Source organism: Pholis gunnellus (genome assembly GCF_910591455.1).
Source record: "Pholis gunnellus genome assembly, chromosome: 19".
Classification (NCBI taxonomy): Eukaryota; Metazoa; Chordata; class Actinopteri; order Perciformes; family Pholidae; genus Pholis; species Pholis gunnellus.
Genome location: NC_136546.1, coordinates 6,047,272 through 6,149,044, shown reverse-complemented (window position 1 = coordinate 6,149,044; position 101,773 = coordinate 6,047,272). Strand labels below are relative to the sequence as shown.

At 42.9% G+C, this 101,773-nt stretch overlaps 6 protein-coding genes across 6 annotated transcripts; 4 read left to right on the top strand and 2 right to left on the bottom strand.

Moving 5' to 3' along the window:
• Nucleotides 1-1,422: 1,422 nt before the first annotated feature.
• Nucleotides 1,423-8,014, bottom strand: LOC306711647 (poly(A) polymerase type 3-like; the record flags this gene model as incomplete). The annotated part of the gene is made up of 19 exons (XM_079180663.1): nucleotides 1,423-1,435; nucleotides 2,072-2,163; nucleotides 2,260-2,544; nucleotides 2,901-3,127; nucleotides 3,219-3,325; nucleotides 3,511-3,630; nucleotides 3,783-3,836; nucleotides 5,114-5,198; nucleotides 5,371-5,491; nucleotides 5,618-5,690; nucleotides 6,032-6,170; nucleotides 6,332-6,421; nucleotides 6,529-6,640; nucleotides 6,732-6,785; nucleotides 6,894-7,003; nucleotides 7,137-7,218; nucleotides 7,332-7,398; nucleotides 7,606-7,776; nucleotides 8,007-8,014. 19 exons carry the CDS (start codon nucleotides 8,012-8,014, stop codon nucleotides 1,423-1,425), a joined length of 2,010 nt encoding a protein of 669 aa, XP_079036789.1.
• Nucleotides 8,015-9,808: 1,794 nt separating this feature from the next.
• Nucleotides 9,809-61,450, top strand: nt5dc1 (5'-nucleotidase domain containing 1). Its single transcript, XM_079180189.1, has 12 exons — nucleotides 9,809-10,075; nucleotides 11,334-11,425; nucleotides 12,741-12,812; nucleotides 12,910-13,019; nucleotides 13,155-13,234; nucleotides 13,321-13,402; nucleotides 38,867-39,041; nucleotides 41,805-41,902; nucleotides 47,740-47,861; nucleotides 54,969-55,142; nucleotides 56,344-56,512; nucleotides 58,570-61,450. Exons 1-12 carry the CDS (start codon nucleotides 9,983-9,985, stop codon nucleotides 58,680-58,682), a joined length of 1,380 nt encoding a protein of 459 aa, XP_079036315.1. The 5' UTR covers nucleotides 9,809-9,982; the 3' UTR covers nucleotides 58,683-61,450.
• col10a1b (collagen, type X, alpha 1b) lies at nucleotides 13,508-19,159 on the bottom strand. The gene is made up of 3 exons (XM_079179828.1): nucleotides 19,047-19,159; nucleotides 18,453-18,582; nucleotides 13,508-15,830 (listed from the first exon to the last, which is right to left on the bottom strand). Exons 2-3 carry the CDS (start codon nucleotides 18,565-18,567, stop codon nucleotides 13,975-13,977), a joined length of 1,971 nt encoding a protein of 656 aa, XP_079035954.1. The 5' UTR covers nucleotides 18,568-18,582; nucleotides 19,047-19,159; the 3' UTR covers nucleotides 13,508-13,974.
• Nucleotides 61,451-65,653: 4,203 nt separating the features above from the next.
• dse (dermatan sulfate epimerase) lies at nucleotides 65,654-79,460 on the top strand (the record flags this gene model as incomplete). The annotated part of the gene is made up of 5 exons (XM_079179782.1): nucleotides 65,654-65,707; nucleotides 69,439-69,692; nucleotides 74,735-74,974; nucleotides 76,774-76,981; nucleotides 77,720-79,460. Exons 1-5 carry the CDS (start codon nucleotides 65,679-65,681, stop codon nucleotides 79,458-79,460), a joined length of 2,472 nt encoding a protein of 823 aa, XP_079035908.1. The 5' UTR covers nucleotides 65,654-65,678.
• A 3,515-nt stretch (nucleotides 79,461-82,975) lies between these two features.
• On the top strand, nucleotides 82,976-87,506 carry ndufaf4 (NADH:ubiquinone oxidoreductase complex assembly factor 4). The gene is made up of 3 exons (XM_079180404.1): nucleotides 82,976-83,144; nucleotides 83,298-83,395; nucleotides 86,734-87,506. The coding sequence occupies exons 1-3, from the start codon at nucleotides 83,000-83,002 to the stop codon at nucleotides 87,037-87,039; spliced, it is 549 nt and encodes a 182-aa protein (XP_079036530.1). The 5' UTR covers nucleotides 82,976-82,999; the 3' UTR covers nucleotides 87,040-87,506.
• Nucleotides 87,507-89,981: 2,475 nt separating this feature from the next.
• On the top strand, nucleotides 89,982-96,277 carry gpr63 (G protein-coupled receptor 63). The gene is made up of 2 exons (XM_079179957.1): nucleotides 89,982-90,157; nucleotides 94,939-96,277. Exon 2 carries the CDS (start codon nucleotides 95,054-95,056, stop codon nucleotides 96,251-96,253), a length of 1,200 nt encoding a protein of 399 aa, XP_079036083.1. The 5' UTR covers nucleotides 89,982-90,157; nucleotides 94,939-95,053; the 3' UTR covers nucleotides 96,254-96,277.
• Nucleotides 96,278-101,773: the final 5,496 nt, after the last annotated feature.

The following is a 101,773-nucleotide window of genomic DNA, read 5'->3' as shown; positions in this document are numbered from 1 at the left end:
GATGCATCATTAATGACCTCCTGTGGTGGAAATGTAATGAAACAAAATCTATGATTCACCTGTTTTATTATGTTCAAGCTGGGATCACTGGTATCATCTCCATCCCCACTTTCTAAAGAGAGGGGCTGCAAGAAATCTGACCCCAAACAGCCATCTGCCCCCCCCCCCCTCTAAATTTATCCACTCAGTTGAAGTGCCAGGAAGATGTCACCCTCCATTCTTTTGAGCATTGGCAGCTTTTGTAACCGACATGATTTCAAACTGACCTTTCAATGGACAAACAAAACAACTACTACATTTATTTGAGTCACAGGTGACCACATCAACCCAACAACACTGGGCGTTTCACCGCGTAAGCTGTGAAAGAATATAGCTCCATGTGCATTTTTTGTTTTGTTCCAGGATGTTTCAACACACAGTTGGACGTAACTAGTCGCTGTATTTTTACATTATCAGTGAACATAACTCCATTTAAAGTCTTAGGGAACATTTACATGTGAACACCAGGTTAAACTGTTGTATCAGGAGGGGAATATTATAATATATATTTTGTGTTTCTTCTATACCAGTGACTATCTTTTATTAGATCAGGATACATTTTACAAACAAAACAAATCTGTCTTTCAATCTGGATACTTTGTCTGCTAGACCACCTTTCTGCCAGGTAGTTGCACTTTCTACTTTTAAGACTGGCACACAATAGTCCAGGAGACACTGTGATCAGAACCTATACTGCAGACAAGGGGCCGCTCAAGTTTCCATACAAGATTAGCAGGAGAAAAAAGCATTTGTTTACAGCTGTTGTCAGCTGTTGTCAGCTTTTGTCTTTATTCATAGTGTTTTTGTTGCTGTTCTGAAGTCTGTTCAGGTTATTATCATGAGGAATATTGCATGCAATTTTGTGGTGGCATTGAAAGTATCATCGTGTTGTTGAATGACACCAAAACGACTGAATTAAAATGACATTATCAATATATTCCATCTCATCTGCAGATGCTTGCACTAAATCTGGTTTCACCTAAAAGTAAATTTGGCAGGTTGTACAAATAAGTGTAGTGCCAGACTCGTATGTAAACTATATCATCTGTTCATATGTAAATGATGTACAAGCAACCCACGATTCATCGATTCCAAAAAGAATAGAATGTATTGCAAATATTGCAACAAAATCACAGAACATTGACAGTTTACAAATGTATTCATCCAGTGTAAAGTACAGATTAAAAACATTGAAATAACAACATATTGATGGTGAGTTTTTTCACGTTGTTTTTTTTGTTGCAAATGAACTCTTTTACAATTACAGTTACAGTTACAGTTACATGCAGGAGCAAGGGGTCTCTTGGTGCTCGGCCGGCTCACAAGAAACGGTTGCTGATGGAGGGGTGAGGATGTAGTTGTCCCTCTTGATCAGCAGCGGCCTCAGTTACGCTTGCTGTAAGAGATATGAGAAGATAAAAAGGTTGTTAAAACGGACACATTCATTGAGTAGCATTGAGTAGCCTTGGGTGCCATAAAAATGGTATCTAGGTAAAGATAAGCTACAACACTGACTATTTCATTTTATTACAACTTTGACAAATAAAGTGGTCAACGCTGGAACCAGCGAGTTTCATAACTATCAACGTTTCTAGTGATCTACTATCACTGGTAGAACTAAGATCATATGTCATGGTCGACTGGATGATGTAGAACTAGGATATTATGTGCATATGTCATGGAGGACTGGATGATGTAGAACTAGGATCTTATGTGCATATGTCATGGAGGACTGGATGATGTAGAACTAGGATCTTATGTGCATATGTCATGGAGGACTGTATGATGTAGAACTAGGATCTTTTGTGCATATGTCATGGCGGACTGGATGATGTAGAACTAGGATATTATGTGCATATGTCATGGCGGACTGGATGATGTAGAACTAGGATATTATGTGCATATGTCATGGAGGACTGGATGATGTAGAACTAGGATCTTATGTACATATGTCATGGAGGACGGGATGATGTAGAACCAGGCTTCAGACACTTTAAAGGAACATTTTCTGTTCTTCAGTCTGTGTGCGTACCTGACGAGTTGAATCCTGATGGCCCGTTTTACAGCTGCAGCCGGCCTGGTGAGGATGGGAGGCAGGTCCGACAGCTCGACAGGGGGTGGATACTGAGAGGGAACAGACGGTGAGGTAAGTCACTAAATATGAATATGTCTTCATATGTCAACGTCACAGGACACATTTGGAAGATAGTTTTAACATACCGGGTCAATTTTGACTCTCTTGCTCGCTGTCTCGGGCTCAGGAGTGCGGGGTCTCTTGGTGCTCGGCCGGCTCACACTTTGAGAGTCACTCACACTGAGTGAGACACCTGAGGACTCAGAGCAGGGGCCTTTGGGTGGCTCCTCACCAGATCTGAACCTCTTGGATGAAGTCTCTGGGTGAGGAGAACCAGCTCTCTTTGTGTCCCGTGGAGTGCTGGAGGTTGCAGCCGGTTGGATGGACGCGGACGCTTGGGCGGAGGAGCAGTGAGCCACAGATGCCGATTCCTGTGGAGAACGAGGAAAATGTTTCTTTGTTTTGTTTTAAGACGGGCCTGGTTGATGCAATTCTTTTTGAATTACATTTTACCACCACAATAGTTCGGCACATAACCCACTGCAAAACCACAACTTGTCACTTTTACAAACGTAGTTTTTGTACAGATTTAGCAAATGAGATATAATAAGAGATACAATAAGTTAACCATATAGTTTGACATTTACCACACACATAAGTGGTATCAATCTTCTCATCTAACTCTTGGCAAGAATGCAAGAAAAACTAATTTTTTAAAAATCGTTTAAATTTATAGACATGTTCCCATCTGAAACTAGTCAATAAAGCCTGGGACAGTTTGTCGTACCGTGTCAGCTTTGAACTTTTTGGCTGACACCTCCGCTTGCCAGCAGCCTTTTCTCTTAGCGGCTGGTTGGCCTGCCGCTGTGGGACCAGCTGGTGCGGTGGCAGGTTTTGTCACTTTTTTGTACTGTCTGCTGGGCATCTGCCACCAGAGGCTGTCCTTGGCCAGGTATGTGGCTGATACGGTCATCCCCTCTTTATACATCTTAGAGCTATCTGCCAGACTGTAGACTGCAACAGCAAATGACACAAATGTGATTTAGAATAACACACAACGTTGCTTTATTTCTATTGAATTAAGATCAATTTTTAAAAAACATACTCGTCTCAGTGAAGCACATAAGGGGGGCGGTGAGGTCTTTTTTTAGTTTTTTATTCTCCTCCATGTTAACGGCCAGTCCAATCAGCCACTTTGTGCTCTTTCCCTCTCTGAAACAGATAGAAATACAGTGAACACATCTAACTAACTGTTCTAATACTGCAAAACTGAGAGTAAATATATTGCATGAAAACACAAAACAGTTATGAGTTAATAGAAATTAGAAAGTAACATTATTCTCTCAAGAGAACTTCCCGCCATAATTAAAATATAACCTAAAATCACGCGTCCTTACTTGGCATGGAGCTTGCTGGGTCCAGACAAGGACTGGAGGTTAATGTGGGCCAGGTTGACATGTAAGTTTCTTTCCAGATTTCCTACCAGGAGTCGGATGTTAGACTCAACCAGGCCAACCCTGACAAGAGTGAACAAAACGTCATTTTCAGAAAGAACTACAGCAGGTGGAAATAGAATATTAAAACCGTTGAGATTGCAGACAAAAATCCTCACGTCGCTCAAAGTTTTCCTTAAACTTGGCTTCTCATTTTCTTTGCTCCGTGTACTCACCATTCCAGATGCTGCTTCTCTGTGGCTGAAGAAGCACGCAACAGGACAAAATGCCTAGAAACAAAAGAAACAGAACGATAGGCAACAGACGTCACAGCATTGAGCCTTTTTACACAGGCCGGCATCTTAATACATTCATCTTATTTCCTGTTTTACCAATAGTGGAATCTGTGATCGATGTTTAAAGCAGATCAAGCTGCAGCACAATGTGTAACATCACTAACAAAGATCTTCATCATATCATTCTAAACTTTGAAAGACAAAACCTCTGTCGACTCTCTTAAAGGCTCCTGTAATGAATCTGCTTCGTGCATTTAAACAACACAACTTCTTACTTAAGCTGGTTTCTACATCATCAGCCAAATGAAGGACACTGTCTGATCTGACCTTCCTACTGCGGAAGATTTGTGTAATACAAAGGATTATAAAGAGTTGAAAGTAAAATAAAAAGAGAGATCAGAACACACAGCTGATTTATTAAAACAGGAGGACACAATAATGCAATAGAAATAACAGAAACTCTTGGAACAACAAATTGAAGTCAGACAGTCATTAACAGCTTCTTAAATCCACTGAACAAGTTTCAGTCCATATTCTGAATTAATAACAGCAAACAGCCAAACCTGGTCTGTGCATCGGTAAAACAATCAGCATTCAACTCTTACATTTAAAGTCCAGTACGGCTTACTGAGGGTTTAAAGGTTAAATTAAAATCCATAAATCCACACAGAGACCAACGTCTACTGGAACAAAACTCTGTCAACATGTTCAGTTAATAACAGAACACAACTAAAGTCCGCCAGCACCCTCAGTAAGAAGCTGGCATTCGACAACAAATACCAAGTAAGAATTCATATCAGTGGCACGATAAAAAATACAAATAACAGCGACAGTAACAAAAGCAAACTGCAAACATCTGTGTTGCACATTCATTACACAATAGACATTTGTCAGTCAAGTTAGGTTACAACAACAAAAGCATATCAGTTACATTATGTTATGTACAAAAAGTAATTTAAATACCAATACAAGAACTAATGGATTCAGGTCTACATAATTCAGAGTAAGACATGCGGTACAGAACATCAATACTGCAACGTGTGAACTCAACCATTTGGTTTTTGGTTTTTACACACATATACATATCTTCATTCAGAAAATAAACATAAAACATCAGATATACAGCTCTTTAAGACATTAAGGTGGCTCAAAATATATGCATATATATTAAAAAATATCAATTACAAACATATTTTACAAAGTGGTGTATATCTGAGTGTATTCTGTGTGGGACAATCCACGTTTTCATCTTTGGGCAGCTTAATACATACTGGTACTTCTGTAAAAAGTCTGGCGTTTCAAACACTTTGGACCAGTGAGCTTTCTGCTTCTGTATGTGCTCAGTGATGGCGTAGCCTGTGAATGACGAAGGGAAAGCTTGTTAAAGTCGGAGTCAAACTAAATCACATCTTTGTGCACAGAATTTAATCCTTTTGATATTCTTGAAGTTGTATTGGTATTATAAGCATTAGAGCAAAGAGGGGAGGTCTGAAAGGATTTGATGGATGTCGTCTGAGTGACCACACACCTCGTTGGATCTCCTCCATCATGACGGCAAAGGTGGAGCGAGACACGTTGAGGGCCGTGTTCTGCTGCGGGTACACTGGGGTGATGATGGGCATCAGGTGGCTGCAGTCACTTGGATTAATCTGGAAATGCAGAGGAACACTTTTTTTTAACTCATGTGCTCCTGAGCAAATTCAATAACGTTTTGACTGACATGGTTCTATAATTACAGCATCAGAATCCTGATACAAATCCTGCCGGGGCCTTACCCTGGAATCCCAAACTGGAAGGTTGAAGCAGCAGTTCTCCGGACTCTTCAACTCTATCGGGACTGGCCACACCCTGAAACAAAAAGACAAGATTTTCATCTGCAACTTTTACAAAGCATTCACGCGCAGCTACATTTTCAGACTGGAGGGAAATAAAAACGTCGAAAGATTTGCTCTAACATGCATTTGAAGTTGTTCCAGTTAATATTAAACTGACTGCACATCAAAGGGTGTGCTCACAAAACTGCATATTGTTTAACGAGCTCAAATCTGTTTTTAATGGTAACGAGGCGTTCACTAGACCCACTCATGGGTCACGTAAGGTGACCCTACAGTGGATCTCAGTGCCAAGTGACTTTCAGTCAACCCAATTCCATGTTTTCTTTTTTCATATTTAGAAACTGGAGAACTCACCACATGTTGTAAACTTTAAAAAATTTGATGACCAGGGTGGACGCTGTAGCGTTTGGGTAAACTTGGCAGATTCTGGCTACCAGTATGGCCCATGACACACCTCCCAAGAAGCCCAGCGCATCGGAGTAAATGTTTCGACCTGAAGAGAAATAAGAGGGTGAGAAAAAAAAAGTTAAGACTCCCAGTGCACAATAATACCTAATGTTAGCAGCCTGCTCGAATTCGCACACCAATTGGGCTGTATTAACAGTCGCTCGGGTGACCAGCGAGCTGAACTAGTTGAGTGTGTGTTGAACTCACGTTTGGCCCACAGCTTGACGGCTCTCAAAGCCAGTTTAAAGTTGTCGAGATTTGGCACAGACCTCAGGATCTCTTCGGTAACTCTGTAGCCTGCAAACAACACAATGAGGAAAAAGAGATAAAGAAAGAGACACACGACTACGAGTTCAGCCGTCAGATGCTAACGCTGCAGTAGTGTTCTTTGATCCGATGCTCACTATTGAGACTCCTGACGCATTTTGCATCGGCGTCCTTCAGCCAGATGCTGTTGAGAAGATTAATATTGTCGGGGACACGTTTGCGACACACTCGAGCAAAGAGTAAGTCGATCTAGGAGATAACAGGAACGCCAGAACAATGATTAAAACACATGCAAACACATCTGGAATAGATAGTAGAGTTTTCACTTTCTTTCTCTTACCTCAATTCCATCATAAGACATTTTAATGACGGAGACAAAAGCATCTTCAACGGCCTAAAGACAACAATATCGTGAGTCACTAACAACAGGGAGGACAATGCTCTTTGACTTAATTCATCAATACATGAATAGCAATAGCAATACATCAGATTATGGACTAACCCGTATGCCTTTGACCTCCTTCTGAGCTCTCAGCTTCTCAAAGAAGGAGGTGAAGAAGTGGTTCCTCGTGAGGAATCCGGGTCCAACACAGAGGGCGTCGATATCAGCGCCTGTCAGAACAGCACAGATTCACATGAGGGGAAAGTCTCCATCTAAATGCTCTGAGCCGTTAACTTCACCGTGGACAACATGTGCCACAGTCCTCACATGCTCCTACAGTCGAGGAAAGAAACTGCTGATTACCTTTGGAGTCGCCTCCCAGAAGAGAGAATTCGAATGTGAAGATCTTGCCTCCAACCTTTTCTGTTACATGATCAGGTATGTTCTAAAACCAAAAAAGGAATATTCTAAATGTATCATCAATGCAAAATCATGTTTCCTGTGTCATATGTGGAATTATTTGTTCAACAACAATATAGATAAAGATAGATGTCTTACCAGTTCTTCACACATTTCCGTGAGCCACTCCCTAAAAAGTGACCCCAGCTGTTTCACAACTTTCTCTCTGCAAAAATAAAACATAAACAGCATGTTCAAATGTTGTCTTTTCTCCGAATAAAAGCACACCCTTCCACTTGAATTCACTTCATTCAGTTCAGTAAAAAGGTCACAAAAATACACAAAAAAAATCTAAAATGTGTTTTCACCTTTACCCCTCCAAGCTGTAGCCTACTAATTACAATATAAAAGTAACGGAGAAGATGGATCATACCGGTGTGGCAGCTCCGAGTCGTCCGCAAACACATCACATGATTTCAGAATATCGATCAGCTGTTTGGTCCGGATCAGGTCTTCCTCTGCGGGCAGAGCCTCGCTGATGGGAGGGCACATCCCGTACCAGTGCTGTTTGGCTGGGATGGAGGCAGCTTTGCTCTTAATTGGACTGAAACGGGACATTTGCATGTTAGTGCACGAGCCATACAACAGCTATAATGATAATAAAACGTGTATCCATGACTATTATCATATGCTAGGTATCAACACCAGCTCATAACGTTAACAAAATCACAAGTTATAGCAAACTAAAAAGACAGCAGATTACAGAAGACATACCCATTAGCTTAGGTTAAACCTTTGAAAAAAATAAGAAATAAACACGACATAAGTACTTACCGAGACATTGTCGCTTCAATAACACGCTTGTTTATTTGGAAATGAATTATTTCTTTGTGTAAATCGCAGTTAAACTATTGTAGCTATGTCGCTATGAGTGGCTGAATACTGACTGGATTTCAGAACGAGCGCCTTAATGAACACGTTCTCGAACCGAACCTCAAAACATCACGATGATGGCACGCGAACCAAGAAAAAAATCCGGAACTGTGTATGTTTTAGTGCTGCGGGTCAATTTGTTTTGTTTGTTTTGGTATTTTCTTCTAAGAAAATCCAGAGATGTTACTCAGTTAAATGTCTTTGTCTAAATAAAAAGGTTTTAATTCTACTGTAAAAAAACAACAACATTTCGGTTCATTTTCGGTCTACAGTCAAATATTTTGGAGTGAACTTTCTCCAAAGAAAAAGTGTATCTGACTAAGTGTCCAGTTACCGAAAGCTGTATGTAAATATATCACAAAAACAAAATACAAGGCAAAAAAATACAGATGCATCCAAACAATTTTACTTTCATTTTCGAGCAGCTGCTTGGAAAGTGGACCTGGAAAGTCTAAACCATTTTTTTTTTTGCTCAAGATAATTCAGTCGTTATGAGAACACTACACCTTTATACCCCTTAAGCCAAGGGTGGCTTCCATACTGTTTTACCATTTTCTTAATGCTAAATAAGACAGCAGTTCAGCTAAACATGTGCTCATTTTGATACGGCTCAATTTAAACCTCTACCACTTATTTACCTGAACCAACTCTTAACTAAAGCTATGCAAAAAATAAATAAAAGATAAGACATGCACTCATTTCTTCTGTGTTTTTGCAACTAAGAATCACAGATATCCAAACCTGTGGGATTTGGGTTGACTGTGAGCCAGTGACCAAAGACAGTGAACCTTGCACTGGCACCAACCCAAAAAATGGATTTCACTGATTAAATTTGGACATCTGTGGCATATGCTTTTGAGAGTAGTTTACCCACAGCCATTAGTGTATGCTATTATGTGAAACCAGATGATGTTGAAGCAGGAGTTATGCTGACACTAGTTTTTATTGCTGTGATAATCCCCTTTTATATTAAAACCCATTGTAAATTGTACAAAATCACATTGATTTTCTTAGAAAAGAATGCTTTAATGTCTGTTTCTTTACGAAAGTCTCTTTACCAAAGACAGACGGAGGCAATGATTTGGAATGTGTTGTAGATTTGGCTTTTCAGGATTTTAGTCCACTCTCTCAGTCTTTGTCTCAGATACTCTGAGTGCATAACATGGTAAATGATGTGAAAAAGTCCTGACTTCAGAATCAGGAAAAAGAGGCCTCAGTCTACAAAATGTGGATTGCACATTGTTGGTGAGTTTAATTCCTTCATTGGTCATTTTATGCTATTTTATTTTTTATTTGTGGTTAATCTTTTTCTATAAAATGAATATACTGTGAACCACACAGAGTTCAAATACCGTCACAATAATACAATTTGTCGAATGTTAAATGTGTGTATGAATGTTATACTATGGCTCTTATACATTCATGGTAGCCTAGCCACTTGTATTTGCCACAGGCACTCGGAGCAGTTCCTTTTTTCCAGCCGTGCGTAATTTCATGCGCTTTTAAAATTAATTTTGCGCACACACACCGTGCGTTACGGGTTCGCTCCACACCCGGAAGCGCTGCACGCTCCCGCACTGGCCTCTCTGCCGCCTTCTTCTGGCGCACAGGAGTTTAACTTCTGTTTTTCATATGGGCAACTTATTGACGATAGCCGTTCATCGGTAATCGATTTGCGTTTTCAGAAGACGGCTTCGGTTTAATTTCGTTTTTCGTAGTACCGCAAGCGAAGGCTGAGCGGCGCGTGTGCGGAGCCGCAGTCAGCCAGTGACATTGACACGTTAGTGGTGTTGTGGTGCTGTGCACAAGTTGATGTGTGTGCGGTATTGTTCGGCTCCCGGAGCGCTTCTCCTGCGGTTCCCCCAGCGTCTGCTACCATGAGCGAATACTTCAGCCTGTCGGACAGTGATGTTATCGGCTTCGACCTGGACCACACGCTCTGCCGCTACCATCTGAAGGAGACCTCCAGGGTGAGTGTGAGAGTGTGTGTGTGTGTGTAGCGCGTGCAGCTAGCTCCAATACATAATCATACGGTGGCCGTGACGCTTCGATCCGCAACACATCTGTATTAAAAATAGCACGCAGCCGTCAATACGCTCTACGGTCACTTGCCAATTCGGTTTTCCCCTGCACGAATGCATTGTGTTGGAAAAAAAAGAAGCCCTTTCGGTGTGGTTTTATTTGTGGTTGAATGGAGAGAGATGTGCTGTGAGGTGATTCGACGCTCCTGATGCTGCAGTCGCTCTGCGTGACTCACCGGTTGAACGTCGGCGGTGGTGATCATCGTACATGTCTTCAAATCCTCTCCGGTGCCCGTTGGCAACTGCATCTTCTCGCATCACAATGCAAGCATGCTGCTGTTAGAAGCTGCAGTCAAATCACCGCAAGACTCGCTGCTGGATTCTGTGACACCGTGTGACAACACAACCTAAACGACTGTTGAGTTCCCCAGCCCATCGTTATGGCCTGGTCCATCAGGCCTGCAGTTCATTTAGGCTCTCTCTCTTGTCCCATGCATGTCACATGTATGTCCCCCCTGTCAGTGCAGTGGCCCAGGATAGGGTACGCTAAAGGGGTTGCCCAATAAAGAAGTCCTCCATTGACTACCACTGATTTAGACTTTTCTAAATGGCTGATAATTTAAAAAAAACAGACACAGCCATGCAAAAGATTTCTCTTTAAATCCAGTGTGTACTATAGACCAATGCATATTGCATAATGAATATTACACACGCCAACTTTCCAGTTACTCTCGGCCCTGTGGAGCTTTTTAGCTCATCTATCCTGTTTCCAGCAGCCTCAAGAGGCAGTTTTCAGTGAAAAAGGCTCTGACCAACCCACCATACACTACCCGGCACCTAATACACGGCAGGCGGAAAACATTTTTTCCAAATCAACTTATCTCTGTGTCTGAGTAGGCAGTGAATGTTTGCTATTATAAGTTTATAAGATGTCAAGGTTGTGTGTTTACATCTTGTATGGAAAAAATAAAATGAATAAACAAAAACTACTGAGTGTCAAAACATTAGTGAGCTGAAAGGAAAGTTTTCACCGACCATCACATCTTAAACCAGATAAATCCCCCCGTGCTGTGTTTAGTTGGAGGAAAACCCTGTTTGTTCTTGACATTCAGTGGCACATAGTTACATTCCATTGTTGTGATTCGCAATGTGATTGTGCCGCTCGTTCTTACCAGTGATGGTGTTATTTCCTCTTTGTTTTTTGCAGCTGATCTATGAGAGCTTTGCCAGGTATCTGGTGGAGCATAAAGGCTATGACAAGGACCTGCTGAACCTAACCCCTGCTACCTGGGATTTCTGGTGAGTCTGCAACAGTAGCAGTTCACCCTCCTTAACATGCAGCATAGTGACCTGCCTGTTTATGTTTTAGGAGTGATAAGACTGCATTCATGTAATAGTACATATGGCCTCTCCTAGTTTCTACCCAACCCAAATCCAAGTAAAGCAGATTAGGTATTGTAAGCACACATAAAACAAAGCATACAGCATTTTAAAGCTACTACGAGGAACTTGTATTTTGTGTTGATTTTGGCGGTCCCTGTGGACAAAAGTGTTGGTGAGTGCCTTTTAGAAAATGTCAGATTGTATTGCAGCAGGGTCTGAAAGTCTGCCCCGCACAGACTGTGTTCTGGTTCCCCCGTGGTGTCGGATCCCAGCGGAGCTCTGACTGCAGGTCTAAGGCGGCAGCGAAGCCGGATCTGGGGCAGGCCGTTGTGGGCTGGTTGCTGCCGGAGGCCTCGTAGAGTCTGAGCAGCCTGAACATTTTTTGGGTGACCCTGCATGATTTTGTCTTTTTTTTATTTAGTGCAAAATCCGACCTGATGGCACCAATGACAGTCATTAAGAATAAAGTCATAAAGAGGCTTCAGTATTATATTGAGACTGTTTTATAACCAGTTAAAAGTTCCTCACAGTAACTTAAAGACTATATGTAATGGAGACATATGTAAAACTAACTGTGGCAGTTCTGTACCGCAGTTTCTTGTTACTTATTGGGCAACATATACATCAATATTGATTATCTGCAATGAGCTAATATTGGCCCATATATCAGCCTGACTGATTTATCGGCATAGCGCTAGTGATTATTATCATAAATCAATGATTATGTGTATATTAACAATTACATTATTTGACATCTGTTCAAGTCACACACAAGCCTTGTGTTGTCTGTGTATTTCTAGTAATATTCTGCTTCTCGTTAAGTGTCGATGTTCCGGTGTGCTTACTTCAGTCATGCTCTTGTGCTAAGCTAGGCTGAACACATTCAGGACCTACTTTATGGCCCATCGGTTCCCATCCTTTCTGGCTCGTGACCCTTTGCAATGAAGCAATGCCATCTCGTGACCCTTCTCGTACCACAGGTTATGGTCCTTTGTGAGGGAAAGGAGTTGTGAGAAGTTCAAACAAAGAAGCCTTGTTGCTTCTCAGGTTGTTTTAAGGATTTTAAAGGCAAAGAGCTGTAGGTAGCTAGTATTTACAACAAAAAGAAAGAAATTAGATAATTCAGGGTCGCTAGACTTGTTGCAAATACTTTGACTTAAAATGTGTCAGTGATGATCTAGATTGCTGTCTTTATATGCTGTATTTCTAACATGCGTCGTTTTGTGTCCAGTTTTAAAGGACTGGTGGTGGATCTGGAGGATGGAAACCTTGTGAAGCTGGCTGAGGATGGAACTGTCTTGCGGTACGCTCTTTGGTGCATGAAGCGTCTCAGATCTGCCTCCCAAATAAATGATGTTTAAAGTGGGATAATATAAACCTTTTATCTCTTGGTTGATTAGAGCTACACATGGAAGCAATGACCTCAGCACAGAAGACATCATCAAACATTATGGTCCAAAGAGGGAGTGGAAGCACTTCAACAGCCTCAACACCTCCTTCACAAGATCTGGTATGATGTTTATGTCGGTCTTTATTACCTAATAGCTGTATGCTGTCGGCTCTTAAGTAGGCTGAAGTGTCTGTTTGGGATTTCTTCACATCAGTTGTTGCTAGATTTCATTGACTTTTGTTTTGGTCTTTGCAGCTAAATACTATTTCTATGACAACTACTTTGATCTACCTGGGGCCCTCCTCTGTGGAAGAGTTGTGGACATGTTACGCAAGGTAATATTTTATGTGGTATGTTTTCAAATTAATAGTGGAATTGGAGAAACGTATTAAATTGTAACTTTTGTGTTTTTGCAAAACAGCGAGGAAATGAGGTGAATTCCGACTTTTGGAAAGACATGGTTGCTGCCATCGATCACAATTACAACACATCTGCATTCAAAGGTACACCGTTTACTTCAAAGCAGCACAGTATATTGCTTATTTCTATGTCTTCTTGTCAAGGACCCATACTGTGAATAAGAACAACACACAGGATATTTTTCAGGATAAGTTTTATTCTGTGTTTTGGTCAGTAAGTGGTACATAACTTAACACATCCAATGGGACATAGCTGTTTTGAAAAAAAAAAAAAATGCAGTTTGAATTTCTCAATCTGTGTTTTGCTGATCACAGTGCTTGTGAGAATGTACTGATCTCTAATAACATATCATGCATGAGTATTAGAGATAACAGTTTAGTGTGTTTTTTGATGTATATTACAGAACAATTCTTAAACAACAGACATTAATAAAAACAAACACAAATAAAAGACGTGCTGTAAATGTTACAGGCAGTTGTAAAGCACCACTTAAGATTTCTTCCAATATTGTTTCATGTTTCTTAGAACTACAAAGACACACACGGTGAAGTGGGGAATTTGGACCATATATTTAAAACATTTTTACTCATTAATACCGAATTTAGTAGTAGTTCAATGTTTCGTATGGTTTTGAGGTTTATTTGAATTTGTGAAATCACGTTGAGGCAATCAAGAACCCAGAGAATGCGCAGTGAACATTATCTGCTGCAAATATGCCATTACTGTCCTCATCGGGGACCTGGACATAGACTCTGTCACCACCATCCAACATAAGAACAGTACTGCCTGACATCTGATCCAGGAAGCCTTTGTTGTACTCATCATAGGTGAACATAACTGGCTCCTCGTTTTTGTAGAGGGCCACCAGTGCATTGGCACCATTGACGTGCACGTGATAGCTGAAATAGTAGAGGCCTGGGATCTGGCAGGTAAACACACCACTGTGATCATCATAATGGTGCTCCCCATTGTACAGAACCTGGTTGAACTGAATAGGGGTTGCTGCTGCTGGGTAGGCTCTGGTCAGCACAGCACTGAAGGCAGACATGGGGGCCTTCACCATCTCATGAGACATCATAACCTCGTGGGACTTGATTGGCATGCTCTTCTCATGGTGGTAGACCGTCTCTCCTGGTTGGCCAGGAGGACCAGGAGGACCAGCAGAACCTGGGTGACCATCTTGACCTCTGGCACCAGGAGTTCCAGGTGGACCATGAGGACCAGAAATTCCCTTAGCTGTCATGCCAGCTGGGCCAGGTGGGCCTGGAAGACCTGGATGGCCCTTAAGTCCAGAGGGACCTGATGGCCCGGGGGGCCCAACTGGTCCCATAGATCCTGGCCTTCCATTCTCACCACTTTTTCCTGGTCCTCCTGAGTGGCCTGTGGGTCCTTTGAGTCCTGGGGCACCATTTCCACCTGGGATTCCTGGGGAACCAGCATGGCCTTGTACACCCTTCTGACCTTGAGGACCATTATGCCCTGGAGTTCCTGGAGCACCTTCTGCCCCTGGGGAACCTGGTTTTCCAGTGAAACCTTGAGCTCCCTGTTCACCCTTGGTTCCCCTTGGGCCTGGTGCGCCTACCATACCAGTGTCGCCTTTGGGTCCTTGTGGGCCTCCCTCACCCTGGAATCCTCTTGCACCCTGTGAACCAGCTGGGCCATTAGGACCATGAGCACCTGGCTGCCCAGTAAAACCAGTTGGGCCTGGCTCTCCTTTCTGACCAGTGGTTCCTGGAGTACCAGGGGCTCCTCTGCTACCTGGTATTCCATTTTCGCCTGTTTTGCCAACACCTGGCATGCCAGGGGAGCCTGGCTGACCAGATGGACCCTGTGGACCTTTAGAACCCATAGGTCCAGGCATACCTGGGCTACCATTCTGGCCTGGTTTCCCTGATGCTCCAATACCTGGAGCCCCAGTGTGACCCTTTGGTCCTGTCATACCCATTGACCCAGGAGCGCCATCTCTTCCTGGCACACCACCCTTGCCAGGTTCTCCTGGATAGCCAGTGGCACCAGGCATACCAACTCCAGATTTGCCAGGCATTCCGGATGGGCCCATTGGTCCAACTGCGCCTGAGTGTCCTTGAGCCCCAGGAACTCCAATGCCTCTTTCTCCTTTGGTCCCAGGAAGACCAGGAATACCAGGATGTCCCTTCAAACCAGGCTCGCCTCTTGGTCCCACTGACCCAGGGAAGCCAGATGGTCCAGGTTTTCCACTTGAAGAAATTCCAGCAGGTCCAGGTGATCCATATGAACCAGGTGCACCTCTGGCACCCATTGGTCCAGTTGCGCCAGGTTCACCTTTATGACCAGGAATGCCAGGGCTACCTGGTTTTCCATGGCCACCTGGGGAACCAGGTTTACCAGCTTGAGAGTAGCCAGGGGGTCCGGGAGGACCTGCAGGGCCTTGTTGTCCAGTATGTCCCATACCACTCTTTCCAGGAGGTCCAGATGGCCCCATTGGTCCTGGCTCACCTGGCTCACCTGGAGGACCTGGGTAGCCTGTAGCGGCTAGGGAATACATAAATACAGACACGCGATGTAATTAGTCTGATTTTATATACAACACAAGGGATCAATTTGATCAATTTGGTTAAGTTTGATGTTTATAAATGGAACTGTTACTTAAAATGGTACGACCCAGTATTCCCCATGTTGCAGGTGAAAATATAAATAAAATACACATAAAAGCAGACAACAATTTCCCAAGGAAATGAAAAACTGAAATGGGGTGTATATTATGATCAAGAAATGGCTATCTTGGGCCTTTTCAATGCATGACGTAAGATTCTTCTCCATATGACCGCAACCTGATATAAAACACTACTCCCTATGATTGTAGGGCGGGTTGTGGGGACAGCACTCCTTTTTCCCAGGATAGTCTTCACAGCACCACTGGTCTGAGGTGATGTTCTCACAAAGTTTACTTACGTCTGTTGGCATGCGAGCCAACACACCAGCTCCTGTGAATTTTTGTTTAATTTACCCACACCATACTGCACCCCTTCATTTTCTGCACTGCTCATGGCCTTGAATGTATAGTTAGTGGTCTGCAAGTTGTCAACATCACCTCGGTGCATTTCCTGCCACATAGTGTAGGGTTTGTGGGCAAGGTCAAATTGGTGTATAACAAGAGTTTGTTATTTTACTCCCAAATCTATATTTATCACAAAAGTCAACAAAAGAATAACCCCACCCTTTAAAACCAACATGTGGCCGTAGAGACATTGTTTTTTCCCTTCTGTTTTATTTTTTTTATTCTGTTATTTTGATGTTTGACAGCGGAGAGATGACACGCAACGAGGGGACAGAGATATCAGGAATAGCTTGCAACAAAGTTGCCTGGCCAGCCTCCAGGGAACTCCTGGTGCCTTAGCCCAGTTGTTTTCTCTCTTAAGTTGTTCGTCATACATTTATTTCATTTTTGAAGGAAATCTCAAAAAGGAATCTCTGAGAATAATTTCTATCACACTGCATTCCTTTTATAACAATTCTGGATGCGCTATTGCCAAAATGTATGACAGGTCAAAGAATCAAAGCCAACAGTGTTGATCTCTCTTTCGAAATGTTTCGAGTAGAAAATGCCTTGACAAGGCTGTCATTTTCAAGCCACATAAGGAGGTGCCTGAAAACCCACAGAGCACATTTGTGCCAGAAGTGGACTTTTTTGCAGCCAGAAACACCACAAACAGGAGGTGATGATACTGGCCGCAGTAGCTGAACCTCGTATGACCTGTTAACACAGCAAAGTACTACTATGCTCAAACTATATCCATTCTTAATTGCGTTGCCTTCAATAAACACCCCCTTTAGTCGGAGGCTCTTCAGTAAACTTGCTATGGTTTGTTTGTTGGATTCACTGTTTGAACTGCGTTTCTCTGCAGTCGTGTTTTTTTCTTTCTAATTACGCGGCGCGAATTTAACACCACAAAACAGTTTGTTAGGGCGTGCCCGCAACGTGGTAACAACATCTGCTTTGAAGATTTGTCTGATTTTTAGGCTCTTATTGTCGACTTTCTGTTCTATTTCAATGCTGAGGCAGGCAGTCAAACCACATCAGAACCTCTTCAGAAACCAAACTGGAGAAATAAATCCTCAAGTGTCAAAAGCAGAATTTGAAGATAGTGTTATGCATCATCCTGGCAATTACACCATGACCACTGCTTTGTTTTTGTTTTTTTATGACGCGTGCAGAACTGCTTCCTTCTTTAACCTTTTATTTATCCAGAGCACAAGTGCTCTTTTACAGCTATACTCCACATCACAGCTGTATACAGTTATAGATGTTCACAGCAGTTCAGCCAGTTCAACCACAGCCTCCTCCTGCTGTAAGCCAATGGACACTGGACCTGCTGGGTGTGCACCCTAATGACAGTTAATGAAGGAGGGCGGCGACTGGGCCGCCTCATTTACTGATGTGTATGAGCCCACAGTTTGCATAAGAGACGATCTTACAGAACGGTCAGGAGTAGTGCTGATGTGAGTGCTGACTAGGACAATCATTTGAATCTGCACTTAAGAAATTCCTCTGCCATATTTTCAGGGTTCACACAGGTTATCATGATTTTTCGATCAGTGGTATAAGTTATATCCTTAACTGGATTTGACAGTGGGTTACAGTGACCTGTGACTTTATTGTATTTATTTATTTTTTCAAAAAGTGAACTGCAGTTATATGTGCAAGTGTAGGCTGGAACTCTATATTTGGTTTGTGGGTTTCTTTTAAACATCTTTGGTGGACGCCTGCTCCCTTGCTTTTCAGCATCACAGGTTTCAATTAAAAGTCTGTAAGTGCAACTTGAAGTGTCACCTGGTGCTATTTTGCAGGTTCATTTGTCCCGATTTGTTTTAATTGTTGAACAAAGACGGGTGGCTAATGGAGCGGATGCAGCCTGTGAGCAGTTTAACTGTGCAGCCTGCAGTGATTTGAAATGAACAATGGTCTCAGCTGGAATTTAATTGTCATACTAAACACAAGTACTTGCTACTCCTGCTTATATCCCCCAGTTTAATTTGAGCCTTCTGTATTTGTGCAGGTTTCAGCATATCGCCTTAACACCACGATTATTCTTAAGAGTAAAAAACATTTTCACACGGGCAACCCTGGTGAGAAATGACACATGCGTGACTCACCTTGACTCTTCACCGGGTAGGCAGACTTGCTCGCTTTTGCACGGTAGTACCTGTCAGGGGTCGCCTCAGCCAAAGCTAGGAGGACGAGGAGAAGGCTTGTTACCCTCAGGTCCATCTTGAGAAGCTAAACCTGCGAAGACAAAATCCATTTATTAGAAGAAGCATCACTGCGCAATTGCACTCGTTGACAATCTGCAACTAAATAACCACGTGAGATAACCTCAGAGTGGCACGGCACCTGTGTTGCTGCACCTGTGTTGGTGCATTAGTTAATCAACAAAATTGGTTGTTGCAAGTAAATATCAGAATGTTTCATTTCTAAATCGACCAGAGCATGCTTGCTTTTTTTTTTTATCAGTTCTGCTCTCTTGAAGTGAGAAGCTGCTTTGAAAAGTATCCGCTTTTAACACTAATCAGAACTAAACTTCATCACAGGCACCTATGATCTCTCCCAGTGTAAACACAGCCACAGCATATGGCTCATTACACTTGTAACGCCATCAGTGCTTTTCTCCTCAGTAAAAGCCAGGCTTGCAGTTGGAAATTCCCCATGCACTAACCTGGAATCAGAAAAAAACAAAACAGCCACCTTACCGGTCAGGTCTACGCTCCAGAGAAACAGCTTGGGGGGGGTTGGTCGGGAGGCTTCTGTCCTGGCACTGCGCTGTTATATCCTTAGTAGTGGAGTCTGTCTGTCTGAGAGGCAGCTGCTTCTTCCAAGGGGCACCGGGCTCCAGGTATTTATACCAAGCCGGTCTCCGGCATCCTGGAGGATCTACCTCACGTGGAAGGCCCTCCCTGCACTGATGTCATCTTTAATAACGGGTGCCATGTCCCGAGAGGTGGGACCGTCACTCTGAAGCGACGGGCCTGCCCCCCCCCCCCCCCCATCTCCTCTCTCTCCGTCTGGTTCTCTCTGTCTGTGCCGAGCAGTAGCGAGGGGGATTCCTGTGAAATTGGCTTTGGGTGACATTTTAACACAAGTTAGTTTTGTGATTTATCTCGGTTGACGTTAGATTTGTGGTACGTGGTTGTGCAGATCTTGAAGTTAACATCCTTTATTCAGTCAAACATACACATTCATCACTGTGTTTGCGCTTTTTGACAGATGAGTCAGAACTGTCTGAGTGTCTTTTTTAGCCTGGATTTGCATTTTAAACTGCACAAACACCGGTGTTCATGGCTAAAAACATCATGTTATTTACAAAGTGGCTTGTAACAGGGTGTTTTTCTGGAAAAGTAAAGAATGACAATATTTTCCTCCAGTCTGAAGACTCTATATTGGTGAGGCTGTGGTAGACAACACATACCAGACAGCAGTTTTCTGTCAGTTTTGGTTCAAGCTGAAATAACACTCAACTTTATTTTTTGGTTTATTGAAATTTTCATGGCATGCATGGATCAGTAGTTCAGTTCTTTGGTTTAAATGCCCATTTCCACCGGCAAATGTACAAAAATAAATACCTCTTTACATAGAGACATAGAAATATTAATAGTGATAATAAAACGGAAGTAAAACAACTTGACTCCCAGCTTTTAATGGATGCTGGAAAGTTGTAAAATGTCTTTGTTATATGAAATTTCTGGGTTTGACAGAAAGCAGACAGTGTTTAAATGTATGTACATCGAACTCACCAACAACTTGATTTGAGTTCAATTTTAAATTTCTGATAGTAAAGCCTATCATTATGCTGACAGGTTTATGTCTGTATATCCTCTGTGATTTTTGCAAACTGGTATGTGGTTTGCTGCAGGGATCCACAGTGCAGCTTTAAGACACCAGGAGGCAGAAGTGAGGTTTTTGTTCCAAGTTGGTTCCTGCTTCATCCTCTCAGTTGAATGAGTGCATACTTGTCACCTTCATCCCTATTTTCTGTTTGACACTGAGCTGTAATGTAAAATGTCATAGACATTTCTCTGTGGCTTTTAGAGATCAATATCAGAATGTACTGTCTATCAGTAGAATCATATCATAATCATACCGTTTCCAAACTATCTCAGAAGCATCTTTGGTAGGTATGTACTGCAAATGTATTGGGTACATGGCTGTAGCCAGCAGCTGGTTAGCTTAGCATAGCACAAAGAGGTTTTTACAGGAAAATCGTATCCGTTTATGTGCGCACCAGAGTGCCCTGCCTCTCTTCTGCTCCCCTACAGTACCAACAGTGTGCAACACTAGCTAACAGTTAGCCTAGAAATGGAGTATGCTAATGTCATGAAACGAACAGCAAGCTAGCAAATTTCAAGCTAGCCAAAATCAGTCCTTGGAGTCTGGATGAATTAGCTGACGTTCTCCACTCAAGACAGTATTTTTCTACATTAACTAACTACCAATTTATTCACGTTAGCAAGCAAGCTAACATTAGCGTACATTAGCCTGCTAAAACCTCAATATCACAATATATTTCCCATGTGGACTCTGTGTTGTGTTGGATGCTGATCGTTCGTGGAGCCAATGGCCCAAATAAGATATAGGGAACATTACAGATAGCAGCGGTATTCTAAATATGATCGTAATTTATTTTTCAATTTATCAACAGTATGTCACGTCACTATTTTGGTCCATGCTCGCTCGCGCCTACGGAGTGCAAGCAAAGAAATGCTGACTGCATTACATTCATTTAGCAGACGCTTTTATCCAAAGCAACTTACAATTCAGATTCTATCACATTTCCACACCGTAGGCACAGCTACGGGAGCTATTTTGGGGTTAAGTGTCTTGCTCAAGGACACATCGACATGCGACTAGCGGAGCCGGGGATCGAACCGCCGATCCTCTGATTGAAGGACGGCCCTGCTCCCCACTTAGCCGCAGTCCACTTAATGGCCACCAGTGTCATTAATAACAAGGATTTTCTGAAAGTTACACATACAACCTTTACGTTTTTTTTATTTTACTATGAAAAATATCTACTGCTAGAATTAGAATAGTCTACATTTCCAAAACAGATCGGCTTGTTTCAAAATAAAAGGAATTCACAAGAAAGAGATATAGCAACAGTTGAAATGTTGTTTTTTTGGGTCGCAAATATAAACTAACATGATGATCCTCATCAACCTTACAATAGTCATAATTGGTCCAGCCACTGTTTAATATATCTTTTGGTTTGGAAAAGCCTCTCTTCCTTTTGCCCGTATCATTTAAACTGTCAACGTCTCAGCGGCCGCAGATGAGCGCTTGGTGAGCCGTGGGCATCTTTGGTAAACTCTTAGAATTAAATGACAGAGTGGTTTGGGGGGTGGAGTCAGCATTTAAGCTGCAGAAATGCCACTGCATCTCATCATGAAAGTGTCCGTGACCACAGTGAGGCACGGCTGCCTTTTTTTATTTCATTTGGATCTTTTTTTTTTTTTTTGGTGTGTCAGAATTAATGCCTCCCTATCTAAATCTGGCCATTGTGAGGTTTAATGTAAACGGCTACTTAGATTTCTTAGGTTTATGGGTAAGCTTGTGCTGTGTATGTCCAAAGGCAGTCACGTTGCATAAACATGTAATTTGGATGGGAAATGTACTGTATGGAAAGCAGTGCAGACAGAGCATGATATGGAGTTCTCCTCCCGTGATTTCAGACACCTCCTGACAGCAGCGTGGGTGGTATTTCTGGGGAGGGTCTGCTCTAACCATTGTTTTGCCCCTCCAAACATCTTAACATGCTGCTGCTGCACGCCAGACGTGACTTAATGCCCCTTCAGTGGCTTTAATTAACTCTGCTGATGACGGAGGTTGTCCCCCCACATGCACAGCCTCTGTTTTCCACATTATCCAGAAAACAATGCTTACACCTAAGTCACATTTGTGTCTAAATTCTGATACTTAAATGCATTTAAAAAAATATTTTTACATTGTTGTTAGTAAGTAACATTTGTTATTTTGTTCTTATTTGACTGGGACTGGTAGTTTGATCATTTGACTAGTGATTATTTGGTACCTGAGTTTTGGTACCAAAACAATACTTTTTTCATACTTCCCCTCATGACATTACCAAATAGTAGCAAATGATTATTTGCTTCGTAAAGACATAGCGGAGTAATGTCTACCTGAGCAGACAATGAAGTCGCACTCGTCTGTGTGTGTTGTAATCCTTTTGCATTTTTTTTTATTTTGTCCAGCTTGCTCTTTAGCTGCTAAATTGTTCCACTACAGTTACCAGCTAGCTGCTAAGGTTGTCTGCTGTTTCTTGCTGGGCAGGTAGTGTACAGTGGGCTCATTAGAGCGTTTTGACTGGAAACAGCTGCCTGCTTAGTCTGGAAACGAGATTGATGAGAACGCAGGGACGGAAGCAAAAACAAGTTGCTGAAAGATGCTAAAAAGCTCTGCAGAGCTGAGTGGAACTGAAGAGTTGAACTTTAAATTAGGTCCTTTATTATTGAAATTTGACCAAGGTATATACTGAGCAGGACATAATACAGTTGGGTTGATATGCTTAACTCTTGATTCAATACTATCACGATACTTAGATGCCGATTCGACATGTATTGCGATTTTTAAGTATTGCCATTCGATCTCTAAATTGATACCGTAAACCAACTAATTTTAAAATCACCGATTTGTTTCTGGCAGGGATATACAATATACATTTCCTTCTGTGTAGTCTATTTTTTTTATGCCTCGCTTTGTATTTTTTCAGTTATTCGTGTCAGTGTTGTCTCCATTTGATCCCAGAGATTTGAGGGGGGATGGAGAAAGTAATTGCAGGTTGATGTGCCCATGCCAGCAGGAAAGAGTGGAAATAAAGAGCTAAAGATAGAGTGTTTTAGCTGGGAAGTGACGGTGGTTCCGATTTAACGTTTTAATATCCAAATGCCACTAAGAGGCACTTAGAGCTTTGTGAATGGAAGGACTGAAGCTGGACCTCCTGGCTGAGTGTTGGCTGCAATTACAGAGACCCAAAGACGAAAATCATGGTTGGATGTTTGACCAACCTGAGGCTAGCTGTAAGTCAGAATAGCAAACCGAAAGCCCTCACTGCATCCTTCGACATTTCCCATGTTGAGAAAATCTTGCCTGAGTCATTATGAAATTATGGAAAGGTCGGTCTCATGAGAAAGAGGAATTAGAGCCGGAGACACTGAATTTCTAGGTTACCAAATCAGATTTTGCTCTCATTTTAGGATTTATTTTTGGTGCAGGTAATGGCTTTCGTTAGAGCCAGTTATCTTAATCAAAGCTGAGTAAGTGCTATAATGACCAGTACTTTTCATTTTTACTGTACACCCACAGCAGCTCATAGTCGGCAGTTTTTTTTACAGGGCTAGAGTTGCAATCTGTCTATCCAGCAGCTGAAGAAGATCTCTAATGCTCTAACACAATCGCACATCTTGGTCTTTGATATGTTGCAAATGTGTATTTAATCTAGTCTGGGATGGATAGTGTGGAGGCCCCAAAGGCAGTCAAAATATTACCAGATGAGTCAAAAATAGAATTAGTTAAATAATTAAAATGGTAATGCAATTTTACTTTTCCTTGAACCTCTAATCTGTTGGATAAAAAAAAGAGTAAAGCTTCACACTATTTAATTAAAAAGTTAATGAAATTATTTTAACAGTAGTGAAGGCTAACACCAACTAGCTAACCAACACAAGTTAGACGTTTTGAGTTTAGTTTGTTTGTCATTATGAGAAAGTAGACATGAAATTGCACATCTACAACATGTCAAGTACACAATAAAGTCTACGACTTATTTCCATTGTGGTCCTTGATGAAGACAACAATTATGCATTTGGGGATGAAGATAATGTTTCTGGAAAAAAAAAAAGCATGGGCTGTGTCCGAAATAACTCCCTATTCACCATAGAGTGCACAACATTTACTGTACGCCATTTTATTTGAGTATTTGTGTCAATGTATCCACTTTGTAGTGCCCTGAAAAATCCCATGATGGAATACATGTACACTACAAAAGAACATTACAGCAGTATGCAATACATTATATGGATAATTAACATCACCTGCACTTGCTCATGTGTTTTTATTCATGCTGAATGAATTAACTAAGTTAATTAGTAGAAGGCCATTTGAAGAGCGCAGACCAAGGCCGTTTCCATGAGTGAAAAATTATTTGTGTACTAGCCGTGTGATTTGGATCCACTCCAAAATGTACTGGGTTCTTCCTCTTCCCACGCTTCACCCTTCCACCATGTTTCATGAAAACTGGGCTCGTAGTTTTTTCTGTAATCCTGCCGACAAACGAACCACACCAAAAACCTAACCTCCTTGGCAGCGGTAATGAAAATGAATGCTATCTGCATCTAAGTAGCGATAGCTGAAAAGGCTGTTGCTCAGTGTGGTTAGCTAGCACTATTTTTTAAGTAAGCTAGTTTGGCACACAGTCCCCTCAATTGCTCCACTGATAGTCAATTGCACACACACATGGAAATGTTTCATTGGGAAAAGGAGAGCTAAGTAACGTTAGCTGCTAGCAGCTGGTGGGCAGCACAGTCCTGAGGAGCTAACAGATAATGTTAACGGAGGTTGCATTTATTACAATGCGTTCAAGCTCTATTCAGTACAAATGATTAGGCGAAGGTAAATTAGTTGTAAAATAATACAACTAATACAATAATCTTGTAAAATAAATTATTTTGGTGTGAAACCTGAATAAATACAGTTGTTTGAAGATGTTTTCACAGCAATATGAAATAGATATTAGAGAAGGAATTATAATCTGTTAATTTCCTAACACTAGCTCAAAGAGTTGATTGTTGTTGTTTTTTACAGTGGTATTGAATTGGGTAACGAGAATCTCGTTGGTATTGGTATCAACTGCTAAATGTCTGCTATTGTGACATTCCTAACTGCAGCGATTCAGCCGTTGCTCTTGGACCGTCTGTTGCATCTGACATTTGTAGTCGTCACGGTTTGTCCCTCCTCACGTCCCTTCCCCTGGTCCTCCATCGTCTCTGGGTAGCACAGAGGACCCGGGCCTGCTGACTGACTGTGGAGGTGGTGCTAGTGGTGAGAAAAGGCGTTAGAGGCCAAACCCAACATCTTTAACAGCTCCAGCGCTATTATGTTTATGTTTATTTTGGAAGGAGTGCCGGTATTTACGCAGAGCTCAAAATAATTATGGTGCACAAAAAACAAAAATACAAACTGTGATGCTGACCGCTCCTGCAGAGATCAGAGGCAAATATATTGAAGTCATCTATACTACTGTTTTTATTGATTTTGAGACACTAAAGTTACAGCGAGACACAGAAGAGGAACGTGATGGGAGCCAATCTCTGGAGGGGCCAGAACTGACCCATCACCAAGGGGACGGTCATTTCACAGTGCTGTTGTTGTTTTTTTAATTACTTTTACATTCCTTTCGCACTCTTCCTCGACCGAAGTGAAAAGTGACAACTCCAACACATGTTGTCAGCTACAGAAAGTTCACTGTCTCCATACCCAAAATTGTTGAAGACAAAATCAGTCATAGATTGCAGAAGAGCCAAAATCACATGTATATTATACCTCCAATCTGCACAAGTGTACAAGAAACACACATGGGAACAGTCATCAATCACTGAGCCCAACATCGGGATTTAATGGCTGCAAAGTTGCATTTTTAGTCGTCCGTCTCACGTGCACACGATGGAACTGATGCGCTTGATTTTGATCGATACAGCTGTGGCTTTGTAATTGCATTACATGCATTCCTGCTGCAACCCAAAGTGTACCGTTACGGTTCAAGTCTATTTTCTTTCGTCCTATGCCCATAGCTACATTGATCCTGTATTGACTGCTGCTGTGCTGCTTTCATTACATGGCTGCTATATAAATGAAAGTAATGAAAGCAATATTAAGAATATGGTCATAATTGAGGTTTAGAGGTTAAGGGTGTCGTCTGGGTTTTTGATAAATAGAATTGACATAACATATATTTTTGGCAGCAATGAATCTTAAAAAAAAAAAAGAATAGACTGAATGTTCTCATAGCCCTAAATAGCCTCACCCGAACCCTCACCTGTTGGATGTTTGTTTTTAATCAAAGTCCTACCAATGTACTCAGGCCCTGGCGTTTAAGAATGTGCTTTAAGAGGTCTTGGGATGTGAACCTAGTGCTTATCAGCCCCGGTGGCCTGTGTCCTAAATATACTGGAATCTGTGGATTTTCCTTTGCCGGGCTGCTCGCTCAGCTCAGGTCTGTTGTTGTTTTTTTTGGTTAAGATTTTATTTTAGGTGTTGGGCTGGGAACTATCATTGAGGACTGAGAACCATTCTTAGTACGGTGGGAAGAATGCGAAAGGAGGTTCAGAAGCCCTTGGCCCTCCAATCTAAAGAAACCCTGCATCCCTCAGTGGAAATGAATAAGGAGCAAGTCACGAAGAGCATTTATCTCACGGGCAGTATAAATATCTCTGGTTTGATTTTTACCACAGCTGATGAATAGATAGTACAAATGGACAATCATTTGGATGTAGTGCAAGTTTTTATACCCATTAGAGTGGCTTAAATAGATTTAATATGTACTCCCAGAGAAAATATACATAGTGCAGAATTAGCTGAATAGCATTTTTCTTTAAGTTTAGGGTCGTTTGCGCATCACAGAAAAGGCAACATCTGGATTTAGATCTGCGTCTGAATTATTCATTTTTTTTTCAACATTATTTGTGCAATTGTTCAAATAGTTCCATATTCCCTCTGTTGCTTTTGGCTGCAGCCAGTTAGACTGTTCCAAAAATGAGAAAAAAAAGGATAAACTGCCAAATTACATGCACCAGAATGTTTATACCTGCACAAAATCATTTTTACCATTCTTTTTTTTACTGGATCATTTGTTGTGCCTTCCCGCCATGGCTGCGACCGGATCTGAGCGAAATATTCTTTTAAATATGAGGAAATCGTTAATGTGTTATGATGTCATTTGAGCTGACTTGGCTTTTTAATTCTCCCCAAAACTGTGCTGTGAAATAACTTCAATTGTTACGTGGTCATAGTCAGGGCCGTCCTGAACAGGATAACATTGAAACCTTGGAAGGAAAACATTTATTCGTTTAATTTATGAAAGTGAGGACATATGGCAAACAGATTAACAAGAACTTTCAAAAAACGTCAATTCATATCGGACAGCTTGCCGACCCCTGGACCAGTCCATTAGACAAGAGTTGCCTTTGAAACTTTTTTCAGTTGATGTGGAGGTCATTCAAGTGCCACCTATGAAAAATGATTCCTGCCTCACTCGGAGAATAGCTGGTCAATCCCATGGAGGATTTGACTCAGGGGGCTGTCTGCAGAACGGTAATGACCACTGGTTAGGTGCCTTCAACCACCCCTCCTCTGCACTGTAATTACTGGGAGGACATTAAAGCCACATTCTCTTTTGAGAAAGAAAATCAAAACAATTCTTTGGTCCATTGGCTTTTTCATATGCAGGACAACACACGATGCGATGCACGCTCGTTGCTGCTGCTGGAAATGATAGGGAGTCTTTTATACTGGACATTTATTTTAAACCACTGGATTTGGTTTTTCTTGCAGCAAAAATGAAAAGTATAAAAGCATTTTATTAGCAAATAAAATGCTTTTATTCTTTTCATTTATTTATTCTTTTGCTATATGCACATGTGGGATTGAGCTGTTTGTTTGACGTCAGTGAATATCTCCCAGCATCGGTGGAGCAAGTGAAGAAAAGTCAAGCCTAATGCTCTCAGTAAACTAGAGGACACGTGCATTGGCTTTTATGGTAATCCAGCAAATCCAAAATAAAACAGCGTTAAAGTCAGCAGTTTCATTTTAAAACATGGCATTAAACTGCAAAAATACCGAAACGCTCTCATCAAATCCACCACGTCTCCGACCGCTCATTCACCTCAGTGTCCACTGCTAAATTGACTGGTGAATTTGTTTAGCTCCACGTGGAGTAATTGTTGTGAGCTTCCTGTCTGATAGCACGGCTGCTGTCTGGATAGAGTGAAGTCTCCTTTAACTACAGAGCTGTGGTTTGTTGTTTGATTCTCCTCCTGCACCCTTTGCAATTTTGCAACGTTCTCCCCAAAAAACCCCGTCTTGTAGGCAAACTGCTTCTACCAACCAGCAGTGTGCGTAACCTTACAGTCCATTATTTTCAACTTCATATGATAACTCTTATGATAACTTCTGGGTTGGTCTACAAAAATCTTCTAGGCCAACCCGGAAGTTATCGACAGATTCTCACTCTCAACTTTACAGACCTTATTTCAGGTATCTAACCGAAACCCCATTCAAAAAACCCTTTGACTTCGAGAAGAGGGAACCGAAAGTGCAAAAATGCTTTCCAGGTTTTGGGACTCATTCCAGCAACATTTTTATTTTGACACCAGCATTTCTATGGTGATACTGGTGTTGCCACAGTCCATGTTTATCTCAAAATGAAACACACAGTTGTCTTAAATTAACTTGTCAAGACGGGAGCACGCACATGTGCCACTTGTATGTTGACATAGCAACTGTATCCATGTTTTTACGGCTTCATAAAGGTTTAAGTTAGACGATGAAGTCATCCATGCCACAAGCCTTAGACCTAAAGTGGTCTGGAAAGTGGCAAGTTGAGTTAATTTGATGTCTTTGTTTGCATTTCTAATGTGCTCACAGCGATGGCTTTGAAATCAGAGGAACATTTCTCTTAATGAGGAACATGTATAGAACCGATCTCCGTATGTTAAGTGTTTGGCCAACTTCCAGTTGATTTTTCACATTCTCTTTCATTGCCATAGTTGATATTTCAGTTGTTTTGACAGTGACTGAGTAAAAATGATTCAACCTCTTTTCATCAAATCTATTTACCAGAGAAATTCACTGAAATGCTACCTTTTTTTGTTTGTATTTGTCCATCTTTTGAAATGTCTGTCTCAGAGATTTCTGCCTCTACCCCAATGCAATGACGGTGCCTGAATTTCATCTGACAAATTAGTTGACGAAATAATCTCATCTCAAGGATTCCGATCACGTCACGCGATCTCGCGGTCAGCTGATTTGATAATCCACAGACCTCACTGTGAACAGTTCATAGGGACTATTTCTTCAGAAGAGTTACATGGTCCCATTTAGAGTAAAATAGCAGATAAAGCAGAGTAGGATTTAGGGCGTGGCTACCTTGTGATTGACAGGTCGCTACCACGGCGTTGTCTGGTCTTTGTCTTCCAACTTCAACACTTTTCACACTTTCAGTTCATGAAAGGTTATTGGAACATTTTAGATGCCTGCTGATGTCTCAGCTTTCAAGTTGCTCCAACCTCTTGTGTCACTTTTTGTTGCAAAAAGATAAAATGGTGAAACCAGAAACCAAGATGGCGACGGCTAAAATACCAAACTCTAGGCTTCAAAACTAACAGCAACTAATGGGTGACGTTGCGGTGAATACGTCCACTTCCCATTTACAGACTATGGTCTCGTTCAATCTCGTTCAACTTTTAAATCTTGCGTCACGTCCACTTTGTCGCAACCAGCTAAATATTCAGCCATGACATTGGACATTTTTTAATAACACTAAGCTGCGGTTTCTGTACTCCGACACAACAAACTCAACGCCGGGACTCCTCTCTAAGACTCTCACTCAGGTTACCACTATTGTCCCCCGGTAACAAGACACCTCTGGTGAGATTTCAGAAAGAGACTTGGTTACACACAATAACAAAGAGCTAAAGATTATTTCTTTGTAGGGTCTTTTCCATAATGTTGTCAGACACCTCTAATAGAAATCTGGCAAAAAGAAGCACTTTTAGTGGACATACATAGACGTTGAGGATTTGCTCCGATGGATTACGTGGCTGCCAGTTGCAGCGTTCTTGTTGAATACTGGATCAATTGCAAAAATTCTTGCCCCCATTAGTCACTTAGACACAACAATTGCAAAAATTCTTGCCCCCATTAGTCACTTAGACACAAAAATGTGGGTTGAAAATGACCAAAGATTATCTTTAACACCAAGACAAATTAAACTAAAGCTGTCTGCTTGACTAAATACTAGCAGGGGTAAGTGAGAAAATACATTTTAATATTTTTGCTTCGCACACCATCCATCTGTATGATGAATGGTGAGACATGATGGTGTTTATCCAGTTCGTAATATGTGTGTTCAGGAAAGGCAACGTTTACCTTCACCCCTCCCGTCTCTGCCTTCTGTCTCCGAGGACAGGGCTACACGTAAACACCACCAATCCACAAGTGAGATTTAAATGCCAGTTGTCCCCTTGTTAGGATCACGGTCAATCTATTTCCATGTATCAAATGATCTGTTTGCTATTCAACTCCCCTTTTGCCGTTCCCTTACAGCTTTGATACAGATGTATACATTTGTTCCACAGCAAGACGTCGCACACCAGGGTGGGGATGTACACTGTTATGTCTGACTCGCTAAATTACGCCGTGGTGGCGCTTGCGCTTTGATCTGGCCTGGGTTTTCTCTCAGATAAGCTACATTTCTGTTTTGCATGCAACAATAACAGTTTGAGCACTTTTTTTTATAGTAGCAAATAAATAAACACACTCCACACTGATGAACTACATCGACTTTGCCCTGTGGAATATGGATGTTAGTGGTGCATCACACACAAGGATAGACTGATATGAAACCTAAATAATCATATGATTGGATGTTAGATATGTATCCGTAGATTTCAGTCTTCAGGACTAAGGAACATTATACTCACTGCACTGGGAGCAAATGTAATTTGCCTGTTTTTTGTGGTAACACAGGTATGTTGTAAGAAGAGAGAGACGTTGTTCTGATGGGAGGACTGACTAAAACCTTAACTTTTCTTCAGATAACAACATAATCTCTCTCCCTGTTGAGTAAGACTGAAGTGTGCAATAACACTTGGGGCCTGATGAAAGCACCAAAGACCATATTTAATGTGCTTCAATCCTGAGAGAACAATAGTTGCAGTCAGTTTAATAAGCCAGTAACAGTTCTGTTGTTGTGAAAAACACAATGAATTTGTGAGGTTGTTGCCACGTTGAACCAGATCCTGTCAACATGGGGGGAAAAAACTAACATTGCTCTGTTAGGATGCACATGGATTCAGGCTTCAAGTTGAGGGCAAGTGAATCATCTCAAAGAACTCAATAAAACTTTGGGTCCAAGGGCATGTTTAAAATTGATATAAAAAAAAGATTTGGTTCTCTCTGCTTTGACACACTGTTGGTATTTAGCCAGACGGTGTCGTAGATTTTGGTAAGACACCATAAGAGTTTATCCTTTTTCTTTTCACTTCGGCTCTGCTCTCCTGCAATCCTGTCTAACCGCACAAGTTATGGAGTGAAACCGGGGTAATTAAATCTAAGTCTTCTCTAGTAAAAACATCAGACGATCACATCACATCAATTTCAGTCGCATTCTTCCAGTTCATTCATGTCACGATATCCAACAGAATGATAGCGACGGGATATTCACACATTGAGTGCTGCATGCATATGATCAGTGATGGGTAATCAATTTGTTACAGGAAGAAAAAAACTGTTATACGAAAACTGTGACGTTGCCTTTTGTATCGATACAGAGTCGTCAAATATACAGTTCGAACTAATTTGGAGTTTCTTTAAGTAAACTGCAGCATGCGAGAGCACTCTCTCCACTTCATCACATGTCCTACAGCGAGCCCAGTCTGCACGGCCGCTGTGACCATGAGACGACTATATATAAACTGCACATCTGCACTGGAAATTGATGTGTTTGTTGGGGTATTTCGTGCAGGAATTTAGAAAGCCATTTCTGCAAAAACTATGTTGGACTCACACAGCTAAAAATGTGAAACTGAGAAATAGTAAAAAAAAGAAACAAAAAAAGAAATAAAGATGGAAGATTTGGGGGAGATAACTGACACAACCTGACTAAAAAGAACCAACCAGGACTGTCGAGATGCAGAAACGTTGTCTGCCAAGAGAGAGATGACTCCCAACATGCTGCTTTTGGCCCGGAGCTATTGTTTACGGAGATTGCACCTTGAGATGGGAGGATCATTCATCACTGAAGTGCCATAAACCCCCTATGATTAAAAGGAACCTGGTCGGACTTGCTCAGGATGTTCCACATTTTGCTTTCTGTGCTTTTTTTAATTGTTCTTCTGTGAGTCAGCACCATTGAGCCAATATAGACTTACTTAAATATACGTTAACGGGTAATTGAACTCCTTTTAATTAACTTTAATTGGGACATTTTGGAATAATTTCTTTCGATGTATCTCAGATGCTTCTGCACATTTTTTTAAGCCACAGTGTTTTGCGAGGGTTCATAATACAATATGTGATGCTCCCTGAGATCAGACCTCGAGGAATCTTCACAGTTTTCTTAAGATAGCTCCGGCTAATCATAGCTCTGGTTTGGTGTAATGACAGATTGCAGTGTCCTTCACATTTGCTCTGAGGGGAGAGTGACTGTGCGTCTGGCGTCATTGTCCCCCCACAGTGATCTGCACACATATGTCCAGAAACCACCATTCCTTTGTTTCTCATCTGGCTTTTTATTGTCGGTTTTTTGCTGTGCTTCGGCAGCGTTTCTTCACATGGATGGAAACCTTTGGAATTAGAAATCATTTAGACAAAAAAAAAAAAGAATCTATAACCACTCATAGAAATCTGCTATCGATCTGATTGTCGACTTATTCGTGTGAATGAGTAAAGAGTTTCCTGCTCTCGTGATTGCTTGAACAGTTCCTGCCTAGCACTTGTCATGATGTAGTTACATGTACATTATGTAAATTGTTATTGCAATAGCATCAGTTATATCAGAACTTGAGAGTATTTCTTCAATGGAAGAGGAGCAAAGAATGGCACTGAGGGCAAAGATGTTTTTGCTCTTCTCCCGACTGGCCTCGGCAACAGTTTGATCGACAGATGGTCCATCCAATGCCCTGCCAAGTACCAACAATTCTAAATGTCAAATTACATCTCTAATATCTATTTTATATTGTTATAAACGTTATTCACGCTTCCCACCAAAAACAAAATTCTACAAGGTTACATTTAAACACATGATAGCATTATAATTTACATTCACCCGATACGCATTCTTTTCTGAGTAGAGCTTGAACGTGTCATAATCAAATCAATGCAACCTCCGTTAACGTTGTTGTGGCAAAATGACGAGAAGAGACGTGGAATTGGAGTTGCAACCCAGCGGGAAGTGTTTTAATGAGCACAACGCAACATACAACACATCCGAAGTGTTAGTTCTTACGGTCTTACTCTTATAGTCTAAATTCAGCCTCCTTATGTCACTTTCCACCAATCAAACCAGTCGGTTGAACCGCAAACAAAGCACATCCTGCTTTCTCATTTTGGTATGTTCTTTTGTCCTCATCTGGGTCAAGGTAACAGAACAAATTGGCAGAACAAATGATATTTAACGGGAAATGTTTACAACAACGTTAGCTGTTAGCATCCGTTATGAGCAGGACTGTGTCAGTGAGAGACCATGTGCTGTTGGCAGAAGAACAGCATGGGAATGAAATAAAATACACCAAGTGTCTGATCAAGTTAGTTGTTCCAAATGTTTTAATGTTGTTCCTCCACGGCTGATTTTTGACTTGCGGTTGAGAATAATTGTGAGCTCTATATCTTCTTTACTGACCGACCCATGTGGTGTGTGTTGCGTTGCTGTAACATTACTGTCTGTGCCGACGTAAAGTACGTGTGTAAATGTGAAATTAAGTAGCTATCCAAACACAGCGCCTAAACAGAAAACCTACCTTTACCATGATGTCAACATTTGTATGAATCTAGCTCTAAACATTTGATGTTGTACTTTAATATCACATTCTACCAATGTACTGTTACAGTGTACTGTATATTACACATCAACGTCATACTTTGTATATGTTAAGAACGTGCCCTATTGTCCAAGCTTTTTTTTTAAAAGGAAAAAACCTGTGTGCACCGAGAGGGACATAATGCAGCAATTTGCGGTCATTGTGCTAAAAACGGAAAGTCCACAGACAAAATGGCCCGGCCACTGTTTTCAACATGGTTCCAACAGGTGCTGGAAAACACAGCTTGTGTGGATGCTTCAGGGAAAACACTTGAGATTATAGCTTCCCTTCAGAAATCATCCCCATTTGCTATATATACATATATATATATACATATATATAGATATACGCAGAGCTTGATGCTCCTTATGTATAATGAGGAAATGGATAAATGTATCTATGTTTGTTTTGATAGCCTTCATCTCCCTTGCTCATTAACTTGATAAAGAAAACTAACGTGCCTCTTAGATTCTGTCCCCTCAGCACGTTTTTGGTGTGGCTGTTTGTGAAACGCTCCCGTGCTCGCCCCTAATTTGCACTGGAAACTGCTGATTTGTGCATCCTGTCAAGGCCCCTTTGATGTGTGAGAGAGATTGAGCCACTGTCGGCTGCGGTTCTCCCTCTGACGTTGGGCAGCTCTCCAGGCGTCCGGGCCCGGTGCCCAACCACAGGCCCTGCGGGCCCTTCAGGGGCACTTCAGTCCCTTCACAGCCGGAGCCTGCAGACGCACATTTTACTCAGCAGCACCCGCATCCTGCGTGAAGTGAGCTGGCACTGGTGATAGCCTCAGTAGAGTTTGAAATATGCTTTTCTCTGCGGGACTTGTAGATTGATCACATGCCTTTGCTCGGTCCCAAAATGCACCACAGTATTAGCCTGGCCTCTCTGCTGTCGACCTAATGCCAGACAGACGTCGGACGTCAGTTATGCAAACAGGAAGTTGTCGTTGTGAGGTTACACCGAGGCCGTGTCGGAGCTGAAGGCACCCCAAACAAACAAACTGAAGCAGTTTTACCAAGTTTATGATGGATTTCAACAGAAGTCGTGAGACTCATTATCCAAACATTTTTGACATTAATGCAGGAAGTAATCCATCATAAAAGAGGCAGAGGTGCCGGTCTGTCACGTCAACAGATCAGGGTTTACTCACATGCATCCACATAAGCAGTCGCTGGATCCAGCAAATCACTTCCTGTCCTGCTGCTGTTCACTAGACTCTGCGGATCTCTCATTGAGAGTTTCATACATAGATCTTTGTGAGAAAGTGACTCCTATTCCTGCCGTTTGCGATCTATATTCTAAAAAGAAGTATCCCCAATACTACGACAGTACTACTAGAGCCATTTCAGCCAGCAGTACATGGCTTTGCTTATATACACCTGCATCAAACATCACAGCTTTGCAATTTGCCGTGTATGGTTTTACTTTTAAGATGGAAGCTTTATCTGTCCTTTGTTCCTTGGTTGGGTATTTTGGCAATTATACACAAAATCCACAACCTACTTTGATACGGTACAACATGGGCGGACCCTTTTTCCAGGGACCTCGTTTCAGCTGTGTACTTGGGTGGTCCATTTTAAGGTCCCCGTGGAATAAAACAGCTTCTGCATCTCTGCAGCGTGGCATCTGATCAAATGTAACACAAGGGTGGCGAGATCAATTGTTTATTCTGTCACACACATCAGTGCGACATGGGATTTTGATGGCAGGGGAGCTCTCTTAACCTCCATCAGCTGACCTCCCTGGCTGTGGGTAATGAGGCAGGACAGGCTTTCTACTGCCGGGTCCCAGAGGACGAAACAGCCCCACTGAGGGCCTGATGTTGATGTGGCAACCTGCTTTTTCTCTTGAACTGAAGGTATATTTGTGGATACAAAGAAAAAGACGAAAGAAAAACATTGCTGATAATTGGAACCAAATGTTTACATATAAAACATTTTTAAAGGTGTGAATTTTGGGCTCCTGATTGGGATCTTGCTTGCTTGTTGCTTGCTTGTGTTTGTTGTCATCTTCTGGTTAGAAACCTCCACTGCCCTCTTAAAGCCTTATAGAGCATTTTCCCTCCCTCAAGCAAATCCTGTGTTCCACCACAGGAGAGCAGCATGTCCAAGCTTTTCAAACGCTCACTGCAGGATTTTCATGAGCCGCTTAAACCCATCATCCACATTTTAGGCTCACGCCCAAGAACCGAGTAGTTTGTTATTTAGCAATTTCTGATGTCAAAATATTTGGGGTACTCAACTCCAGGAAGTAGGAAACATACATAAACAGCCGCTATTCAGTTTCTCTGTGCAGGGTTACTTCATGATCAAGAGGTGACTACAAAGACCGAAAGCTTATTAAGCAGAGGTGCCATAATATACAACCCCTCTAATGGACAATGCAGACAGAACTGTATTTGAAAAGGCTCAACCTCTCCCCCCAAGACCCAAAGTGTCTCGGTTCAAGTTCAAGTTTCCACGCATGAAGTCAGGGCCCAGTGGTTCATCTCCTTTCTTCAAAGCAAACTTTTATCCTCTAAAGGTCCCAATAGGAATCTATAGGTGTTCAGAACCCACATCCTATTCCAGTGCTTCCTAAGCTGAAACAAATTAATCCAAGGACACCTATTTGATTTTTTTAAACGTTGTCCCATGGTCCCCCATCTGATATGATCTTTGCTTTTACATTTTTTATAACAGAAAGTGTGTAAAACCCATCACCAAAATAGTCATACATTGTGTCATTGTTACGTATGGATGTATTCATATTGAAAATCCATGTTTCCCCTTTTTCATAGCGACCCCCTGGAAACGCCTTAAGGACCCCTGTGGGTCCCCGGACCCCACTTTGAAAATGTCTGACCTATGTCTATATGAGCTGACAGCGAGGTTGATAAAAATCAGTTTATTACCAAATAATTCATTTATTCATGCCATGCTAACAGCAGGGGAAGAAAGGGAAGATCTCCCATTCCTATGAATTACAATTTAGGACATTTTCTCCCTCTGCTTGTAATTATGGTCTGTACTATGTAACACGAACACCGTATTAGTTCATGTACCGCAGGCTCTAATGATTTACCCAACTGGCAATAGGGCCACGGGTTGGCGATAATGTTGTTAACTGTGTCATAGAGTAAGATCTACACAACTAATTGGCGGGGCTGCTATGACATGTAGCAGGAATATTCATGGTCTCCAGAGGATATTTTCTACTGCTTTTTGTGATCTCATGACCTTTCGTCAGTGCAACCATGGGATCAAAGTTTTGTAAAGAATGAATATGAAACGTGAGCTGTCAGAGTAACATGAGATTCACTCAACATGTTGATGCTCCCATGAGGATGAACCCTGACTAGTGTGGACACACGCTGAGCTGTCCTCTTGCACCATCCTTAATTTAAAATGTCAGCAGTGCACACAAGATATTCTGTAATGGAATAGACAGTTGTCATGCTGCTAAGAGGATAAACCCATTTCATTTTGGTGACCCAATGACCTTTTTTGCCTTGCGACACCTTCAGAAAACTTTGTTTTTTTACAATCGACTCTCAGAATACTGTAGTAACACTATCGGTGTGTTGTTCTATTGGGTAAAAACATCAAAGCTTCAGATCTGTATACTTGATTTGCCACAAAAATGTGACTCCATGGAGCTTTTTGATGTTCACACTGATAAGAACACATCAGAACTGTGTCATGTGTCAGGCAAAAAAAACATAACTAGGACACTTAGGGCCACAGAGTCTATCTGACTCCGAGAGGCCGGCGCTCTCTGCCAGGGTAAACACCTAAGCTCATGAATACACACCACTCATCCACAACCTGCCCCGTGCTCCTAAGTCCTCTTTTCTCCTGCTTGTGAAAGAAGTAACGCCACTTCTCACTCATTGGTCACCCTCTTCAGCTCGAGAGCAAATAGCATGTACAGTTCGCCCCGTTTCTCTGTTTCGAAAAGGTTGGATTGAAATTTTGTTTACATCATTAGATCATGCCATTTAAAAGTAATCGCACAGCAAAGGAAAGGGTGGTGTTTTTCTATGTAACTCATCAGGATTACAAAACAGTCTCATTTCCTGTAATTACAAACCCCTAAGAAGTTCCCTCCCAATACCAGAACAATTGCACATTTCGTAAACCTAGTCTTCACACATGAACGTACCGTTATATGTTGCGAATCGGCATCAAAGTGTCCCTATTCCTTACAGGTTATGTTTTATTCATGGTTTTTTACTGTATATTCATGAGGCTTTGCTGAGAACATTCGGTGAAGAGGTATATTCTGTGATGGACTGGGATTGTGTAACACAGATCAGAGCGCTGCCATATTTAGCTCTGTACAGTATGCTGACAGGATGTACTGACGGGCAGCTGGGGGGCTTCAAAGTGAGGAAAGCCCATTGACTGTGCCTCAGAAGTGTGTGACCCTTTATCTCCGTGAAAATTAATGTGGAGAATTCACCCTTGGCTCGATCTGTAAATATTTAGTCTGTAATAGTAAGAAATGGAAGCATGTGTCCTTTGATGTCTGTCTCCTAAAAGGTTTTATTGGATTCTGTGAAGAGGATGGTCCATTGTGATTTATTTCAGCCATTTGAAGACTCTTCTTAGTCCTAAATGTGCACGTCTCTCTCTATATATATGTATCTTGATGCTTTACAAAGCTTGGTGTAGCTTCATTTCTTTCTTTATCTATCTGACTTTTCTGACTGTGTCTGTGTACAGAGGACGCAGGGACCTACTTCCCCAGTTTGAAGAGGGACCCGGGCCGGTACCTGCAGCCCTGCTCTGACTCTGTCAAGGCCTGGCTGCGCAGCATGAAGACCGCCGGGAAGGTCCTCCTCCTCATCACCAGCTCCCACAGTGACTACTGCAGGCTTATCTGCGAACACATCCTGGGGTAAGACTTCCCACACCTGGGAGCCGCAGACTGGCCCCCTCTGTACCGTAACTGCCCCCGCAGGATTTATAACCTGGAAAAGTCAACGCGGGCTCACCTGTCTTTACTTACCATCATCATCGCACACATATGCAACACTCGCATATCTCCCAGCAGCCTTCAGCAGCCCCCTCTGAACATTGAGCTATTCCTGTGCTTTTGTTCTTTTTACTTTGCAGATGTGAAAAAGTGTTCGCATTCCTCATCAACAAGAATTGTTTATCACACAAATGTTAATTCTTAAGAGGAAAAAGTCTGTCTTGCTAAGTTTGCATTGAACTGTAAATCAAATAGATAAGCATAAATACAAGTTTGTCAGAAGTAAAAAGCTAAAGTTAGGCAATAAACAAACTAAACCACCACGAAGCTAAAGGCTGATGATGTTTAGCCACTTTTTTTAAGACGCGTAAAAGCGTCAAAATTCACAAGAGGGCTATTTACTGCAAATGTAGTCGTACAAAAAGTGCTAATCTCTTAAGCTTGTGGTAACCCACAGACCTTACTTCAGGCACCCAACCAAGAACCCATTTTTTTTTTAAAACTGGTTTCGAGATGATAATAATAACAAACAGACCGGATTAAGCAAAAGGTAAAGAGAAAACTTTTATTTCTCTGTAGGGTCATTTACAAAACGTTGTCAGACACTTATGATAAAAACCTGAGCCAAAAATACCAAAGTGACTCTTTACGTTCAATCATTCTTGACTTTGCTTATAAGCTAAGTAGATATCAACTTTTAAGTTTGTACGCTTTCAAGTTCTGTAAAAAGCTACTAAATTATTTGAAATTTAAAGGGTACAACCAACAATAATTGGTACTCCCAAAAATCTAATTTCCTTATTTGGCAAGGCTTATGATCACTGGACTCCGAATGCTCACAGTTAGCCATTTCTTACACTTAACACCCAACACTTTATAATTATAGGTGTGCGGCAAAAGGGATTCTTGTTCCAGCAAGCTGTTGGTAGTTCAACACTGGCTTCGTGCTTCACTGGCCTCCCTCTGTTTGCAGTGCCCACTGTGTGCGGTTTAGGTGTATTTTTCTAGCCTAAGCCCTGTTATACACTCGATCTAGCAGCAAGAGAGCCTTGAAACAAACACAAAGTCCACGTTATTGCTGTGCTTTAAACAAACACTAGCCCCCCCCCCCACTTGTTCTTTGTAAGGTGTTATCTTACACTCGCCTGCTCGGCCAAGGCGAAAAGCAGGTTTGAGGTGAAGCCGTTTTGCTTTTGCTCTGGATGTTTGTCTCACCTCCTCCTCCTCCTCCTCCTCACACTCTTCCACCCCCCTCTCCCCATTTCCTGTGAGGCAGCAAGCAAGCAGCCTGGTCACTCCTGTTGTTCCTCACCCCTTTCCCTTGCTCCCCCGCTGTCCCCCCCCCCCCCCCCCGCTCCCCGCTCCCCCCTCCTCCCCCCCTGTGTCTTTGACCTCCAGCACCGCGGCATGTGTCCATGTGTCGCCCTCCCAAGGAGAGCGCCAGCTGTGAATGAGCGTGTGTGCTCAAAATCATGTTCAGGTCATCGCTTTACAAGGGTCAGGGGGATGCAGATTTATGTCGCGATTTGCCGCAGGAGGAAGTCGGGCCGCCCCTTCATCTCGCCAGAGGTTGTTGGTGGTGGTGGAGAAGTGTGCTTTGTTCGCGCGTTCGCTCGGCCTGCACAGCTGGCCTCCAGCCCGCTTCAGTGTGGTGAGCCGGCTGGATGCCAGTGACAGTCGGCTGTCAGAAGTAGCACAGCAAGGCCAGAGCTGTCTGACACGAGGTCGGTACCCATCGAGCTGGCCAGAGACGCTGCCGCTTGGCATTTATTGCAGGAGTGCTGCACACTTTATTGATTTGTCAGCTGTTGTTTTTAGTCGTCCTGAAGTGTTGAACTTGTTTTCTGGCTTTAGTAAAATGACAACAGTCCAGACAGAGCCAAGTATCTTCTTCTCCCACTGTAGGAAATTAGCGTCAACATCAACGCATTTACAATCTGATAAAGTACGATTGAAGACTCAAACACATTTTATATATATAGATCCAACCAGTCAAATCTCCTTTCAAGATGAGCACAATTCAGACAACTAATAACTCAAATTCAGCTGCTCAATACACAACTCTATTAACATTTGACAATTGCAAAAAATACGTCACGTTAATAGGTCACGGTCGAATAAAAGAAAAAGTAGCAAATGTAGCAAACAAGTCATAATATATAAACAAACTGTAATATTAGTTTATATAAGCTATACTGAGAAAGTATAGCAAGCTGTTTTATGATATGATAAACATTTATATGATAGAAACCACTCCCCCACACAGTATGCACATACAAACTCATGCATCAAACTGATTGGTTTACATGTTTTCAAGTTCCCACTAAGAAGTACTTCCTGTTACATAAGGCTTTCTCTATAGGGATTCTCTTTACATATACATGTACGGCACATACACATACAGTACTGTAGGTCTCCTTGGAGACACCATCCAGCTCCCAACATGCACACTGTCACTTCATGACTGTGTGTTTACTTTATTAAGTATTGCTCCCAGCAGCACTGTGAGTGTACGCTGTTTATTGTTCCACGTTTTCCATCGTCTGTACAGACTGTTTAGCTTCACCCGAGCTATTTGCGCTTGTGTAACTCAACTGTATTTGGATGCTGTCCAGGCATTGTCCTTCACACGGCGGCCAGGCGCCTTTTCACGGAGGATAATGTTGTTTCTCTGGCTGTTTGCAGGAAGGATTTCGAAGAGCTATTTGACGTCATCATCACGAACGCCTTGAAGCCCGGTTTCTTCTCCTTGGTGCCCCAGCAGAGGCCCTTCAGGACCCTTGGTGAGTGCTGGCCTGCTGCTCCCATGCCCCGCTGCACTTTATCAGCTTTTGGTAAATCATTTAGTCTCTGGAATTTTAACAAATATTGGAAAAAAACCAACCCAAATCCAGTCAAACAGTAGTTAGTGTCAGTATAGTCTGACCCACTGGATGTAGACTGTGGGTGTAAGTCGGACATTGGCCTTGTATTTCTCGCGGCATTCTCCTCCCCTTCTTCTTTTTCTAATTTTTTTATTCTTTTATTTTGGAACTTTTAGTTGCCTTTAGTAAACAGTGTGACAGTTAGCATCTTCCAGAAAAAAAAGCTCCAGTACAGATATGGCATCAGGACAAAGTTAGCCTAGCTTAGCATAAAGCCTGGAAGCAGTAGGGAACAGCTAGCATGGCTCTGTCCCAACTAACGAAACAACACCTAAAACTCACTGACCCACATGATGCATCTTCTTTGTTGAGTCTGTACACAAACAAAGGTTTGAAAATGACATTTCGTGGTTTTAGGGGGAGCTACGTGCCGTGCCGCCAAGTTTGGTACCATTGAGCCTGCACAGAGACCAAAAGCTGTTCTCCCCTACTGTATCTGGAGAAACACACAGTAGCCAAATACGCTACAAAGAAGTACTGGGTGGATGTATCTGTCAAGAAATAGTTTTAACACATAATCCCCCCTAAAAATAAATGTATTGTTTGTGTACAGATTAAAGAAAGCAAGATACGTGTTAATTTGTGATCTTCAGAAGTGTCTTTATGCTAAGCTAGGCTAACCACATCCTGACTCCAGTTCTGTACTTCTGTACACTCACAGACATGAGATTAATATGTCTCTCCCTCTCAGAGAATAAGGATATTTCCCCAAATTTTGAACTGTTCCTTTAAGCCAGAACATTTTAGGTTTGAGTCGTGTCCTTTAACGCGTGCAGATATCTGTTAGCAGAGCAGCGTTTAGCAAAGAGGGGTCAGTTCGGTCTGTTGCTGTTTTTAAAGGCCTTTAAAACAAACAAAAGTCCATTCACCTCCATTTGTATTGAGATATCTTAAATATTGGGCACATGGAATCAAATCTACCTGCACAGCTGGACACCACTTTAGGTAGATAATGTAATGTGTTTGTTTTTTCATAAGTTGGGTAAAGCAGTGCTTTTTAGACACTTGCAATATCCTACTTCTTTTGTTACATTAGTACATCGGGGGGGAATCAGTCCAACTGTAATCTCCACAGAGAAGATTTCAAACAGCTGTTAGTTGTGTTTGTGAGATCGATATCCGTTGCCAACATTTCGTTGGCTCGGATCCTCGTCATCAGCGGTCCACATGACGCCTACCTTCCTGGGCTGTCTTCCCTCTCTCATTAGCGCAGTCATCTGATCCTGGATGCTCATGTTGAAGGTGTACACTGGCAGCCCTTTGGAATGCTTCCCTCATCTGGATTGTGTCCCTGCCAGCAATAACACTGGGGATGCATTATGCGTGAAGGCAGGATGATCCACTCAGTGAAATATTCTCTTCTCTCTCTCTCTCTCTCTCTCTCTCTCTCTCTCTCTCTCTCTCTCCTTGCTCTTTCTGAGTTTTGCCACGTTGGTAGAAAAAAACCCCATCAACATCTGCTCTTCTTCTGGCCTCCACAAATACCGGCTTCTCCTTCTTCTTTATTTTGGGAACATCCCTTGTTATTATGCAATCTTAAAATGTTCCTTTTTATTTATGAGCTAATGAAGTCGATTTAGAAGACTTTGACACAGAAAATGTTTTATTTTACGACTCAACAAGTATTTGTAGCAATGACTCACAGTACAATCATCAGCTCACAAATGATTTATTCCACTTAGGCGTGGGCGGTATTTATCTGTGAGGAAGTGTCCTCATACCAATGGGTGACTGACTATCTGGGGAAAAGTCATCAATGACAAGTTGAAAATGGCACCTTTGCTCATTAGAATGACTTTTAATATCACACGTGTGACACGGAAGGGAAGTGGCTTTCGTTGCCAGACCTGCTTTAGGCTCCAGAAGCCCACCGTGAATGGTGAAAACAAGGCTTTTCACAATATATTTAACACAGGACATAGTGTTAACGCTGGTTGTTTTACAGTGGTCCTTTTGCCATGCCCCGCACCCACAAGCTGTCTGTCCCCACACAGCAGTTTACAGTGAGTTTGAGCCGGCTCAAAGTACTACTGCGGCTATCAGCTGTAAGCTAGCTCCAAACACTATTTGGGATGGCATCTGGTTGAATTCTCCAGACCACATATCTCTCATTCCTCTTTCTCTTAAAGTCCAGCATCTTTACAGCTGTTACACGTGTGTGTGTGTGCGTGTGCACTCCCACATGTGCAGGTGCTCATCCCTGTTCTTTCACTCTCCCGTGTCACAATATTTATTGCATATTTAACCTCATTTTGAACCCGTGGTGGCCCATACTCCCTAGAGCGCCATGGTTTTGTCAGTGAGAGTGAGGATCTGCCTTCAACCTGCTGCTGTTGCTCTTAAACAGCAGTCAGAGCAGACCCAGAGGAGCAATTATCCCCTTCAAACAAAGATGTTCTATTGATCCTTAGGTAACAGCCAAGGAAAGCATACCACATTTAAAAGGCTATTTATTAGTGTAATTAAAGATGTTTCAACTTGCTGCCAATACAAATAAATCACAAATGGTTGTTTATGTTAGCCTTCAGTTAACCGGGTTTGTCCCGTTGAGATTCACAGGATATTGACAGTCATCATCTCATTAGTCTGACTCACTGGATTTAGAAACATTTCCATCAACTGGTCTGGAGCCTATAAACTCAGCAACAGCCTAGTTTAGTCGGAGCTTAAAAAGAAGTAGGGGTTGCTAACCGGAAACAAATCAAGTCAGCTTGGTCGCCTAATGTACGATACAAAAAAGGGGGAAAGGTCTTCAGGAATTTATTTTAATTGGGCAAGATTTATTTTATTTGTTCCTTCACGTCAGCTCGTATTGGCCAGGTTTCATGCTGTCCTGAGACGAAGACAGGCATTCACTGGTTGTGGTTGATTAATAAATTACCATTTCTTTTCTATCCCGAGAGTTTACAGCTCAACTCTCTCTTTTCAGCCGTTTGAGGCCATATAGAGCAGCGGTTGTGTGAATACAGTCTGCACTGTATAACTCTGGATTAGAGCTGCATTAATTCATTTTGAGTGCGATGCCAAGTCTGCTCACTGGAAGGGAAGACTGAGCCATTGAACATCTCGAACATTTCTTTTTTTATTTAAATGTAAGGGCAAGTCAGCCTGCAGTGAAAAGCAGCATCTGTCTGCTCTTGATGAATGATAGTATCAACACACCGCTGACATCATAGTGCCAACACTCAATCTGCCACCTACTCTTCATGTACACCACCTTTTTAGAAGGTATGCAGCGCTCGTGACTTGTTCGGCACTTTGCAACCTGAAGTCATGCAAGAGGTTGACGCCCAACACAGCAAAATACTGCAGATACAGACACCCTCACACACTTCTAGTCGGTCACAAGTGATGAGTGAGGAGGTTATTTTTGTGTGAATCTATCCGAATATCTGAAGAGCTAGATATTTTCCTCAAGAGTTGGTTGAGACCAAAAACCGAGCTAAAAGGAGAATGAATATTGGACTTAAATTAGCTAGTTGGACACAAATGTGACCCCAAATAAAGGATAATGTTGCTCCATAATAGTTCCAAATAATCAATTGTTTGCCAACCAATTAGCCATATCGACTTGATGATGGTAATGACAGGTGACGTGAGGGTTCACAACTTGTTTTCGCTGCTCCCAAGTGGGGGAAAAGCAAATCTGTTATTCCAGGTTTGACCATTTTTCAGCAGACATTTTTAGCCACACTAGGCAAGGTAAGTTTATTTGTCTCTATGGACGGCAGTGTCAGTCTCTCAGTCCACCACTTTGGTCCAGACAGAATTGATCGGGTTATTGTTGTGTAAATTTCAGTCCACGCACCAGAGACAATTTTATCAGTGTGGGGGATAATTTTCTCATCGCTTTGTGTATTATTGTATGTAAAACGCTCATTGTAGAATGTTCTTATGAGACCAGCTGTAGGGTCCATGGATGGAACGCTCTGGTTGTGATTCACCTGATGGTAGGCCTCCATTTGAGCGGATCGTTTCAGATGTCTGTCACTAGCGTTTTTTTCTCGCAGAAGGATGTTGCAGCGGTGCTACTTCCAGCTTGTAGCCACAGCTTATGTTTGAAACAAGCTGCAACCGTCATAGCAATAACTTTGACAGCTACACATAGATTGATTGACACACGTGCAGACAAACCAGTGTGGAATTCCGATGCGTGGTGCATTGTTTTTGTGCAGGATTATTCATATTATTACTATTCACGTTAATTTAATTTGGGGCAAAAAACGGGACAATTTAATATTTTACAGATATTTGTCGGGGCTCTGGACACCCAGCTTGAAATTCGGGACAATTGTGGACAAACCGGGACATCTGGTCACCGTACATCAGCCTCAGCTGTATTTTGATTTGATTTGATTTGATTTCTTGGACATATCCCAAAAAAATTAATGTATATAACAGACACGTACACAAACACATATGCATTGAAAAATGTTTTACATTTATCGTTTACATTTTCACAGTAAGCATGCTGATATTAGCATGTAGCACAAAGCGCTGCTGTGCGTTAATACAGCCTCACAGAACCGCTAGCATGCCTGTAGTCAACTTGAATAAGTCCATCTGGAAGCAAGCTGCAACATGATAAAACATGAGTTTCATTATACTATGCCGCTGTCGTATAGCGATACAATACAACAGCGCAGCTATTTAAATGCACAACAGTAACACGAGAAGGAACTGCACTTGTATTCTCAGCTGGACCTTTCTGGACTCTTCACTAAACTACGTTTTCTTCTAAGCAAAGCACAGAAGCTGTGGCCATCGAGGGGAAAATCCTCAGTCACTACTCATGAGCTGCGGGAGCTCAGAATGACTGGGCGTTTTGCACGGCTTAACACGCGGCTCCCGACACTTTCAGAGGGTAAATGTGAGGTTTTTTGGAAGTGTTTCCCGGCTGACACGTGGTGTGAAGTGGGGGTTGGACTGAAGCGGACCCGTCTCCACTGCTCTGCTGAGCCGTGGTGATGGCTGCTGGAACACAGTACGCGTCAACAACAGCTCGGATATCTTTGTGTGGAGAGTGACTTCAATTGTACCTCGTGGTTTTCCTGTTTCATTAAGATGATGATTTGTCATTATTTATTTGATCTTTGTTCAACAGAAGTCTTCTCTTGAGAGTGTCCTTGCTAAAAATGAGGACCTGCATGGTTTCAGGGTTTGTACAGCTCTTTTGTTGTCAGTGGAAGTTCGGATAAAAATCACATCAATCATCAAACCTTAAATCTGTTTCTTTTTTTCCTTGCTGTAACGTTAGCTAATATCACTGGCAGAGATATTGAAATGCAAGATGCTGTTTATTAGTGCAAAGGGTGCATAGAATTTATATCACAGCCGCTTTCGGGCAGATTTATTTAAGTAGTTTTCATAGGCCTGAATGGGTTAAATTATCCTGTAATTCACAAGGAAAAGCAAAGATTAGAGCAAAGTATGGAAAAAAAGATTATTGTCCTGCACCCCTATCCTGTTCATCACATTTACCTTGTAGAGAGCAGACCGACACTTTCCTGGGAGTATTGGGAGCATAATTCACACTCTGCCTCTGCTATTTCGTCTCCTTGTGGGCCTGCTGGTGAGTGCGGCGAGGTTTAGCTGTCGAGGTTTGGCGCTGGCGGACTCGAGGCCGTGCGGTCATGTAGCTGCCGGCTGTTCGGTCACAAACTGTGGTGTGTCTGACTCCCTGTCCTCTCCCGCAGTGAACGACGTTGAGGAGAGCGAGGGGCTGGCGTCGCTGGACAAACCCGGCTGGTACTCCCAGGGCAACTGGCCGCACCTCCACGAGCTGGTCAAGACCATTACGGGCAAGCCGGAGCCCAAGGTAGGCCAGACGCCTTGTTCTGTACAATAACAGGAGCGGAGCGGTCCGACCTTTGGTCGAGCAACGTCTCCGGCTCGCTTTGAGGTTGACTCCAACTTTGTTTTTTGGCAGAGGCTGAGTAAGATGAGGGCCTAAATCAGGCTCAGGCAGATTCACACTAGTGTGAGGGAGAGAAGGAACATGGCCCTTGGCATGACTGTCGATGGGGCTGCTGTGTGCCAGCACGCTGCGAGCCCACCGATGAAACACGCCACATAGTGCAGCCAACTCCCCTCATACCTCTTATATACAATGCGGTTCATTCTTAGGGACGGTTTCTACACAGATCAAAGAGCTCTTTTTCTTTACCTCTCGGGTAAGGTAGAGAACTTAGCTTAATAAGAGTCCTGTGCAACAGTCCTTATGTTTACATGACAGCAATATTCTGATTCAGTACATCTCGACTGAAAACAACCCAGGTAAGCTTGAACTTATACAGGAACTGTGAGAAATGCATGATTGCATTAAAAAAGTCAACTTTTTTGACACCGATTTTATGCATTCTGGTGCGTTCTTTACACTACGACAGTATTCCTAACATTAAATAAAAAATATATGTTGCAATATGTTAAGTCCTAACCCCTGTATCACGATCACCACTCCCTAAAAGCAACACATCAGAGAGGTTTTACACTAATTAAGAGTTTGATGAAATTCCCTAAAAGCGGGTGCCAGTTTATGCTGGGATGCCTTTGGGACGGGCCATGGGAGCTGCACGATTTGTTCAGCTCTACTTTCTGGTTCTGTTCACATATAATAAAAAACTAAATGCGTTTTTAATTTCACCTTTTGAGACATGCCAAAAACAGAAGGTCAAATAATTACAAAACCAAAATCGTTCAAATTAAAAAAACGCTCACTTAAAATGTGCCACAGCAGCTTTGTGAGATAATAGTTCCCATGTGCTTGTTGCCCATTGGTTGGTTGGCAATTGAAAGATTTCGAAGATAAACCCCACACAAATATCTCCTAAGTCTGTGTTGTGGTGTTGTGCAAAGACAGGGCACAACACCACAGAGTACAAATACAAGCACCAACAATGCACTATTGATTACACTTGAACAAAAATAAATGCTGAATCATCTTGAACCCTTTGGCAGTCTGAATTTGAGCCAGCCGCCAAAGCTCACATTAGACAGTGTAGTGAAAGCTCCTTGGCTGGTGGCTGCATGCGGGGAGGGGCAGCTCACTGTCCCAGCACTGGAATGCCTCATCTGTGGGGAAAATCTATGAAATGGTCTGCAGCGGTCCAGAGTGAGCTCAAGAGGAGTACTGTACTGTATGCTTATGTGTGTGTGTGTGTGTGTGTGTGTGTGTGTGTGTGTGTGTGTGTGTGAAAAAAGAAATTCACTATGAAGCGCTGTCACAGTTTCCAAAAGTTTAGGAACCACTGATCCAAGCTACTCACTATGAAATGAAAATGAACAAGCGTGTCTGTTAGATGGCACACATATTCGTGTCATGTGACAGCCCTAAAAAAAAAAATACCCACAAAACTGACGCATGGTAACCGCCAACTATCAGAAACCAGCGGAAGGTTTTAGTTAAAAACAGTGTGCTTTGCTTTATGCTGCTATCTGTTGGTTAACTGAAATATTATTATAAAAACTGTAAAAATCGATTCACTCTATGACTGTAATCGCAATTTACCTGAAAGCTTTCAGTCCTTCGGCTCAGACAGTGCAGCAGTGTCAGCATCAGTGTGGCTGCACATGTCATAGGAGAATGCACCGTGCATGCAGAGGGCTGTAATTCTACTGCTATTTAATACTGGCAGATGATTGGTACATGTGATGGATGAGGGTAATTCTTGACAGTAATTCATCCTTTTTGTCCCAAATTTCTCTGCTTTTCTCCCTCGAAGTACAAAATAATGGATACTACAGAGTAAGAATTGAACGATAGCTCAATTTCTTTGTTTTTTATCTTCCCGATAGCACTTCAGGGGCACTTTCACAAGCCATAATCCGAATCGGAGTGAAATTTGAAAATGTGTTTGTTTTGTATTTAGTCTGGTTTGAAATGAAATAAATTTGCTGAGAGGCGAGCAGAAGTAGTGAATGTATCTTTTTTGGCTCGAGAGCTGCCACGTCTTTGCAGGGAATGGAGGACTTTAGAAATGCTGCTGTTTTTATCTCAAATGACTTTATAAAGGACTGCTTTTTTAGCATATTCTGTATGTTCTATTTGGCCCAGATGTCAAGCAAACATTAGACTTCTGCGGAAGTTCAAGTCAGTCCTCTCGCACTCACGTCAACCAACGGCTTTTGTTCTCACTGCAGTCGACCCGTACTACGGTTTGTTTGGAAGACCAGAGTGCGATTAGAGTTTGATTAAAACAAACTAAAATGTTGGCTTGTGAAAGCGCCCTAAGTCAGAGGATATGGCTAAAATGGGTTTGAGTTTCTCCGATGTCCCACCAACACTTAGTAGTTCCTAAATATATTTTGTTTTCTGATGAAATAATGCATCTGAATTTTGTGTATTCTCTCAAAAATACCTTCTTTAATTTCATCTAAAAGTCCCATTCAGTTCCATGCCAGGGGTTTGATGTGGGTAACATTCCTGGTAATGGTGACATTTGAAAACAGTATGAAGCTTGTGGTAGTATCCCGCTGGACTAAATAATAAAAGAAGGAAAGCTGGGACAGATCAGGCGAAGGCAGAGCTTGCTTCAGCCCAGCCCAAGTTCAGCCAGCGGTACTCGTCATCGTCCTCCCCCCCCCCCGGGCCTCTGCTCAATGCCCCCTCTGTTCCCCGGCCACGTGGAGAAAGCTCCTGTGGAATTCAGTGTCAACCTGCACTTATGGCTGCTTTAAACACTCCTCCGGGGTTGACCTGAGGCGCTCTGTGTTTTCGGTTCTCTCCACTTTCACCTGACAGGACTTATTGCAGGTGGGCTGAATAGAGCCATTCAATCGTCTCTCGGCACGGCGCTCAAAGCCGGTGGGGTCGTGGTGGAGATTCAGGCCCGATATCATTCTGAGGTGTCTCTGCTGTTTGAGTAGTGACAGGGGAGTTCAATGATTTTTTTTGGGATAATTAATTGCAGGATGTTGCACTGTCCCAGTGAGTCATATCTGTTGAAAAGGAGTTTGACAGTCAAGATAAATTAGTTATCCTCACATTGTAAAGTGGCACTTCATCTGTCAAGCCAAGGAAATGCCCTGTCTCGTGTCGATTGGTCCTACTTGCTATACCAAGTCAAAGGATCTTAAAGTTATGACAAAATGTAAACTTTTTGGCCATTTTCTCAAAACTTGGCAGGTAGATCGTCCTTCTTCTGCCTGGTCTGAAATGCATTGAAAACATATGTAATGATCTCATTCTGTTGGCAGAATCTTTCGCAGCTAAAGAGGAATATGACCTTTATGAATATGAAAATTAGGCTAAATGACAAAATGGGGTTTTGCCCTGCTGTCTCGTTGCCCCCCCCCCCCCCCCCCCCCCCCCCCCTTCTCCCTGTGCTCCAGGCCCCACACAGTGTGCAGCACAATGGGCTCATTAAGGCCCCTCTGCGTGCCTGCAGCTCTGTTTACCTGGGCCTGGCTCTGGCTTTAACTGCTCCTCTGAGGGATGAGCTGATAAGGGACGGGGCCCACAGGCCCACAGGCCCACACTGCATGTCATCTTAAAGCTGCAGTAAGCCGTTTCTGATAGCAGGAGGACGGAAAAAGGACTCCAAAACTCAGTCTGGGCAATGAGCCTTGATGAACTACACCACCACTGAGATGTCGTCTGGAGGCCTTCTCTGTGACCTGTTTACTGGATAATAAGCCAGATGTTGGTCTGTCCTCACCAGCCACTCGTTTACATTGTTTACATCGTTTACATTAAGCGTCATCTTGTTGGTGTTCAGGCCGACATTAGCACTGCGTAGCAAAATGCAGCAACGCACTAGGTTGGCAAAGCAAATATGTAAAGTGCACATTTCTGGCAGATTAGTGCTGTTTACTTGGTGATTATTATGGGATTCTTGTCACAAAGCTAGTTTCCGACCTACGCAGTTGTCATTTTAGCAGCCAGTACCTAAGTTGCATCAGTAATAAATGTCGTGCCTGTTGGTCTTAAAATGAGGTGTTTTCAGGCACATGGTTGGCGCATTGCTATCTTGAGGCCAAGGACCACAATCCTGCCCCCCTTCCCTCCCTTCACAACATGCCATTGCAACATTAATTCAGCACCCTCTGTCAATGGACAGCGACAACTGGTAAACGCCCTCCAATTCATTGGCGGCGGTGGTAGTAGCGGTATAGGGCGGCTGCGGGAGGAGCGGGTCGTCCTTTAACCACAGGGTTAGGCCCACTGCATCCTAATGCTTAGGATGGGTTAAATGCAGAGGTCACATTCCATGTATGGACACGTATGATGATTGTAATAAAGTTTAACTTTTACGTTTTTTAATTTAGAATATGAGACTCATCAATAGCAGACAATTCTAGGGCTGTACCGAATAGTTGGAAGCCTCATTTATAACGTTCAAACTAAAACATTTCAATGCTGCGTAGTGTCTTCTTTTTAGCATTTTTAGCATATTCATTGTGTTTAAACCCAGTAGTTCTGTGCGGTTGCTGATAAAGATTAGGCTGCACTAATAATATTAGTATTATAGAATTGAATAGAACTGCTTATTGTTTCCGACTTTCCAGAGTAAAGTCCAAAAGTCAAAATTTGCTGAAAAATGAGGATCATTTCAAAAATGCAAGTGCAGCCACACCTTGTTGTTAAAAGGAACGGGAATAGAACATTGCTTGCAGATGAATCCGTTCTCAGATATTTGACTGTGCTGCCATAACCTGGCCTGCCTCTAATATAAGCCTGCTTCAAATAAAAGCCTGTCATCTTCTGCGGTTAAGGTAAATAAAGTCCCCGGTGTTTATCCGAGGAAAAACGGTATTTTGGAGTTGATTTGAATCCGTTCAGTAAATGTCAACACCTTAGGAGCATGGGACTTTTGGGCTGCTCAGGGAAGTTTGAGAACAATGAAACTGAGGCCGTAGTTCCAACTTTCCTCATCCGATCATGCCAGGATGCATTAACTGTCAAGTGTGTGAGCTCCGTGATCATTGGGATCCAATCAGCCGGACCACATGCCGAGGTGGCCTGGCTCGCATTGGAGTTCAGATCTCAGTGAGGTGTGGACATCATGTGGGCACAATCAGGACATTTTATCAAACGTAGGTCTCCATCACCCCCCCCCCCCACAGAGAGAAAAGGCTAAGAGAGGAAGACAACCGGAGCTGGAGCACAGCTGGGACCAACTTTCTGATTCCTGTTGAGTTACTGCTGATGAAAACCCAACATGTCCTGATTTTGCTGCTTAAAATAAAAAACTTTTAAGTAAAGTATTTTGAAGAATGTACAGAAAAATGTGTGTTATCACCGAATTAGCGGAGCTTAGTTAGCAGCTAAAACTTGTCTTCTAATACACGCAGGGAGGAAGAGTCGTTCCTTTGACCACGGAATATATCCGATCGCTATCCCATCATGCGTTATGGAATAGCAAGTCCTGCTGAGGGTTAAGGATTAAAGACAACATCTTAAGGCTGCATATACAACCAACGAACAGAGTCATCTTGTGCACAAGTGTTTGCAAGAGAAGCGTCTGACCGTCCTGCAGTCTGACTCACTCCGTGGTGCATTTCCCTCATGCGGAGCTCAGTCCGGTTCAGGCTAATGTAACTGTACCCGTACACAATGAATCTCTTCTCTAACACGTTGCCTCCGTGCTGGAATCCTTGGCCTCTGTAAATATTTATCGTAGTGATCCCATGACTCTGGCAGCAGCACTGCTGAGCGAGCAGACGTGCAGGGATTTTTTTTTCTGGGGGGGGGGGGGGATACGAAGACCAGCTGTGGGCCTGTTCTGGGATAGTCTAGTGGAAATGTGATTCCTGCAGACCCCGCCCCACCCCATCCCCACGGGCCCCGGCCCGCAGCAGACCCGATTAGCCCGTCTGTTTGTTTACATGTGGAAGGGCCGGCCTCAGACGCAGCACAGCTCCGTGAGGGGGAGGGACGGGACGCAGCTACTAGGAATGCCTTACGTGCGTCCTCTCTATGGCCGTCAGACTCCTGGAGAGAGGTTTGATTTGGTTCAGTCTCACGCGCACTAACAGGCATGTATGGCTGGTAAAGGGTCTGCATGGTGCAGCTAGTTCTTCTGTGTTATCAAGCTCCTCCCAGAGATTTCAGGTGATGACGAAGAACATGATTTTCATTTGAAAGTAATCCCATACCGCTAGGTCTTAGGTCTTCAGTTTTCATTACGTGGGATATTGGCTTTGTTTGGGGGGAAAAAGATGGCACTATTACAACTTTTAGCCTCGAGCTACAACCAGAATATAACATCCAGGCATAAAGGCCTCATTTTAGAATGGGGTGTACTTTTGAACATGCGCTATTTAATATATTTGAACTGAAATTAATATTTGGTTGGTTTGCTAGCCCACAACTCAGAAAAAAAAATCAATATATCACTGTGGTTGCCTCACTATGAGCAACAACTCTCAGCTTACGCATGGTCATTTGATACATTGTTAATGCAAATATATTGATTAGAGAAGCTTTAAGGAGATACAATTTGAGAAAAAGCGCGTCTTAATTGTTCAGTTTTCCTGTGAACTGCTCTTTCACCCTTTTTTCCTGTGTCCAGAGTGTCAGCAGACTTCTGTGTCTCATTCCATTTCCCCACTTAAAAGGGAAAAGAAACAAATGGTTGTTGAAATGGGACTCTAAGCTTTGAGCGGTGTGTGCGCGTTGCTCTTCAGTTTCCTAATTTGTCTCAGTAAAGCCTGCAGCTTGAGCACAGCTTGCTTTTCTTTCCAGATGCGCAAGACAAAAGGGATGTGATGGTCAAAGGGGTTGTGATGAGTTTTGCAGACTCATCGTGTCTGGTCTAGTTCACCCTGTGGGGGGAGGAGGGGGGGGGGGGGGGGGGGGGGGGGGGGATAAGACATATGCCAGCTGACTTTGACTCTTGCTAGAAGAAGACTTCTTTACAACAGCACTTAAAGCTGTTTTAGTAAACAAGCTGTCCTCTTTTGTCTTTTTTTTTTCCCCCTGCAGGTAGTGTATTTTGGAGATAGCATGAGGTCGGACATGTTCCCTGCCAGCAGCTTTGGGAAGTGGGAGACGGTGATGATCGTGGAGGAAATGGAGGGGGAGGGCGTCCCGAAGAGTGACGCGGCAATGTCCAACGAGGCCCAAGTGGAGCCGCTGGAGAAAAAGGGAAAGTTTGAGGTGAGTTCACCGAAGCAGCTGTTTCCGTTTAGCAGTAGGTCTGCAGCTGGCTCCTCCTCTCTGCCGGAGGCCCCGGGCTACATTAGCCGCTAACGCACCCCAGACGCCAGTTGAACTGTGCGCGCACAAGTTGCATTGTGGGGTAACGTAGCTGCCACGTTTTGACCGGGAAGAAGAATGTGTGAAATAATAAAATGAAAAGACGATAACTCTGTCTCTAACACATAGACTTTGAACCTTCTGTCAGCGCTGCCCTCTGTCTCACAGAGCAGATAAGGACTTTAACCAGCAGGATGTTGTGAAGTGAGGAGAAGTGAGGAGTCAGCGCATCTTCAGTAGCGGACTTTCTTTTTTTTGCTAAAATACAGAAAGCTGCCGACTAACTGAAATGTACCAAAACAGAGTGAACAGCGATAACGACACCAGATGAAATCGTGATGGTTGATGAGATATAAATGATACCGATTTCCGCTTCCTGTCTTCGCCTCCTCATTCATCAGCAAGATCTCTGATGGAGCGCGACGATACCACTGGTGCTCCAATTCCTGTTATTTATTGCATGCACTTACTGTAATGCTGCAGTGGAGCACTTGAAGGAGGCGGGCCGGTCACGTAAAGCAGTGTATTTTGTGACGAGCTTGATCCCCCTCATCTGGGTTGGATTACATGTAGGTCAAAGGTTTCTGCTTCAGCATGCTGAGAGAAATTCCCCATCCTCCGAAAATGTCTTTGTTCTGCTTTCTGGTTCCTCCTTATAAGTCACATTCAGAAATATATGTATTTGTTACAAACCTCCATGACATGATGCATAGTCTTTCAGATGTTTCTAATTCTCTTGAATATTGAGCAACGGTTCCTGATGACATTCGCTGACACGGATGTATCATTCTGGTTTGTGTGGTTTGAGTCTTTTCACATCCTATCTTTAAACACCACATCAACTCTTTTTCTGTGTGTAAAAATGGATTGATGTTGTATGAGTGATTGCGGGTAAGAGAGCAGGGGTGGGGGGGGTGTTCTCAGAAATAATGATGCATGCAGTAGTCAGAATAACCCTCGAAGCTGCGGGGGTTAAAGTAGGTTTTGAAGTCTTAAAGGTGGAATTCTCACCTCCTTTTTATCATGTCCGTACATGTCTGCAAATGTATCTCGGCACGGTTACATAGCTTAGTCTGTGTGTGTGTGTGGACTGTCTCGACAGGAGCAGGGCATGAAGTCGCCCTCCGATGTGTCCAAGCAGTGGGGCTCCTACTTCGTCGACGTACATAGAAGCGGAGGAGGGGACGAGGAGAGCCAGAAACTGACCTGGTGCTGCCACAGCATTCACAAATACAGCACCATGGCCATCCCTAGTGTCGAGCACATAGCAGGTATGTGGCAGCAGGAGACAAAAAGAAAAACGCTGGTGGAAATTACAGACAGCGTTGCAGATCTGAAGTGGTTTGATGGAGATATGAAAAGCAAAAAAATAAGCTCCAAATAATAAAATAACAGTTATAATCGTTCTCGCATTCCTCTCAACACATGATACAAAGAGCTTTAGAATAAAAAAATAGAAAGAGACTAGAGTACACAATTATATATATAAATTAAAATATAAGACAGTAGAATCAACTTAAATCAAGGTAAACTATATAATAGAAGTGGACACTGACTTAGCTAAGCATATCTTCTCAGGTAGGTCGTTCCTGAGTTTCAGGGCCCTGAGAGAAAAGGTTCGGCCTCCTGGTCCTTAGCTTGACTCCTGGGTGGCAAAGAGGCCATTGCTTAAGGATCTGCAAACTGTGCGAAGGCTCAGATGGACTTAACAGTTCAGCAGTGTAGCCGTGTCCGCTCATGAAATGCCTCGAAAGTGAAGAAAAGTTGCGACCTAATGTTTTAATGTTGCCAAATAACAACCCTGGAGGAGGTGGTACCTGTTCAGAAACGGGGCCCTGGGCCAATAATCAGATTATCTGTCTTGTCTGAGTTTAAATGAAGACAAATAATTTGCCAGATCATAAAAACATAAAGGCTTCTTATTATTATAAAATGGGGCAAATCGGGAATAAAGATGTTGCTCTCACATAAGCCTTTATGTGAGAGCATAAAGGAGGATTTACTGCACAAAACTCATGTTTTATTTTCTTCAACCAAGCAAAGTGAATTTCTCTGCCCGTGTATTCCTGTAAATGGACCCACATGGGGCACAGAAACATGACTGAGAATGAAACTTGTGGTGTTAACAACGGGAAAAACCAATCCGCTGTTAGACAGCAGTTAAAGATTTCTATTCCCACATCAAACATTCTCCCCATCATTTCAACACAGACACACTCACGAGAATCAAAACGAGCACTTAACAGACGCAGATGTGGAGCCAAAGTTAGAATTAACCACCTCATCTGCAGAGCAGTTCTGGGAAAATGACACCAGTCTCCTATTTAACGATGACCTTTGGGCTGTTTTTCACACTGGGGTCATTTGTTTGAGTCTGAACTTGGAACTTGGAGTGAAAAGAATGCCTGATCTACTTCTGAATAGTTCACATAGCCACATTCAGAAAAGGGCCGACAAGCCTGCCAATATGAAAATGATGGTAGTGAACAAAAACAAAAAAGGTTAACAGAAATGTAACATATGCACAATTTTTTGTTAAGTACTATCAAGTCAATATGCCAATATCAAGTACTCATGAATGCTTCTCAAGGCAGCTGCATGCGATGCACTATAAAACACTCACGCCTCTTATTTAAAATCATGCGTCTTTCTTGGTGTTGGTGTCCTGTGTGAAACCAGATGTCAACTTATTTGTCACAGAACTTTCATGCTTAACGCCACTTCTGTAGATATTTTAACCCAAACCACAATCTTTTCCCGAACCTAACCCAGAGGTTTTTTGCCTAAACTTCAAACATACTTATTTTAACTCAAACCACAATCTTTTGTAGGATATATGATGTAAACCGTAGTGTGAGGATGCGTTGACTAGTTTGGACATAGGAAAAGTGAAAGGTGTAGATGTGTAGATACAAATTTGAGGTTTTTTAACGGGAATCTGGTGCTCTGAAACTCTACCGCTTTCGTCCACAGGGACCGCAAACATATTTTTCATTATTAATCTCAGAGTAACCAAAATGCTTTATTTAAATGGTCAAATTAGAAATATTACCCCTACAGATTTTTTTGTTTTTACTGTGACTTTATCATCTCTCCCAAGTTTGCAGGCCTGGTATTTATGATTGTTTTATGCCAGTTGTCTCTTTTCGGAGAGAAAACATCAAACACGAGTGAGTCCAACATTCTCTGGCCTGGGTGATTACTACCTGCTGTTTAGAACAAAGTGTGCTTTTCCATCGTTTGCTGATGCTTCTCAGCAGCAGATGTGCATTAAACGTTCAGGCGGTCTGCATTTTGACTTTCCCTTATTTGATTTGACTCTTTCTAGATCTCCCTCTGGATTACAAGTTCCCCAGGTTTTCTCCCGACAAGCCCTGCACCACCGGCTACTACCCCAGGCCCCCGGATTCTTTGCTGAAGAGGTGTGAGAGTCTGTCATAAAAAAAGGAGAAAAAATAAAGAGGAAAAAAAAAAAGGGAAAAAGTAATAAAAAGAAAAGAAAAAGTCCCCCCTTACCCCTTTGCCTCAGGAGAGGAATGTGCCTCCATTTTTTGCCTGTAGTTTCCCACCTGACCCCGCCGCCATCTGTGGAGCACAGGAAGCATACACTCCTCACCCATTCAGAGAAACCATGTGAATGTAAGCCACAGTATCTCTCTGTAATAACGCCTACATTTGAACGTTGTTTCGTGGTTTAGTGTACCGTACACGTGGAAATATGACAAAATAAGTGTGTGCGTGTATGTGTGTGTGTGTCTGCATACAGTAATAACAGGAAATGTAGTGTTTTTGTATTGTTTCATGCGTGATGCCCTTATTATTTTCTATGGTAGATTGTTTTAAAAATCTGAATTCTTTGAATTTTTCCAAAATAAAGTGAACATTTTACTGTCTGTTTATCCCTGAAGGGATTACCTCAAGAGCGTTCTCTACTGTAAGCAGGACCCAGATGGTCACAGTGTGTTTGTCCCTAAAAATCCTATGGAGTCATTGTGTCAGTATTTCTGTATATCAGTTATTGTGAGGTCCTCCTTTTTTTTTTTTTGGTTTAACTATTGTTTTACTGTATGCATTTTAGTAACCTTAACATTAGGTTTAAGGTGTACCGTTTCCCCTGTGTCAGTTTCGTAGAAGGTGTTAATCTTAATCAGGTCATTGTTGCCAAAGAACTGGCACAGTGCTGTCCTTTGTGTTTGCTGTCTCAAAAAACACAACTTTGGGAAACACTTACTAATAATTACAATAATAGTGGATGATGAAGACTATGCTAGATGTTCTGTATTATTCTTTGGTGCAACGGTGACATGTGCTCTTTGAGTGATTGTGTAGACTACTCTGTGCTTCATTCATATGCAGTATCAGACTGAGATATGCTTTACCGACTTATGAATGGTTATTTTGTCGGTGTGCGTAGACAAGTTGTGCCATAGTATTTAAGAAACACTCTGTGGAAGTTTGCTCGTTTCTCTCTCGTGTCACCCAAGATTGATTTTATTTTTTATCTCTGTGCATCCGGGAAGTGTTTAGCCTAGCTTAGCATTAAGACTGGACTGCTTTTTGCCTCAGTCCAATGTGGGAAAATACAACGTCCAACAACTCCAAAACTTCTTGTTGCGTGCGGCCACATCATTAAGTCTATTCTGATCAAGTATAAACGTACGCCGGTCACGGCTGGTTTCTTATTGGGAAAATGAATTCCTACACATCAAGTTTGGGCAGGTTTGCTATGGTTCTGTTCCGTATTGGGCCCAAAATGATCCATTATGATTCTGGTTTAATTAAACCTGGCAACAGAGGACATTTGAGGTGCTACATGCTAGCGCTGTCACTTTTTCTAGAAGCCAAAATTTGAACGAATGATGACTAACGAGTAATTGTTTTTTGAATAATCTGAACAAATCAGCAAACTGCTTTAACTTGTTATCTGTTTAGCACACAGCTAGTTTACTCAATTCTGCGTTAGCAAAGGGAACAGCAATAGGCTAGTTTGCTAACGGGGCAGGCGATAGAACAGAGTGACCATGCATTCTACGAACACCCGCCACTCGAGTGAAAGTTCGGCCTGTTGAGCTTTAGCCTGCGAATTTTCCAGTTACTGGCTTTTATTCCTTCTCTGAACCGTAGATTTCATTTTTAATAAAAAGCCTCAGCCCTACTGCCTACAATCACTGCACCTAGCTGTTGTTGGTCTCAAATTAGCTCATTTTAATTTAATAAAAAAAGGGCGTCAAAGACGACGCTGGGGCAGTGGCCCTTTGTGTCTTGACACCGGCGCACAGGGCGCCCTTTAGAGTGTATTAGACGCACCAGACTTTGAACAGACTGAACTCATTCGCGTCATTAATAGATGCTCAGAGCAACTGACGTAGTATTAAGAGCCAGAAAGTTTGCTGAAAAACACACTGGACTTTTACTCAGAGGGCTCATATTTGGAAAACCGAAAGATGTGTTATTTTTTGACGCCAAGCCACTGAGTCACATCACCGTAGGTTAGGTTACATAACAAGCGAAGTTATTTTAAGCCAAAACCATGATGTTTTTTTTAACCTTAACTAAGTAGTTTTGTTGCCTAAACCTAACTGCCACCGCGTCACGATGTTAACGATGTTAACCACGCGCTAACCCCCTGCATCAAGATACTACGCCCAAGACCTGCCCAAGTGACAAAAATATGACGAGTAGGTATGAGATGACATTGCAGGTATACATAAACAAGACAAGGTATCTATGTAACTAGTTTGGTGTTTTTTTAGAAGTACTTTTGATGGAGCCTGACTAGCTTCTTGGCTAGCTGCTAGAGCTAGTGTCTTTTAGCCTTTGTGATAAGCTAGGCTAAACATCCCGGACCAATCTCTATGTTAAGCACATGGAGACAATACTGGTTTCAATCTTCTCGTCTGATCAAACAAGAGGTTTTAAAAAATGTCCTTTTAGATGACCATCATCTCACAAAGGAGGAGAGAATATTTTGACAATAAGCAGGATATAGCTGTCATGTCGGTCATCCAAAGTGAAGTTTTACTTTTGCCGGTGTGTGTTTTATGCATACAGCTGTGGTGATTGTACTCTTCTTTTCTCATCTGACTTGGAAAAGTTGACGTGCACATTTGCCTTATGTTGGATTCATTTGTGGTCTTAAGTTCTTGAAAACACAGGGAAAGTTCAGTTCTGTGTTCAAGTGTACTGTCAAGGAAATAAAATGTTCTACATTTTTCTTACAGGGGGTTTTCTCTTTTCGAGTTTGGTTTGCAACCAAAGACCTTGTTCTGTACGCACACACAGTTGCACAGGTTTAAATGGGAACGGAACACGTGGAGCCAAGTTTGAGACATGACCCAGTTAACTATCATTTATGGCAACAGCTAATTTGTTTAAATGGGATCCAACGGTTTTTTCAATTTCAAGCAGCTCTGCAACACAGGACATTGAACTCTGCAGAGTCAAAGCCCTGTCTCCCTTCTGTCCCCTATCAGGGTTCAGCTGTAGTTATCAGCTGTTGTGATAGCAAAACATATTCACCCTCTGAATATGAAAATGCATGCATGTTTACCCATTGACATTTCACACCTGTCAGACAACAGCATTAATAACTTTTCTTTGTTGTTGTAATTTGCCAAAAAAAAACAAGCAAAAGCTACAGATTTACCCCTTTAGGATGATTTAATCATAAAATTGAAGTTCCATTTACGAGGTTTGTTTGCTTGTTTTTTAAGGATTCAGTGCTCAGATAAGCACATTGGAGTTGGCCATGCTGATTTATTTTTACTCCCTTCTTTATGATTATGGCTCTACTTGAGATTCCCAATGATGTGCTAGGTGGACAGCACACTAGAGCGATCATGTGTTGTGTCTCAGAGGCTCTTTCAAGAAGGATTTTTTCCCCCCTGAAGTACATCCCATCGCCGTTTTAGCCATATTAGCAACACATAGCTAAAAAATAATACAGTCTAATAGACATACAGAATGACCATACGGTTGAATCGACACCACTCTAAAACAGTTTAAGTGGGAAACAAACATCATCTTCATGAATGGAGGATTTACTGCAAGACTGTTGTATAAGACTGCATTAACTTTAGCTAGGTGTAGCTAATAAACTGGCAACTGCATTTATATCCAAAGGGACCCCTAACAGAATGAGGATCTAATTACATTTTTTCTTGAAGATGTGCAAGGACATGGGGTTTACGACTCAAAAACAGAAGTGAAGTGCTTGTTTTAGAAAGTGTAATTTCTATTTATTTCTGAGAAAAATAGCAGCTTATAACACTCACTAAACTTGAAATGTGAACTATAATGACTTTCAAACTGGAGCTAGCAAAGAGATAATATTCAAGCTAGCTGTATATCTAAATGTATATTAACACCGGGGGATTTACGCAGACTCAGACTCAAAGCCTATCAAACACAAGTCAGGGGGTCGTGTAAAAAACAGTACTTTTTAAACTAAACTAAATTAGATTAAATGAAACTATCTCAGGTCAGCATTAGCAGCTTTGTGTTCACTACCTGTTAACCTAGCTAAGTGGTTTCATTAGGTCCCCTTTAAGTCTCCCTCTCCGCTGCCGCCCCTCCTCACTCACTCGCGAGCATGACGCTCCCTCCTCACTCACTCGCACACTCGTTCCCTCCCCTCTCATCTCTAACTTTGTTTCGTCCCTAAAAACCAACTTTTCAACCGTATTGATAACTTGTCTCAAATCCCCGCTGTGACGAAGAAGAAATGACTGTTGAGACGAGGGGGAAACGGATTAGCGAGCACCGCTTCTGACAGGTAACGTAAACGGCTTCTCTTCTTTCTTCTTTCGTTTTTACTTCACCGCTAACAAGTCCTTTCGTGGTCGATGTGAACAAGGCTACTTCTGTGCTGTGCGGTTTTTGGATTATCGATACATGATATTGGTGCTACTGTAGGCTTACAAATCACTTCACGGTCTGATGGAGGGGGCACTTCTAGAAGTAGAGTACAGGATAACTCACCCGCAGTCACATGATACACTTAATGAAGGAGAAGTTAGCTTAAAGTTTGACAAAGTAAATGTGAGGTCTGTGAAGGGAGGAATGATATGTATGTGTATAGCCTATAACAACTTATAATGGTTGGCAATGAGACGTCTGCTTTTTTTACCTGCTAAAAACAATGGTGGGCGACAGATATTAATCAGTCATAACTACACACTGCATTTGAATAGCACTTCATTTCTTTAAGTTAAGAAAGTCTGAAGGACTGAGGCGCGGTGCAAATCTTCATTTTAAGTTTACAGTGACAACACACAACACAATTGCATTCCGTTGTCTTTTTTGCTACTTATCTATAATCTTAAAAAATGTCTCAAGTGCAATGAGTAAAGTTTCTAACTGAGCAGCGGAAACTCACCCTGAGGTCATGTACTGTAAATTTTGGGGGGTTATTGAGAGTTTATTTTTTACAATTAAAAACATATGAGGCATGTATTTTCCTGGCTCATTCTGGTTGGGTTTTGATTACTTTTAGGCAAAGAAAAAAAAATAGATTAATTATGAACTTTGGGATAGGTCTTAATATCAATCCTCATCCTCCCTTTGGATACTCAGACACATGGCAGTCGGTGCTCAGAAAATAGTGAGGTTTGGTCCTCAGCCCTGTGAAGGCCTTACTGCACTTCTCCATTACAGTTTTATTCCTGGCATTGTGCAGACCGCTTTGAAACACGCTTTCACCTACGTTTTGACAAATATCAAATATTTTCATTATTCACTTATCTATATTTCCAATTAATTAACTTATCACTGTCTATAAAATGTAAGAAAATAAGAGGAAAAAAAAAAACACCACAAGAGCCATTCTCAGAGCCCAGAGGCATGTCTTTAATTAAATGTCTTGTTTTAGTGGATACACCCAAATATATTCAATTTACAATTATATAAAACAGCAGATCTTGACTTTTGAGAAGCTGGAACGTGCACGTAAAATTACTTTTGTTCCAGAAATTATAATTATAATTTATTTGAGTGAATAAATGAAAATACGGGCTCAGTGCCTCAGTGCAGCTTTGCTACTGTCGATAATAATGTCTTAAAGTGCCACGAGCTCTCTTCAAAATCAATATTGAGTAGCAAAGACCTACTTATGATGAACTTTATTGGTATCGCACTTATCTTAACAACGTCCCTACCAAAATATTTTCCATTGAGTTGAGTAAAGTAGCCCAAAGCAGTCTGACATCAGTCTAATTCAGGCTTACAGGCATCCTCAGTGAAAAAGATCCTGACACAGTTGCAGCTCGAGCGTGATGAATTAGTCCAGTCTTGTCTTCATGTCTTCATCTCGGCTGGAAGTCCGCCGTCATCATTGTTCACCACGGAGGAATGTGAAGGTCTAATGTCAAAATGAATGTACAAAATTGAGCTTTCCTTGTTTATTAAAAGGCAAAAGACATGAAAGCCCTGGACAGCTCGCTGCATTAGAATGGACCCCAGTCTAGACGTTTGTCGAAATCACTACCAAAGGGTTTTCCAGCAGGCCTTTGCCAAGAGCTCCACTCGGGTCATGGAATTTACTCTCATGTTCAGAGCAGAGAGACTACAGCAGCTCAGCTCAGACTGATGCTGCTGCAGTAATGGGCCGCTTATGACCTCCAGGCCTGCTCGTCTTGCCATCTGGGTGTGCGTGGCTGGACCTGTCTGACCAACTCAGAAATGCATCTTGGGAAGTGAATATGAGGGCATCAAGGTGTGCAGAGGTGTAACACAATATCCGGATTTTGCTGTTTTTATTGCAGAGGGGTATCATTTTATTTTTTGGAAAACTATTTGTCTAATCTTTGACGCCAATGACTCCCACGTCATCGGGACAGTAGTGTTTTTAGTTCCAGTCTACATTACTATGGAAAGCCTGCATCATCAGGAATACAGCTGTGTCTAATTATTCAAGGAATGCGAGGGCTTTTGTAAGAAAAGGGCTGCGCAGAATATGGACCGGCTTTCTCTAATCCTTCTCTTCCCCCCACTGTTCCCTCTCAGCTGAGCTCCTTCGGCGATGCCACAGTCCCCCCGTCTGATGAGACGATGAGAACCCACACCCGCGGGGCCCCCACAGTCTTCTTCCTAAGTCTGCTGTGGCCCCTGCTCGCCCCGGTGGCGGCGGAAGTGGACCCCAGCGGAGGAATCCCCTTCATGGGGGGCAACTACAACGGTCACCCCATGCTGTACTTCAACCGGGGGGACGTGGAGGAGCTGCAGTACGCGGCCGCGGGGACTCACCGGGACATGTCGAGGAGGATCCGCGACGCGGGCGAAACCATGCTGGAGCACCCGGAGATGTACCTGCCCCCCTGGAGCCCCGCAGAGTTCAGCGCCCGGTGGAACGAGGTGTACGGAAACAACCTGGGCGTGCTGTCCATGTTCTGCCTGCTGTACCCGCACAGGGCGGGGGCCCTCGACCTGGCCAAGGACTACATGGAGAGGATGGCGGCTCAGCCTAGTTGGTAGATTTTTCTGTCTTTTTATTATTTTATTTACTATTGCTGCAGTCTGTTTATTGCTGAGTATTCCGCATGAGGAAATTTGAACCACCCTCTTCTTAGCATTGGCCGCTTTTTCTTTTTACAGAGACAAATAGGCGTCTGTTTCCACCCTCATGTGTGTGTGTGTGTGTATCGGCCGGGTATTAATGCTGAGTCAGCTCAGAGGGTTTCTGGTCAGCCCCAATCTCAGGAGTGTTTCTGGTTTTCCTCTGCGGGCCAGGGTTCTGGTAAAGATAAGTCTGTGCTCCAGGAAATATGTTTAGCAGCTGTTTACTGAACATGAAAGGAAATGAAATGTTCAGATGTGAGCTGAATAGCCCGACTGCAGGGACCTGGGCTGAGATTGAAGCTCAGAGTCCAGGTGACGTGGTATAATCACCCCTGGGTATAAAAGCAGTAAACAAGTGAGAGAGCCCATCAAGGGCAGGTGGGTGGTGTGGATGGGTAAAACAAACGAACACCGGACTTTCACCCAGGAGACCACTGTTGTGTGAAACCAAACGTAAACATTGACCTTACGCTTGATACGCGGCATTGTTACGCTCGTTACTTAACGTTACGTAAGACTCGCGGTAGTTCGGGTTGTTTCGTTTTTACATTGTTACCTTTATTCTTTTAACACAAACCATCATCTTTTTTGTTTAGAAACGTCAACATTCAACGTGTCCTGTGGTTTGCAGAAACGTACAATGCCAAAAAAAAGAAATTCTGGCTACTGGGTTGTTGAGCTGAAATCATCCAGTATTTTAAAAGAAAGAAGCAAAGAGTAGAGCAGAGAAAGTTTTCTTTTGAACTTTGAGCTTTGTTCACCTTTTGAACATATGATTTTAAGATAATCGGTAAACCAGTGGTGATCATTTCACCACCAACCAATTGCCAGACAATAAACTCTGGGCTTTCAGCTCATTGTCAAAGGACAGATCTCCTTAATCCTGTTGGAATAGATTGCAGAGTTAACAGGAAAGTATATCGGGTGTCTAAATTTATATACAAAAAGTTAAGTTTCTGTATTGACAAAAGAAAGCGTCCTTGCCATACTCCACACCGTGAGAAGTACAACCAACAAGTCAGCTGAATCCATCCATTCAGCCACGTTTGAACAATCCTCGGGCTTTTCAGAGTCAGCCACGGCTGAGCGGCGTGCAGTCATCAGCCGACCACGGCGCTTCCTTATTTCCCTAACAATTTGATTAGGTTCAATGAACATTAGTTCTGCCTTGCAAGTGCAAAGTGGCCCGAGAAGTGGATTACAGCCATTCACCGCTCCGCAGCTCTCCACGGCTTTTATTTCAAAGACAAAAGGAACGAAGGACTCAGAAAAGGACGCTTGGAGAAGGTGGTTGCATCTAGTGTCGGGGCCCATGGCAACCGTCTACTGTTCATTTATTCACATATTCTCACTGAATTGGTGCTAACTAGCGAGCTACTGTGACTTGTTAGCATTTGATCAAATACGTGCAGAAATCCTGTATAGTTATTTACAAACCAAAATCATCCGTTCACAAAAATAGTCTTATGCTGTAGATATAAATTACCTTTCTCTATATTTACGATACATGGCACTGCCTCTGTTCATTTTTAATACATATTTATGTATTATTTTTGATTGCAGTGTGCGTTGACTGGTCAATCATCTCAGAAGTCGGGCCGCTTGCCGCAGAGATGATCCTCAACATTTTTAAACAGGAATTAGTTGAATGATTCGACCGAATATTCAACATTATTTACTTAATTTAGTGACACAATAACAGTAGTTGTACAAAAAATGAAAACGGCAAAGAGCCTCGCTCAAATCCTCGGCCATCGCAGCTGATAGATGCAAAGTGCATTCTGGGAAAACTTGGCGACCCCGAGTCCACACAAGTCAGCTCCCAAAGTATCCTGGACCTGAACACTTCCAGTCATTTGGACTGTACTTTGCTAGCGCTGCGCTACCGTTATGCTACATTTGAGTTATAGTACATTTGAGTATTAGTACACTATAGTCATCAAAAATCAGTAGTTACAGATGTACGACATATCATACTACATTTAACACACTATTGATATACTACTCTACTATAGTCCAACAATTCTTCTACCTTGAGTTTTTTGTTTCTTTTCAAAGTTTCTACAGTTTAATAATTCTCATTGTGCTGCATGGCTGCCTCCAGTCATTCAGCATGTGAAAGGGTATTTTCCCACAGCTCATTTCAAGGGGTGGGGGGGTTTTAAGCTGGTGTGGTATTATTGTAATTTGCGTGCCATTTTTCACAATATCAGCGCGTGTGCCACAGTGCAGAAAGGAGAAGCCACCGAGCATGTGTTTTCACAACTTAAGAACACACTGTGAGTTTTCTCCTTGGCCGCACTTTCACTATGGTCACTGAACCTCTGAAGGCTTGTGCAGACCGGCTCCAGGAACCAGTCGGCTGTGGTATTCATGGCCTTCAATTATGTCTCCGACGACTCCGTGAACCATGTTAAGACGAGGAGCTTCTACTTTGTGGCATACCGGTGCCTGCTTCTTCTTCTTTTTCCTTCTTTCTACACAGTCTGTGCAAACATACAGAAGTGTGATTTTGTGTGCTTTGGCATGATTCAATATACAGTCCACCTGTGACTTGGCATCCATGTTTTTTTTTTCTTGCCGTACGGGCAAATTGCAGCGTAAAGAAGCGACCCATTTGGTGTTCATTTACATGAGCAGACAGGAAGTGGTTTGCAAATAAACCTCAGCTGCCACTTAACATGTGGAAGCAATGCATTGCCAACATCAAATGGATGAACCAGTCTCTACTTTCTTTGCCATTTCGTGCTTTGTTTCCAACACACGTTTAGAAGTACATCATCTTTGCGGCTTAAAAACTTCAACAAGAACAATTATAATTCATGCACTCCAATTATTATGCTCTCACCCAAAACACAAGCTCTCACGTTAGCAGGCCAATGGTGGCATTAGGTGCGTGAGTGAGTTTGTACGCAGAGGATGTCGGTTGAGTCTGCGATTTGTGTCCAAGGACACGTTCACGTACACACTGCTAAAAGAATGTGGCCATGTGCGGAGCAGACCGCATCAGAATGTGGTCTGAGCGAGCGGCTCTTAATGCGTCCTCGATGTGTCTTTGGGCGCGTTCACAACTGTACTTGAAATATGTCCACTTGTGATCGAATCACCCAGGACACACGTCAATGGCAGCTCTGAACACTGCCGTAGATTTCGAGCCTGATTCATTGAGTCCCACATCTGAGGTTCCTTTCTTTTTAACCAAAGTGAGCAGAATGATTACACACACACAACACCTTTCACTCTTTTACAACGCCGACACTTAGCACCCTGAAAAGCCCACAGGAGTCAGCGTTCTTAGATCCTAGCGCCCCGTAAACCAGGGGAGAATTTGCGCACATTACACTTTTAATGTCTTTTTATTGGGAAGCAATGGTGCAGCAGTTGTGGTGCAAACTGCTACTTAGCATCTTTTTCATTTTTGCTTTCAAAGTGAATTGATGCTTTACAGCTGTGGTAAGGATAATTAAAAAGGCTTTGCAAAGAAAAGAAGGGCTTCTTGTTCATGACGAACATTTTCCCAGGGGCTTCATTTTAAAGAGTGAAAATTTGCCACCTGATTACCGTTGAATGTTTATTTTCCATGTGCTCCACATATGTTTGATGCCTTGCCTTGAGCCTTGTGTTCGTTGTTTTTCTATCGCAGGTTGGTTAAAGACGCCCCCTGGGATGAAGTTCCTCTGGCGCACTCTTTGGTCGGGTTCGCCACCGCTTACGACTTCCTGTACGAGTACTTGAACAAGGGCCAACAGGAGCGGTTCCTCCAGGTGATCGGCAATGCGTCGCGCCTGATGTATGAGAAGTCCTACGTCCGGGGCTGGGGGTTCCAGTACCTGCACAACCACCAGCCCACCAACTGTGTGGCGCTGCTCACAGGAAGTCTGGTTTACATGACCCAAGGTTAGTGTATAGGGATTCGTGCCTTTTGAAACGTCTATGTGTTTGATTGTATAGAAGTCTATGGGGAAATGACTACTTCTCACTTGATTTATTACCTCAGTAAACATTGTAAACATGAGTTTATGGTCTCAATCTCTAGTTTCAAGTCTTCTTCAATCCAGCATGATGTTCATTTAGTAAATCATGGACCCATTTAGAGTCAAATAGACGATTAAGCAGGATATACTTCGGGGCTTGGCTACCTTATTCAGCGTTAGGTTGCTTAGCTCCACCCTCTCGTGCCACTTCTGTTTCCAAAAAAACACGATGGCGACTGCCAAAACACCGAACTCGAGGCTTAAAAATGGGAGTCAACAGTCCAATTGATGACGTCGCATTAACTATGTCTATGGTTTTTGCCCTCGTAGAGGCGGGGCCTAAAGATGAGCGTGTTGGTTATTATGTGTTGTGTGTTTAGAGCAAGAAACCTTTACAACCACTGGCTAAGATTGTCATGAAATTTTGTAGAGATATTCATATTCCCTTAAGGAGGATTCCCAGCATTTACTGATATTTTAGTTTACTTTATATATTTGATCAATTAATGTGTAACTCCTTCACTCAGCAAGGGAGCTCATTCCAGCTCTGTGTGGGAGCTTTAAGGGTTAGAAGCCTGCCTTGCTCAGCATTAAGAAGCTTCAGCTCAACTAAAGGAATTCCATTAGTCTGTTTTTTACGGTGAAGGTTTAGTCTCATGGTCTTAAGGCTGATTCAGAGGACCCTACTAAGGGATGCAGTTGAGGAGGGATTACAGTAAAAAAATGTAATTTTTATGCCTCAGCGACAGCCATTGCCAGAGGCGTTACGTTTTTCGAGTCGTCCGTCGGACAGACAAACGCACAGACGAATGTCTCCGAAGCACCTAAATATTGGTTTTGATTATTAGCTCACAGAAATATATATATAGCTTCGTTTTAGAAATTCATTCACATCTTCTGTACCTCCAAGATACTTTCTCTGCAGATTTTACAAATCCTTTAGCCGACTCCTTCAGCAACGTTTTTCGGACCGCTTTAGCTCGTCTCCCGTGAAGAGAGTTGCCAATACTTCTCAGCTCACTGTGGCTTGTTTATAGAGTCAGTTGAGGTTAGTAGGGCTGTAAACAGATATTTGGTTTCATCATTGATTAACCTGCCCAAATGTTGTTTGAGAAGCTGGAACTTGAAAAATTACAAAAAACAAGTCATTGTTTATAATTTTTTGTTGATCAACTGATCAATGAACTAGTCATTTCAGGGTGAGTTTAACCAAATTCTGTGGAAATCAGTGTCAGTTTAACCACGTTTGTTAAAATGTTTGCTTCAGTTTTGCAGATGTGTCAATAGATAACCCCTTAACTTAAAGTCCACGTACTGCACCAGCTTTTTATAAAGCTCATCAGCAGATAGAGCTCAGTTTTCTTATGTAACGGCTTTCATAAGGACTGTAGGGGGGAAGGAATTCCCCCTTTTCTCTGGGCAATCAAAGTAATAATGTTGACAACTAAACTAGAGGCGATGCACAGGCAGTTCAGTGAGATCCTCGCAGATGTGGTCTTGAAATAAAATCCAGCGGCTTCTTTGTCTGAGACGTAGAAAAGTAGCACAACCCTCAACCCTGCTTGTAGCCTACATGTAGGATGTGGCTCTTGGTCTTTGTGGTATATGTCCCGCCCCTCCTCAAGTGTGATTGGACAGCTGGGTAAAAAAACAAAATGACAGTGACGAGTGCACGGATTTTCACATAAAGACATTTTTTTCCACATCAAACGTGAAACGCTCTGTGCCTCATCACGCTGCTTTTGTAGCGTTGTAGTGTGAATAGTGCGGTATTTCAATGCTTTCATACTCAGGAGAAGCGCACCACCTGGTCCTCAGACTGCATATATACATTTGTGTGGTATATAGGTCATGTCTTGTCATTTTCGTGGTGAGACTTGCAAACCTCCGTCTGCTTCGGAGAGAAACTCTGGCTGGAATTTCAGTGCAGGCAGCCTGAGGTTTAGCTGCCATAGCTGCACTTAATCCTTTGTAATTGTTCTCCAGGTGAGGTTCTCCACATGACTCTGCAGCACTTCCTTTGTGAGACCTGACACCATTATCCACCGCCGAATGTTTCTCTTTGCCTCAACTATATCCTCGCGCTAAATATTTTTGAGTAGCAGGCAAGCAGAGAAAAGGCCATCGGGAGGTTAAAGGCCCGCAGTGCTTTGCCTCCAGGGATTCTGATTTCTGGCACAAAAGATCCGACCCTGACGTGAACTAAATGGCAGCTGGCTTACAGAGAACCGCTGTGGTCACGTTGGTTTTATTTGAGGCTTTTAACAATTTTTTTGTAGAGGGCAACAACTCTACAAAGCTCAGTGAACACGGACCTCTGTTTGCTTCGTTACATTTTGTGTCGAGCCGAGGAAAAAGTTTCCAGCCTTGTCTTTGTCACCTGGGGAAGGGCTTGTGCTATGTTTATGTTTATGACTCATGGTCTTATTTTGCTTAAAGTGTGATTTACAGCGGACCTCATGTGGAGATGAGATTGTCATACCTTAGCAGAGGTGAGAACATAGCTTCTTAAAAGTTTGCTGGCACATGATGTACTGTATTTGCAATGATTTCTCTTTTTAGCTGCGTCATATAACTGTCGCCTAGTGTCTCGTCTAACACTCTGCAGAGGCCCGACTGCATTCCGTGATCGCGTATGTATCATTTGTATCAAGGGATGACATTAACGTCCAAATATTATTCTGACTAAAATTCCTGAGAATAAATGGAAAGTTTCCAATAAGCACTACCAGAAGAGACGGACAAACTCTTTGTCTTCTTTATTGGTTCTCCGACACAAACGTTAAGGCCAATTGCTGACTTTTTGGACCAGTTGGTACTTTGTCATTCTAATAAGACATTTGATAAGTCAAGCAAAGATGCTGCGATGTCATTCAAATCAAACTGACACCCAAACGATCCCTTTATCTCCGTCCAATGAGGAGCAGCGTTTAGCCTCGATAGCAACACTTCTCCTTCCCTTTCCTCTATTACTGCTTTTAATCGACACATGAGTGCATCCCTCCCCCACAATTGAGCTGTCAGACTCTGGAAAACATTGTACTTCATCACTGGCTGTCCTGGCGCCTAATATATAATAGATCAGAATAACACATTAACAGGCTCCATGGTCAGTTGTATACAAGATCCTTGCAATTGCATCATCAGCCGTGTGTGACGAGGAGCAGAGAGTAAAGTCAACGAGCGTTGTTGGAAATAACAAATCCCTTGACCTTTCACATACTTCTGGACATGATGTGTGCTGAGGGAGGGACCCGGGTGTCCAGACCCAGCACCCTGGCTAACAGCATGGGAGACAGTCGGGCCTAAGTCTTTTCCTTTTAACGTGGGTTAACGTGATGACTCTTTTTTTTTTTTTTATTTCTCCTTTTTGTTGACGTCTTTGGTATTCCAGTAATCGCTGTGTTGTTTATTCTATGTTCAGCACGGTGTCGTCGCTTTCCTTGGAGTTCGTTTTGATGACACAGGAGTTTCAGTACACTTTTTACGAACATGCTGCGTATGCAGCGGCTGGAAATCTAAATTGTGTAATTGTCTATGTGGTAGAGGGTTTTAATCCCAGGAAATGTCTACTTTACACTCCCGAGTGTTGTAGTTCCCATCAGCTCCGTGTAGCTTTTTAAAGGGCTAATTCCAAGGCAACAAAAACACGGTGATTCTCACGCTACCGTTTCAGAGTAGCTAACAACACTGCTGTATTGTCATGTTATGCAAACATCTTGTATTTCCAAATTGTTCCTGTAACTTCAAGAGGGCCAAAAAAAAGTCAATCAATGCAGCTAAATAAATGATTTAGTTAACTTGAACCAGGTTGTTTCGCGCAGACACTGACAAATTGTGTTTAGTATTCCTGGAAAGCTGTCATAAGGATTTATTTGAATATCATGTTTTTGCTTTTGAGGAAAGAAAGTAGCGAACGGTCTCAAAGCCCGAGCTGCTCTGGAGGGTGGCCCTGGACCGTGTGAGCGCCGGGGAAGTTCTGTTTGTGTAAATATGGTCTTTGTGCGTGCCAAGAGTTCCTGTTTGATGGTAAATACCTGCTCTGTGTAGACCGGCGGTCCCCAAACAAAACACTGTTGGGGACGGCTCCAGGGGGGCGGACTCGGCCGGCTGGGCGGGTGCTGGGCCAGTCACCGCCGACGGCCCCGTGGATTCCTCACTGAACTGAGGCCGGAGTGTTTATGCGGCTGCCTGTTCTCATAGTAAAGTCTGTGTGCGTGTGAGAGAGTATACATGCTGTAGTGTGCTATAGTGGTGTCACGCTTTCCATAGCCACAGGTAGATGTTGTGTGTGTGTGTGGAAGGTTTCTTTAGGTAACAGACTAAGAAGCTGAAGCTAACACACACACACACACCCTAATCACTTTGTAATGCAAGATCTCTGATATTTAGTCCTGGTGCGAATCTATTCTAGAAGCACTTTCATGGCCCCTGCTTGTAAAGAGGATTACTTGCACTCCCACTTTGGATAAAAACAGTCAAATCTATTATTGTCCACGTATGTTGTTTAATACTTTTCTGCAGCTTGTCAGATTGCAGACCAGGGCTAATTTGATGAGGTTTTTTAATCGGGTTTTTATTTATTTTATTTTATTATAAAATGAATTTAATTGCAAAAACCATACTTTCGAAAATCATATCAAATATTGAAATACTGTGTAAAATTTGAAGTATCTGCCATCAGAGGATGCTGAAGATGTCAAGCATTAGACTTTTGAACCAATAGGATGTCGAGATAAGATATTCCTATGGTTAATCGATTTATTTAAGGATATGAATCTGTTAGCTAAAGATTACCAGAAAGGTAGAAAAACACAGTCACACAACCCTAAAATGTTTGTCAGCCGTGAGATGTATTCACTATTTCAGTGTATGGGCGAAAAACTAACCAAAAGCATTTCATAATCCAGGGCTTTCTTCCACTATATTTAATCTGTGAAACCATCTCCACTTCCTGTGTTCCAGGTTACCTCCAGGAGGCCTACCTGTGGACCAAGCAGGTCCTGTCCATCATGGAGAAGTCCATGGTCCTCCTGCAGGACGTGACGGACGGCTCCCTGTATGAAGGCGTGGCCTACGGGACGTACACCACGCGCTCTCTGTTCCAGTACATGTTCCTGGTGCAGCGCCACTTCGCCATCAGCCACTTCGACCACCCCTGGCTCCTCAAACACTTCGCCTTCCTGTACAGGACCATCCTGCCGGGTAACTGTCACTTTGCCTGCTGTGGCCAGCACACTTGTTTTACTTTTATCAACAGGCCAATTAATCCGTGAGTAAGGGTTAATTTAGCTACGACTGGCCGATACACTCAGTTAGTCCGTACAAGAATGCTTTATCCCAAAAGTTGGACGTATAAGGTTGGACGTGAACATAACCTCTGGCAGGCTGCCACATTGGAGAGCAGCTCCTCCTCCTGAGCCAATGCAGGGGTATGCATGCGTGTACTTATTACCTTCCTGGATGCGAAGCTGACCTGAGGCCTGCAGGGATATGCGGTGTCCTGGAAGTTCAGTCTGTCTGAAGGTCAGGGGGAGGGCAGCAGTGGGGGAGGGGCCCCTAGGTCAGGCTAGCCCCCTGCCAACAGTTTCTGTATTGTGGCTGAGCAGCACCTCTAATTACATCAGCCCAGGAGAGCCTTGGATCCGGAGCCACAATAGCAGCATGAATGTGCTGAGAGGGGCTCAAGACTCAAGTCTAAGGATTACTGAAAGGGGTTAAAATACCAGAGGGAGAGCCTCGATGGCTGAATGGTTAGAGCCGATGCCCTCTCTCCTACCTGCCTCTTCAATATCAACTGTCCAATAAAAATGCCCCCAAAAAAGGTCAGTGTCAGTTGAAGTGCATTGCCTGAATGAAGTTGAAGTGTCAGCTGCTTACGGTTGTGAAGTGAACACAAGAGTCAGATGAGGTTTAAGTACCAAAAAGAACCGAAACGGCAGGTGTAAGGGATAAAAGGTGTGATAAGTGGAAGTGCCGAAATACAACGCTGTCTGGTAAAGTGTCAGTTGAAGTGGAGTGCAATGTCTCCTTAACTTTAAGCACTAAAAGGAGCTGAAGTGTCATTCGAAGTCTCAGCACTGAATGGAGCTGAAGTGTCAGTTGCTCCGCCTGCGCTGCCGTGCTGTGTAAGGGATACGAGGAGTCGGAAGTTTCTGTGGAAGTGCTCGAAGAAGTCAGTGGAAGTGAAAGTAGTGGAAAGTGTCTGAAGTCTAAGAACTAAAAGATGTCGCAATGCCAGTGAAACTGCTCACAACAAGGCAGAGAGCGCCATGTAGTTCCGTTATGTTGGAGAGAAGGCAGACTTCTGTACGGCCGATACCTCCAACACTCGGCAACCCACACCAAAACAATCTAGACTGATAAATAGCACTACTGATGAGACGAAAAACGTGTTTGTTTTTGTTTTTGGGGTGAACAGTCCTTTTAAAGCAATTAAAATGTGAGATGATGTGTCAGCACTTATAGGAGTTGAAGTGTCATATCTGCTGTTGTCTCACTGCAGGTGTCTGTACAAAGAGAATGTACTTGACGCAGTGTTTCTGTGGCGCTTTTTGTTTACGGTTGCTTTTGGTTGACAAATGATCGACTGTGATTGCATGCTGTAGTTACTGTAGCTGGTTTCTTAGAAGCCTCTCACCCCCAGAGTGAAAGGTCTTCCCGACATAATTACAGACAACAGAACTGTGTGAACAATTTGCACTTGGTTTGGGACTGAGGTTCATGCTGTGTGTGTGTGTGTGTGTGTGTGTGTGTGTGTGTGTGTGTGTGTGTGTGTGTGTGTGTGTGTGTGTGTGTGTGTGTGTGTGTGTGTGTGTGTGTGTGTGTGAATCCGCATATTGTTCGGAGTGATATTTCCATGCACCGTTGGCGCCGCAAACTTAAACATCAGTCAACGTGTCAGCATTGTATTGGTCACGTTTGCCCATTAGTTTTGATGTCAAATATTTCTGCGGGACACCTCCGTGAAAGGCCGCCCCTGACGTTTTTTACTGTCTCCGCAGGCTTTCAGAGGACCGTGGCCATCGCCGACTCCAACTACAACTGGTTCTACGGACCGGAGAGCCAGCTGGTCTTCTTGGATCGCTACGTGTTGCGTAACGGCAGTGGAAACTGGCTGGCAGATCTCATTCATCAAAACAGGGTGATGGAGGGGCCGGGGCAGGCTGGAAAAGGCCAGCGATGGTGTACTCTTCACACTGAGTTCATCTGGTGAGCTGCTGAATTTGGATTCATAATAGGAAACATATGACTACAGTTTTCTTTTGCTGTTTAGAGCTACTGTATTGGTAAAGTAGCTCACTTTTCGGCCTTCATTTCTTATTTCCAACTTGCCATGGTCGAGATATTGGGATTAATTTATGATTATTAATTGAATGATCCGTTATTTTTTCAATTAGTCATTTAATCTAGAAAATAATGGCAAGTGCAGATAATAATTTCCCATAGCCCACTTTCAAAAACCATATGGTGCTCAATTTACGATTTGCAAATCCCCTGGGACCAGCCAATGCCAAAGCTTTATCCTCTAAAGAATGGAAGCAAAAGGAGGCTGCTAGCCGGGCTCTGTTCAATGTTAAACAAATCCAAAGTTCACTTTTTAACACGTTATATCTTCTTTGTTTACTTCGTACAAAAAAGGAAATGTAAAAAACAAGACATGCCAAAAAAAACAATTCCAGCACTTCCTGTAAAACCTTTTACGTTTTGTTTTTATACAGACTTATTCTTATTCTCTATGTTATTCTTTAGCAGACAGACATATAAGTGGTTTTGATCTTTATATGTACTTGCCAGAAGGCATTGTGGGAAAACAAGGAGAATCATATAATCACAGTACAAGAAGCAGGTTGATAAATAAGTTTGTTCACCAAAAATGTTAATTGCAGCATGTCATCACGTGTCGGTAATCTATCATCCTGATACCCGTCCTCTCATGGTGTCCTACAGGTATGACCCAGGACTGATTGCCAAGCCTCCGTCAGACTTTGGAACGTCCCAGCTCCACCACTTTGAGGACTGGGGCGTGGTGACGTACGGCAGCGCTCTACCCGCAGACACCAACCGCACCTTTCTCTCCTTCAAGTCCGGCAAGCTGGGGGGGCGCGCCATCTTCGACATCGTTCACAAGAGCAAGTACAAAGAGTGGATCAAAGGGTGGAGGAACTTCAACGCCGGCCACGAGCACCCGGATCAGAACACGTTCACGTTTGCGCCCAACGGCGTCCCGTTCATCACCGAGGCGCTGTACGGACCGAAGTACACTTTGTTGAACAACGCGGTGTTGTTCAGCTCCACGGTCTCAGGGAGCTGCTTTAAGGCGTGGGCCGGACAGGTTACGGAAGCCTGCGATTCCAAGTGGATGAAGTACAAGGTGGGGCTGGCGGCCGACGCCCAGGGCAAAGTGGAAGCCGCGATGGAGAGACAGGGAATGGTCTTCGTCCGTGGCGAGGGACAGTCCGCTTATAACCCGGAGCTGAAGATCAAGAACTTCCAGAGAAACCTGCTCCTTCTTCACCCGCAGCTCCTGCTCCTCGTGGACCACATCCACCTGCATCCAGACAGCCCGACCCGGGCCATGAGCGCCTTCTTTCACAACACGGATCTCCCGTTCCAGGGTACGAAGGTAGACGGCGTTCACGGAGCGTTTGTGTCTCACGGCGAGGATAAGTACAAGATGTTTTGGCTGGACGACACAGGCTACAGCAACAAAGGAGTGGTGGGTTATTGGAATTACCCCCGAGGGTACCCGTACAATGGCTCCAACTATGTGAACGTCACAATGCCGTTGCGGTACCCTCACACCAGGGTGGCCTACATTTTCTTCGGGCCAGGCGTGGACGTACAGAGCTTCAGCCTGCGCGGCGACGACCAGAGGGTGGACATTTACCTGGCCACCAAGGACCACACGTACACCATCTACCTGCTGACCGGGGAGCTCACCAGCAAGCCCCTGTTCGCCATGGTGCTGCTGGACCACAAGAAGGTCGTGTTCGAGAAGGCGGCGGCGGGCGCGGAGGACAGCTCGCCCGACGAGGTGGAGGAATACGTCAACGTGATGGAGGACAACCTCCAGCACGTCAAGCCCGTCTTCCAGCAGATGGAGAGACACATCCTGGGACGGGTCCTCAACACCGCCAGCTTCCACAAGACCGCGGAGCGCCTCCTCCAGTTCTCCGACAAGAAGAAGACGGAGGAGGTGATTCAGAAGATGTTCGCCATGTCGAAGAAGCAGGGAAAGGGCAAAGGGGGGAAGAAAGTGAGCCTCGGAGAGAAGCTCTCAGAGAGTATGCCCGACATTTTTGCACAGGTCGAGGTGAACGAGAAAAGGGTGCGCCAGAGGACTTCAAAGCGTACATACGAGGACAGTCCCGAGGAGGGAGAGGGGGCCTTCATGGATTATGCGGACGGCCGCAAAAACAGAAAGGGGGCCCTTGTCAAGGGCCGTAAATTCAAGGAGGTTCACATGGTGGCCACGGCCGGGAGCGAGGGTCTCTCCAGCACCGCCTCCTACATACGACTCTTCCTCCTCCTGAACACCGCCACCTTCTTCCTGCTGCTGGCCGTGTTACTGACTCGCTTCCAGAGAGGTCGGAGTTTGCACACGCAGAGGTGGTTCTACACCATCCTTCTGATCGACTGCTTCATCTTACTGTACCTCTACTCGTCCTGCTCTCACACACAGTGTTGACGTCACCACGGGGGGGGGGGTCCGTCCAACTGCAGAACGAACGACGCGTTGTTCACAGGTTTGAAGTAAACGCTGCACCCCAGAACCTCGGTCCGGGCCGGATCTTATGACACAATGTTCGGGCCAGTTTTAGAAAAAAAAGCTAAAAAATCTGAGATTTCAAGAAAATGTTGTTTTAATATTTTGAGAATAAAAGGTCATGTTGTAAGAATAAAGAAAAGAAAAGAAGTCACAATATTCCATCAGTAAAGCCTTCATGGTATGAGATTCTCATTTGCTCTTGCTCAGCTTGAACTAAGTTAGGGCTGCGACTGGGCTGAAAATCTAGGTTTCATCTATGAACACAAAATAGATTTTTAGGACATTTTATTGTAAATTGACATTTCCTAAAAATTACGATTTTATTTTCATAATATTACGCATTTTATTCTCTGAATATCACGTCTTTTCTTCTCATAATATCTTTTATTTTAATAATATTCTTTTTTTTTTTGCTCTCATAATAATCTTCTAGAATTCACTACTCCTACTATCACTTTTTCTATTATTTTTATAGAACCCAAAATCACAACTTTGCCTCAGCGGGGCTTCAGGATAGTAATCTATAAAATGACAACTTCATTCTCATAATATTATGACTTTTTCTAGAAATCACAACTTTATTCTCACAACATTCTGACTCCTCCCCCCAGAATATTACAAGTGTGTTCTTGAAACCTTTTTTTCTTCTTTTCTTTTTTTTTAACTGTGGCCCAAATACTCGTGAGATCTACCGAATGGGTAACAGGCAAAACAACTGATTCCAAATAGGAATTGATGAATTGCCGAGATGAAACCAGACCTCTGATGTAATGAGCTTCTGTGGAGCTTCAGAACCGAGTCTGAGTGAAGTTTGTTCGCTGTGTTGTGTTCAGAGGCCTTGTGTCAAACTCAGCCACTACGATACAGTCAACACATCTCTGCTCGACATTTGTCTACATAGTTCATGGAAATACATTCAAATGTATATATGTGAAAGCGAGATATATTTTTATGGTGTTTTTTACTTGCTATTGTAAATAAAATTACTACATGCATAGGTTTCATTGTGTGCTGTGTCTAGTAGTAAATGGTAGCCAAGACAGCTCCATGCAACTTAAACCAACACATAAAGAAAAGATCTTCACGCCTTTGACACATTGCATTTAGAAAAAGAAAACATTGGAAGTCTAACTATGAATCCAGAAAACACAAGATAAATACAGAATTACTGCAAGCTTCCCGAAGACGTATGTCTATAAAAACAGTCTGCAAATACACCGTTTCATTGTTTAATGCTCACAACGTTCAACGTCCTTCTCAAACAGGAGGAGATTTGTTGGGGACTATTTTCGGTGGTGGATTGATACACATTCCCAAAGACCCTCAGGTGGGTCGCAGAAGATTTTTATCCGCAGTCTTTTATTTAACATTTATATCTGCCGCACGTCTTTGAGCCACATGAGAGATGCCTGAATGTTTGTGTTCTGATAATCAAAGCCTAATTATAACACTTAATCTATTATGGAAGGCCAGTGTACATGCGGTTTGCTTTACCGGTGAGAGGAAATGAAAAGAACGAGTCTGTTAACTCCACCCGAAGGCATTTATTTGGTCTCATTTCTAAAGTGCATACCAAGAATAAACAATGTTGTGATTTATCAAACGTATATCTTTTCAAAACGGCTGGTTTACCTCTTCAGGTTAATATAAGGTGTTGCGGAAATGGCGGTAAAGATAACCAGGAATGTTCATTAATAATAAATAAACAGAGGAAGATTGATCAGGCTTTGGTACTCAGACACTACCTAGTAGAGTAGAGTTAGCAGATACATTCATTGTTGGTTTGGGTCTGAATTTGGGATTTGGTGACAATCTTAAAAATGATAGAACATCACCAGCCTTTTTATTTTAAGTTGTTGCATGTTGAGGTGTCATGGCCACCATAGTGTCATTTTGAAAGGTATACTATGGTATATGGCTCATCAGCCATTCAATAGCCTAAACATGAAAAAATAATGTGTTGTCCAAATGTCCAGAACCTGCTTTCAGACAAACACAGTGAAAGGTTTTATTTATTTCATGTTGATGCTGATACACATCTGTTTTAACTCTACAAGTCAACAGTCTAGACACTCGACTCCTCCTTCCCTTCAAGCCTCACATGAATCAACGTGCCTCGGAGCCGTGTTTTTTTTGTTGTTTGTTTCAAATCCACCGGCTCAAATAACGTTGGATAGAAAACATGCAAACATCAGGGATCAGTACTGTGTTTTATTATCAATGGAATAAACTCATTTTCACAGCACTTATTTTCTTTTTTTGATTACAATGAAAAATCATGTCTGTGTGTACCAATGAATTTGTCTTATTGGTCAGTTGTGTGCGTGTGTGTGTGTGTGTGCGTGTGTGTGCGTGTGTGTGTATGTGTGTGTGCGTGCGTGCGTGCGTGCGTGCGTGTGTGTGCACAGCTCTGGTGTAACCGAGAAGCCTCATTGGCTGAGAGCCTCTGGCCTTTTTGGTTTGTGACTTTCATCAGCTCCTCACTCAGGAGTCGTACACCAGTTAGTGAGTGAAAGTGAAAAGAATTCCTTTCCATTCCTCATCTCACAAAAAAACGAAATGCTGTGGGTTGTTTTGCTATGATTGAGCAGATAACCACTTCCAGATGTGCTCCATATGGCCTCCCTTATATATAAAGTGACCTGTGCTGTCTGGCCCAGTCAGAGCACTCGGGGGATGGAAGTGATAACTGATTTATTTACTTTGTCTCACCAACAAATTAATCCTCATTGTGACAAAAAGGCAGAGCTTCAGTTTGTATTTCAAACCGGCACTGATCCACGTGAACCTCAGAACAAGGACACACTTCTTTTTTACGAGGCTATTGTGAATGTGTTAGAGTATGAAACGCTGCCATCTGCTGGTCGTGTAACTGCTCATCTTGTTTTAAATAGCAGACTGAAGAAATGTGTACTTTACGCGAAAAAAGGATCATAGTATTACATAAATAAAGGACTTTTGACTTTAATTTCCAATAAAATATCATTTTTATATTGCAAATCATGATATTTATACATATACATTTATAAAAATCAAATATAGGTTTTAAATAAGGTTTCCGATTTCATAATTCAAATTTGGTAAATAGTTTTGACCAAGGCCTCCTATCTCACAATGATGTCTTTCTCATATATGTGACCTCATAATTGTAATTCATGAGTATCTTATATAAGTTTTGATTCATTGAGTATTATTTTACTATCATTATGAACATTTCCTCTTGTTTTTTTTTCTTCCTCACCTGTCTGAAATGTGTTTCCATAATAGATTAAAAAAGACAAATAAAACCAGTTTTTTGTAATAGTTTAGAAAATAAGGAATTGAGAAAGTATACACTCTTCCAACCAACAGGCGTCGCTGCCAATTTCTGTGTTCGCCTTTCCACTCTGAGGTGAACCTTCTCGCTCGCCGTCGACAGTTTGAAGAAACTTTATTGGCAGCGGGGTAAATTCGGTGATATGTCAAACATGGGGGCACGGGTAGCGCGTATGTTCCGAAATTTCAACCTGGAAAACCGCGTACACCGAGAAATCTCCAAGGAAAAGCCGCGAGCAGCACCCCGATACGAGACCGACCTCCCGCCCTCCGCCGGCAGCTCTGAGGGTGAGTGTTTGACACCTCCGCTAACTTGTGTAACTGTCTCCTCCGGTGTACACACTGGTACATGGCATGTTGATTAACCAGCCTCAGACGTAACGTTACCAATTAGGCTTTGCAGTGACTGTTGACGAGCAGCGTGCTGTGTGTTTGTTTCAGCGGTGGAGACGGCGGACTCAATCAGCCAGAAGAACGACCCTCTGCTGACCCTCCTGAAGTCCGTGTACGTGCAGTCGAAAGATCCGGCAGCGGCAGAGGTCAGACCGGGACACTGATTGAGTCATATTTGTAAATGTCTGTAATGATGGAGGGGTGCTTTAACCAATTGATTTGATTCATTCGAGATCAATTACATAAGGCTCTCGTGTTATTAGGCTATGGATCATTTCACAGTTGTAAACATGTGAAGTAAAAAAAGACTCCTGTGTCCCCTGGTCAAAAAATGGCTACACTATTGACTGTTAACATGTTTGCTAAATGCTATATGATGCAACTGTTTTGTGCTTTTGGTCGTTTGTAGCCCTTGCAGCAAGAAAAACATCAATGACCTCACGTTTGGCAATAAGTATGGTACTAAAGCTAGCAGCTGCATTAACAGATTTGGCCACCTGAGGGCAGCACTCCACGACTAGTTTAAAGTCTCACTCGGCTCGACATATTACGGCCTCGTAAAGCTGATACAGCTAGCCTAGCGCGCTAGCAAACGCTCCGGCAGTGTAAATTTACAGTTATTTATACAAAAAAAAGAGCCAAATACCAACTAACAGAGTAAGCCAAATCCAACCAAACTGCTGAATTTCTAAGAGACAGTCAAAATAACATTGCTATCATATAATCTTAACCTATTGGCGTATGGCGCTGCAGTTGACGGCTGCGACAGCTCTACTGCTTTGGTCCTCTCCTGCTGGACTGAGGGCGGAGGCTTCAGTGACTCACTATCGCCTCTAGAGGTGCTAGTGATATTACAAGACGGGACAGGCGGGGGCTAGCTGGTTAGCATGCTCATTTCCAGTGGTGTATAAAGTACCCAAAAGCCATACTTGAGTAAAAGTAAAGATACCTTACTGGAAAACGACTCAAGTAAAAGTGAAAGTCGCCTATTAAAATACTACTTGAGTAAAAGTCTTAAAGTATCTGATATTTATTGTACTTAAGTATCAAAAGTAGTTTTCTGATATTAAATGTACTTAAGTATTGAAAGTAAAAGTACAAGTACATGCTGTTAATAAAAACGCAAAGGGTCAGAATTTTGAGAATTATGAAGTTTATTCTTTTAAGTGCTGTGGCCACCATGACCAAGGACAAGGCGTTGTGTTGAAAATAATTGGGTTGGCTGTGATCCATCCAGCAGCAACAATGTTCAACATAATATATTGTACATAAGTATACTTTTGCATCTACTATGAACTTATCATCATAATTCTCCGAAAGGCAAATAAGTATGCTCATTCCGACTAGAGGATATCAACTTGATGCATCAGGTTAGTGTTTTGAGAAAGGACACCTGCCTTGTAAACTCCTATGGGCCTGATTTGAACACAATAGGCAAAGGTTTTGCTCAAGCTGAATCTGCAATTGGGCGAATAATCATGTTTGATTTCATTGGTGGTGCGCTGTCGAAACAGTCATTTCCTGCTTTGTGTTACCGTACTAGTGCTCATGGTTATCTTAAGTATTTACTGAAAGAACACGTGTTTATTATGTGATATTTCATTTACACATTGTGTAAAACAATTATATCAAATGATTAAGAAATCCACAAAACAATACTATGAGTCTTCTTACCACTGTGAAGAAGTTTCCCAGTCACAGTTTTCCACTTTAGTTACAGTTTATTTCTGTGTTATCTGAATATTACACAGAGAACTTTGTTGATGAGATACTTAAGCCTATCCCGAGTCAAGATTTCCAGTAACGCTAGCTAACTAGTGCTGCAATGATTATAGCTAAGATGACTCAAATCAACAACATCTCACAACTGTCAACACTTCCTCAGCTCACTAAATGAAGCTAGCGTAAGTTCATGCAGGACACGGAAGTTATACGCCCCAGCTGTAACCAGCTGACAGCCAGCCGATTGAATCATAGCTTCCAATCGGCCACGCACCAATCACAGCCCACTCTCACTTCACGGAGGTTTATTTAAATATGGCTTCCTCCTCACTGATTCATTCTACATCTACGCTGCTACAGACCACACGCTGGCGAAGCTTCGCCTCCTCCACCCCAGCCTCCACCTCTTTGTTAGTTCATCTTCTGGCAAATGTTTGAAATGTATTTTAAAAATGTACCTCTGTCCCGTAAACCCGGGGGGGTTATTGCTCGTGCTCCCGGTCTTAGCTCAGTAGCTGCTGGCTAATCCGGGGAGCATTCAAAGAGCGGAGCCATTATCGCCAAGTTTAACTGTATTCCATTTGTTGCAATAAATGGTTAAAATCTATAACGAGTGTTCCTGACTGAACTCGCTAGCGATCTGTCTACTACACTAATTGTCTCACTTGATTTACGATAGCTAGCGAACGTTAGCCTAACATACACCATGTATAGCTACATTAGATCAGACACCTGTCTCCCCCCCTCCCCCGCCAAAAGATATACTCCAATACTGTGGGAAACACTGCTCGATATCTTAACAATAACAGGTTTATGATAATTATGATAACTAAACATTAACATTGCGGCTCATGGGATTCATCTTAATTTACCTCAATGTGTTTCCTGAGGTTGGATGGGGAGTTCTTGAATGCCAATATTTCCGTAGCTTTTGGCAAGCATAAAAGGCACTTCATTCGATACAAAGAATCGTTCACTCCGACATAAGTAAACATTCCTCGCAAATATGGCCACGGGTGTTGGTCGTCGTTACCACCGTCATTTGTTGCGGGAGTAGCAGGTGCTTCTATGTTTGCTTCCATCGTGAAATGAGTGGAATTCTACTGATGTAGTTGCTCGCTAGCTAGCATCCTGGGCATCACTGGGAATCAAAAAACCGCGGCTTTGGGAGCACTTGTTTGAAATTGCGCATTAACGTGATTAACCAATGATTTAACTTGCAAGCTAGGACCACTGATTTGATTCGCCAAACCTGCTTGCTTGCAGTCTGCGTTCCACCACAGTCCCCGACGTTGGTCTGATGATTCATTTTTTTTCTAAAGATAGATTTTATTTTGTAGCGAGTAACGAAGGTTTCAGGGGAAATGTAGCGGAGTAAAAGTATCAGTTTTCTTTACAAAATGTAGTGAAGTAAAAGTCAAAGTCAACATAAATATAAATAGTAAAGTAAAGTACAGATATCCAAAAAAACGACTTAAGTACAGTAACGAAGTACTTCTACTTCGTTACTATACACCACTGCTCATTTCAGACGTAGACGTCTCTGACATTACGGCGACACTGTAACCTCTTCACATGCAGTTTTTTTGACTGTTTAAACGCATTGCATCATTACGGTGTTTTTTTACCTCAAAGCTTTGCATACTTGGGATTTAAACCTGGCCTTATGGTGTTAGTAGACAAAGAACACAAGTCACTAAGGACCATGTCTGTAGTGAATTTATGGATTTTCAGCCAATAGACTCCTTTCCTCTGCGCACAGGACTCAAAAGACGTGACGGTGGGTGACGAGGCGGAGCGGCGGCCGCTGAGGTTCAGTTTACCGGGGGAACCGTACGGCCTGGTGGAGCTCACAGATGTTCCCAAAGGCAAGCTGACCATCGTCGAGGCCCTGAAGGCCCTGGGCAGCCACCAGCGTCAGCCCCAGACATGGACGCCGGGAAAGATCGCTCAGGAATATTCTCTGGACTTGAAGGACACAAAAGCTCTTCTGGAGTTCTTCATCCCCTTCCAGGTTCACATCATACCACCAAAGACTGACAGTGCCAAGCAGATAAAGGCGTCGTAGGACCAGGTCCTAGGTGAACGGCAGACATATTAGACAAAATATGACCCGACTTATTTATGTGCGTCAATACATTGCATTGTGAGAGCGACATGACTGTAACTGATTTCTCAAGCCTCAAGTTTGTACCCAATGTAGGGTTTATGTAGATGGATTCATGGGATGGTGTATGTCTAAGGTTGAGTTATTGATCTATAGCAAACAAAGAAATGAATAAATAAGTACCAGTATTTTATTTAAAACATTTCGTCTTCATAGTGCCTTTGATGAGTCCTCTATGATAAAATACAATAGTGTTCATACTAAAGTTCCCACATTTTGAGAGAGCCAGAGGTCAAAACCCTGGTTTGAAGGAATAGTTCCACATTTTGGGAGGAGAGTGAGAAGGAAATCTCAAGTCTGTGTGTATGGCACTGGAGCCAGGATGGGGTTAGCCTAGCTTAGCATAAAACTTGAAGAAGAAAAAAATGGTTTCATCCCATAACTTCCTCTAAAATGGCAAATTATCATTTTTACAGTTGTGTTTTTGTCCTGAGGAAACAAATAAGATAGCATGTTTAAAAGAAATGAGCGTTAGCGGTGTGAACCAGGCTAGCTGTTTCCCCCTGCGTCCAGTAGTTATGCTAAGCTAAGCTACCAATGTCCTAACTCCAGCTCTGTACTGTTGCCCTCTTCACTCAGAAACGCGTACTACCAAACCATTTAAACTATTGCTACATGGTGGAGAAGACCACAGAATATATAGCAGCATATCTGCCAAGCCCCGAACTATTTTACATATCATACACCGTTTTATTTTAACATAAGTAGAAGATACTTTGAAGCTGTTAGCATCAGTGCTTGTTTATCAGTTATTAATTCAACTATGCAGTCTTTTGTTTATTAGGTTTGTCTAATTTCTGATCCAATCCATTTTGAAGTGTAACTAAACCCCAGAGTTTTGGCTGAAGTGCCTTTTGTGTTTGTGTCGTTTCCCACACAGCCGCCCGACAGTAACGTCTCTTACAGGCTAACACAGACAGCATTGTTACTCCACTGTGGCTTCCAATGGTATATTTCTATTAGAAATCCTGGACTGGGTTTTGGATAAAGAAAGAAAATAAGGTCGGTAGCTAACAAAAGACTGATTACTTTTCCACCACGCATTCAATTAAGTGGTAGGCAAACAGTGGCCTGTCTGCAAACATACTGGCCCCCCCTGGCTCTTGACACAAGCTGAAATTTAGATCATCATCATCGGTTATAGAAATCCAAGATGACAACAAAAGGCATTAAAGATTTACATAAATTAATCAAGTACAATTTTTCCTGCTGTCACATGTCAAGATATATATATATATACATAGTTTGTCCCACAGAGACATTTATTTATGTTTCAGGTGTTACAACCCATGTTTAAAGTGGTTGTAATGGGTTCTGTCAATTATTAATACCTTTTACTCAAGTCAACCAAGTCCCAATTCTGCCCTGTAACCATCAATGTTGTGCTTGAATCATATTAAAATAAATGTTCGTAGCCCACAGACAGACAGTAGATGGCATTCTGATAACGCTGAGCTTACTTTAGCCATAACAGGCTCAGTTTGTCATCTATGCCACCCACCACGCACACTCGCACGTGCCCAAAAACAGCACTTCCTGCAGTCGGGCCACGCCCATTTTGATGCAATTTGTCGTTTCTATTGGACGACGCTCAAAACGGGGCGTGTGCCACGAACAGTCCGCTCCTGCTCATGTAACTGGCTTATGTGGCTGTCAGTTATCGCTGAATACAAAGCTGCGTCAAGCTAGCTAGAGAGAGCGCGGATGCTGCACCAGGCGCTGCTGTTTTCCTTCAAAATAAGAGTCACTTTTTAGCAAGACTAGCACGTCCAGAAAAATGAGTGGAATCATAGCAGGTAATATAAAAATGTAGCTGCAGCTTGGCTATAGATATATAGATATTAAACAAAACATGGTGGAACGTGTGTCTCCAGAAAATGTTTGAAAATAATAGCTGTAAGTAACTAATTGAATCCTTTGTTGATGTACATGTTCTGTTTTTTTGTGTGCATTTAAAGCGAAATCATATTACGGTTTCACTCTAACAGAAATGGCAAAGCATTCTAGTCTGCACTTGCATAATAGTCAGATGTATGCCCTTTCATGCTGACTATATGCAACTGTCACACAGGAGATATGTGTGTACTTTTACTTAAGTAGCCGTAACATTAGTTGCCTAGTATGTGCACCCATGTTTTTTAGAAATGTTGAGGTCATGGGTATTATTAATTCCCTCAGCACTATAGCTCACTTACCCACTAAAGACATTTTCAATCAGCCATCAACCAATCTCTATAGATTCATTTTGTATGTCTTCTGAGAAATATGTCCCTACATGTTGTTTAAAGTGTTCTCTACACTGCCTGGCATTTATTATTGTGAAGAATATTAAACATTAAATCTATTTATTTATTTTTACAAAAAGATGTCCATACATCCCAAAGCAGTTGCAGAAATGTCTCTTTTTTTTTCTGAAAGCGCAGTCTTAACATGCCGTTCTTTGGTTTATGGTATACTCCGCGTCTACCCCTCCTTATTTTGAAAAGTCCAGACAGGAAGCTGCGTTTGTGTACGCTCGGTGCCTTGCCGCGGATCACGGAGAGCCCGAAAGTGAGCGTAGTTTGTAACAGTGGTGATAATTTGGACCGCATACATACAGTACATAGCCTGATGCATTCGTAGCTGGAGGAAGGGCCGCTCACATCTCACATCTGTATGGAGAAAAAGGAACCTTAATATTTACCCACTCTTAATTAAACAAAACGTGGATAATCAGCGCGGTGTCTCTCGTGCTCCTCTGGAAACAAAAGCGAGACTAAACCAAATGCGGATTTTACTTTTATCTCTGACTTTAGTTGTGTGCGTGTAGTGTCACCACCGGCGGTTATTAAAATAACACAGCTAAAGGGCCTAAACGTTGCATTTTGGTGGGGGGGGGAAGCCACCACCGGCCCACTTGTTCGGTAGAAGAACCGCTTACAACGAGGAACACATTTTGGGCGGCGAGATGCACCATTTGGAGGACTGAGCCGCAGCACTTCAGCCCGCTCCGGAGCTTCAACATGGGGGAATGAAGCAGGTAAATATCGAACACAACCGTCTGCATGTCAACAAACACCGTGTTATTGCCCTCATATGTCGGGGCCACATCCCGAAAACGAAGAGGTAAACACCCACTGCTCTCGCCTCGTCCACGGAGGTGTCGCTAACTCTCCGCGGACTCAACGTGAATCACTGGTTTTGTCGTCTCAACCATTTTGCTGCTGGCATAACAACGGCAACAGTCGAAGCTATTCGAATATCTGAATCAAAATAAGCTCGCGCGCCGTCCAAAATACACGCGCTAACACAGAGAGAGAGAGAGAGAGAGAGAGAGAGAGCTGCTGAGGTTGGCCTGTAATGGCTCTCATTGGAGGTCGATGAAGTGGAAGCCTGGTCTGAATGAGATGTGATTCTATTTGGTATGGATTTTATTTTATTTGTTCAATATTTGAGTCAATTTTCAGACTCCCTTCACAGATTTAGCAGTCAGGTGTTGCAATGCTCGGCTGTGATTTGACCACGTGATTATAATTCAGTCTCTAGGGACACCACCACCATCATGTGTCTAACAAATGGCCACTTTGCGACTTGCTATTAGAATTTCTCACAGTCAGAATACAGCCCTGATTTATATGTGCCATGTATAATGACACTTACCAAACTTCATGCACTAAAGTGAAGAAAAACTAGGCCTGGTGCCAACACACATGAAAACAAAACATTTCCCACATGGAGGATGAAATGACTATTAATCAGAGACATCTTTTAATTTAAAATGTATTTGGTGATTTCTGAATCTCAAAAGTTACGTTAAGTAGAGAAATCAAGTGATACTGATTTTTTTTTAAATGGTGACGGCAATAATTAAAATATGTCAATGCTTTAAATTCAGTAGTTGATAAACTTGACAAATAAAATTGAATTAATATGACTTCTTTTTACTTTATTATGGCATTTCTTTGTCTCGATCCGTGCTTGTAATTGTGTAGTGGCAGATTTAATCTTCAGTGTATTCAATTTGGCAAATTAATTTCTCTCCACAGACTCTATATTATATAATCTGCTGTAACTATTCATCGCCTTTAAAATATGCAGAAATCCCATGTCATTAAGGGAGACAGACGCGTCGTTATTGTTTAACAACGCCACCTGGAATAAACCAGGTACGCTCTCCGCCAGGCTGTTATTGCCGTAAACCAGGACATCTCCCCACCATGGACTAACTGCTGTTTCCAGCACACATTTCGTCTCATTATACTTCCTAGAGATAAAAGGCTACAAGATGTGGCTGAAAAGCTCTCAGCATATTCTCCCTGCAAATCTCCATCGCATAATTGCGTTGCCACATTCAGTATTTGAACAATTCCCAGTGTTTTGTTTTTTTGAACGCCAAGTACCCGAACATCCATTTTTTTACTGCAGGTTTACTTGATTGCTTGGAGGCTGAAGTGGCTATTTTTGAACATTTAAGGGTCACCCTACCCTGAAAGGAGAGAGACGTGGTGTTACCTTTACCGAAGTCTCGGTGTATGTGCCGTGTACGGATGCGAGGTGAATACAGCAGGAAGTAGGCCAACATTAAACCAGTTGCCCTCATTCACCAGGTCTTCATTGTGACGAAGCAGCTGCGGATAACACGCTTGTCATCATCATATGATCTGAATAGAACAAAGTCTTCACCAGCCTCTTTGTCTCCTCACTACAGCCTGTTTGTCTCCTGACTGCAGCCTGTTTGTCTCCTGACTGCAGCCTGTTTGTCTCCTGACTACAGGCTGTTTGTCTCCTGACTACAGCCTGTTTGTCTCCTCACTACAGCCTGTTTGTCTGCTGGCTACAGGCTGTTTGTCTCCTGACTACAGCCTGTTTGTCTCCTCACTACAGCCTGTTTGTCTCCTGACTACAGCCTGTTTGTCTGCTGACTACAGGCTGTTTGTCTCCTGACTACAGCCTGTTTGTCTGCTGACTACAGCCTGTTTGTCTCCTGACTACAGCCTGTTTGTCTGCTGACTACAGCCTGTTTGTCTCCTGACTACAGCCTGTTTGTCTCCTCACTACAGCCTGTTTGTCTCCTGACTACAGGCTGTTTGTCTCCTGACTACAGCCTGTTTGTCTCCTGACTACAGGCTGTTTGTCTCCTGACTACAGCCTGTTTGTCTGCTGACTACAGCCTGTTTGTCTCCTCACTACAGCCTGTTTGTCTCCTGACTACAGGCTGTTTGTCTCCTCACTACAGCCTGTTTGTCTCCTGACTACAGCCTGTTTGTCTGCTGACTACAGCCTGTTTGTCTCCTCACTACAGCCTGTTTGTCTCCTGACTACAGGCTGTTTGTCTCCTCACTACAGCCTGTTTGTCTGCTGACTACAGCCTGTTTGTCTCCTGACTACAGCCTGTTTGTCTGCTGACTACAGCCTGTTTGTCTCCTCACTACAGCCTGTTTGTCTCCTGACTACAGGCTGTTTGTCTCCTCACTACAGCCTGTTTGTCTCCTGACTACAGCCTGTTTGTCTCCTCACTACAGCCTGTTTGTCTCCTCACTACAGCCTGTTTGTCTCCTCACTACAGCCTGTTTGTCTGCTGACTACAGGCTGTTTGTCTCCTGACTACAGCCTGTTTGTTTCCTCACTACAGCCTGTTTGTCTCCTCACTACGGCCTGTTTGTCTGCTGACTACAGGCTGTTTGTCTCCTGACTACAGCCTGTTTGTCTCCTCACTACAGCCTGTTTGTCTGCTGACTACAGGCTGTTTGTCTCCTGACTACAGCCTGTTTGTTTCCTCACTACAGCCTGTTTGTCTCCTGACTGCGGCCTGTTTGTCTCCTCACTACAGCCTGTTTGTCTGCTGACTACAGCCTGTTTGTCTCCTGACTACAGCCTGTTTGTCTCCTGACTACGGCCTGTTTGTCTCCTGACTGCGGCCTGTTTGTCTCCTCACTACAGCCTGTTTGTCTCCTGACTACGGCCTGTTTGTCTCCTGACTGCGGCCTGTTTGTCTCCTCACTACAGGCTGTTTGTCTCCTGACTACAGCCTGTTTGTTTCCTCACTACGGCCTGTTTGTCTCCTGACTACGGCCTGTTTGTCTCCTGACTGCGGCCTGTTTGTCTCCTCACTACAGCCTGTTTGTCTCCTGACTACAGCCTGTTTGTCTCCTCACTACAGCCTGTTTGTCTCCTCACTACGGCCTGTTTGTCTCCTGACTACGGCCTGTTTGTCTCCTGACTGCGGCCTGTTTGTCTCCTCACTACAGCCTGTTTGTCTCCTGACTACGGCCTGTTTGTCTCCTGACTACAGCCTGTTTGTCTCCTGACTACAGCCTGTTTGTCTCCTCACTGCGGCCCGTTTGTCTCCTGACTGTCTTGGTGACGTTGAGATAACACTGTTTGTTGAGTGACACATATCCAGGTATCAGAGCAGCATCCCAGCCCGTATTTTTAACACGACTCCATTAAAGACATGAGATGCACTGTTCTCATAATAATTGGCTATAATTGCATTTGCTTGATTTTCACACCCACACAGGACTACAAAAGAAATAAACATTTATGTGCAAATGAATCATTTAGTACTTCCAACAGGACTGTTTTCTACACAGCACATTTATTATTTGGCATTTTGCTGCTTATTGTAAATGAAGCCAGGCGGTCTGAAATAACAGCGTCCAATGTTTATACAAGTGATAAGGGTTTATTGCAGTATTTGACTTGTCCCCAGTTGAACATTGGCTGTTTGTTGCTGGCAGCAGTTAAGAAAAGCGCTTTAAAAGGGTTTCTTATCACATTTTCAGGCAAACATGGGGGAGATGTTTTCATTCTTTCTAGGCCAAATTGTTGTGAAACGCACTATTCTTTCTCTTTCTGAGATGAACTGAGAGGGCTTGTCTGTGTGTTAAGTGCTGAGCTGTTGTCAGGACAGGGTTAGCCTAGCTTAGCATAAATACTGGCTAGCATGGCTCTGTCTAAAGTTTAAAAAGTGTGCCTACCAACGCTTCTAAAGATCACTAATTAACATGTTGTATCTCGTTTGTTTCATTCATACACAAACAAAGATGTTCTCTGAAAATGTCAAATTGTGGTTTTCACCTTCTATCCTCGTGTGCAGGTTAAACAAATGAGCTTTAAAGCTCTTCTTAATGCACAGATGTACGATTTGATAGTCTATCTTTTCATCTCTCTCACTCACTTTCAAAGTGAATGTGTGTGTTTCCCAAAATGTCTTTTATTTCCTGTGTAACATTCAAATGTCAAATTAATGTCAAACTTTTTACTAACTTGCTTTTAAAGGAATGATTCGTTGTATGTCCCATGTGACTTTAAATTCTCGAAGAAGACTATTTTCTCGCATGCCAGGGAAGAAGTGAGCACACGACAGGATTTTGCAGTCTTCCATCCCCGCGGATGCAATGCGAGGAAAACAACGTTTTCCTCAAGACTTGGAGGTAACGCGGGGTTGAGCTGAAAGACAAATGGTCATTTTAGGTCAAATTATTCAGCCTGCACACATTTTAAAACAAAAACAAACGGTTCATTTCATCTTTAATCATGACATTGTAATTTCATCCCTCGTGCTTTGATACCTACACAATTGGAAGCTGAACAAATTGTGATTAGCTTCTGTTAAAGGAAGGGAAGCATAAAAGCGTAAAGAAATCAATGGAAATGTCTGCAAACCCTTTGAGCACCACGTTTAGCATACAAACACCGCTTTAAGTGCTGTCATTACAACTTCAATGGGTGTTTTGATTGAAATCTGCTGTAATCTGGTCTCTCAAACCCTTTTTTGTATTGATTTGGCACTCACCACGTTCTTGTGTACGTTCTTAGGGTCTCGCAGCCATGGAGACGCTGCCATGTTGTGTGAGGCCGGGAATATCCGCACCTACGGCGTCACGTTTAACGTGAGCTCACCAGCGACGATGCTGGTCCGCCCTGGGGAAAAATGGTTCACTCCACTACTGTTCCGGAGGTGGGGGACGTCAACACCAGTCTCTGCTGCCTCGTCACGGGGCTGCTGAACCTCTCCGCAAGGCCGTCGATGGAGAACGTCTCCCGGTCGTCCCCGGAGCCGGCCGCGCCGACGGCGGCGGCGGCGAGCCAGACAGGTGTTGGCCTGCCCCTGCAGGTCTTCTTCTGCGTCGCCATGGTCGCCGTCCTGCTCCTGGCTCTGCTGGGGAACATGGTGGTGTGCCTGATGGTGTACCAGAGATCCGCCATGCGCTCGGCCATCAACATCCTGTTGGCGAGCCTGGCGTTCGCGGACATGATGCTGGCCGTCCTGAACATGCCCTTCGCCCTGGTCACCGTCGTGACCACCCGGTGGATTTTCGGGGACGTTTTCTGCCGCGTTTCGGCCATGCTCTTTTGGTTCTTCGTGATGGAGGGCGTGGCCATACTGCTTATAATAAGCATAGACCGTTTCCTCATTATCGTCCAGAAGCAAGATAAGCTGAGCCCACAGAGAGCTAAAGTGCTCATAGTGGTCACATGGGGACTCTCTTTCGTTTTCTCTTTCCCCCTGGCTGTCGGTTCCCCTCCCTTACAGATCCCCCCCAGGGCCCCTCAGTGTGTATTTGGATACAGCGTTGAGCCCGGTTACCACACCTATGTGTTGGTAATAATGCTCGCCTTCTTCTTCCTCCCCTTCATGGTGATGCTGTACACGTTCATGGGGATCCTGAACACCATCCGCCACAACGCCATCCGCATCCACAGCCACCCGGACAGCATCTGTCTGAGCCAGGCCAGCAAACTGGGCCTGCTGAGCCTCCAGAGGCCCTTCCAAATGAACATAGACATGAGCTTCAAGACCCGTGCCTTCACCACCATCCTCGTCCTCTTCTCCGTGTTTACAGTGTGCTGGGCCCCCTTCACCGCCTACAGCTTGGTAGCCACCTTCAGCGACGGCTTCTACCACAGAGACAGCTTTTTTCAAATCAGCACGTGGGTCCTGTGGTTGTGCTACCTCAAGTCGGCCCTCAACCCTCTCATTTACTACTGGCGGATCAAGAAGTTCCGCGACGCCTGCCTCGACCTGATGCCCAAGTACTTCAAGTTTCTTCCTCAGCTGCCGGGCAACACGAAGAGGCGCATTCAGCCGAGCGCGGTGTACGTGTGCGGAGAGCATCGCTCGGTGGTCTAAAGGAAGAAAAAAAAATCCACCCTCAAACCCTTAAGCACTGTTAAAAACATAATGTACCTTGCAGTTCTGGACCTGTTGTGTTGTTTGGTGGTATACTTCTATTGGCACGTGTTCAGAGTGAAATCAGTACTGCATTAAAAAACAAAAAACAGACAAGGGGCTGAGCTGGGGGGGGGGGGCCTGTTGCTACGGGTACCAGTGAGAAAATGAGCTACAATCCAGCAAGTTTTACTTTGTGGCAAACATCGGTGGTACTGAAACATTTGTTCACCGCGGTTTTTATATTATTGGGTTAAAACTATAAACATGATTTTCTACAAAACCCTTTTTTTTGATTGACAAAAGAAGCCAAATGTGTTAAATTTGCCAGATAACATTGCCAGAGTTGAGTCGGGGTCAATATTTATTTATTTTTTGCCCCGGACGACCTCGCATTTCCTGCCTCCGGCCCTGTGCATTGAAACCCCTGCACTGTTTTTAATGCAGTGCTGATGTCGGTCTGACTCACCGTTGTGTGAAGGTTCTCAGTAGGTCATGGGACATCAGATTGGTCGAGGCAACTGGACTTACTGTGTGGAAGGCATTCAATCAAAGAGGCTTCATCACTGGTGAAAACTTACAATTTTCATACCGCTCGTTGTGGTCAGGTTCCATCGCCATTTGCTTCCCATTTTGAAAAGAACGTGGTGGCTGCTGGTGCAGGCGCAGTACCATGCTTCATTCATTTAATAATACAAGTTTTTAGATTTGAATCCGGATGCAAAATATGTGCTGGTCTTGTACCACTGGAAGTCCAGTTGCCTTTTGAGTGTGTGTGGAGACCTTTTCATTAATTTCATTGTATATCAAGAAGTACCAACTGAAGAGCGGCTGTGCCGGCTGTTTCGTCTCAAAAAGCCGACCAAACAACGGGTACAATTGCCTTTGATTTAGTAATTGTAGATAAACGACCGTGTATCTCTTTTATACAAGTGGCGGAGACGCGCATCTCCACCAACGGCCTCTTCAGTAGTAGAGCTTGATAATAGTACCGGAAGGGTTTTTTTTTTACAAAACCAACATTCTCTCGTGTTTAATGTTGTCAAAACACAAGCTTTTTGCCGAAAAGTCAAAAGTTGGCAAAAAAAATTTTGAAATCGGGAACTAGAAGTCAAGAATACAAAATTATCCAAATATTTGACGCCAGCTTTTGATAATTGTCAGTTTTTATTACTTGGTTCCACCAACACGTTGGTTGTAAAAGGTATTTAAAATTCGAGCTCTATATTCGGTCGACCAAAAAGCAGTGCTGAGAAATACTACCTTGGGGTGAACTTGCTGTGTTGCTCTTGTAACGCGACAGCTACGGCTCTTCCTACTCAACACAAAGTACAAACAGCTTCTCTGAGGATGGTGGGAGGTCATTCTAGGAAATAAAAGAAACGGTTTAAGTTCTGAAGGAAACTGTAAAAAGTCAATGAAAACACTTTTATAACTCCTGGAATGCACTGAACGGCACATACTGTGTGAGAGTATGAAACGGGTGATTTCGTGTTCGTTTGATATTGTACTAAGAAGACAAGGCGCTGCTGGGTTCAACTTGACTTGTCTTTTCTTGCCACTGGAATCACGAGTCTTGGGGGGGGGGGGGGGGGGGACTGTGTGTTTTAGCTGCGTAGAACTTGTTTTATGGGGCATGTAAATTAAATAGCTTAAATGGAATTTTGAATATGGTCAGAAAGTGGCCGCGACACATTTGGACGTGTGTATTTCTATTTAAATGTTTTGGATGTGCCTATTGATTAGTCCATTTGCCAGTCAGAATGCTGCTATATCTGGTGAAAATGTGCAATTTGAGTGTACTGTACTGTTGAATGTAATAAAGAAATAGACATTTCTTACCTTGGTAAACTATCTGAAGTGGTTTATTTTTTGTGTGCATCAATCAGTGGTCTTTAAGGTCATTGGTGGGGTTGGGTGTAGACTAGGAGACAATAGGACTCTGATGGGCTAGCGGTACAAACTCTGAGGGTTTCTCTAATTGTTAAATTCAGATAAATTAATTACTACAACAGCACTTGCTATTGGAATTTGAAAATGTAATTTCAACAAAACCAAAATTAAATTATTAGCATACAGATATCCAAAGCTCCCATTGTTATTTTACATAATACGTCATGCTAATTTCTGCTTTCTCCTTTATACGTGATATCCGCCCTCACTCTGCTGTCTAATAAAAACAACCAAACTGGTTAATCTGAAAGGTTTTTGGGGAAATGGTGTTCATTTTAAAGGGACAGTGTGTAGGATTCTGTGCCTCCTAGTGGTGCGGTTGCACATTGCAACCAACTGAATACCCCTCCACTCAACCCGCCTGCGGTTTACGTGAGCCGCCGAGCGCAAAACCTTGCTCAGAGGCCATCCGTGCCATAATGACACCACTTCAGCTGCGACGCCGGTGCTCCTGAAGTCGACCGTCGAAAGTCAGCCGTGGGCTGGCAGTGCCACGCAACGACAGGATGACCTTCAGGTAATGTAAAAAAAAAAACGCAAAAGGCTCTCGCTAGAGCCAGTGCTTTATTGAATAGAAAGTTTCTCACTGCCGGTTAATGGCGTTACAGAGACCTTTGTGTACCTCCTTCTAAAGCTTCTGCAGCTAGTATTATATATTATATATTATATACAGTATAACCTGTAGATCCATGTCACAGGCAGATGTTTATCTTGCATAAATGTTCAGTGGATCTTCCATACAGCACTGGATGTGTTTACCTGAATGTTAATATCTCATTAGTATGTAAATATCTGGGTAAAATCATGCTCCTATTAGCTGGGATACTGAGGCGCGTAAGCACTTCATCCTGTGAAGTGACTTCCATCCATCCTCCTATGATCCATATTTGTGTTTGAACTTTGACCTGAGGTTTCTAATACGTGTTTACTGTTGTATTCACGTGCCCTTTAAATCTTTACTTATGAGTTCCCCTAAGTAATCTTCAGAGACTTCATGTTAATGTATCCATCCGATTCCAAATGACTGGGGTATAATGAGCATGTGCAATGTTCTGTGCATGTAAACGCATCATTTCGTATGTGAGGCGCCGCGTCTGGGAGTCGAGTGTGTTTATGCGACGCCTCCGTGCAACCTCTGTGCTAATTATCTTCCTTCCAGTGCGTCACCTGTGTCTATTGTTCCCACTCAGGGACTCTACTTCCTGTCATAGTCTCAGCTGAGTGCTTTGGCCCGCTGTGCGTTCATGCATTGCTCCTCCGTACATGTGGTTTTGAACGGGGCCCTGCCAGTCATACCGGCGGTGCGGTGTGCAATGCGGCTGATAATCGTTAAATGCCGGGCCTGACAACCAGCCCCGAGTCTTGTTTGTAGTCTCTGGTAGTTTGTGGGTACTGGGCTGACATGGTGCATGTTAATGCAGGACTCACACATATACATACAAATGTATATACATGTAAATGTATGCACATATTTAACACACATATTAAAATTGTATTGGCCCAGTAATATTGTATTATTTCAGTATATGAAAATGTAAATATGTACATTATGTTAGTTCAGTTTCTGGAAGACTATTTCACTTTGATAACTCTGATCAAGTTAGAGCTCTCACACACACAGACACACTCACACACACACACACACACACTCACACACACACAACTTCTATTTAAAAAAAGTGACGTAATCCAAGTTGTAATTGTGAGGTCACAATGGATTTGATAAACAGTTCTTGAAGATCACATTTCTAAGATTTAAAGGGTAAGTTCACTGTAATTGTGAAAAACAAAATAAAACCCCAGACTCATTCACCACTGCTGTGCTCTGTCCAGGTTGGGATGAATGTGCCTCTGAGACTTCAGCGCTTCAGTGAATGGAAGTCGCCTCCATTAACGATGAAGATGAAGTCGAAAATGAAACAACAACAGCAGCAACACGGTGCCTGGGACTCTGTGGATCAGACCCCACAGGGTTTGTGTGTGAGCTCTGCACTCGGCATTGGTGACTGTTCAGCACACCGAGAGAGAGAGTTATCCTTCTGAGTAACTCCCACCCCCAGAAGCTCTTTGTAGAAATGAAACCACACTCTAATTAAAAAGAAATGACAAGAGCGTCTTCATCGGCAAGTAACAAAGGAGTCCTATTCATTAGAAACGTCTTAGGAGGCAAATGTCATTACGTGTCTGTTATTCCTAGAAGAACAAAAGCATTGTCTGAGTATGTTAATATGTATTTATAATAATTATTAAAGGAGCTAAATACAATTGTAAAGCTTGATATATTTAAGATACATATGTACCTGCTGGCACAACCACCTGCCCGTGTTATGCTGCGTTTCAAGTCAACATTTATTGTGAAATATCAGCCCCCCCCCCCCCCCCCCCCCCTTTTTTAAATGTCAGCCCAAAAGACACATCAAAGAGAAGCTAATCCGTGCGGACTGTGAGACATGAAAGCAGAGCAAATGAGGTCTCCGGCAGCTCGTGGCATCACGTGGAACAACAAAAAACACGCTGCCCGTCCAGAAAAAAAAGGTCAGCAGGTTGTTTTATTCCCCCAAGCAGATTCATCAGACTTCCTCAAGTGACCTATGTGACCTTCTTTTTCTTTTTTTTTACAGATATACGAGTTGAGTTTGATTCGCTCCAGGCGTGTTGATTGTAAAGGATGCCTGTTAATCAGCTTCCTCGCCGGGATTCATTATGCAGCCAGCAGTGAGTAATGAGCGTGCCCAGAGCTTTGAAGCTCACTTTAATCAGAGCGCTGAAGACCATTACTAAGCAACGGGGAACTTGCACATGTCTCGATAGGATGCGTGGTGACGGGAGGACTGGCTGACGTTCACCTGAGGAGGTGAGATGAAGTCGGAAGAGGCACTTGTGGTTATCCAACTGTGGGTACCACTGGTGTTCATTTGCGTATCTCTTCAGGGTCGTTTATTCTGAATTAATCCAGCTGTGGATCCAGGCGAAACATTATTTTTTTTTAAAGTTGCATAATTCAGATTCTGCTGTCTTTCACATTTACATGTTTGTACATTTCCTCAAACACGATCACTTTGAGAACATGATAATATGCTCCCAATATTGCTGGTGTTGTACAACTACATCCAGAACAGGAAAATGTGTACAAATGATGTATCTTTTTTTTTCTGGCAGAAGTGACAGTGAGGCATCCATGTTTCTTTTTTCCTCCTCCTCCTCCTCCTCCTCCTCCTCCCTCCACTTTAACGCGAGGTGTAACTGCAGTCGTCTGAGGCTGTGATGTTTCACAAAGAAGCAGCTGGTTGTTGCTTTTCACACCTGTTGTGTTGTTGAAGTATTCTGTGAACCCTGATGGGAACGAGCACCGGGACGTCTCTCGTTACCTCGAGTTTATCTTCTGGGAATCGTAAATCCTCTGCATGTCATTGCTCCACGACATGTAAGAGTCCTTGGAATATATTTACGGGTTTTTTAGAGAGTCCTCGTCTTGTTGCCCGCAGTGACGGATGATTTCACAAACGCTTGTATACATAATGTAGTTGT

Coding starts and splice junctions, on each gene's coding strand:
- col10a1b (XM_079179828.1), bottom strand. CDS start 18,567: ATGGACCTGAGGGTAACAAGCCTTCTCCTCGTCCTCCTAGCTTTGGCT. Junction 15,831..18,452: donor CTACCCGGTGAAGAGTCAAG/GTGAGTCACGCA, acceptor TGTATTCCCTAG/CCGCTACAGGCTACCCAGGT.
- ndufaf4 (XM_079180404.1), top strand. CDS start 83,000: ATGTCAAACATGGGGGCACGGGTAGCGCGTATGTTCCGAAATTTCAAC. Junction 83,145..83,297: donor CTCCGCCGGCAGCTCTGAGG/GTGAGTGTTTGA, acceptor TGTTTGTTTCAG/CGGTGGAGACGGCGGACTCA. Junction 83,396..86,733: donor AAGATCCGGCAGCGGCAGAG/GTCAGACCGGGA, acceptor CTCTGCGCACAG/GACTCAAAAGACGTGACGGT.
- gpr63 (XM_079179957.1), top strand. CDS start 95,054: ATGGTTCACTCCACTACTGTTCCGGAGGTGGGGGACGTCAACACCAGT.
- nt5dc1 (XM_079180189.1), top strand. CDS start 9,983: ATGAGCGAATACTTCAGCCTGTCGGACAGTGATGTTATCGGCTTCGAC. Junction 11,426..12,740: donor CCTGCTACCTGGGATTTCTG/GTGAGTCTGCAA, acceptor TTTTGTGTCCAG/TTTTAAAGGACTGGTGGTGG. Junction 13,020..13,154: donor CACCTCCTTCACAAGATCTG/GTATGATGTTTA, acceptor TGGTCTTTGCAG/CTAAATACTATTTCTATGAC.